This window comes from Salmo trutta, chromosome 36 (genome assembly GCF_901001165.1).
Source record: "Salmo trutta chromosome 36, fSalTru1.1, whole genome shotgun sequence".
NCBI classification, from domain to species: Eukaryota; Metazoa; Chordata; class Actinopteri; order Salmoniformes; family Salmonidae; genus Salmo; species Salmo trutta.
This window is the reverse complement of record NC_042992.1, coordinates 17,968,832-18,090,727: the sequence shown is the minus strand read 5'-3', so window position 1 is coordinate 18,090,727 and position 121,896 is coordinate 17,968,832. Positions and strand designations below refer to the sequence as shown.

General features: G+C 42.3%; 4 protein-coding genes and 1 long non-coding RNA gene across 6 annotated transcripts; 2 read left to right on the top strand and 3 right to left on the bottom strand.

The window, feature by feature from the left end:
* Positions 1 to 787: 787 nt before the first annotated feature.
* trpn1 (transient receptor potential cation channel, subfamily N, member 1) lies at positions 788 to 45,819 on the bottom strand. Its single transcript, XM_029734880.1, has 30 exons — positions 45,375 to 45,819; positions 44,876 to 44,977; positions 40,092 to 40,187; positions 38,446 to 38,559; positions 37,942 to 38,046; positions 32,858 to 32,956; positions 32,541 to 32,642; positions 32,139 to 32,240; positions 30,502 to 30,600; positions 30,051 to 30,251; positions 29,773 to 29,874; positions 29,470 to 29,568; positions 27,628 to 27,756; positions 27,148 to 27,276; positions 26,609 to 26,725; positions 26,301 to 26,399; positions 25,736 to 25,936; positions 25,255 to 25,353; positions 24,565 to 24,771; positions 21,963 to 22,064; positions 21,630 to 21,728; positions 21,366 to 21,515; positions 21,132 to 21,239; positions 15,828 to 16,025; positions 10,003 to 10,212; positions 8,641 to 9,095; positions 6,134 to 6,556; positions 4,535 to 4,992; positions 3,682 to 3,834; positions 788 to 3,393 (listed from the first exon to the last, which is right to left on the bottom strand). Exons 1-30 carry the CDS (start codon positions 45,510 to 45,512, stop codon positions 3,221 to 3,223), a joined length of 4,869 nt encoding a protein of 1,622 aa, XP_029590740.1. The 5' UTR covers positions 45,513 to 45,819; the 3' UTR covers positions 788 to 3,220.
* Positions 45,820 to 46,306: 487 nt separating this feature from the next.
* LOC115175575 (cilia- and flagella-associated protein 20) lies at positions 46,307 to 51,001 on the top strand. 2 transcript variants are annotated; one of them, XM_029734882.1, is made up of 6 exons: positions 46,307 to 46,658; positions 47,152 to 47,231; positions 47,333 to 47,444; positions 49,840 to 50,028; positions 50,492 to 50,602; positions 50,857 to 51,001. In XM_029734882.1, exons 1-6 carry the CDS (start codon positions 46,575 to 46,577, stop codon positions 50,857 to 50,859), a joined length of 579 nt encoding a protein of 192 aa, XP_029590742.1. In that variant the 5' UTR covers positions 46,307 to 46,574; the 3' UTR covers positions 50,860 to 51,001. The 2 variants fall into 2 exon arrangements, with proteins under 2 accessions (XP_029590742.1, XP_029590741.1); XM_029734881.1 differs by having other exon boundaries at positions 46,311 to 46,658; positions 50,854 to 51,001.
* Positions 51,002 to 53,203: 2,202 nt separating this feature from the next.
* Positions 53,204 to 81,263, bottom strand: dgat1a (diacylglycerol O-acyltransferase 1a). The gene is made up of 17 exons (XM_029734877.1): positions 80,882 to 81,263; positions 79,449 to 79,536; positions 67,882 to 67,922; positions 67,635 to 67,720; positions 67,323 to 67,375; positions 64,045 to 64,150; positions 63,715 to 63,843; positions 62,268 to 62,342; positions 61,990 to 62,093; positions 61,803 to 61,841; positions 61,380 to 61,421; positions 61,221 to 61,265; positions 54,686 to 54,798; positions 54,365 to 54,430; positions 54,067 to 54,154; positions 53,535 to 53,597; positions 53,204 to 53,390 (listed from the first exon to the last, which is right to left on the bottom strand). Exons 1-17 carry the CDS (start codon positions 81,106 to 81,108, stop codon positions 53,244 to 53,246), a joined length of 1,512 nt encoding a protein of 503 aa, XP_029590737.1. The 5' UTR covers positions 81,109 to 81,263; the 3' UTR covers positions 53,204 to 53,243.
* Positions 75,888 to 79,400, bottom strand: LOC115175573 (uncharacterized). Its single transcript, XR_003872062.1, has 2 exons — positions 78,993 to 79,400; positions 75,888 to 77,541 (listed from the first exon to the last, which is right to left on the bottom strand). It is a non-coding gene; the product is annotated as an uncharacterized LOC115175573 (long non-coding RNA).
* Positions 81,264 to 81,594: 331 nt separating the features above from the next.
* On the top strand, positions 81,595 to 109,914 carry LOC115175572 (TBC1 domain family member 20-like). Its single transcript, XM_029734878.1, has 6 exons — positions 81,595 to 81,869; positions 86,674 to 86,811; positions 90,468 to 90,654; positions 90,985 to 91,086; positions 103,863 to 104,004; positions 109,485 to 109,914. Exons 1-6 carry the CDS (start codon positions 81,848 to 81,850, stop codon positions 109,620 to 109,622), a joined length of 729 nt encoding a protein of 242 aa, XP_029590738.1. The 5' UTR covers positions 81,595 to 81,847; the 3' UTR covers positions 109,623 to 109,914.
* Positions 109,915 to 121,896: the final 11,982 nt, after the last annotated feature.

Below are 121,896 nucleotides of genomic sequence, written 5' to 3'. Positions count from 1 at the left end.
TCAAAAACATTTTTGGGGGGGAGCTGCCTCTCGGACTTCCGTTGTCGTTCTAACTCCTCGTATCGTCGCCGTTCCTCTCTTGCTGCCTACATCAGCTCCGTTGAACGGCGATACTCTCCACTTCGCGTCCAGGGCCCTGCTCCACTCATGATCTCCTACCATGTCTACTCATCCTGGCCACGCTGCTTGGTCCGTTTTTGGTGGGATCTTCTGTCACGGTTGTTTGTAGACAAGGACCAAGGTGCAGCGTGAGTATCGTTCCACATCTTTATTAATATGTGAAAACTTCGCAAGACATACTATAAACAAAATAACAAACTGTGACGACAGAGGTGCAACATGCACTAACTCAAAATAAGATCCCACAAAGAACAGGTGGGAAAAGGCTGCCTAAATATGATCCCCAATTAGAGACAACGATAGACAGCTGCCTCTGATTGAGAACCATATCAGGCCAACATAGAAATACAGCATCTAGATAACCCAACCTAGTCACACCCCGACCTAACCAAAATAGAGAATAAAAAGGATCTCTAAGGTCAGGGCGTGACACAGGACAAAACACACAAACTATAGACAAGACAAAACAAACATCAAACTATAGATAAGACACAAATCAAACTATAGACAAGACAAGACCCAAATCAAACTATAGACAAGACAAAACACACATCAACCTATAGACAAGACACACCTCAAAATATAGATGAGACAAAACACGCATAAAACTATAGACAAGACAAAACACATCAAACTATAGACAAGACAAAACACACATCAAACTATAGACAATACAAAACACACATTTTAATCTTTCACAAATAACAGATTGTGTTAGTGTGTGTGTGTGTGTGTGTTTGCGTGCGTGCGTGCGCATGTGTGTGTGTGCATGTGTGAATATACCTTACATTACAGACTTAAAACTTTATTGAAGTTTAGGTTGTATAAAACATATCAACAATACAATAGAATGAGGGGTTACAGATTTTTTTTAAAGGTTTCTATGAACCATAGAAGTTGGCTCAACAAGTCTGGACATTTTAGAGTCAGTGAGTACTGCAAGGCACTCAAAGAGGTGAGAAAGATGCGAAACTTGGGCTTGAGTCCCAAATGGCACCCTATTCCCTATATAGCACACTACTTTTGACCAGAGCCCTATGACCTTATGGGCTCTGGCCAAAAGCATTGAATAAATATGGGGAATAGGGTGCCATTTAAGATGCACCCTGAGTTATTTACCTCCTATTTTCATTCTCTGTTTAGAGTTACGTTAAGCTATGTCCTATTCATTGTGAATTCTTATATGCTTCAAACACATCAATCTCACTCCCCGGACACACTGTACTCATCCTGGTCTGACCAGGTAAAAACAACATCCTCGCGGTTAATCTTATAGAAGGAGAAGAGCGAAGGATTTCCCCCACTTATCTCTGGCGTAATTAATGGAAGAAGCACAGTTGGCTGCAGTGTTTAGTTTAGTTCAATGATAAAGAGAGTGGAAGGTATTATGTTTACAGGCCTGTTTCCTAGCTCCTAGCCATAATGTCAAGATAGAAGAGGGAAGGAGGAGAGAGAGAGGGTGGGGAGGTGGAGGTGGAGAGAGAGGGGAGAGGGGGGAGAAGGAGTGACCCATAATAAAGTAAATGATGTGGCAGAGAAAGCAGACCGGTTTGATCTCCTATTGCTCTATTTCACAGGTCTGACCATTTTCATTAAGTAATGGAGTTACTGAGTAACTCATGTTATATCATGATAATACAATTATACTTTTCTCTAAACACATCACTACAATACACACTTTTCATAAAAATGTTATAAAAACATATTTAACTGTAGAACGAAGCATGATATAATGTATATTGTAAAATAGGAGGCTTTTGTGGACATGTAGTCTCCAGGTAAGTGTCCTGATTGGCAGAGCTGAGATAGACACTTATCTACTGCCATTGAGTAAAACAAATAACAGATGTTTCAGTAACACCAGGTTCATTTGTCAAAGAACACATTTTTTCTCAATACTGTCCCTAGAAAAGTGTTATTATAATGAAATGCTACGTCACGCATAATCAAGGCACTGTCGCATGAAAGTAGTGATGATAGTACAATACTCCACTATAATAGTGGTGTGGCAAGTAGCCTAGTGGTTTAGAGTGTTGGGCCGGTAACCGAAAGGTGGCTAGTTCGAATTCCTGAGCGGCAAGGTGGAAAAATCTGCTGTTCTGCCCTTGAGCAAGGCATTAACCCCCAACAACTGCTCCCCGGGCGCTGTGGATTAAGACAGCCCCCTGCACCTCTCTGATTCAGAGGGGTTGGGTTAAATGTGTTAGACACATTTGGGTTGAGTGCATTCAGTTGTGCTACTGACTAGGTATCCTCTTTCCCTAATAAATCAACTCTTCTCTCTCCCATTTTTTTACAGGCTCATACATCTCTCACACAGCTCATCAACCGACCCTGACAGAAAGTTGTTAAATACTGACCTCTACTGGACAATATCAGAAGCTACATGCTATAAACCATAGCCCGGGACAAGTTTTTCAAAAGTTATCTGATCGGATTTCGGCCATCGGATAGGATTAAATGCATAGAAATGGAACGAATAACTAAATTATATGCCCTTTCTTTTTATTCTATTTCTTTGCATTTAAATCATACTGATTTCCGAAATCCGATCAGATAGATTTTGAAAAACTGGGCCCTGGATCACGAATGATTTATGATTGTGGACAATCAGGTCAATTGTGAGTGAGAGTAATGTATACACGGACATCTGATAATAAAGGCAGTGTGTTTGGTCCTAGTAGTTCTGTTTCACAGGTTGTTGCTGTGATGTAGTAGGCCGTGGCAGAATTGGGCCATTGGTAATGCAGGGCTGGAGTCATACTGTCCAGTAAGTATGCAAGGCTCATGTTAATGTCAAGGCTGGGGTCCTGGGAGTCGGGCTAAGCTGTGTGCAGGCTCCTAAAGATGCTGTGTCCCGTCAAGGCTTGGCTAAGGTCCTTACCCAGCCTTACTGCTGGGTAAGGCTATTAGGCAGTATCCCAATTCTCCACCCTTCTCCCACAGTGTGCACTTTGAGCTTCCAATATTGTTAAATCCATGACAGAAAGTGTGCAAGAGCATACTGTGGGAGAAAGATGGAGAATCAGGATACAGCCTAATAAGTCAAGTGTGGGTGAGTTAGTCAGAGATACTGAGTCCTGGTTCTGGATGGACTGGATCAGTCAGGGTGCTGGGCAGGGCCAGTACCAGGGTCCCTCTCCTGCATGGCTCTGTCCCCCTGTCCTCTCAGCGCCAGGTAGCGTTGGACTACCACAGCCCAGTCTGTCACTTGCTCCACGCGAACCTGGCCAGCCAGCCTGGAGCTGGAGGGGAGGGGCTGGGCCTGGCCATCTGGGGGGGGCATAGAGAGAGCTTGAAAGATAGGAACAAGAATGTAGGAACTATATGTTTGTTGGAACTTTTATTCATGAGAATCAAGAATGTAATATGCTGAAACATATTTTTTTTCACGTGCCATGCATGTATGTATCAGATAATATTACAACACCAAATCACATATGCATTACCAAATGATTACTTTGAACAGTTAATTGAAGTGAATTGAAATACATTAAATCTGTGAATCTCAATCAATTGAAATCAGTGAATTGAAATGGATCAGTCCATTCAGAGCCTCACCCTCAGGTAGGATCTGTGTCCTTTTGTTGGTCCTCATCCAGCCCAGGGAGGTGTGAGCTGGTATGTCCAGAGAGCGGGGGTCAGGCCCAGGCAGACCCTCTGCATCCTCCTCTTCAGTCATCAGGTCCCGGCCCTCTGTAGAGCAGATCTTACCTGGGGGGTTATACATAACACATACTGAGTGTACAAAACATTAAGAATACCTTCCTAATATTGAGTTGCACCCCACCTTTTGCACTCAGAACAGACTCAATTTGTCGTGGCATGGACTCTACAAGGTGTGGAAAGCGTTCCATAGGAATGCTGGCCCATTTTGACTCCAATGCTTCCCACAGTTGTGTCAAGTTGGCTGGAAGTCCTTTGGGTGATAGACCATTCTTGATACACACAGGAAACTGTTGAGTGTCAAAAACCCAGCAGCGTTGCAGTTGTTGACACAAACCAGTGTGCCTGGCTCCTACTACCATATCCTGTTCAAATGTACTTAAATCTTTTGTCTTGCCCATTCTTCCTCTGAATGGCACACATACACAATTCATGTCTCAATTGTCTCAAGGCTTAAAAATCCTTCTTTAACCTGTCACCTCCCCTTCATCTGCACTGATTGAAGTGGATTTAACAAGTGACATCAATAAGGGATCATAGCTTTCACCTGGATTCACCTGGTCAGTCAATGTCATGGAAAGAGCAGGTGTCCATAATGTTTTGTATACTCAGTGTATATATAATACATGATGTAGCATGACACTCATGGTTTGCCTCCTTGAGAAACAATAATTTGTAGTGGTTAAAACTGCCGATATTGAATCTATGAATTCCCTGAACAAGGTAGGAAGACAAGTATGAAACTCACCTCCATGTTTGCAAAGCACCTTGGCGAAGAAGAAGAGGTTGGTGAAGAGGTTGAATGGAGACGGCGTGCCCGACTTCCTACTCATGTCCCGTATGAGCACGGCCCGGCCAAACTTCCACTCAGTGTCCGAGCGGGCCTGAATGCGCTGGTAGGTGTCACTCATCATGGCAATGAGCAGGTTGATCAGCACGATCACCGTCACCACCAGGTAGATGCCAAACACCAGTTGGGCCACCACCTCGGCAGCCGGGGGCAAGCCCTCCAACGTAGGCATATCATTAGGCTCCGTCAGGCCGAAAAGGGCAAAGAAGAGCAGGACCGACACGTTCCGAGGGGTGTGGCTTGCTGTCGTTGGCTTCTCAAAGGTGGCATTGTAGACGGCACACAAGCTCATGGTGAAGGCGATGTGGAAGAGCACCAGGATGACGGCAAACCTTCCCAGATCCTTCATCAGGTCACTGATGAGGATAGAAGCCAAAAAAAATCAAAAATAAGGCCTTATTGTTGCAGATAATACTTAAGTGAACAATAACAACATATTTACAGAGGTACAGGGCATTCGGAAAGTATTCAGACCCCTTGACTTTTTAAACATTTTGTTACGTTACAGCTTATTCTAAAATGGATTCAATGTTTTTCCCTCATCAATCTACAGTCAATACCCCGTAATGACAAAGGGAAACAGGTTTCTAGAAAATTTTGCAAATGTATTAAAAAGAAAAAACAGAAATACGTTATTTATGTATGTATTCAGACCCTTTGCTATGAGACTCAAAATTGAGCTCAGGTGCATCCTGTTTCCATTGATCTACAACTTGATTGGAGTCAACCTGTGGTAAATTCAATTGATTGGACATGATTTGGAAAGGCACACACCTGTACCACAGTAAGGTACCACAGTTGACAATGCATGTCAGAGCAAAGCCATGAGGTTGAAGGAATTGTCCGTAGAGCTCCGAGACAGGATTGTGTCGAGGCACAGATCTGGGGAAGGGTACCAAAAAAATTCTGCAGCATTGAAGAAGTTTGGAACCACCAAGACTCTTCCTAGAGCTGGCCGCCCGGCCAAACTGAGCAATCGGGGAGAAGGGCCTTGGTCAGTGAGGTGGAGATGGGAGAACCTTCCAGAAGGACAACCATCTCTGCAGCACTCCACCAATCAGGCCTTTATGGAAGAGTGGCCAGACGGAAGCAAATACAGGTGTGCCAAGCTTGTAGCGTCATACCCAAGGAGACTCCAGGCTGTAATCACTGTCAAAGGTGCTTCAACAAAGTACTGAGCAAAGCGTCTGAATACTTATGTAATATCTCAGATTTTATTTTTTAATAAATGTGCAAACATTTCTAAAAACCTTTATTTGCTTTGTCATTATGGGGTATTGTGTGTCGATTGATGAGGGGAAAAAACTATTTAATCCGTTTTAGAATAAGGCTGTAACGTAACAAAATGTGGAAAAAGTCAAGGGGTCTGAATATTTTCCAAATGCACTGTAGGAGCAGAGGAAGACCTGTTGCAGTATCAGTCCTGCTGACATGTTGATCTGCTCCTACCTAGTAAATAGCCTACTTGTATAGTTTTCTCCACTGATCTTCTCTCACCTGATGATGATGGCCCAGGGGCCGAACAGGTGGTGGAAGGTCAGGAACTCCAGCAGCTGGATGAAGCCTAGAGTCATGGCCACGGCTAGTAGGACGTTTCGGGTGAAAAGGCAGTAGAGATCGGCGGGGGGCCAGAGCTGGAAAACCAGGGCCAGGAGATGGCAGAGCAAGGCAGCGGTGGAGAAGCCCAGGACAAGCACTCGGATCCAGGCTAGGCCATGGCGCTCCCCTGGCTGAGTGAGCTCAGACACCAGCATGCCCCCCAGCCAGGCCAGCAGCAGCCACTCACTCCATCCAGGCAGCAGGTGACCCAGGTGGATGGGATTCAGCGGGGGGTAGGCGATGGTGAGGATGAAGAGGGCCAGGAGAAAGATGTGGGACACCAGGTAGCTCATGAACTTCACGATGGGGATGGTGTTGAACCTGGTGTGGTTTTGAAAGACTTTACATTAAATCCTAAAATAATATTCAATCCCAAGATAATATTGTCTGGCAATCAACTATCATACAAAACTGTCATTGATTCCCCGGAGGAGTTTATATGTTTTAAGTTAATTGCTGAATAATTGATTCACGATTGGTCAAAAATAGCGAGTCTTAGTTCTCTTTTTGTAACTGGTAGAGTTTGAGATACAATGTTTGAATGTAAACACATCCCACTCGGCACAAACTGGTTGACTCAGCGTTGTTTCAATGTAATTTCTCAATGTATTGTGACAAGGAATCTAAGTGAAAAACACATTGGATTTGAAAAAAAAACAGTTGTTTTGAGGGTGGAATCTCAACCACAGGATTATGTCATCATTGTAAAAAATATACATGATCAGAAAAAAAACCCTGCTATTTATTAGGTCTCCCATGCAGGGTTTTAACCAAGCCTGGCCCTGCTTAGTGTTGACGTTGGTCACTGACTACTACCCATGAATGATTATTGAGAGATCTCGTAATAACTAAATATATTCACTGTATCTATCTAAATTATTCCAAATGGTAGGTTTAACAGAGCAAATGAAATGTAACCATACTTTATAGGTCATATATTATCAATGAGACTATTTAGGTCTATGCAGCATTTGGGATGTCATCAACAGCTATTGCTTCAATTCAACCCATGGTTTAACTAAAAATAGACAATACATATAGCCCTAAGGTTTCAAACTTTGGTCGATTTCAAATGTAATCTTCAAGTTAATCATTAATATGTTAGAGTCACGTCTCCATCTCAACCAAAAATCTAAGTTAAAGAATACGACTAAATCAAATCAAACTTTCTTTAAAGTACATTTAAACTTCGATAAGATTAGATTTAGTCCTATTCTTGAACTTCCATTTTTGGTTGAGTTGGAGATGTTAATCTAACATATCAATTATTCATTTGTAGGCAAACTGGATATAGAATTGTGTTTGTTGTCAATGCAACCAAATATGAACATTTAAAGGAGATTCATCTTCTGCTTGGATAGTTCCATCTGTGCCACTGACTTAGTCTGGCTTTAATTACAGTTTGTCTACAAATTAGTAATAGATATGTTCGATTCACGTCTCCATCTCAACCAAAAATCTAAGTTAAAGAATAGGACTAAATCAAATAAAACTTGAAATGCACTTTAAATAAAGTTTGATTTGATTTTAACTTTAACTTTGATTATTGGTTGAGATGGAGACTTGAATCCAACATATAAATTATTGATTTGTAGAAAAACTGGAATTAAAGCCAGACTAAATCAGGATTAAGCCAGCGGCTCAGATGAAACTATTCAACCATTATCCTTTAAATGGTGATATTTGGTTGCGTTGACAACAAAACACAATTCAATATTATTTTGTAATACAGTAAATAGCCTAAAGTTAAGGCAAACTACAAACTAATGTAACAGCATTTATTCAGCCTTAAAATGAGTAACACATCCATGGCCACAGTTTGAGGTTAGCCTACTGTAACTATAAATGTTTTGTTATGTAATCATAGAAAGCGTGCATGTTCAAGATTGCATGCAAAGGTCTCAGGTCTGTGGAGATCTTCACAACATAAACATCTGTGCAGAATCTCGAACAGCATTGATCACTTGCACCATGTACTTTTAATGTAATCTCAACTGCTATCCAGGTCATTTGGTTGTGCTATTAGATGAAGCACAGGGATAACACATCCATTTGTTGTATAAATACAAAATATCTGACATTGTTTTCCCATTTTGCTTTTAAATGGTTGAAAGCACAGTGATAACACATTTAGATGAACCAAAAACCTGACATTGTTTTCCCATTGGAACTTGGTTCTGCTTTTAGTTGGTTGAAAGCATAGTGATAACACATTGGTAATTCTACAAACTTCTGGCTGACTTTCTGAGTTGGTAAATAAAGGTTGAAATCTCATTTATCAATATCTACCAAATATTACCCAAATTTCCACGTTGAAATGACGTTGTGTGTCCAGTGGGTTAGCCTCAAAAGGGCTCCCATTAATAAAGGCTATGAACCTGTATCTATGAAAGTCTACTCTGTACCTGTGTTTGAGAGGCAGTGAGAGGAACAGCCACAGTGGAGGGCAGAGCAGTAGGCCAAAAAACAACAGCAGGATCCTCCAGGAGTCCCACTGCAGACTGCCATACCACACCTCCGTCATGTACTTCTGGACAGCCGGGTGGGCCACCACTCCCTTCTGCCTCCCCTCGATCAGGCAGTCCAGCACGCTGGCCCCTTTATGGTCCACCGCCCTGAGTACGGCGCCGGCCCCCCTCCCCCCGGCCGAGGCCATGCTGAGCAGGTCGGAGGCCAGGCTTTCACAGTGGTGGGCTGCCGCCTGGAGGTCCACGTAGCGCTCCTTCTCCCTGAGGGCGGCTAGGCTCAGGGCTCGGGACAGACGCACGGCCGTGTCCAGGGGAGCAGCAGAGTGAAGAACTAGCTCCTCCAGAGTAGTGTTGGAGTTCAGTTTCCCACACACCATCAGGTCAAACACAAACTACAGAAAACACACCACCATCAGGTCAAACACAAACTACAGACAACACACACCACCATCAGGTCAAACACAAACTACAGACAACACACACCACCATCAGGTCAAACACAAACTACAGACAACACACACCACCATCAGGTCAAACACAAACTACAGACAACACACACCACCATCAGGTCAAACACAAACTACAGACAACACACCACCATCAGGTCAAACACAAACTACAGACAACACACCACCATCAGGTCAAACACAAACTACAGACAACACACACCATCAGGTCAAACACAAACTACAGACAACACACCACCATCAGGTCAAACACAAACTACAGACAACACACACCATCAGGTCAAACACAAACTACAGACAACACACACCATCAGGTCAAACACAAACTACAGACAACACACACCAACACACAGCATCAGGTCAAACACAAACTACAGACAACACACACCAACACACCATCAGGTCAAACACAAACTACAGACAACACACACCAACACACAGCATCAGGTCAAACACAAACTACAGACAACACACACCAACACACCATCAGGTCAAACACAAACTAGGTACTGATCAGCAACATTGATTTAAATATGTTCTGGCAGTGCCAGTTCTATTAAAATTGTGGTTTGCTGACATCTTGTGGTTAGACTAGAAAGAAAGTAGAAATTATAGGGAGAATATTGAAAGGGAAAGGGGATACCTAGTCAGTTGTACAACTGAATGCCTTCAACTGAAATGTGTCTTCCACATTTAACCCAACCCCTCTGAATCAGAGAGGTGCGGGGGGCTGCCTTAATCAACATCCACGTCTTCGGCGCCCGGGGAACAGTGGGTTAACTGCCTTGCTCAGGGGCAGAACGACAGCCAGAAAGAGAGAGAGAACACCAACCTTCCTGTCCTCCAGCAGTCTCAGTATGTTGTTCTCTTCTCGTCGTAGCAGAAAGCTAACCGTCCCCTGGTGGTTATCCCCGGCAGCGTACTGCAGTGGCGTTCGTCGCCCATGGCACTCTATACTGGCCGACGCCCCACTCTCCACCAGGAACCGCACCATGTCCAGACAGCCTGCTTTGGCTGCGTAGTGGAGCGGGGTCCAGCCACTCTAGAATTGGGGGGGGGGGGGGGGGGGGGGGGGGCAGGTGTCAATGGAATTAGTGTGTGATCTGGAATAGTTTTTTAAAATTATTGTCACCATAACATCCTCATACTCTCCCAATAATGTCTCCATAACATCCTCATACTCTCTCCATAATATTTCCATAACATCCTCATACTCTCCCATAATGTTTCCAAAACATCCTCCAACTCTCTCAATAATGTCTCCATAACATCCTCATACTCTCCATATAACGTTTCCATAACATCCCCTTACATCCTCATAACATCCCTATACTCTCCCCATAATGTTTCCATAACATTTCCATACATCCTCATAACATCCTCATACTCTCCCCATAATGTTTCCATAACATTCCCTTACATCCTCATGCTCTCCCCATAATGTTTTCATAACATCCTCATACTCTCCCAATAATGTTTCCATAATATTCCCTTACATCCTCATAACATCCTCATACTCTCCCCATAACGTTTCCATAACATCCCCTTACATCCTCATACTCTCCCCATAATGTTTCCATAACATCCCCCTTACATCCTCATACTCTCCCCATAACGTTTCCATAACATCCTCTTACATCCTCATACTCTCCCCATAATGTTTCCATAACATTCACTTACATCCCCATAACATCCTCATACTATCCCCATAACGTTTCCATAACATCCCCTTACATCCTCATACTCTCCCCATAATGTTTCCATAACATCCTCATAGTCTCCCAATAACGTTTCCATAACATCCTCTTACATCCTCATACTCTCCCCATAATGTTTCCATAACATCCCCTTACATCCTCATACTCTCCCCATAATGTTTCCATAACATTCACTTACATCCTCATAACATCCTCATAACATCCTCATACTCTCCCCATAACATCCCCTTTCATACTCTCCCCATAATGTTTCCATAACATCCACTTACATCCTCATACTCTCCCCATAAAGTTTCCATAACATCCTCATACTCTCCCCATAATGTTTCCATAACATTCACTTACATCCTCATAACATCCTCATAACATCCTCATACTCTCCCCATAACATCCCCTTACATCCTCATACTCTCCCCATAATGTTTCCATAACATCCACTTACATCCTCATACTCTCCCCATAAAGTTTCCATAACATCCTAATACTATCCCATAACGTTTCCATAACATCCCCTTACATCTTCATACTCTTCCCATAATGTTTCCATAACATCCCCTTACATCCTCATACTCTCCCAATAACGTTTCCATAACATCCTCTTACATCCTCACACTCTCCCTGCAATGTTTCTATAACATCCCCTTACTGTCACGTTCGTCGTATGGAGTGGACCAAAACGCAGCGGGATTGTAAAGTGCTCATCTTCTTCTTTATATATAAAGAAACGTGATACAAACCACTTAAACAAAACAATGACGAAAAAACAGTCTCGTAAGGACAAAATGACTATACAGAGAAACAACTACACACAAATCCCACGACAAAAACACCTCTATTAAATAGGACCTTCAATTAGAGGCAATGAGGAACAGCTGCCTCCAATTGAAGGTCAACCCAATAAACTACGCATAGAAATAGAACAAATAGAACGAACATAGAAATACACTAACATAGAACATAAACCAAAACACCCCGAAAAACCCTAAACAAACACCCCCTGCCACGCCCTGACCAAACTATAACAACAAACAACCCCTTTTACTGGTCAGGACGTGACAGTACCCCCCCCCCAAAGGTGCAGACCCCGGATGCACCTGAAACAACAAAACAAAACCTAATACAATAACCCCAAAAACAAACAAAAAATAATCCCAAACTAAAGGGAGGGAAGGGAGGGTGTCTACCGTCACCGACGGCTCCCGTGCTTCCCCCCCTTCCCAATCCTCCAACTACGGAGGTGGCTCAGGCCCCGGCCTTAGTCCCCAACCTAACCTGTCCACCCCCGCTGAAGACTTAGGGCTAAGGCGCATCGCTGGAGACCTTGGGCTGATGCGCGTCGCTGGAGACCTCGGGCTGATGCGCGTTGCTGGAGACCTCGGGCTGATGCGCGTCGCTGGAGACCTTGGGCTGATGCGCGCCGCTGGAGAACTCGGACTGGAGGGTGACTCTGGGAGCTCTGGCCTGGAGGGCGACTCTGGCTGCGCCGGTTCCGGACTGTAGGGCGGCTCTGGCTGTGCCGGTTCGGGACTGTAGGGCGGCTCTGGCTGCGCCGGTTCCGGACTGTAGGGCGACTCTGGCTGCGCCGGTTCTGGACGGTAGGCCATCTCTATTGGCTCCGAACTGTGGGCCGTCTCAGCAGGCTCCGGACTGTGGGCCGTCTCTGCAGGCTCCGGACTGTGGGCCGTCTCTGCAGGCTCCGGACTGTGGGCCGTCTCTGCAGGCTCCGGACTGTGGGCCGTCTCTGCAGGCTCCGGACTGTGGGCCGTCTCTGCAGGCTCCGGACTGTGGGCCGTCTCTGCAGGCTCCGGACTGTGGGCCGTCTCTGCAGGCTCCGGACTGTGGGCCGTCTCTGCTGGCTCCGGACTGTGGGCCGTCTCTGCTGGCTCCGGACTGTGGGCCGTCTCTGCTGGCTCCGGACTGTGGGCCGTTTCTGCAGGCTCCGGACTGTGGGCCGTTTCTGCAGGCTTCGGACTGTGGGCCGTCTCTGCAGGCTCTGGACTGTAGAACATCGCCGGAAGCACTGGATGGGAAACTGTCGCTGGAAGCTCTAGACGGGGCACTGTCGCCGGAAGCTCTGGACGGGGAACTGTCGCCGGAAGCTCCGGACGGGGAACTGTCGCCGGAAGCTCTGGACGGGGAACTGTTGTCGGAAGCTCTGGACGGGGAACTGTTGTCGGAAGCTCTAGACGGGGAACTGTGGTCGGAAGCTCTGGACAGGGTACTGTCGTCGGAAGCTCTGGACGGGGACTGCGCACTGGAAGCCTAGTGCGTGGGGCTGGTACTGGAAGTACCAGACTGGAGACACGCACCACAAGGCTAGTGCGAGGAGCAGGAACAGGACGTACTGGACTGGGCTGACACACTGGAAGCCTAGTGCGTGGGGCTGGTACTGGAGGTACCAGACTGAAGACACGCACCCCAAGGCTAGTGCGAGGAGCAGGAACAGGACATACTGGACTGGGCTGACGCACTGGAAGCCTAGTGCGTGGTGCTGGTACTGGAGGTACCAGACTGGAGACATGCACCTCAAGGCTAGTGCGAGGAGCAGGAACTGGATACACCGGGCCATGAATAACCACTGGAGGTCTGGAGCACACAACCCCTTCTGGCTGAGTGCTCACTCTAGCACAGCACTTGCGAGGGGCTGGGATCGCTCGCACCGGACTGTGCGTGCGCATGGGCGAGATCGTGCGCACATCCACATAGCATGGTGCTCTCTTGATCCGCTGCTTCCCATAATAAGCACGGGGAGTTGGCTTAGGTCTATTACCTGACCTAGCCACCCTTCCTGTGTGCCCCCCCAAAACATTTCTTGGGGCTGCCTCTCACACTTGCCAATCTGTGCGTATAATGCCTCATAATGGCGCCGCTCCGCCTTGGCTGCCTCCAGCTCCTCCTTAGGTCGCCGGTACTCCCCAGCCTGGTGCCAAGGTCCTGCCCCGTCCAAAATTTCCTCCCATGTCCATGATTCCAAATACCTTTGCTGCTCCATCCTCCGCTGCTTGGTCCGTTGGTGGTAGGTAGTTCTGTCACGTTCGTCGTATGGAGTGGACCAAAACGCAGCGGGAATGTAAGTGCTCATCTTCTTCTTTATATATAAAGAAACGTGATACAAAACACTTAAAGAAAACAACGATGAAAAAACAGTCTAGTAAGGACAAAATGACTATACAGAGAAACAACTACGCACAAATCCCATGACAAAAACACCTCTATTAAATAGGACCTTCAATTAGAGGCAACGAGGAACAGCTGCCTCCAATTGAAGGTCAACCCAATAAACTACGCTTAGAAATAGAACAAATAGAGTGAACATAGAATTACACTAACATAGAACATAAACCAAAACACCCCGAAACACCCTAAACAAACACCCCCTGCCACACCCCTGCCACGCCCTGACCAAACTATAATAACAACAACCCCTTTAACTGGTCAGGACGTGACACTTACATCCTCATAACATCCTCATACTCTCCCCATAATGTTTCCATAACATTCCCTTACATCCTCATAACATCCTCATACTCTCCCCATAATGTTTCCATAACATCCCCTTACATCCTCATACTCTTCCCATAACGTTTCCATAACATCCCCTTACATCCTCATACTCTCCCCATAATGTTTCCATAACATCCTCATACTCTCTCCATAATGTTTCCATAACATCCCCTTACATCCCAATACTTTACCCATAATGTTTCCATAACATCCCCTTACACCCTCATACTCGCCCCATAATGTTTCCATAACATCCCCTTACATCCTCATACTCTCCCCATAATGTTTATATAACATTCTCATACTCTCCCCATAATGTTTCCATAACATTCCCTTACATCCTCATAACATCCTTATACTCTCCCCATAACGTTTCCATAACATCCCCTTACATCCTCATACTCTCCCCATAAAGTTTCCATAACATCCTCATACTCTCCCCATAAAGTTTCCATAACATCCCTATACTCTCCCCATAATGTTTCTATAACATTCTCATACTCTCCCCATAACGTTTCCATAACATCCTCTTACATCCTCATACTCTCCCCATAATGTTTCCATAACATCCTCATATTCTCCCAATAATGTTTCCATAACATCCTCATACTCTCCCCATAACATCCCCTTACATCCTCATACTCTCCCCATAACATCCCCTTACATCCTCATAACATCCCCATACTTTCCCCATACTGTTTCCATAACATCCCCTTACATCCTCATACTCTCCCCATAATGCTTCCATAACATCCCCTTACATCCTCATAACACCCTCATACTCTCCCCATAATGCTTCCATAACATTCCCTTACATCCTCATAACATCCTCATACTCTCCCCATAATGTTTCCATAACATTTCCATACATCCTCATAACATCCTCATACTCTCCCCATAATGCTTCCATAACATTCCCTTACATCCTCATAACATCCTCATACTCTCCCCATAATGCTTCCATAACATTCCCTTACATCCTCATAACATCCTCATACTCTCCCCATAATGTTTCCATAACATTTCCATACATCCTCATAACATCCTCATACTCTCCCCATAATGCTTCCATAACATTCCCTTACATCCTCATAACATCCTCATACTCTCCCCATAATGCTTCCATAACATTCCCTTACATCCTCATAACATCCTCATACTCTCTCCATAATGTTTCCAGAACATCCCCTTACATCCTCATAACATCCTCATACTCTCCCCATAATGCTTCCATAACATTCCCTTACATCCTCATAACATCCTCATACTCTCCCCATAATGCTTCCATAACATTCCCTTACATCCTCATAACATCCTCATACTCTCTCCATCATGTTTCCATAACATCCCCTTACATCCTCATACTCTCTCCCTAATGGTTCTATAACATCCACATATTCTCCCCATAACATCTCCATCTCCAGGTCAGTCTTACCTCTTCGGTGTGGTTGATCTCGGCCCCCTGGCCCAGCAGCACTCTGACCATGGCCACGTGGCCGCTGGCGGCGGCCAGGTGCAGACAGGTGCGGCCCTGCTTGTCCCTCAGGTGCAGCAGAGAGCTGGAGCGGCTCAGCAGCAGCCCCACCACAGACATGTGACCACTCTGGGCCGCCAGGTGAAGGGGGGTGGAGCCCTGAGGAGAGGGACAGATCCCCACACATATATACCGTACACATATGCTCACACACAAGCTTGCAAAACGCGCACATGCACACAAACATTTACACATAAACCCTTGCACAAAATGCATACACTCATGTAAAATGCATTCAGAAAGTATTCAGACCCCTTGATTTTTCCCACATTTTGTTACGTTACAGCCTTATTCTAAAATGGATTACATTGTTTTTATTCCTCATCAATCTACACACAATAGCCCATAATGACAAAACAAAAACATATATATATATTTTTTTGCTAATTTATTAAACCTAAAACACTGAAATATCACATTTACATAAGTATTCAGACCCTTTACTCAGTACTTTGCTGAAGCACCTTTGGCAGCAATTACAGCCTTCGAGTCTTCTTCCCTGTAGCTCAGTTGGTAGAGCATGGTGTTTGCAACGCCAGGGTTGTGGGTTCGATTCCCACGGGGGGCCAGCACAGAAAAAAAAAAAAGTATGAAATTGTATGAAATGTATGCATTCACTACTGTAAGTCGCTCTGGATAAGAGCGTCTGCTAAATGACTAAAATGTAAATGTAAATGTATTTACATTTTACATTTTAGTCATTTAGCAGACGCTCTTATCCAGAGCGACTTACAGTAGTGAATGCATACATTTCATACAATTTCAATTTCATACAATTACATACATTTCATACAATTTCATATCACGCTACAAGCTTGGCACACCTGCATTTAGCACACCTGTATTTGGGGAGTTTATTCCATTCTTCTCTGCAGATCCTCTCAAGCTCTATGAGGTTGGATGGGGAGCGTCACTGATCAGATATTTTCAGGTCTCTCCAGAGATGTTCGATCAGGTTCAAGTCCGGGCTCTGGCTTGACCACTCAAGGACATTCAGAGACTTGTCCTGAAACCATTCCTTTGTTGTCTTGGCTGTGTGCTTAGAGTCCTTGTACTGTTGGAAGGTGAACCTTAGTCCCAGTCTGAGGTCCTGAGTGCTCTAGAGCAGGTTTTCATCAAGGATCTCTCTGTACTTTGCTCCGTTCATTTTTCCCCTCGATCCTGACTAGTCTCCCAGTCCCTGCCGCTGAAAAACATCCCCACAGCATGATGCTGCCACAACCATGCTTCACCGTAGGGATAGTGCCAGGTTTCCTCCAGACGTGATGCTTGGCATTCAGGCCAAAGAGTTCAATCTCGGTTTCATCAGACCAGAGAATCTTGTTTCTCATGGTCTGACAGTCCTTTAGGTACCTTTTGGCAAACTCTAAGTGGGCTGTAATGTGCCTTTTACTGAGAAGTGGCTTCCGTCTGGCCACTCCACCATAAAGGCCTGATTGGTGGAGTGCTGCAGAGATGGTTGTCCTTCTGGAAGTTTCTCCCATCTCCACAGAGGAATTCTGGAGCTTTGTCAGAGTGGCCATCAGGTTCTTGGTCACCTCCCTGACCAAGGCCTTTCTCCCCCGGTTGCTCAGTTTGGCCAGGTGGCCAGCTCTGGGAAGAGTCTTGGTGGTTCCAAATTTCTTCCATTTAAGAATGATGGAGGCCACTGTGTTCTTGGGGACATTCAATGCTGCAGACATTTTTTGGTACCCTTCTCCAGATCTGTACCTCGACACAATCCTGCCTCGGTGCTCTACGGACAATTCCTTCGACCTCATGGCTTGGTTTTTGCTTTGACATGCACTGTCAACTGTGAGACCTTATATAGACAGGTGTGTGCCTTTCCAAATCATGTCCAATATATTTTATTTCCCATAGGTGGACTCCAATCAAGTTGTAGAAACATATCAAGGATGATCAATGGAAACAGGATGCACCTAAACGCAATTTTGAGTCTCATAGCAAAGGGTCTGAATACGTATGTAAATAAGATACTTCTGTTTTTATTTTAATACATTTGCTAAAGTAAAAACATTTTTTGCTTTGTCATTCTGGTGTATTGTGTGTAAATTGATGAGTTAAAAAAAAAATGTAATCCATTTTAGAATAAGGCTGTAACGTAACTAAATGTAGAAAAAGTCAAGGGGTCTGAATAATTTCCGAATGCACTAGCAATGGTCATCACAATTGTTTATTTATATTTATTTATTTTTTTGTGTTTACTTTTACCCCTTTTCTCCCCAATTTCATGGTATCCAATTGGTAGTTACAGTCTTGTCACATCGCTGCAACTCCCGTACGGACTCGGGAGAGGCGAAGGTTGAGAGTCGAGAGTCGTGCGACCACTGTGCCACTTGGGAGGCCATCACAATTGTTAAAAGGTTTTTAAAACAATTATAGCACCTAAAACATTTTACTGCCACAGACAAAGAGTTCAGGGATGTTGGTGGTAATTCAGGTATTCAATTAGTTTTCCTATAATATATATTGTAATTCTTATAATTCACTCATATATACATTTTGTAATGGTATCAGGTTTTTTTTATTTATTTTGTGTTAAAATGAAGAAAATTATATATGCCTCATTTGCATAAATACACTGGGGGTATTTGCATATATTAATACATTAACATAAAGCGATTGAACAGGGCCGCAACCACGAAAAATTTTCTCTGTCTAGGTCTACCTGTACTCACCTGCTCTGTCTAGGACTACCTGTACTCACCTGCTCTGTCTAGGTCTACCTGTACTCACCTGCTCTGTCTAGGCCTACCTGTACTCACCTGCTCTGTCTAGTTCTACCTGTAGTCACCTGCTCTGTCTAGGTCTACCTGTACTCACCTGCTCTGTCTAGGCCTACCTGTACTCACCTGCTCTGTCTAGGTCTACCTGTACTCACCTGCTCTGTCTAGGTCTACCTGTACTCACCTGCTCTGTCTAGGTCTACCTGTACTCACCTGCTCTGTCTAGGCCTACCTGTACTCACCTGCTCTGTCTAGGTCTACCTGTACTCACCTGCTCTGTCTAGGCCTACCTGTACTCACCTGCTCTGTCTAGGCCTACCTGTACTCACCTGCTCTGTCTAGGCCTACCTGTACTCACCTGCTCTGTCTAGGCCTACCTGTACTCACCTGCTCTGTCTAGGTCTACCTGTACTCACCTGCTCTGTCTAGGTCTACCTGTACTCACCTGCTCTGTCTAGGTCTACCTGTACTCACCTGCTCTGTCTAGGCCTACCTGTACTCACCTGCTCTGTCTAGGTCTACCTGTACTCACCTGCTCTGTCTAGGTCTACCTGTACTCACCTGCTCTGTCTAGGCCTACCTGTACTCACCTGCTCTGTCTAGGCCTACCTGTACTCACCTGCTCTGTCTAGGTCTACCTGTACTCACCTGCTCTGTCTAGGTCTACCTGTACTCACCTGCTCTGTCTAGGCCTACCTGTACTCACCTGCTCTGTCTAGGCCTACCTGTACTCACCTGCTCTGTCTAGGTCTACCTGTACTCACCTGCTCTGTCTAGGTCTACCTGTACTCACCTGCTCTGTCTAGGCCTACCTGTACTCACCTGCTCTGTCTAGGTCTACCTGTAGTCACCTGCTCTGTCTAGGTCTACCTGTACTCACCTGCTCTGTCTAGGTCTACCTGTACTCACCTGCTCTGTCTAGGTCTACCTGTACTCACCTGCTCTGTCCAGGTCTACCTGTACTCACCTGCTCTGTCTAGGCCTACCTGTAGTCACCTGCTCTGTCTAGGTCTACCTGTTGTCACCTGCTCTGTCTAGGTCTACCTGTACTCACCTGCTCTGTCTAGGTCTACCTGTACTCACCTGCTCTGTCTAGGTCTACCTGTACTCACCTGCTCTGTCTAGGTCTACCTGTACTGTGCTGTCTAGACTACCTCATTAATTAATTACTGTTGTTGTCACGTTCTGTTGCATAATTCAACAAGTGTGTCAATAGCAGGATACCCTCAGATTAAAAATCAACAGGCTTGGCTCTAGATTACACCTATCTATACATCCTTAACATTGTTTGTGAGATCAGACATAATATCCAAGTGTTCATTTTTGGAAGTTACTTTCATTTTAGTGCATCTAATTTGTAAACATTTCAACTGTATGAAATTATTACTTTTTTAAATTCCACAAAAAATGAATTCCACAATTATTTTCTTTCTTGTGATGTAAGTGCCGAGATGATGTGTTAAATCCCAGATGAAGCTTTAGCGTTCTTATAGATGCAACAGAAAGACAATGTATTCCATTGGCCCATTTCAGCCATTACCAGAATGTGTTTGACACATGTGTTTGACACGGCGGTCGTAACGTTAACGGTAAAAAACAACAGGCAAAGGTATGAAGAGTAAAAGGAAAGCAATCAACCCAGCGAGATGCCCAGTCTTGCAGTCAAATGACCAAATTGCCCTCTAGTGGCCTCATGGGAGGAATGTTATTAATATTTTTCATAATTCAATTAAAACACTTTTCTTTTGTTATTTTTTTTCAGAAAATCCTTTATTTTAATTTTCTGTGATTTACATAAAGCCTTGGGATGCAAACTAAAAGTTGTGTATATTTCAGCTCTATATCTATATATAATTTTTAAGCCCATAACCATGTGTGTGAGGTGTAAACTTTTGTTCAATGTAGATTTGTTTAAGACTACCAAGAAACACTCTGTGTGACCCTGATTTAGCACACTGCAGTAAAAGGTTAGTGGATTTTGCACCCCTCAAAAACAGGAAATTGATGCCTGACAAAGACAGATCCTCAGGTGAGCGGGGCTTACGCATTGCTATATTCACACATATTGTCACACCCTGACCATAGAGAGCACTTTTATTTCTCTATTTTGGTTAGGTCAGGGTGTAATTTGGGTGGGCATTCTAGATTTTGTATTTCTATGTTCTATTCTATGTTTTCTATTTCTTTGTGTTTGGCCGAGTATGGTTCCTAATCAGAGGCAGCTGTCTATCGTTGTCTCTGATTGGGAATCATACTTAGGCAGCCCTTTTTCCCACCTTCAGTTGTGGGATCTTGTTTTTGTATAGCTGTAAGAAGCCTGCAAGACTTTTCATTCGTTATGTTGTTTATTGTTTTTTTCTGGTTCACCTTAAATAAAATGATGATGAACCCAACTCACGCTGCGCCTTGGTCTACCCATAACGACGAACGTTACACATATTCACTTACGCGGATGCGCACACACACAAAAAAAGCTTACCTGTATGTCTGTCACTTTGTCTGCCTGTACACCAGGGGAGTTGAGCAGCATCCTCACCACACTCTCATGGCCAGACTGGGCAGCCAGGTGCAGGGGAGTGTATCCTGACTGGAGCACACACACACACACACACAATGAAGGACTTTTTATGAAGGACTCTTTTATTCATGGGGGAAGACTGTTGATTTTCTGGTCATAAGTGAGTTGTGGGGTTGGCACTATAAAGTTACCTACCTCTGAAGGGGGCTGCTGCACTGGTATTCCCTCCCCACTGTTGCTGTTTGGGATGCCACTGCGCATGGTGGCCGGCACCTTGGTAAGGATCTCTCTGACAAAGTCCACCTGACCAAAACGGGCTGCTACATGCAACGCAGTCAACCCTGTCTGGGATCATAGTTACACATTAAATCAACATACCTAAACAAATGTATCTACTACAGTATATAAGGTATCCAACTGTAGTTAACATTTTCTAGTTTTAAGAGTAGGGACAGATACCTTGGAGCTGGTGATCTTAAAGGAGAGGCTTCCCTTCAGCACGTCCATGATGTGTGTGTGACCGTTCTTGGCTGCCAAGTGTATGGCTGTCATCCCTTCCTGGGAAGATGAGAAAGTTAATGAGCTTTTGAATGAATTGATCTGAGCTACTTTTGAATGAATCAATCTCTGCTGAGCTATTCTTTACTGTAGACTGGGTTTTGTATGACACCCTAAAAATGAATTGAATAAATGTAGCTACAGTCAGTAACAGTGCATAATTTCTGGTCAGTCTGCGGTCAGTCTTTGGTTAGTCCCCCCCAGGTGAGGCTGTGTGTTCTCTCCATCACTCACTGCGTCCTCTTCAGCTACAGACGCCCCAGCCTCCAGGAGGACCTTCACCACCTCGGTGTGTCCCCCAGCAGACGCCAGGTGCAGAGGACAGGAGCCATTGGTCTGGGGATGAAGGAAAGTGGACAGAATGGATAAAACAGTCAAGCTGGTGACTAAGCTTATCAATCACCCCTTATCCCTTTGATTATCATATCAAATCAAATTCTATTTGTCACATGTGCCGAATACAACAGGTGTAGACTTTAAGGTGAAATTCTTACTTCCCAACAATGCAGAGTTTAAAAAATACAGAAAATATACATAGTAACACAAGAGGAATAAAATACACAAGAATAGAGCTATAAACAGGGAGTACCAGTACCAGATCAATGTCCTGCTATTACAGGGAGTACCAGTACCAGACCAATGTCCTGCTGTTACAGGGAGTACCAGTACCAGATCAATGTGCTGCTGTTACAGGGAGTACTCAGTTTGTGTGATGGCAATTTGCATATACTCCAGAATGTTATGAAGAGTGATCAGATGAATTGCAATTTATTGCAAAGTCCCTCTTTGCCATGCAAATGAACTGAATCACCCCCAAAAATTCCACTGCATTTCAGCCCTGCCACAAAAGGACCAGCTGACATCATGTCAGTGATTCTCTCATTAACACAGGTGTGAGTGTTGACGAGGACAAGGCTGGAGATTACTCTGTCATGCTGATTGAGTTCGAATAACAGACTGGAAGCTTCAAAAGGAGGGTGGTGCTTGGAATCATTGTTCTTCCTCTGTCAACCATGGTTACCTGCAAGGAAACACGTGCCGTCATCATTGCTTTGCACAAAAAGGGCTTCACAGGCAAGGATATTGCTGCCAGTAAGATTGCACCTAAATCAACCATTTATCGGATCATCAAGAACTTCAAGGAGAGCGGTTCAAATGTTGTGAAGAAGGCTTCAGGGCGCCCAAGAAAGTCCAGCAAGCGCCAGGACCGTCTCCTAAAGTTGATTCAGCTGCAGGATCGGGGCACCACCAGTACAGAGCTTGCTCAGGAATGGCAGAAGGCAGGTGTGAGTGCATCTGCACGCACAGTGAGGCAAAGACTTTTGGAAGATGGCCTGGTGTCAAGAAGGGCAGCAAAGAAGCCACTTCTCTCCAGGAAAAACATCAGGGACAGACTGATATTCTGCAAAAGGTACAGGGATTGGACTGCTGAGGACTGGGGTAAAGTTATTTTCTCTGATGAATCCCCTTTCCGATTGTTTGGGGCATCCGGAAAAAAGCTTGTCCGGAGAAGACAAGGTGAGTGCTACCATCAGTCCTGTGTCATGCCAACAGTAAAGCATCCTGAGACCATTCATGTGTGGGGTTGCTTCTCAGCCAAGGGAGTGGGCTCACTCACAATTTTGCCTAAGAACACAGCCATGAATAAAGAATGGTACCAACACATCCTCCGAGAGCAACTTCTCCCAACCATACAGGAACAGTTTGGTGACGAACAATGCCTTTTCCAGCATGATGGAGCACCTTGCCATAAGGAAAAAGTGATAACTAAGTGGCTCGGGGAACAAAACATCAATATTTTGGGTCCAAGACCATGAAACTCCCCAGACCTTAATCCCATTGAGAACTTGTGGTCAATCCTCAAGAGGCGGGTGGACAAACAAAACCCACAAATTCTGACAAACTCCAAGCATTGATTATGCAAGAATGAGCTGCCATCAGTCAGGATGTGGCCCAGAAGTTAATTGACAGTATGCCAGGGCGGATTGCAGAGGTCTTGAAAAAGAAGGGTCAACACTGCAAATATTGACTCTTTGCATCAACTTCATGTAATTGTCAATAAAAGCCTTTGACACTTATGAAATGCTTGTAATTATACTTCAGTATTCCATAGTAACATCAGACAAAAATATCTAAAGACACTGAAGCAGCAAACTTGTGGAAATTAAAATTTGTGTCATTCTCAAAACTTTTGGCCACGACTGTACACTGATTTATAAGGCCATATTGGGTAAAATGCCATTTTATATCTTTCTCTTTTTTAGTCAGGTCGGTAAATAAATATAAATTACGGTCCCATTCTCATTTGCTTCTAACAGTACCAAAAATTAGGACAGGTCATGGTAGTTTTAGTTACTCAGCTCTGTGGTCCTGGAATTCTCTTCTGAACATTTTAAAATTTGATGATCTAGTTTCGTTGGTGGAGTTTAAATACTTGATCGATGTATATATCATAGAAGAGTGTAATTATTTTTAGGACAGCTGTTTTAGTCAAGACTTTTGTGTTTTTTACGTAAAAGGTTTTTGTTGTACTGTATGTGTTTTGTTTAATGTTGTGTTAGTGTTTGTAAGTTGTTTTGTCTGAAACGTTGTTCCCCCTGCTGCTATTGGACCAGGTCTCTCTTGGAAAAGAGATGTTATCTCAATGAGAAAAACCTGTATAAATAAAGGTAAAAAAACAACAACAACAAAAAACAGAGCAGCACTATGTGTAATTATTGTGTTATTCTATAACATTGTCATTCTCTATTGTTCTGTTTCCATGTTACATTTTCAGCCAAGCACAGAGAAACAGTACTTCCTGACTCCTTGTGACTTCTAACCCCTGACCTCTGACCTTGTTACTCAGCGTGGTCACTCCCCCCTGTTTGAACTTGAGCAGTTCCCTGATGACTGCCAGGCTGCCCTTGGCCGCAGCGATATGGGTGCAGGTGGCCCCCTTCACATTGGCCAGGGTGGCCAGCTCTGGACGGTGCTTCAGGAACAGCTTGACCACCTCAGAATGGTCGTTCTCTGCAGCCAGGTGGAGGGGCGTCTGGCCGTGCTGGGGACAAGAGAGACATAAATGAAAGGAAGGATGGATGACTGACTGAATTAACCAATGAATGGATGTATGGATAGGCGGCCGGTAGCCTAGTGGTTAAGCGTGTTGGGCCAATAACTGAAAAGATGCTGGTTCAAATCCCAGAGCTGACTATGTGGCAAATCTGTCGATGTGCCCTTGAATAAGGAACTTGACCCTAATTGCTCTGGATAAGTGCATCTGCTAGGATAGATGAATGAATGATAGTTAAATGCAACCAGGGGGGAATCTGGCCATGCTGATAGGAAAGGCACAGGTAAAATAACGAAGAAATTAGACCAGGACTTGGTATGTAAAATGAGATTGTTGAAGTTACGACTACAGAGAAATTTCCTTCAGGAAAGATTTACATTTTAATTTGTCTATTTAGCACAGACAAGATTTAAATAGGCACAGACAGCCACACACAGACAAAGGCAGTGTCAGACAGAGAAACAGACTCACTATGTCTGTGGCAGTGATGTCTGCTCTGAGATGCAGCAGGCTGCTGCACACATCCAGCTGTCCACTGATGGCAGCGAGGTGGAGAGGTGTCTGCTTAGTCTGGGGGTCAAACACACAGAGGTTCAGAACACCTTATTTATCTTTATGGATCAGGAGTGGACAAATAAAAGTATTTCTTAAGAAAGAGGAAGATATGGCAAGAGACTTTGCTAGGTGTTTGATAATAACTTTATTTCCCCTGAGCACACAGATTAGCCTTGTGAAACTCGACTGACCACAACACTCATTTCGTTTCACTTCAATATAATAGAACAGAATGTGAGCTTGTGAGATCAGGTTAAACAAGGTTACACACAGATGCCTACGAGAATATATATGACATCTGCCCCAATAATAACCAAATGTACTCTTTTATTTCCTATGACTAGGGACATGTTCTCAAGACCTCCATAGTTGAGGGGTCATTGCTCAGCTCACTGACCAGGGAGAGAGCATCGACGCTGGCTAGGTGTGTCTCCACCAGTTGTCTGACCAGGCTGGCAGAGCCGTTCTGGGCCCCCAGGTGTAGTGGAGTGAGGCCCAGCTTGGTCTTGGCATTCACAAAGGCCTTATGGGACAGCAGAATGTCAGCAATGTCCTCGTGGCCCCGCTCCGCTGCCAAGTGGAGAGCTGCCTTGCCGTCCTGTCGGATACATCAGAGTTGTGTTCATTAGGCTCCAAACGGAAGAAACCGAAACAGGGAGAGACAATGTAAACTTGTCCAATAACAAACCCTAGTTTTGGTTTTGTAAGTAGAGATTTGCCTCGCCGTCCTGTAGGATACATCAGGGTTTTGTTTATTAGGGCACGCAGCACAGACATGACGATGTCATATCTTCTTTGGCTTTTATCCTGCTTGAGTCAAGATGACCACATTGCAGTGACTCAGCAAAATGAACATTTTACAGCTCAGCAGGCAGTGGCAGAGTTGAAGAGACAGAGTTAAGTTGTGGTACAGTATATTGAATTAGCCAATGGAAAAGTCTGAAACATTCCAGGGCCCTCACCTCATCAAAGACGTCCACCCTGGCGTGGTTCTGAAGCAGGATTCTAACAACCTCTGTGTGACCTCTCTCAGAAGCCAATAACAATGGGGACCAGCCGTTCTGTATGGGCCCACAGAGAGTGCCCTCTCAGTAAAACAATAACACTACATAACCAAAAGGCAGAAGGCAGTTCATGCCACTTCGGAATTATACTCACCCGCAAAATACGCATTTAACAGTAGTACAAGTTATTTTACAGCAGTAAACCAATATTTAAATATCATGAGAAACTCTCCAGTAACACCCAAGTAACATAATTCTATCAGTACCTTGGAGTGCTTGTTGACTGCCATCTGCAGGCGACTGGAGGGAACACTGTTGAGCATCTCCTGTAGGACGTCAGTGTTGCCCACTCTGGCACAGTAGTGAAAGGGAGTCTCACAGGTCTACAGGACCAGCCGAGAGCAGGGAGAAACAACAGAGTGAGACACAGATTTACCTGTACACCTCAATAACATACACCAGAACATCTAACTACTATTCAGCTACCAAACAGAACGTATTGTACTGTACCTCCATCTGCTGTAGTGTACAGCATTGCTTAAAGGGATAATTCACTCAAAACACATCAACATCCCAGTTTTTACTCTATACTGAAAGTATTATCTTGAAAACTTGACATTTTTTGGGATTGTATTGTAGAGATCCTCCATAATATGATCCATGTTACAATTCCCACCAAGTTGTTTAACACTATCGGCACAAGGCATAGGGTGTTTGTAGACAAATTAATAAAATGCTATAGCTATTGTTGACACAAAAATACAAAGATTCAAATCATGATATCAGACTGTTCCTTGTGCCATACCTCTCTGGTTGCTGCAGTGATGTCTGCGTCATATTCCATCAGAGTCTTGATAATGTGTACGTCTTCTCCTTCTCTGTGGACGCTCTCCTTCTGCAGCTCAGCAGCCAAGTGCAACGATGTCTCCCCTTTCTGCAGTCACACAACAATAGAAGACTGGTACGTCAAAATCAAGAAATAAAGTGACATACAAAGAGGAGTTGGCAAAATTGCATGTGAAATGGAAATGGAAAATGGAAAAACATTTCTATAATAGAACAACAATCACAGTAATATTTCTATAATAGAACCGCTATCCCATCATCTGGTCCTGTGTGGCTCAGTCGGTAGAGCACGGCGCTTGCAACGCCAGAATGGCGGGTTTTAATCCCACTGGAACCACCCATATGAACATTTATGCACGCATGACTATAAGTCTCTTTGGATAAAAACTGTCTGTGAAATGGCATAAATGTTGATGATTATCATGAGTCTTATTCTCACCCTGTTCCCCTGGCTCACACAGCACTGGGCTTCCTCACGGCTTCTCTCACTGGTCAGATAGGTGAGAATATCCTCCACCACATGGGCATGACAGTGGCGCACAGCGACATGGAGAGGGTTCTCTCCAGCCTATGAATACAGAAACACACACATATATAAACACACACATGCATGCACATACAGTGCTTTCGGAAAGTATTCAGACACCTTGACATTCTCCATTTTGTTAGGTTACAGCCTTATTCTAAAATGGCTTAAATCGTTTTTTCCCCCTCATCAATCTACAAACAATACTCCATAAAAAACTGAAATATGACATTTACATAAGTATTCAGACCCTTTACTCAGTACTTTGTTGAAGCATCTATGGCAGCAATTACAGCATTGAGTCTTCTTGGGTATGACACTACAAGCTTGGCACATCTCTATTTGGGGTGTTTCTCCCATTATTTTCTGTAGATTCTCTCAAGCTCTGTCAGGTTGGATGGGCAGCATTGCTGCACAGCTATTTTCAGGTCTCTCCAGAGATGTTCGATCGGGTTAAGGTCGGGCTCTGGATGGGCCACTCAAGGACATTCAGAGACTTGTCCTGAAGCCACTCCTGCATTGTCTTGGCAGTGTGCTTAGGGTCGTTATCCTGTTGGAAGGTGAACCTTCGCCCCAGTCTGAGGTCCTGAGTGCTCTGGAGCAGGTTTTCATCAAGGATCTTTCTGTACTTTGCTCCGTTCATCTTTGCCTCGATCCTGACTAGTCCTTGCCGCTGAAAATCATCCCCACAGCATGATGCTGCCGCCACCATGCTTCACCGTAGGGATGGCGTCAGGTTTCCTCCAGACGTGGTGCTTGGCATTCAGGCCAAAGAGTTCAATCTTGGTTTCATCAGACGAGAGAATCTTGTTTCTCATGGTCTGAGAGTCCTTTAGGTGCCTTTTGGAAAACTCCAAGCGGGCTGTCATGTGCCTTTTACTGAGTAGCGGCTTCCGTCTGGCCACTCTACTATAAAGGCCCGATTGGTGGAGTGCTGCAGAGATGGTTGTCCTTCTGGAAGTTTCTCCCATCTCCACAGAGGAACTCTGGAGCTCTGTCAGAGTGACCATCGGGTTCTTGGTCACCTCCCTGACCAAGGCCCTTCTCCCCCGAATGCTCAGTTTGGCGGGGTGGTCAGCTCTAGGAAGAGTCTTGGTGGTTCCAAATTTCTTCCATTTATGAATGATGGAGGCCACTGTGTTCTTGGGGACCTTCAACGCTGCAGACATTTTTTTGGTACCCTTCCCCAGATGTGTGCCTTGACACAATCCTGTCTCAGAGCTCTACTGACAATTCCTTCGACCTCATGGCTTGGGTTTTGCTCTGACAACTGTGGGACCTTATATAGACAGGTGTGTGCCTTTCCAAATCCTGTCCAATCAATTTAATTGACCACAGGTGGGCTCCAATCAAGTTGTAGAAACATCTTAAGGATGATAAATGGAAACAGGATGCACCTGAGCTCAATATCGAGTCTCATAGCAAAGGGTCTGTATACTTACGTAAATAAGGTATTTCTGTTTTATATTTGCAAAAATTTCTAAAAAACTATTTTCTCTTTGTCATTATGGGGTATTGTGTGTAGATTGATGAGGATTTTTTGGGGATTGAATCCATTTAAGAATAAGGCTGCAACATAACAAAATATGGAAAAGGTAAAGGGGTCTGAATAAGCCACTGTACATACAGTACAACCACATGAAAAAACACATACATGACCACAAAAAGGAAGTGTTTTAGACTACTGAAAGTGGGAAATAGACTCAATGTGTCTTTGTTACACTGGTTAGACACAGAAAAGTGTTTCTACTTTACCTTAGATCTCCAGGTGAGGTCTCCTCCCTCCTCTTTCAGGGCTCTCATCATCCGCAGTCCACCGTGGCGAGCAGCAACATGCATTGCCGTCTCCCCATTCTGACAGAGCGAGAGAGAGCGAGAGAGAGAGAGAGAGAGAGAGAGAGAGAGAGAGAGAGAGAGAGAGAGAGAGAAAGAGACACAGACAGAGAAGCTGGAAGTTTATGTGGAACACAATCAAACAGCCTTGCTTTCAGATTCAGATAAGCCCTCTGATCTGATAAACCCACTCATCTCTGGCCACAGTGAAGGGAGAGCTCTAACCTCCTGCTCTGCGTTGACATCAGCCCCGCTCTTCAGCAGCATCTCAGCCACCTTTTCCCCCTCCTTCACTCTGGCAGCGATGTGCAGCGGGGTCTCCCGGGCCTTCAGGCAGGGGCAGAGGGAGGACAAAGGCAGGGTAAAGGTTAGCAGCACATGCCAACAATAGCAGTTACTATGGTACAAAAACCGTATTACTTTCCACACCATCGTCAAATATACAGCACAACCGAACAAATGTTGTATTGTGTATGTTTCTAGGACATAAGTGTATGTCTCACCTTGCCTCCATTGAGTTGGACCTGAGCCCCAAAGCCCAGTAGCATCTGCACCACGAGGGGCTTGCAGTTCTGCACAGCGATGTGTAGGCCCGTCAGGCCGTCTTTAGTGGTGGTGTCCACGTGTGCCCCCTTCAGGAGAAGAGACTTCACTACAGCCGTGTGACCTTGCTTGGCTGCAGCATGGAGACACATTGCACCTGACTGTGGAGGTGTGATGCCAGAGTATGATACATCAATTATAGGTAGGGTTCATTTGATAGGATACATTAAATAACATAGTAAGAAAGGATAATATATATATATAATGATGTATTCTAAATATTTGGCTATTCTCATACAGTATCTGTACAATGCAGTGCATTCGAAGACGTGATACTCAAATACAATTTCAGGCCAGTGATTTATGCTACTTTTTTTTAAAGTGCCCATTGGACACCTGGACTTCCTGTACCTTATTGGGCATGTGCAGTGGGACCCCTTTCTTCAGGAAGGTGAGGGCGGTCTCTGGATGTCCACACTGGGAGGCTATATGCATCAGGGTGCTGCCATCCTAAGAGAAGACACTGTAATTTATATACAGTCTCTGGAAAACTGAACACTGGTTTTAGAAGGTCATACAAAGAGACAGAAACAAATGTGATATTTTTATAATTTGAGGGTCAAATGCTTGGGATTTCCAACTCTGACCTTTACATTATTCATGCTAATGACTACTACAGCTTCTATAGCCAGACACCAGCACAGTAACTAATGACTACTACAGCTTCTATAGCCAGACACCATCACAGTAACCAATGACTTCTACAGCTTCTATAGCCAGACACCATCACAGTAACTAATGACTACTACAGCTTCTATAGCCAGACACCATCACAGTAACTAATGACTACTACAGCTTCTATAGCCAGACACCATCACAGTAACTAATGACTACTACAGCTTCTATAGCCAGACACCATCACAGTAACTAATGACTTCTACAGCTTCTATAGCCAGACACCATCACAGTAACTAATGACTACTACAGCTTCTATAGCCAGACACCATCACAGTAACTAATGACTACTACAGCTTCTATAGCCAGACACCATCACAGTAACTAATGACTACTACAGCTTCTATAGCCAGACACCATCACAGTAACTAATGACTACTACAGCTTCTATAGCCAGACACCATCACAGTAACTAATGATTACTACAGCTTCTATAGCCAGACACCATCACAGTAACTAATGACTACTACAGCTTCTATAGCCAGACACCATCACAGTAACTAATGACTACTACAGCTTCTATAGCCAGACACCATCACAGTAACTAATGACTACTACAGCTTCTATAGCCAGACACCATCACAGTAACTAATGATTACTACAGCTTCTATAGCCAGACACCATCACAGTAACTAATGACTACTACAGCTTCTATAGCCAGACACCATCACAGTAACTAATGACTACTACAGCTTCTATAGCCAGACACCATCACAGTAACTAATGACTACTACAGCTTCTATAGCCAGACACCATCACAGTAACTAATGACTACTACAGCTTCTATAGCCAGACACCATCACAGTAACTAATGACTACTACAGCTTCTATAGCCAGACACCATCACAGTAACTAATGACTACTACAACTTCTATAGCCAGACACCAGCACAGTAACTAATGATTACTACAGCTTCTATAGCCAGACACCATCACAGTAACTAATGACTACTACAACTTCTATAGCCAGACACCAGCACAGTAACTAATGACTTCTACAGCTTCTATAGCCAGACACCAGCACAGTAACTAATGACTACTACAACTTCTATAGCCAGACACCATCACAGTAACTAATGACTACTACAACTTCTATAGCCAGACACCATCACAGTAACTAATGACTACTACAGCTTCTATAGCCAGACAGCAGCACAGTAACTACAGTACCAACCAAACACAGATGTAATGTATATCTAACAACTGCCACAAGACTCATATACTTTATTATCTTAATCATGGTTCCATATGAGATCATAGTCCTATACTGTAACTGCACATATGGCTTGTTAAGATGTAGTGGTGGTAACCTACCTTAGTTCTGGCCAGGACATTGGACTTGAACTTCTCTGTGAGGACCTCCACCACGTTGGTGTGGCCACGCTCTGCAGCGATGTGCAGAGGTGACCTGTCCATCTGGAGGTTAGAGGTCAGAGGTCAGATAATGTTATGGTGCACATGGCAAAAAACTATTGAAACTCACTGGTGGACTACAATATAATACATAATTGGGCCAGTTTCCCAGACACAGATGAACCCTGGTCTTGGATTAAGAGGCACTTTCAATGAAAAATCTCCATTGAGCATGCTTTTGATTTGGACTAGGCCTAATCATTGTCCGGAAAAAACCCGGCCTAAAACATGGCTGAAACAATGGGATTCAGAAGATAGGGTTTTTTGTATAATACAGTTGGGCTTCCGTCCTTCCTCCCCCACCTTGTCAGTGATATTAGGGTTGGCCTTGCTCTGGTAGAACAGTTTCAGCAGCAGCACATCTCCCTCCCAGGCAGCTATGTGGAGAGGAGTCTGTCCTTCCTCCTGTCAGACAGGAAACAACAGATATACAACTCTACAATAACCACATCCAATAGCTGTGCTAGATGTTTTTACTGTCTCCATACCAATGTCTTGTCTATGAAAGTTTACCAGAACAGAATGCAATGCAGAGAACAGTATATTAACTTGGATTACTCATGCCTGTGATAGTCTTGTCTCCCTGTTTGCAAGGGGAAACTAATACACTGCCTACTCACATTTTGGATGTCTACATTGGCCCCATTCTCAATGAGGACCTTGGCCATCTCCAGGTCCGTTTTTCGGCAGCAGACATGGAGCGCTGCATCTCCACTCCCCTGAAGTACAGTATCAAACACATCATGTTGCACAGACTCACTTTGTTGCAATGTTTCTACACAGTAGCCTGGTCCCAGATCTTTTTGTGCTGTATTGCCAACTCCTACAGCTGTTGTCATGGCAAAGAATATAGGAGTTGGCAATACAGCACAAAGACATCTGGGACCAGGCTACCTATCAATGTGGACACAATGGCCACTATATCCTCAGTTTCGAAGAAAAATGGTCAGCCAGATCTACTCTTTAACAATGTTCCCTCTCTCCCAGGCCAGCACGTTGCTGCCATATGTAATGTGTAAAAAAAAATTAATAGTGAACATAATTACATTACAATCATTGTGCGTTGTGTCATAAACACCACATGTAAATAGAAAGGCCAGACCAAGCCTGTAAACCCCTGGAGGTGGAGCCCAGAACACAATCCTCAGAAGACACACAGGTCAGTAAATCACCCAAACAAGAAACGATAAAAAACTGAAAAACACTAAAAACATATTAAACACCCCGATAAAGTGGTTTGGGAGATTTGCACAGATTTTCCTTTAAAACTGGGCACTTTTTCTGTAAGTGCTCGGTTAACCTATTATCCCATTTTCACCATGACTTATTACAGGGCTAGCCACAATTGGAAACATGCTCCTACTTTGGGCTGTATTACCAAGTCATGGTTTAATATGTCACAGAGAGTAGTTTAATAGTGCCATTAGAGCATGAAGGGAGGGAGGGAATCAAAAGACTGGTGTCATATGACATAATGTTATAAACACTAGACTGGTGTTATGTGACATAGTGTTATAAACACTAGACTGGTGTTATGTGACATAATGTTATAAACACTAGACTGGTGTTATGTGACATAATGTTATAAACACTAGACTGGTGTTATGTGACATAATGTTATAAACACTAGACTGGTGTTATGTGACATAGTGTTATAAACACTATTCTGGTGTTATGTGACATAATGTTATAAACACTAGACTGGTGTTATGTGACATAATGTTATAAACACTAGACTGGTGTTAGGTGACATAGTGTTATAAACACTAGACTGGTGTTATGTGACATAATGTTATAAACACTAGACTGGTGTTATGTGACTTAGTGTTATAAACACTATTCTGGTGTTATGTGACATAATGTTATAAACACTAGACTGGTGTTATGTGACATAATGTTATAAACACTAGACTGGTGTTATGTGACATAGTGTTATAAACACTAGACTGGTGTTATGTGACATAATGTTATAAACACTAGACTGGTGTTATGTGACATAATGTTATAAACACTAGACTGGTGTTATGTGACATAATGTTATAAACACTAGACTGGTGTTATGTGACATAGTATTATAAACACTAGACTGGTGTTATGTGACATAATGTTATAAACACTAGACTGGTGTTATGTGACATAATGTTATAAACACTAGACTGGTGTTATGTGACATAGTGTTATAAACACTAGACTGGTGTTATGTGACATAATGTTATAAACAATAGACTGGTGTTATGTGACATAGTGTTATAAACACTAGACTGGTGTTATGTGACATAGTGTTATAAACACTAGACTGGTGTTATGTGACATAGTGTTATAAACACTAGACTGGTGTTATGTGACATAATGTTATAAACACTAGACTGGTGTTATGTGACGTAGTGTTATAAACACTAGACTGGTGTTATGTGACATAATGTTATAAACACTAGACTGGTGTTATGTGACATAATGTTATAAACAATAGACTGGTGTTATGTGACATAGTGTTATACATACTAGACTGGTGTTATGTGACATAATGTTATACATACTAGACTGGTGTTATGTGACATAGTGTTATACATACTAGACTGGTGTTATGTGACATAGTGTTATACATGCTAGACTGGTGTTATGTGACATAGTGTTATACATGCTAGACTGGTGTTATGTGACATAATGTTATAAACACTAGACTGGTGTTATGTGACATAATGTTATAAACTATAGACTGGTGTTATGTGACATAGTGTTATACATACTAGACTGGTGTTATGTGACATAATGTTATACATACTAGACTGGTGTTATGTGACATAGTGTTATACATACTAGACTGGTGTTATGTGACATAGTGTTATACATGCTAGACTGGTGTTATGTGACATAGTATTATAAACACTAGACTGGTGTTATGTGACATAATGTTATAAACACTAGACTGGTGTTATGTGACATAGTGTTATAAACACTAGACTGGTGTTATGTGACATAGTATTATAAACACTAGACTGGTGTTATGTGACATAATGTTATAAACACTAGACTGGTGTTATGTGACATAGTGTTATAAACACTAGACTGGTGTTATGTGACATAGTATTATAAACACTAGACTGGTGTTATGTGACATAATGTTATAAACACTAGACTGGTGTTATGTGACATAGTGTTATAAACACTAGACTGGTGTTATGTGACATAATGTTATAAACACTAGACTGGTGTTATGTGACATAGTGTTATAAACACTAGACTGGTGTTATGTGACATAGTGTTATAAACACTAGACTGGTGTTATGTGACATAATGTTATAAACACTAGACTGGTGTTATGGGACATAATGTTATAAACAATAGACTGGTGTTATGTGACATAGTGTTATACATACTAGACTGGTGTTATGTGACATAATGTTATACATACTAGACTGGTGTTATGTGACATAGTGTTATACATACTAGACTGGTGTTATGTGACATAGTGTTATACATGCTAGACTGGTGTTATGTGACATAGTGTTATACATGCTAGACTGGTGTTATGTGACATAGTGTTATAAACACTAGACTGGTGTTATGTGACATAGTGTTATAAACACTAGACTGGTGTTATGTGACATAATGTTATAAACACTAGACTGGTGTTAATTGACATAGTGTTATAAACACTAGACTGGTGTTATGTGACATAGTGTTATAAACACTAGACTGGTGTTATGTGACATAGTGTTATAAACACTAGACTGGTGTTATGTGACATAATGTTATAAACACTAGACTGGTGTTATGTGACGTAGTGTTATAAACACTAGACTGGTGTTATGTGACATAATGTTATAAACACTAGACTGGTGTTATGTGACATAATGTTATAAACAATAGACTGGTGTTATGTGACATAGTGTTATACATACTAGACTGGTGTTATGTGACATAATGTTATACATACTAGACTGGTGTTATGTGACATAGTGTTATACATACTAGACTGGTGTTATGTGACATAGTGTTATACATGCTAGACTGGTGTTATGTGACATAGTGTTATACATGCTAGACTGGTGTTATGTGACATAATGTTATAAACACTAGACTGGTGTTATGTGACATAATGTTATAAACAATAGACTGGTGTTATGTGACATAGTGTTATACATACTAGACTGGTGTTATGTGACATAATGTTATACATACTAGACTGGTGTTATGTGACATAGTGTTATAAACACTAGACTGGTGTTATGTGACATAGTGTTATAAACACTAGACTGGTGTTATGTGACATAGTGTTATAAACACTAGACTGGTGTTATGTGACATAGTGTTATAAACACTAGACTGGTGTTATGTGACATAGTGTTATAAACACTAGACTGGTGTTATGTGACATAGTGTTATAAACACTAGACTGGTGTTATGTGACATAGTGTTATAAACACTAGACTGGTGTTATGTGACATAGTGTTATAAACACTAGACTGGTGTTATGTGACATAATGTTATAAACACTAGACTGGTGTTATGTGACATAATGTTATAAACAATAGACTGGTGTTATGTGACATAGTGTTATACATACTAGACTGGTGTTATGTGACATAATGTTATACATACTAGACTGGTGTTATGTGACATAGTGTTATACATACTAGACTGGTGTTATGTGACATAGTGTTATACATGCTAGACTGGTGTTATGTGACATAGTGTTATACATGCTAGACTGGTGTTATGTGACATAATGTTATAAACACTAGACTGGTGTTATGTGACATAGTGTTATAAACACTAGACTGGTGTTATGTGACATAGTGTTATAAACACTAGACTGGTGTTATGTGACATAGTGTTATAAACACTAGACTGGTGTTATGTGACATAATTTTATAAACACTAGACTGGTGTTATGTGACATAGTGTTATACATGCTAGACTGGTGTTATGTGACATAGTGTTATACATGCTAGACTGGTGTTATGTGACATAGTGTTATACATGCTAGACTGGTGTTATGTGACATAGTGTTATACATGCTAGACTGGTGTTATGTGACATAGTGTTATACATGCTAGACTGGTGTTATGTGACATAGTGTTATACATGCTAGACTGGTGTTATGTGACATAGTGTTATACATGCTAGACTGGTGTTATGTGACATAGTGTTATACATGCTAGACTGGTGTTATGTGACATAGTGTTATACATGCTAGACTGGTGTTATGTGACATAGTGTTATACATGCTAGACTGGTGTTATGTGACATAGTGTTATACATGCTAGACTGGTGTTATGTGACATAGTGTTATACATGCTAGACTGGTGTTATGTGACATAGTGTTATACATGCTAGACTGGTGTTATGTGACATAGTGTTATACATGCTAGACTGGTGTTATGTGACATGCTTGGGTGTACCCAACGCACTTCTGTACTTTGATTGGTTGTAAAGTACATGATAAGTTGTACATTTTGGGCCAATGCATATATTTTGGTCTAACCTAATATCAAATAAATTTTGATTTATGTAACTGTCCATTCATTTTACCTACACAGATTTCCTATCCAGAGCTTCTAACTTATTTTAAAACCTTAACCTTTACTTTAATATTTGTCAATAAACATTAGGTAGCTATTATTATGAATGCTATATATACAGTATAGTTCTTATTCCTAAATGAAACCATGTAACCCCAGACACCTTAGTTGGCTCTTACTGTTTTCTGAGCCCTAAGCTGAGGCTCAGCTAGAGTTCCAAGGAGCTCCCTAACGATTCCAACATTCCCGGCTTCGACGGCTAAGAGCAGTGGAATGCAGCCATCCTGGACACAGACACAAAGAGATGGAAACAATGACTGTCTGTGAGCTGCAACCCAGCACAGTCAAGAGCCAGAAAATCTCCTCAGGGTAAAGATAATATACTGTGAAAGTCAGTGTGTGCATCTGAAATGGCACCCTATTCCCTATATAGTGCACTGCTTTTGACCATGGTCCATAGGCAGGGCCCATAGGGCTCTGGTCAAAAGTAGTGCACTATATAGGGAATAGAGTGCCACTTGGGACACAGCCTGTGCTCAGCTTATATATGCAGCACAGTCGGTTATTCCAGTCATTCGAGACCACACAGTAATACATTTGATTGACGGATGAGGTGAGAAGTGATGGATGAGAGGGAGGAGAAGAGTGCGTCCCGCTGCGGTATCATGTGGCAGATACCCTACCTTGTCTGGTACGAGCCGGGCCTCTTTGCTGGAGAATTTGAGCAGTGTCTGGATGGTACCGAGGGATGGGGTGGCTCGGGAGGCAGCAAAGTGGAGAGGCAGCTGGTCCTTGGGCTGGTATAATGAAGAAAAGAGGACAGAATGAGGGATATGGTTGCAGGTTAGTGTTTTTTTGTCAATAATCTTGTTCTGGAGGGAGCACTACAGAGTGGTCACTAGCTGGCACAGCCATAAAGTCCTAAAATCTGATTTTAAACCTAACACTAACCTTAACCATAACCTTAACCACACTGCTAACCATAATGCCTAACCCTAACCTTAAATGAAGACCAAAAAGTTCATTTGTGTTTTCATGACTTTTTACAATATAGCCAAGTTTGACTTTGCAGCTACCCCATCTAGTGGAATTTGCTCAGGTCTGCCTCCAAGGCAAGACGTATGACAATAAACATCAACCTGCGATATGGCTAGGAATGTCTTTTGGTGATGTAGCCAAAATCCATGTCAAAGATGCGTCTGAGTCCAACACATTTTGTCCACTTGATTAATTATTTATCTAAACATCATCATCTTGGCATTTTTTTTGATCACACTGGGGGATTATTCAGTTCGGTTCACAGTTTCTGTATTTTTGTCTGTATGGGAAACAGCTGATTATTTTGACTGCACTTTTCCCACCACTAGTTTCCTTAGAGAGTCCAGGATTGTCAGCACCCTTGGGAATATGGGTCTGCACGATGGCTGTGAGCCAAGAACCACCATGGCTCTTTTCTTCCTATGGAGATTACCTCAAGCACATTTCTCTCTTTCTTTATTTCTCTCTGTTTCTCTCTCTCACTCTCACTTTCTCCCACTATCTCTCTTTCTCTCTCTTTCTCTCTCTCTCTCTCTCTCACACTCACACTCTCTCACTTTCTCTCTCTCTCTCCCTCTCGCTCCCTCTCTCTCACTCTCTCACACTCTCTCACTTTCTTTCTTTCTTTCTTTCTTTCTTTCTTTCTTTCTTTCTTTCTTTCTTTCTCTCTCTCTCTCTCTCTCTCTCTCTCTCTCTCTCACTCTCGCTCCCTCTCTCTCACTCTCTCACACTCACACTCTCTCACTTTCTCTCTGTCTCTCTTAGCCAAATAATTCACAAGTAGATCACTTTATGTAAAATCATCTTTTCATGCTGTATAGTGTTGGCTGAGTTGGGCCTCTGCTTAACAGAAACTATGAATACCTGCAGATGTTTGTATGGGCAGACATTGCTATAACAAACCACCTTCTAGATTAGTCATCAAAACCCCACTAGACAGTTTGATCCTATTGAAGGTACCAGGCTATCATTTGTGTCCTCTAAGCCCATAGTGGTTCCTGTCCGTCAGACAGACTCAGGATGTCATAACAGGTCAGCTCGGCCAAAACTTACACAAATAATAGCAGTTTTCAGTTACCACTGAGGAGAAAAAGGGGCCAAATAAGCCAAACCACAGGCCTGTTTAGAAATGCTATCCTCTCTGGGCTGTCCTTAGCACAATGTCTGGGGGAATAGGTTTGGAGGTAAAAGTAGAAGGGTGAGATTGAGAATGGAATAGAATAAAATAAAATGTATTCAATATAGAATAAAGAATACAAAGAGGCTTACACTGGGGCTAGAGACAACCTACCCCTCCTAGTGAGTCAGGATCTGCCTTTCTGACCAGGAGCTTCACAATGTCTTCCTTGGAGTGTGCTGCAGCTACATGCAATGCAGTCCTGCCATCCTATAGGACACAAACAGAGAGACTACATAGTCAATTCTGGCCGAACATAATATCATTATTGCAGATTGATGATTAGCTCAGACTGCGCGCACACACACACACACACACGCACGCACACACACACACACACACACACACACACACACACACACACACACACACACACACACACACACACACACACACACACACACACACACACCACCCTAATTTGCATTTAAGATCCTGCCAGGTCTCAGTAAATATTATCCTTCCATTGTGCAGTCTGACTTAATGTATGATTGAAGTATGATGATCAGTCTATAATGTGATTCAGAGTTGCTCAAACGAGTGCAGATGTGGTTGCAGCCACCAATCCATCAGTCTGGGATTACAGTTTTTCTATGAGGGAAGCATTTTTTACCCATGCTGCTTTGTGGAGTAATGTATAACGTCTGTAACCTCACATTGAGGCACACCACAGAGAAAATCCTTAGGACAGTCTGCAACCCGTCCATGAGATTTCTCACAAGCCACCCATCATTTTTATATTTTTATTATCAATTTTTTTTTACTTCTGTCCAAATCTGAAATGTAAGTGCTCTGTTGGGGTGCAACAATAGCCTTGTTTGAGAGTAAATACCAATACTTACCGAGTTGGAAAGGACTCCAATGAGGCCATGCCAACAAAAAGAAGGAGAGGAGGAGCAGTGTGAAAGCTAGCTACGTGTACACTCTTACAAAAAAGGTTCCAAAAGGGTCCTGCAGCTGTCCCCATTGGATAACCCTTTTTGGTTCCAGGTAGAACCCTTTTTGGTTCCATGTAAAACCCTCTGTGGAAAGGGTTCTACATGGAACCCAAAAGGGTTCTACCTGGAGCCAAAAGGGGTTCTTCAAAGGGTTCTCCTATGGGAACAACCAAAGAACCCTTTTTGGTTCTAGATGGCCCTTTTTTTCCGAGGAGTGTATGTATGATGATCTACAAAATACATCCTCTAACTGAAGAGACCCAGTAAAAATACTTCTTGGCTCCACATAAAAAAATGCATATTGTAGCAAGCTTATTAAAGTATTAAAGTATGTTTGGAAACACACAACTTGTCAAACAGTGTGGAGTAAATTGACAGCATGACTGATTTTCTACCAGTGCCATAATTCATATAGAGTAAATTCTTTGTTACACACCAGCGCAATGGTGAGAAGCTAAATATTCTATATAAAGGACAGAACGACTCAATAATGAATAAGAACTATCTTTGAACTAACATAAAGAATGGCCAGAAAATGACAGGATAAAAACAAAGATTTTAGGAAGTGACACAGAGACTGTAAAAAGTGAACTGTGGGACAGCCCTTCTCTCATTAAAGAGTCTGTAACCTCACATTCCTGCTCTCCAGAGTCTACGTATTCCGACTGACACAAGTAGTCCGTCTCTCTCTCTCTGTTAATAACCTCTCTGGCTTCCTCCTCATCCATTGGCTACACAGTATTCCAGAAGCACCGCAGCGCGGGAACACGCTGGCATGTTCAGACACACACACACACACTCACACACACACACACACACACAAACACACACACACACACGTTGGCATGGTCAGACGTTGCATTCTGCCACCCCAACGGGACGAGACTGCCAAACCCCGAGAGAAACCCTCTCAGATCAGACGTTCTCGGCTGGCTCTCTGGCTCTCTGGCCTCAGACAAACGGCTCTAAATCATTCCAGACAGGGCTGTGGGCTGTGCACATCTGCACACACTACTGCAAGGGACAAGGGATTAATGTCTCAGCACACACAGTGTTTACTGGACCGACTAGGACAAACCATTTATTAAGTCTCTGCATACAGATGTACTATCTTAATTTGATCACTCTGTTGTCACAGAGTAATGCAGGTCATGCAAATTGTAGTGTATTCAAGGTTTAAAAAACGCTTCCAAAGTTTGTAATTTCCAGTTTAAAAAGTCAGAATTGATTTATCCTATCTAAAAATGTATCAACCCCTACAAAAATGTAAATTAATTATAATGGATAATTCACATTTCCTGTTGCTGCAGGATAATTGTCCTGCTGTGAGAAACTGTTCAAATTAAGATAGCATGGGGCTCTGGTCAAGATGGGTAAATAAATAATGAGTCAATTGTGCAAATATTAGACTCAGATGCTATTTGGACCATCAACTTTTTGGGCTATATTGCCAAATACATTATGCCAAGATATTAAGCATTTAAAAAAAGTTTAAAATGAACAAAAATAAGTTGAATAAAAGTAATCCTGCAGTCCTACAGGAAATGTGATCTTTGTTTTGGCCTAGCCATGCTGGCTGCAGACTAGGCCTACTGTGCAAAGTGAGAATGATAGTAATGTACTGCATTCCAATTGCAGAATATGCCTACCAATATATCTATCACTATATCTACCAATATATGTACCAATATGTCTACCAATATGTCTATCACTATATCTACCAATATGTCTACCAATATATCTACCAATATATCTATCAATATGTCTACCAATATATCTACCAATATATCTACCAATGATTAATGTTCTTCACTAGATATGTGGCTTCACTAGATACACTAGATTCACTAGATACAATTAAAATAAATTGCTACAGGCTTAAATCCAGACTTCTGGTGGTTTTGTGCATAGAGTGGAGAGATTGCATTTGCACACCATTAAATTCCCCCATAAGTCATAAGTCAGTAAGGGTTTCCATGGATTGTAGGTTTGAGCTGAAGTGGAAACATTAGGGTAGAACAGCAACAATAGACTACAATCATAAACTATAACGCATCAAATGAAAATATGAAATGAACTGAACCCGGGAGCAAATTTATCGGAAAATACAACACTTGAGCTCATACTAAATAGAAACATGCCCGGGACTTTACAATGGAGACTATGATGCATACAGTAAACCTTTATAATGATTCATAATTTCCTATTTTTCCCTATGGTAAGCTACAGCTAATTATGTCTTGCTCGGTCAGCCATCTGGGCAGCAAAGGTCTATAAAAGAGCCTTTGATTATCTCTTATGGCTGGTTAAAGTCATGGCTACTGCCACTGGCAGCCTGGCATAGCACATGAGTAACCCTGAAGTCTGCAATCAGGCTAAACACAATGAATGGCCAACAATGAAACACTTGCAAATCCTGATTGACTAAGTTTATTGAGGGGTGAATTTGTTAGGCATCAGTCAGTCTTAGCCTGATCCCAGATCTGTCTGCGCTATTTACCTAAGGAATCGGCAAGAGGATAAACCAAATGTTCTTTAAAAAAACAAATAACCTAATAAAAGCATCATGTTTACTTTTTCCCACAAGAATGTGTTTTTCTGCTGATTACTCAGCCTGATCCCAGATCTGTCTATGCTGTTTACCATAGGAGTTGACAAGACCGCATGAACAAAATGCTCTTTAAAAAAAAAAAAAACCTGATAAAATCATCATGTTTACTTTTTCCCACAAGAAAGAATGTGTTTTTCTGCTGATTACTCAGCCTGATCCCAGATCTGTCTATGGTGTTTACCATAGGAGTTGACAAGACGGCAGACAAATCTGTAATCAGGCTAAGTAATCAGCAGAAAAACCCATTTTGTCTTTGGGAAAAAGTCAACAGGATGCTTAAAATAAAAGCTTTAAATAAACAACAAAATTGTGTAGCCTACATCATCCTAATTCCAAAGAGTTAATATTGCCATATAAAGCAGTATTGTATGTGGACGCTGTGGGAAGGGCAGTCTACTTTCCTAAACAAGCTTTAAAAAATGTCACCCAATAAAGGAACAATTCCCACTGTCAGTAGGCCTACGGTATTTTTAGATATTCAACTGCTTTTGTGCTCAATCTGCTTCAATGCTCAAGATTTCATAGATTTTTACTGCCTATCACAGCTGCTGTACACGTGACATCATTTATTTTATAGTGAACATGGGGAGAAAAACACCTACTGAAATGATTAGTCTGTCTAGTTATGTCACCACTTTATGGCAGTGTGCGTTATCCATTTAATAAGGGAGGCTTCAGATATTATATCACACATTCTGGAGGTTCCTACTATCCCTGTTCCACCACAAAAATAAAATGTGTGAAAAAATGTAATTTTCCAAAAGTTTGGCTATTCATGAGGAGATATAGCACACCAAATTATTGTTTTGTCATTCTCATCATTGTGTTGTTTTGATTGTGACTCGCTGTGCCCAGCTGGGTCATAAATGCAATAGAATAGGACCCAGAAGAGATGCCTAGTGAGTGTCTCTACTGTAAAGGTCAGTGCCGCCAGTACGCCCACTCCTCTGCCAACAACCTTTAGCTCAGAAGCAACCCTGATCTACCCCACAGAGTTCTAATAGCAATACCACCAATTCTATTCCTATGATCTACCCCATTACCCACTAGTCCTTTGCACTACCCTCGTGTCCAGTTAGAATGAGAATAGTGGTGCATACTTACATAGTTGTTTCTTAATATGTAGCCTGGAAATAGACTTGGGAGTCATCCTGCAATGTAATTTTACAATGAGTTTATCACGGTGTTACGGTATATGCTTACAGCAGTCGAATTGCTGCCCTTGGATCAGTCCATCATCGTTATGGTATATGCTTACAGCAGTCGGAAACAATCCGACTGCTGCCCTTGGATCAGTCCATCATCATCCTCATCATCATTAACACTTTCCAGTTTGAGTAATTTCTTACCTTTGTCCTTTCACTAGGGCTGCCTCCTAACTCCAGTAGTCTGTCTACTGTAGACAGGCGGTTCTCCCTCACTGCAATCATCAGGAGACTCAAGCCAGACTCCTGGAAAAGAGAAGAATCAACCATATCTATCTCATTAGCTGACTCAATAGTATCAAATAGCTATCCACCAACATTTCATAATTCAAATAAATTATTTGATATGCTTGAAATAAAAATGTTGCATGTATTTTTTCCCCCCCAAAATTATGTTGGCAAATTATGCTGGTTTTAAGATACTAATAATCCTATCTTTCTTTATAGCCCACAAATATGTGTAGGCTATAAATATATATATAAATTAATAGCCCAAATATATTTGATTAACCTTAAGCTAATTGTATGTATTTATTGACTTTACCGAAGTCCCACCCTTCATTACATATCATACAGATGCACATCATGATAATAAACCGGTAAAAAACCCAGTTTAGATTAAAAAACAACCACAACCATTTACCTCATCGATTACGGTTAGTTCTGGGTCTTCCTTGTCCAACCCTTTGATTGTCTGCTCGAGCGCAATCCATTCACCCTTCAGAGACAGCTGCAAGAGTCGCTGGCTGGACCCAGAGTTGACTGAACATGTCTCAGACATCTTTTACATAGGCTACCATTCGTTTTTTAAATGCCCAATTTACACTAGTACATCTAATGAGAATATTGTTTTTTCTTATTGCGCGTGGCTAAAAGCTATGTCCTCGTGGCAGGTGTAATTCGAAATTAGCATTCTGATTGTAGAATGTGTGCTTCAAGTTTCCCCGTCTTTGTATGAGGTAGAATAACCAGCATTCCGTTAACTCCAACATGGGAAAATCCACCGCCCCTATCCACCACTAGTTAAACTTTTATAACTCCGCCTTTGTGCTCTTGTTACCTTGGATTCGTCTGTAGACTAGCCAAGACCCCCACTTTTCCCTCTATTTTGTAGGCTAAACATGATGATTATGACCATAGAGCTCTGATAGGCCTACGCGCTTTAGTAAACTCCTTTTGGTAGTTTACTGTTCCTCCTCCATCCTCATCCTCATCCTGTGTCTGTGTTAGTAGAACACATACTTAACCTTCACCTGTGATTAGAAGAATACATCATTTGTTTTATTTCATGGCTAATAAAAAAAACAATAAGCATTATTCAGAGGTTGCAATAATTTTTTGTTGGGGGGGGTGACACGGTGTTACAATGTTGCAATAATCTTTGTAGAAATTGGCATGGTGATACAGTCATTGAGCTATATTATAAGGTTACAATGATGCAAACCATCATCAGTTATCCCCGCCAAAGCTTTGTGTTACCATGGTAACTGATATGCGTCAACAATTAAGTCCTAAGTGAAACGCCTTGCGTTTCATAGCAACTCAAAAATAGCAGAAGGGGAGACAGCGAACAAGGGCATTGTTCATATTGCTGGAGATAGACAGTGGGGCTGGATGGCATACTTTATTACTAGTAACATTTAGGGGTTTCTGAAGTTCCTTTTCATGTAAGACGCTTTTCTTTTTTGTCGTTTGGCTAGGCGGAACGAATGACCATTATTTTGTGCCACACGGAACTTGAAGTTGAGGCAAAAGATCAATCAAGTAAACTAAAGTAACATCAGCAACAAGTAACGTTACTAGTAACAACAGATGTGGATGAGACGGTGTTATAAACGCGCAAATGTTTAAAAACACCTTTCAAAGTGGATTCCTATCTATCTTGTATAGCATTGGGAGCAAACCTCTTCAGATATGGGATAAAAAGGTAAGCAACGACTTTACACAAGCCTACGCATTAATTAGCTTGCTAACTAGCAAATTTGACATCGGCTTGCTAGCTAGGTAGCTAAAGAGCAGGGCTTGGTATGGTGCTAAGCTCCAGGGAGCAAGCAACTAACATTAGCCATCTAACTAACCAGCTTACTCATGACAATGGCAATAGAAACCTATAAGCTAGTTTGCTAACGTTAGCTGGTTTTGTGTTCCTCAAACTGCCGTGTTTAGCTAGCACTAGGACGTCTTGTTTTAGCTCAAATTTGACAGCAATGTTACAGTATTGTCATTGTACTGTCTTAATCAAGGCTTAGCTAGCAAGCTAACGTTTGTTTATTAGCTTGGTTAGATATCCATTAGTTCTCCAGGGCTTCCCTTATTTTCCTGGGTTCACATTCAATAATCACACACATTTCTTAAAAGTAGTAACGTTAGCTAGTACAAGCTAGCTAACCCATTACAAACGGTTGCTTGTGCTGTTACAGGTCAGGAACGGCCATATAAAGCGGATTACAGACAACGACATTCAGTCGCTGGTGCTTGAAGTGGAGGGAACAAATGTCAGGTAAGCTTGTTCCATCTTCATAGCCCGTTTTGGCAGGTCTGCTGTTTGTGCATCTCTTCTAAAGTCAACTACATCCAACCATGTGTCCTTAAATTCAACAGCACAACCTACATCACTTGTCCGGCAGACCCGAAGAAGACACTTGGCATCAAACTCCCGTTCTTGGTTATGATCATAAAGAATTTGAAGAAGTATTTCACCTTTGAAGTCCAGGTAGGTTATCATCCAAGTCAACAATCGGAGCCATTGCATCTGTACAATCATGAAAGCTGTGCTTTATTGTATTATAATTATTTTAATCAAGTCTTCATAGGTTTCCATTAGCCGGTAATAGACTGCTTTTGTCCGATGCAATTTTTTTTTTGAAAAGCATAAATAAAATTTGCTGCTGGTCAATTGTCCAGGAGAATAAGAAAAAATCCCATTGCAAAATAATAATTTTTTAGCTTATTCATTGATGTAAATACCAGTCGATATAAATACATTTGACTGGTCATGCTTATCAGTCTATAGATTAATTTGCATAATTTTGTGGAATTAAATTGGCGGGTGTGTACAGTATATTTGTATGCATCTTATTTATCACATGCTTACAGCATACAGATATACAGTGGGGGGGGAAAAGTATTTGATCCCCTGCTGATTTTGTACGTTTGCCCACTTACAAAGAAATGATCAGTCTATAATTTTAATAGTAGGTTTATTTGAACAGTGAGAGACAGAATAACAACAAAAATATCCAGAAAAACGCATGTCAAAAATGTTATAAATTGATTTGCATTTTAATGAGGGAAATAAGTATTTGACCCCCTCTCAATCAGAAAGATTTCTGGCTCCCAGGCGTCTTTTATACAGGTAACGAGCTGAGATTAGGAGCACACTCTTAAAGGGAGTGCTCCTAACCGCAGCTTGTTACCTGTAAAAAAAAATACACCTGTCCACAGAAGCAATCAATCAATCAGATTCCAAACTCTCCACCATGGCCAAGACCAAAGAGCTCTCCAAGGATGTCAGGGACAAGATCGTAGACCTACACAAGGCTGGAATGGGCTACAAGACCATTGCCAAGCAGCTTGGTGAGAAGGTGACAACATTTGGTGCGATTATTCGCAAAAAGAACTGTCAATATCCCTCGGCCTGGGGCTCCATGCAAGATCTCACCTCGTGGAGTTGCAATGATCATGAGAACGGTGAGGAATCAGCCCAGAACTACACGGGAGGATCTTGTCAATGATCTCAAGGCAGCTGGGACCATAGTCACCAAGAAAACAATTGGTAACACACTACGCCGTGAAGGACTGAAATCCTGCAGCGCCCGCAAGGTCCCCCTGCTCAAGAATACATATACATGCCCGTCTGAAGTTTGCCAATGAACATCTGAATGACTCAGAGGACAACTGGTGAAAGTGTTGTGGTCAGATGAGACCAAAATGGAGCTCTTTGACATCAACTCAACTCGCCGTGTTTGGAGGAGGAGGAATGCTGCCTATGACCCCAAGAACACCATCTCCACCGTCAAACATGGAGGTGGAAACATTATGCTTTGGGGGTGTTTTTCTGCTAAGGGGACAGGACAACTTCACCGCATCAAAGGGACGATGGACGGGGCCATGTACCGTCAAATCTTGGGTGAGAACCTCCTTCCCTCAGCCAGGGCATTGAAAATGGGTCGTAGATGGGTATTCCAGCATGACAATGACCCAAAACACACGGCCAAGGCAACAAAGGAGTGGCTCAAGAAGAAGCACATTAAGGTCCTGGAGTGGCCTAGCCAGTCTCCAGACCTTAATCCCATAGAAAATCTGTGGAGGGAGCTGAAGGTTCGAGTTGCCAAATGTCAGCCTCGAAACCTTAATGACTTGGAGAAGATCTGCAAAGAGGAGTGGGACAAAATCCCTCCTGAGATGTGTGCAAACCTGGTGGCCAACTACAAGAAACGTCTGACCTCTGTGATTGCCAACAAGGGTTTTGCCACCAACTACTAAGTAATGTTTTGCAGAGGGGTCAAATACTTATTTCCCTCATTAAAATGCAAATCATTTTATAACATTTTTGACATGCGTTTTTCTGGATTTTTTTGTTGTTGTTATTCTTCTGTCTCTCACTGTTCAAATAAACCTACTATTAAAATGATAGACTGATCATTTCTTTGTAAGTGGGCAAACGTACAAAATCAGCAGGGGATCAAATACTTTTTTCCCCCACTGTAGCGCCTTTGAGTGGAAAATATGTCAGATATTGCAAGAGCTACTGCTGAAGCATCTTGTGATTCTTTCAAGACAACTGGGAACTCTGAAAAATACGAGTTCAAATCATGTCAGTGATCTTCAGGTCGGAAAGTCGGAGCTCTAGGCCCAAGTTCCTGAGTTGGAATTCCGAGTTAGATGACCGTTCAAAACAATTTTTCCCAGTCGGAGCTTTTTTTAATTTTTTCCCATTCCCAGAACGCACTGAAGTCGGAGGTTGGATATTTCAGAGTTCCCAGTTGTTTTGAATGTGGCATCAAACGCCAATGGAAGGCAGGCTTCATTAGTGCATCACACACCACTTTGCAAGGAGCTGGAGGCAGTATGCAGTTTGAAACCTGAAAGTTTTAATACAATCCCAGGTGTTGGATGACAAGAATGTGAGGAGGCGATTCCGGGCCAGTAACTACCAGAGCACCACTCGGGTGAAACCCTTCATCTGTACCATGCCCATGAGGCTGGACGACGGCTGGAACCAGATCCAGTTTAACCTGTCTGACTTCACACGGCGGGCCTACGGCACCAACTACATCGAGACACTCCGCGTACAGGTCAGTCAGAAAGGCTCATGGACCAGGGTAGGGTCATGGTCCAAGATGCAATATACGGATCTCTTACCTAGTCTGGTCCCAGATCTTTGTGCTGCCTTGCCGACTCTTATGGTCATTGCCATGGCAAGTTTGGTGACCATAGGAGTTGGCGAGACAGCACACACAGATCTGGGACCAGGCTAGCTCTTACATCAAATGTGTGTGGAGGAATAATAAGATACTGAACTCATTGTTACTGTAATACACACTTTAAAAATGGGGTGTCAAACTAATTTTGGTGATTGTTAGTGAGCTTGATAGTCAAATGGTAGAAATGTTGGTCCATTATTTCTACAATGTTTCTATTTGGTGTTAGTCATTTTAATGTATATTGAGTTCTCTCCCCCACGCTTTAAAATATCAGTAAGGGTATGTTCTGGACAAGATACGATATTGCAATACCTTGCCTGTGTTTTTGTTCCAGATCCATGCAAACTGCCGCATACGGAGAGTGTACTTCTCTGACAGACTGTACTCAGAAGATGAGCTCCCTGCGGAGTTCAAACTTTATCTACCCGTACAGAACAAAGCAAAGGTGAGTACAAATAATGTCCATGCCAGTTGTCATATAGGCTTACAGCTCAGACTGTTTCTCCCTAATGGCACCCTATTCCTTTTATAGTGCACTACTTTTGACCAAGGCCCATAGAGCAAAAGTAGTGCACTATATAGGGTGCCAGTTGGGATACAAACACTGTCTTGTATGCATCTCAAAGAATGAGCAAGATCCGTCAAAGTACAATATCCGTTGCAGTTCTTGTAGCTAATCGACACGTTTCTTTGCAGCAGTAAGGCAGCTGAATCGATTCTCCTCCCCCATTCCAGATGTGAATATTATTTGCAGATAGTCTACATTTGTAATGTTTTTGCTTTGAAGTATTTTGGAACCATGCGATTGTTTTCTCTGCACAATAAACATTTTGTATGCACAGTAGTTTTTTGTTTAGCATAAACATTTGCAATTCTGAGAAAACCCTCAATGATTGACAAGCACTGGTCAGTGTAAGCTCATGGTTATTACATACAAGAAAACAAATAGCCAGGTTCCAGTTCCACAGGCAGGATTTTATTTAACTTGTGCAGTGACAGCAGTTGAGTACTGTATCTAATGTTACAAAACTCTTAGCACAGAGAACATGAAAGAAACATAAAACACACGCCATGTTCTGAAACAGTGATAGGAGCCGCATGGAAAACGTGCCCTCACCTACTTACCCAATCTGACTGTGCTGGGAAAATATCACCTGCTAGATGGGACTTAAAATAGATTACAGATCTGAAGTTGAATTACAATATTTATCAAATGTCACATTTTGTTGAGGCTTTAAAAATACCTATTACCTGCCCATCAAACACACTTGGGTTGAAATTGTAAATTAACAAAATCATACATTCTGTTTTAACTTGGTGAGGATAGAAGCATATTTCTTACAACTGTCCTGAATGAAAATAACATGTACAAAAACAAACTGAAGTCACGCAATATTTATTTCCTACAACACATGACAATAGAAGCCGGAGAAAAAAAAAATACTAAGCACTTTGGCGTAAGTAAAACAAGTGAAATGCAGGCTCGATTTGGTTTGTGGCTCATGTAGAGATGTCAGGCACGAGTAAGATATTTGCTTTAGAAAAGCATGTATAGACATATTGAAACCATGAAGGGTTGAGTGGGCTAAACTAGATGAGTTCAATGAACCTTTGTCACGAGTATACTTGAAGTGCAAATATAAATGCATACTGTGTTACTGTTTGGATCACCATTTACTTATAATGGGATGTCTATTGGCAAATAAAACACCCAACTTATTTTACGAGGACCATGTTCCTTTAGCGGATACATTCAAAGAGCACTAATTTCTTGGAAAACACCATGCATTTTAGTGCAAACAGATGAAAGGGATAGTTCACCCAAACATTTAACTGGTTATTACTGCAGCCACATGAAATACACAACTTAATACTCAGATCATGAAATAATCAAAGCCATGACAAACAGCATATCGATAGGTGTACAGTACCAGTCAAAATTTTGGACACCTACTCATTTCAGGGTTTTTATTTTCTACATTGTTGAATAATGAAGACATCTAAACTATGGAATAACGTAGTAACCAAAAAAAGTGTTAATATATTTGAAATATGTTATGAGATTCTTCAAAGTAGCCACACTTGGCATTCTCTCAACCAGCTTCATGAGGTAGTCACCTGGAATGCATGGTTAAAAGTTAAAGAAATTCTGCAAAGAAACCACTAAAGGACACCAATAATAAGAAGAGGCTTGCTTGGGTGAAGCATGGAGGAGGTGGTGTGATGGTGCTTTGCTGGTGACACCGTCTGATTTATTTAGAATTCAAGGCACACTTAACCAGCATTGCTACCACAGAATTCTGCAGCGATATACCATCCCATCTGATTTGCGCTTAGTGGGACTATAATTTGTTTTTCGAGAGGACAATGACCTAACACACCTCCAGGCTGTGTAAGGGCTATTTGACCAAGGAGAATGGAATGCTGCATCAGATGACCTGGCCTCCACAATCACCTGACCTCAACCCAATTGAGAGTTTGGGATGAGTTGGACTGGAGAGAAGGAAAAGCAGCCAACAAGTGCTCAGCATATGTGGGAGCTCCTTCAAGACTGTTGGAAAAGCATTCCAGGTGAAGCTGGTTGAGAGAATGGCAAAAAGTGTCTACTTTGAAGAATCTCAAATATATTTTGATTTGTTTAACACTTTTTTGGTTACTACATGATTCCATGTGTTATTAGTTTTGATGTCTTCACTAATATTATACAATGTAGAAAATAGTAAAAATAAAGGAAAAACCCTTGAATGAGTAGGTGTGTCCAAAACTTTGACAGGTACTGTAGAGTTTTTTTGCATTGATCTTCATAGTTGTAGACTATTAAAGTAAGAAACAGAGAAAAGGCATACAAATGTTCTCTAGCTTTGGCAGGGCAATGGTTCACAACAATTGCACATGACAGGACGAGAGCCAAGTGTCTCTAGTGTATCAGTGCATTCGAGAAATGGCATCTGAAGGCCAATAACTTTTTGTAGTACATTCTTACTAATCAGTCGAGCTTCATATAAAACATTTCCCTTTTCAAAATAAACATTTACATTTTTCCTTATTTAGTATAATATATTGCTCCTCTGCTTGCGGCCAACTGCTCATGATTGTGACACGTAATGTAATACGTAGAAGTCGTGGACGTACATCAGTACGGCGATGGGCTGGCCAATGATGAGCGAGATCCAGACTGCCGCATTGCCATAGTTACCTCTCAGGAAGCGGCCGACGAACCAGGCGAGTGGAATCTGAAAGAAAAGTTGTAGCAATCATTGAAAAATCTAAAAACACCTGCTTTAAAATGTGCGTATAACCATTAACAGAGGACCATGTTGTCAAACCCACTGTTTGATTATAAAAATACATTTTGGTTATAGAAAAGGGTTTCTGACCTGAGACATCATGCCCATGAACGCCCACAGTCGGAACATTTTCAGAGGAACGCTCACCAAGTACTGAAAAGAGAGGAAGATTATCAAATCGATGCAGCCTTTAAAAACACTGACATGTACACCATCAGATTAAGTCAAGTGTGAAACTATGAGTCAGTGGCCATGTTGGAGAGGATCAAAACCATAATATATATCATGGGTAAATTGTGACTGATCTACAAATAATATTGAACCTTTAACTAGGTAAGTCAGTTAAGAACAAATTCTTATTTACAGTGACGTCTACCCCGGCCAAACCCGGACGACACTGGGCCAATTGTGCGCCACCCTATGGGACTCACAATCAAGGCCGGATGTGATACAGCCTGGATTCGAACCAGGGACTGTAGTGACACCTCTTGCACTGAGATGTAGTGCCTTAGACCGCTACACCACTCGGGAGTCCGAGTAGTTATTTATGTAGATCAGTCAGTCGGCTGCAATGTCGAACACGCCTAGAGTGTTAGATGGCATCACAGCCACCCACACAAACCTCGTGAAAGAAGGCGGAGACCAGGAAGATGGCTGTTTGAGCGATCCACTTATTCACACCTCTCCTCATCAGAGGCTTGTAAAAGTGGCTGTGGAGTACAAGAGATGAAAATAAATTATTTATTAGTTGGGAACTGTAGACAATAACCAAGAGCGTTGTTTATAGCCATCTTAAAAACTGCTATAATGTCACAAGGTTACAGGACTTACTGTATACAACTCACAACACACACAAAGTCAGTGCTGTAGGAGGTGGTATTGTTCCAATCACAATGTTTATTTCTTCAACTCCTACTCACCGGAGGCACCACTTGTGCACAGGAATGTTCCAGTTAGACCAGAAATAAGTGACCGTCTCAGAGTTCCTGCAAAACAACAAGTGACTCGGTCAGAGACAAAGTTGCAGTTCAATATCTAGTCACTACTGTACATGATATGGAGGGAAGGAGGCACAGGGCAGCCTCATTCTTGAAGTAAAAAAATCATTTATTTAGAAGAGTTTTGACTAAGCTACTTTACCATTACATCTAGCACTACATGTAATCCAAACAGATGGTACACTTCACATGGTATCACTGCACAAATAACGCAAGGCTAACTGGGAATCGTCATCCACTTACCACCAGTCCTGGTAAAACTCCCTGTCGCCGAACCGCATCAGCTCAGCTACGAAGTTCATGGAAGAGTGGAAAAACCAATAGAAAAAGATGAGCCAGATTAAATGATTGGGAACCTGTTGGGGTAGAGGGGAGAGGAGGGAAAGCCTTGTGCCATTAGACAGTCTGGACATCGGAAAAGTATTTTGACCTTCACTTTTTCACAATACAGCCCTATTCTAAAATGGATTAAACCTTTCTTTAATCCTCAATCTACACACAATACCCCATAATGACAAAGCTAAAACAGGTTTAGACATTTTAGCAAATGTATTACAAATACCTTATTTACATAAGTATTTAGACCCTTTCCTAGGAGACTCGAAATTGAGCTCCGGTGCATCCTGTTTCCATTGATCATCCTTGAGATGTTTCTACAACTTGATTGGAATCTACCTGTGGTAAATTCAATTGATTGGGTATGATTTGGAAGGGCACACACACCTGTCTATATAAAAAGGTTCTACAGTTGACAGTGCATGTCAGATCAAAAACCAAGCCATGAGGTCGAAGGAATTGTCCGTAGAGCTCCGAGACAGGATTGTGTCAAAGCACAGATCAGGGGAAGGGTACCAAAACATTTCTGCAGCATTGAAGGTCCCCAGCCTCCATCATTCATAAATGGAAGAAGTTTGGAACCACCAAGACTCTTCCTAGAGCTGGCCGCCCTGCCAAACTGAGCAATCGGGGGAGAATGCCAAGCGTTACATCTGGAGGACACCTGGCACCATCCCATTGGTGTAAAATACTACTTAAGTACATCACTACATTCCTAAAGAAAATAATGTACTTTTTACTCCATACATTTTCCTTGACACCCAAAAGTACTCATTACATTTTGAATGCTTAGCAGGACAGGAAAATGTTCCAATTCACACACTTATCAAGAGAACATTCCTGCTCATCTCTACTGCCTCTGATCTGGCAGATTCACCAAACACAAATGCATTGTTTGTAAATGTCTGAGTGTGTTTTTTCCCCCCATGGATAGCCAGGGGCATACCCTAGCTAGCCGTAAAAAAGAAAAGAAAATGGTGCCGGCTGGTTTGCTTAATGTAAGAAATGATGTATACTTTTACTTTTGATACTTAAGTATATTTAAAACCAAATACTTTTAGACTTTTACTGAATGACTTTTACTTTAGTCATTTTCTATTAAGCCATCTTTACCTTTACTCAAGTATGACAATTGGGTACTTTTTCCAACCACTGCACCGTCTGTACGGTGAAGCATGGTGGTGACAGCATCATGCTGTGGGGATGTTTTTTTAGCAGCAGGGACTGGGAGACTATTCAGGCTCGAGGGGAAAAATGAACAGAGCAAAGTACAGAGATCCTTGATGAAAACCTGCTCCAGACTGGGGGCGAAGGTTCACCTTCCAACAGGACAACGACCCTAAGCACACATCCAAGACAACGCAGGAGTGCCTTCGGGACAAGTCTCTGAATGTCCTTGAGTTGTCCAGCTAGAGCCCGGACTTGAACCTGATCAACATCTCTGGAGACCTGAAAATGGATGTGCTGCAACACTCCCCATCCAACCTGACAGAGCTTGAGAGGACCTGCAGGGAAGAATGGGAGAAACTCCCCAAATACAGGTGTGCCAAGCTTGTAGCGTCATACCAAAATAATACTTAAAGCTGTAATTGCTAGCAAAGGTGCAACAAAGTACTGAGTAAAGAAAGGGTCTGAATACTTATTTAAATGTGATTTTTTTCATATATATATATATATTAGAAAAATGTCTGAACTTGTTTTTCCTTTATTATGGGGTATTGTGTGTAGATTGAAGGGGAGGACTATTTAATCAATTTTAGAATAAGGCTGTAACAAAATGTGGGAAAAGTGAATGGGTCTGAATACTTTCCAAATGCACTCTCTCTACATCTTTAGTTATAGGGCCAGTTTCCCAAACACAAATTAAGCCTGGTCTTGGACTAAGAAACACTTCTGATGCAGTATATACACATGCTGTACATAGAATGTAAAAAAAACATTAGGAACACCTTCCTAATATTGGGTTGTACATAGGAAGCTGTTCAGCGTAAAATACCCCCAGCAGCGTGGCAGTTCTTGACACACTCAAACCAGTGCACCTGGATACTACTACCCTAACCCATTCAAAGGCACTTATTGTTTGTCTTGCCCATTCACTCTCTGAATGGCACACATACACAATCCATAGCTGTGTTCGAATACCCATACCAACATACTGTATACTACATACTTAATGAGTATATACACAATACTTACCATTCGTTTATTTTAGTATACTGTAAACAAACGATCGTTTCAGTTGCGCTTACTAGAGCTTCGCATGTCTACGGAAAGTTGCTGTTGCTATGCAACCTCTTGCTAGCTTGTTAGCATAACAACTGTCTAGCTAAACAATTGACAATTTCGGGTGTAATTGTAAATTCAATCTGGAGTGCCAGGGTGCGCTCGTAAATCCAGAGCTATCAGCTTGTGCGAGCGTTTCGCTCTTGGAGCGTTGAGAGCACAAGTTCTGGCGGAGGAGTAGGGTTGATCCAAGCATTTAAGCACCCAACCTAACGTTGGCTAGCTACTTCCAGACACAAATGAGAGAACGCCTCACTGACCATTTTCCTCGCCCTAGCAGAGCTGGTTAGGCTGTTTTCATGTTATCCTGAGCGTTGGTGACTAACTATGCTGCTGGCAACAATTTACCTACGCATTGTTTGCAGACCTTTACTGACACCAGCCATATTCAATTGGTGTTGAGCATTGGTAAATTCATCAGTTAGTTATTCTGCGCGAGATTGCTCTGAAATCAGACTCAAATGTATTTATAAAGCCCTTTTTACATCAGTCACAAAGTGCTATACAGAAACCCATCCTAAACGTTAGATTGCCAGAATGAACAATGCCCATTGAAACGCACAACTATACCACTTAGCTAAGAATTATCTGAATAATCAAGTCAAACTTTGGGTGGGTAGATACTATAGTTAATATACTGCCTGGCAAGTTAGATGTATTAGTAGCCAATTAACATTCTGTAACTAGCTAACATACCGGTACATACTGCCTTAGTGTGGCAAAATTATGATGGGGATCCATAATAAATACAAATACTGCTGAACTGCTTTGCGGTTCGTAAGGATAGCCTAGCTAACACATTGTCACCCAACATAACGTGTACCGTAATGTATTCGAAAAGTCATTACTTTATTAAATTGCTCAGCATTTTTTAAACATTTGTCATAGTTGAAGCAATGAATGTGTCCGCTCGTCGGACTTTAGCTGAATATTTTCCGCAATTTTCATCAACTCAGAAAGCGTGAAGCCACGCCCATTTTCTGAAGAACTGCATTAGCGTTTAAAACTCAAGTTCGACACACCCTCGTCTACAACCCTCGCTTTATGCCCTTGTGGGAATCCCCGCGATGACCGTCGGTCCAAAACGATTAGCCAAGCAAGGGAAGTTCGCAACATAAGCCCCTCAGCCGTTGTTTTTGATCGAGTGTGCCCGTGTACAATTATGTTCACTTCGGGGCCTGAAACCCCCCCATAATTAAATTCCGATGATTGTACGTACATCCGCTAAGAAAAGTCCGCCAAAACGTAAAACCTTGGCTGCATTCCAAACACCCTCAGCACTCAAATTATGTGGACACTTCTGATGACGTGTCATAACGAGTTTACACTAGCAGTGTAATTAAGAGGAAGGAATTAATTTTAAATGGACAGCCCTTGACCAGAAATTCGTCAATCCCGTGATAAGCGTTTTCAACAACCAGTAGCTTGTGGTTGCTTTATATGCTCTACAGTCAATTATGATTGCATGTCTACTTACATTTATACTTACACTTTATACTTACCACAGGGTTCAATTCTCGGCCGACTCTTTTCTCTATATATCAACGATGTCGCTGCGGGTGATTCCCTGATCCACCTCTATGCAGACGACACCATTCTGTATACATCTGGCCCTTCTTTGGACACTGTGTTAACTAACCTCCAAACTAGCTTCTATGCCATACAACACTCCTTCCGTGGCCCCCAACTGCTCTTAAACGCTAGTAAAACCAAATGCATGCTTTTCAACCGTTCAGCTGCCTGCACCCATCCGCCCGCCCGACTAGCATCACTACTCTGGTCGGTTCTGACTTAGAATATGTGGACAACTACACATACCTAGGTGTCTGGCTAGACTGTAAACTCTCCTTCCAGACTCATTAAACATCTCCAATCCAAAATGAAATCTAGAATCGGCTTCGTATTTCGCAACAAAGCCTCCTTCACTCACACCACCAAACATACCCTCATAAAACTGACTATCCTACCATCCGATGTCATTTACAAAATAGCTTCCAATACTCTACTCAGCAAACTGGATGCAGTCTATCACAGTGCCATCCATTTTGTCACCAAAGCCCTTTATACCACCCACCACTGCGACCTGTACGCTCTAGTCGACTGGCCCTCCCTACATATTTGTCGCCAGACCCACTGGCTCCAGGTCATCTATAAGTCTATGCTAGGTAAAGCTCCGCCTTATCTCAGCTCACTGGTCACGATAACAACACCCACCCGTAGCATGCGCTCCTGCAGGTATATGTCGCTGGTCATCCCCAAAGCCAACACCTCCTTTGGCCGCCTTTCCTTCCAGTTCTCTGCTGCCAATGACTGGAACGAATTGCAAAAAAAAATAAAAAATTCGCTGAAGCTGGAGACTTATATTTCCCTCACTAACTTTAAACATCAGCTATCTGAGCAGCTAACCAACCGATCGCTGCAGCTGTACATAGCCCATCTGTAAATAGCCCACCCAATCTACATACCTCATCCCCACACTGTTTTTATTTACTTTTCTGCTCTTTTGCACACCAGTATTTCTACTTGCACATCATCATCTGCTCATCTATCACTCCAGTGTTAATTTGCTGAACTGTAATTACTTCGCTACTATTGCCTTACCTCCTCATGCCATTTGCACACACTGTATATAGACTTTTTTTCTCTATAGTGTTATTGACTGTATGCTTGTTTATTCCATGTGTAACTCTGTGTTGTTGTTTGTGTCGCACTGCTTTGCTTTATCTTGGCCAGGTCGCAGTTGTAAATGAGAACTTGTTCTCAACTAGCCTACCTGGTTAAATAAAAAAATATGAACTATTAATATGCCTGCTGTATGATAGCTAGCAAATTAATTAGATAACTAACATTAGTCTGCCTAGCTACTTCTGAAGGAAAATGTTTTATTTCTACAATTTCCAAAAGCTAATCAAACAAAAACATTACTTTTACGAAACGTGTGTGCATTAGTAGCACAATTTCTAACTTAATACATTCATTTTTATCATCACAAATTTAATTATGGGCTGTTTCAGGCCCTGAAGTGAACATAATTGTACACTCACAAACAAGGGCAGAGGGGCTTACGTTGCAAACTTCCCTTGCTTGGCTAATAATTTGGACCTATGACAAATATGGCCGCGGGGATTCCCCCAAGGGCATAAGACAAGGTTAAGTGGACGAGGGTGTGTCTTTTATGACTGAAACGCAGCCCTCAACATCAATATGGAGAAGTTAACATACAAGTATAAGTAAAAATGAATGTAAATAAGTTATAAAAATGGTGGTATTAATGCACATGACGGCACAAACACTTCGTAAAAGTAATGTTTGGTTAGCTTTTGAAAATTGTATAAATAAAACATTTTCCTTCTTCAGATGTTCCAGCTAGGCAGGCTAATGTTAGTTAGCTCATTAAATTTGCAATCATACAGTAGGTGTATATAAATAATTATATAATTAATATAAGTAGACATGCTATCATAACTGACAGTAGTGCATATAAAAGCAACCAAAAAGCTACCGGTGGCTGAAAACAACCATCGCGGGATGACCGAGTGACAAATTTCCGGGCAAGGGCGGTCCAAAAAAAATCCCTCCGTCGCCCTGCAAGTGTATACTCAGACGTCATCAGAAGAAGTGTCCACTTAATTTGAGGGGTGAGGGTGTGTCTCGTGTTTGGAATGCTGCCTTCGTATTTTGGAGAATTTAGTACAACATCCAGAAACTTCTGGCATACTAACTATCTATACTATGCCCAATAAGCATACAATATACTCAGTTCACATCACAAATCGTACGGTTAGTGTGGTTAGTAGGAGTATTCGAACACAGCTCATGTCTCAAGATACTTTTTTAAACTAATCTCCTCCCCTTCTTCTACACTGATTGAAGTAGATTTAACATGTGACATCAATAAGGGATCATAGCCTTCACCTGGACAGTATGATGGAAAAAGCAGGTGTTCATAATGTTTTGTACACTCAATGTATATTGAGAAAGTATTTTCAGTCCTGGACTAGGCTTTGTCTGGGAAAATGGCTCATGACGCATGTATGGTGAACCAACATCTTTTCAATGGGAAAATATGACAAATGTGAAACATGATAGAGATTAAATGGATTAAGTGTTAGGTTTGTATAGTGACATGGATTTAGGTAATGTCTTTATTTGCACTCACAGCCAGTTTCAGCATGCGCTCTATCATTCTGGAAAAGTCCATATCCTGCCATGGGGGGGGGGGGGGGGGGGGTACATGAAACAAAATCACCCTTAAGCACAGAGAAATGGAGAAGTCCAATAGACAAAAGTCTAACAGACGGAGAACGTTAATATTTACCTGGAATGGTTTCATGGAGTTCTGAATAGTCGGCACCATCCACTGAAAGAAACATGGTTAAAGGTTTTTGTGAGACATGGTTAAGGTAGACTCAGCGATATGATGCAGATGTACAAAGTAAAAAGTATAGTTGGTCAATATCCGCAACAGCTAAGAGTTGGAGCGTGAGGCTCAACTTCTCTGATTTGGTCCCGTGGCTACCACGTAAGAGCGTGAAGCAAACCCATGCATATGTGCAGATGCTGTTACTGTGTGAGAGCGAAGTCTTGCGTCGCAATATCGCTGCTGCTGCTCTTGCAACGTCATTTAGCTGACTCTAACTATCTTGTTACTTGATAATAAAGCCACACATTAATCAAAATATACTCATTTGATGAGTGAAAATAAACCAAATACTAACCAAGGTAATAATAATGAACATACCTGTTGTACCAATCCAATCAGTAACTGTATGAAGAAAAGCTGGAAAAGATTTCGGATCACTTTTAGATTTTAAAATGCATTTACATATACAGTATGTTGTCATGACAGTAGTGTATATTATTTAGGGTGCACGCAAATTGCACATTCCCAGGTCTCTCCATTTTCCTTATGTGATCTTTGACCTCACCATCTCAAAGAGTCTCCTGAGCAGGAAGCTCTTGCGTATCCGTGGTGACCGGGGGAAGTTCAGCTCATAGCAGAGAGTTGGGGCAAACACAAAGTAATATATATCTATGGAGGGTGGACAGTAAAAATAAAAAACATTCAAGTAATTAATTCATTGTACATCTTTTGAAATAAGAATTTTGTATGCAGAAATGTATAATCTGTATGGATTTAATTTAACTTAATTGTAAACAGCTACTAGTCATGCTCATTATGTTCAATATCTCTTTCTGTTCTGACCTCTGTGTGTGAGATTCCCAGGGTAGGACACATGAGTATGTACAGCTGACCCATTTGACTGGGCGACTGATGGACCTATGGGTACACAAAACGTATGGATGTACAAAACAGATTATTTCTGACATCAGTACTTCTAAACAACCAGTAGATGGAGATGGCAGCACAGTAACGTTTCAGAAAGTGGGACATTGCCGCACAAGGGTGCATTTAATCATGTGTGTGCGTGTGTTCGTATTTATTCAGGGGGCAAAAGATACATATTTAAACAAACGCTGAAAGCTTTTCGCAGTAAACAGCCCAGCCAAAGACAGGTCACAGAAGTTACTCATACAGCAATGGGTCATACAGCTCATTAAATAACCGTATATTTCTCACGTCACACGCATTTTTGGGGAGGTCAAAGTAATTAGGACAGCCAATCAGATCTCGGGCAGCATCTGTGTTACTGAGAGGGCTAATTTGAAGATGCTAACCAGTTGACATTATTACACCAGCACTGGAGAAAAGATCAAATACAATCAACCAGGATGGACAATGTTGATATTTTTCTCAGGAGGGTGTACAAAGATGGCAGCCTTAGCACTTTATTTTAGTTGCTGCCATTGGTACACTGAACAAAAATATATAAAAAAAATAAATAAATCACAACATGCAACAATTTCAAAGATTTCACTGAATTACAGTTCATAAGGAAAATCTGTCAATTGAAATAAATTCATTAGGCTGCAGTTAAAACCTGGTGAGGACGACGAGCACGCAGATGAATTTTCCTGAGACGGTTTCTGACAGTTTGTGCAGATATTCTTTGGTTGTGCAAACCCACAGTTTCATAAGCTGTCCGGGTGGCTGGTCTCAGACGAGCCGGATGTGGAGGTCCTGGGCTGGTGTGGTTACATACGGTTTATGGTTGTGTGGCCGGTTGGAAGTACTGCCAAATTCGATAAAATTACATTGAGGCGGCTTATGGTAGAGAAATTAATATTACATTCTCTGGCAACAGCTCTGGTGGACATTCCTGCAGTCAGCATGCCAATTGCACGCTCCCTCAAAACTTCAGACATCTGTGGCATTGTGTTGTGTGACACAACTGCACATTTTAGAGTGGCCTTTTATTGTACCCAGCACAAGGTGCACCTGTGTAATGATCATGCTGTTAGATCAGCTTCTTGATATGCCACAACTGTCAGGTGGATGGATTATCTTGGAAATGGAGAAATGCTCACTAACAGGGATGTAAACAAATCTGTGCACAGAATGAGAGAAAAGCTTTTTCTAAATATGGATATTTTAGTTCAGCTCATGAAACCAACTCTTTACATATTGTGTTTATATTTTTGTTCAGTATACTTTGTTCGTACCATTTGCCATTTGTACTTTCCTCATTCGATTATACACGCAGGCACACACAAACAGAAGTGTGAAGAAACACCTGGTCAGGAGTACTCACATGAATGGGAGCGGGTCAGGGTGCGGGCTTTGGTATGCCTAATCTCTCTGCACCACATGTTCACATCCTTATACGAGTACAACTTCATGAAGAGGATGGTATACACACACAGGGCAAAGGCTCCACCCACTGCACAAGACAAAATAGATATTATCAAGCTTTACAATACTACAACACTATTTTAGAAGTGGACAAATCCTCTGAGGGGCATTTAGTATTTTTGATAAGGTCAAGGAGTAGATATACTGTTACTCACAGATAAACATTAGGCCTATTTATATGGCCATGCAGTGTAAGTGTGTGTGTGAGATCATGATCAGGCCATCTCACCTGGGGTAATGGAGGTCAGCATGAGCACAGTGGCTGATGGGAAAAAGAGTAGGGTGGTCAGATTGACCAAGTAAAGGAATGTTCCGGTAGTCTCTGAGATGGTGCCCTGCAGAGCAACAGAAAAAAAACTAAAAAACATTGTTAAACACCGTGCTCTGGGCACAGAATTACTACATACAGTATAATAATTTATGGGTCTTTGTGGGCCTGGGGTGATCTAGTGGTCTAAACTGGTGCCTCCAGAATACATGTACCTGTGCGAGTGTGGTTTCGAATCCAACCCACTGCTATTGTAGCAAACCCTCTCCTTCCTTTCATGTCAGTCACTGTCCTATCGAATACATATGGAGGGGAAAATACAAAATGGAGAGGGACTGACTCACTCCATACATACAGTGCATTCAGACCCCTTGACTTTCACATTTTGTTACATTACAGCCTTATTATACAATTATATATATAAAAAAAAAAAACTAAATCTACATACAACACTCCATAATTAAAGTGAACAGGTTCAGAAATATGCACATTTATTACAAATAAAAAACAGAAATATCTTATTTACATAAGTATTCAGACCCTATGAGACTCGAAACTGAGCTCAGGTGCATCCTGTTTCCATTGATCATCCTTGAGACGTTTCTACAACTTGGAGTCCACCTTTGGTAAATTTAATTGATTGGACATGATTTAGAAAGGTACACATCTGTCTATATAAGGCCCCACAGTTGACAGTGCATGTCATATCAAAAACCAAGCCATGAGGTCAAAGGAATTGTACGTAGAGCTCCGAGACAGCATTGTGTCGAGGCACAGATCAGAGGAAGGGTACCAAAACATTTCTGCAGCATTGAAGGTCCCCAAGAACACAGTGGCCTCCATCATTCTTAAATGGTAGAAGTTTGGAACCCCCCCTAGAGACTCTTCCTAGAGCTGGCCGCTCGGACAAACTGAGCAATCGGGGGAGAAGGGCCTTAGTCAGGGAGGTGACCAAGAACCGGATGGTCACTCTGACAGAGCTCCAGAGTTCCTCTGTGGAGATGGGAGAACCTTCCAGAAGGACAACCATCTCTGCAGCACTCCACCAATCAGGCATTTATTGTAGAGTTGGCCAGATGGAAGCCACTCCTCAGTAAAAAGCCACATAACAGCCTGCTTGGTGTTTGCCAAAAGGCCCCTAAAAAGGACTCAGACCATGAGAAACAAGATTCTCCGGTATGATTAAGTTTAAATTCCAAGCGTCATGTCTGGAGGAAACCTGGCATCATCCCTACGATGAAGCATGGTGGCGGCAGCATCATGTTGTGGGGATGTTTGTCAGTAGCAGGGACTAGGAGACTAGTCAGGATTGAGGGAAAGATGAACGGAACAAAGTACAGAAAGATCCTTAATGAAATCCTGCTCCAGAGCGCTCAGGACCTCAGACTTGGAATGTGAACCTTCGCTCCACAAGACAACAACCCTAAGCACACAGCCAAGACAACGCATGCATGGTTTCGGGACAAGTCTCTGAATGTCCTTGAGTGACCCAGCCAGAGCCCGAACTTGAACCCGATCTAACATCTCTGGAGAGACCTGAAGGGACACTCCCCATCCAACCTGACAGAGCTTGAGGGGATCTGCAGAGAATGGAAGAAACTCCCCAAATACAGGTGTGCCAAGCTTGTAGTGTCATACCCAAGAAGACTCAAGGCTGTAATCGCCATCAAAGGTGCTTCAACAAAGTACTGAGTAAAGGTTCTGAATACTTATGTAAGTGTGATAGTTTATTTTTTATACATTTGCACAAATTTCTAAAAACCTGTTTTTACTTTGTCATTATGGGGTATTGTGTGTAGATTGATGAGGGGGAAAACAAAATGTAATCCATTCTAGAATAAGGCTGTAACGTAACAAAATGTGGAAAAAGGGGTCCGAATACTTTCTGAATGCACTGTACATATACTGAACAAAAATATAAAAACGCAACAACTAACAATTTTACTGAGTTACATTTCATATAAGGAAAACAGTAAATCAAAAAGGCACTCACACATCTGAGCAAACTGTTTGCAGGTGCATGGCAACAGTTGAATGAAAGATGAATGAAATGAAAAAGGAAACCGCACACTGCTCTTGATAGTATCACTGATCTTTAATAAGCTTACGTATCGGCCTCACGGCCTTCATCAGAGCTTTGATGAAGGCCGTGAGGCCGATACGTAAGCTTATTAAAGATCAGTGATACTGTCAAGAGCAGTGTGCGGTTTCCTTTTTCATTCATATAAGGAAAACAGTAAATAGAAATAAATTCATTAGGCCCTAATTTATGGATTTCACTTCACTTGTCAGGGACGCAGCCATGGGTGGGCCTGGGAGGGCATAGGCCTAGCCCTTGGGGAAGCCAAGCCCAGCCAATCAGAGTACATTTTCCCCCACAAACGGGCTTCATTACAGACAGAAATACTCCTCAGTTTCATCAGCTGTCCGGGTGGCTGGTCTCAGTTGATCCCACAGGTGAAGAAGCCGGATATAGAGGTCCTGGTCTGGCTTGGTTACACGTGGTCTGTGGTTCTGAGATGGTTGGATATACTGCCAAATTCTTTAAAAAACGACGGAGGCGGCTTATGGTAGAGAAATTAACATTATTCTGTGGCAGTAGCTCTGTTGGACATTCCTGCAGTCAGCATGCCAAATACATGCTTCCTCAACTTCAGACATCTGTGGCATTGTGTTGTGTGACAAAACTGCACATTTTAGAGTGGCCTTTTTGTCCCCAGCACAAGGTGCACCTGTGTAGTAATCATGCTGTTCAAAATCAGCTTCTGCCACACCGGTCAGGTGGAAGGATTACCTTGGCAAAGGAGAAATGCTCACAAACAGGGATGTAAACTAATTTGTGCACAAAATTAGAGAAATAAGCTTTGTGTACATGGAACATTTCTGGGATCTTTTATTTCAGCTCATGAAACCAACACTTTACATGTTGCATTTACACACACACACACACACACACACACACACACACACACACACACACACACACACACACACACACACACACACACACACACACACACACACACACACACACACACACACACACACACACACAGCAAAAAAAGCCACATTGGTTTTTATTAGGGGGGGAATGCTTGACAAAACCTATTTAACAGATGTCCCCCACCATCTCTACCTAACAGGGGCCTGAAATACTTGTTCACAAGCAACAGAGAGATTTGTGAGATTTCACAGCACATCCTTCACATTAGTCCCAGACATTATGGCATGACACTCACCACTGATAGCCTCCGCTCCGTGTACAAAGCTGCCATTATGAACACGTTCGAAACTGAGGAAAAATAAACACATTAGATTCGGGTACTCCACAAAAGGCAGCCGTGTAATATTCCTACAATATTGTTCCAAATTAGAAAATTAGCCCCACTTGGTGGGAAAACAGTTGATATTTTAGTGGGTATAATGACTTAGGTTGCTAAGCAACCAAAACCAGACAATAAGATATTAAAATAAATAGATTTGGGAAGATGTACAACAATCCCAATACTACAGCTAGCATGCCAAAGAGGAGAGCGGTTTAGTCTACATACCAATGATAAGGCAAGATGCAGGCCAGCTATATGGGTCTTTTAAGAACAGTGAAACCACTTGGATGGGGTCCACCAGTATCCCATATCTATCAGAGGAGGGAAAGAAGAAGATATTGATGGATACTACTTTTACAAAAGAAGCTGTGGTCAAAATGAAAGGATCGGCAGTCGTGACAGAAGTGATTAACAAATGATATTGAAGTTGACAGCCTAATTGTTTTAGTCATTTAAAGCTGCAGATACTTACTTTATTAGATTCTCCAGGAAAAGGCGTGCATTGCACAAGACCTGCAACAGAAGAGATTTTGCAATCAGAAGTAAACAAAATTCATACAAACAAAATTGTATGAAGGAAAAGACTGACCAGTGATCATTCATTACCAACACAGACAGACTGGTCACAGGTCAGTCTTCCACCACACACTACAAGTGCCGAGGCAGTCATTTTGACTTGTCATGACGTTGCCCTCTTTGGGTACCCCTCCCTCCCTCCCTCCCTCCCAGGCTGCTGTTAAGCAGGTCATAAATTCCTGGAGGAGATTCTTCCACATGGCCAGACAGTAGAGAGAGAGAGAGAGTTTTCATAGAGCACAAAGGAACTTCTTCCACCTCACAGAACTGAACAATATTCATGTTCTGGAGAATGTATAAACGGTCGGTGAAGTAGCCTGCTACGAACTGGTCCGTTTGGTACAATTTTGTGAAACTCATGAGAGACAATACAGCCACATTACCATATCCCTGTTTATACAAGAGTCTCAGTTGTGAGGCTTGCATCTAATTGCTGTATAAAATGAATGAGTAAAGATGAAACTATTTGTGAAATTATTTAATGTGATTTTAAACTGTTTAATGAAGGAAACCAATTCCCTTTGGAGTTCAACTAAATTATAGGCCCGCCCCATGAGCACAGACATTGATCTGGCGTCATGGGACAGCCCCTTTCTGCTCTTCCGAATATAACCCCCACCGTGGGAATTTATCTTCAGACCATGCTTCTCTCAATTACGAGAGGGCTAAGGTTTGAGTCCATTGCTGAATTCTTAACCATACCATGTGGTTAAACTCTGAGACTATTGAACCGACAGAATAAGAACAAATCTTTGATACTAATTACTAGTCTGCAGCTAGGAATTCGGGTATCATTGAACGCGAAGACCGACAACCGCCGAAACATCTATTCTATAACGACATGGCTGAATGTTACTCTGAACTACCCATTTCCATTTCCTTGTAACTATATCTACTGTTTGTTTATGCATTTCTGTGATTATTTAGATAATTTATTTACTATTTGAGACAATTGATGTATGGATGACTCATAGTGAAGACTGGGTTTGTGCAGATAACCAACAATTTACGACGTTTGGAATGAGACTAACATGAGGTAAAGAATAATTCATTAATTAAAAGACTAATTGATCAGATATTAAAATATCTGAAAGTTATATTAGGAAAATTATAACTTTGTAACCTGAATATTTTCCTTGGTGCCCCGACTTCCTAGTTAATTACATCTACCTGATTAGTTAATCACTTAATAATAATAATTTTCAGAGAATTGATTTGATAAACTAAAAGTCTTCAGTTTAATGATGCCAAAGACACGACAGACTGCATGTGAATTGTAATTTCAAACATATTTCTGCAATTTTTAAAAGTCACACTCCTCTTTGTCCTTGAATTTTCCTGAATCTATTTAACACCTCCTCCCAGCTGCCCACTGCACTGAGGATAGGAAACTCTGTCACCTCCGATAAATCCACTATAATTGAGAATTTCAATAAGCATTTTTCTACGGCTGGCCATGCTTTCCACCTGGCTACCCCTACCGCGGTCAACAGCACTGCACCCCCCACAGCTACTCGCCCAAGCCTTCCCCATTTCTCCTTCTCCCAAATCCATTCAGCTGATGTTCTGAAAGAGCTGCAAAATCTGGACCCCTACAAATCAGCCGGGCTAGACAATCTGGACCCTTTCTAAAATGATCTTCTGAAATTTTTGCAACCCCTATTACTAGCCTGTTCAACCTCTCTTTCGTGTCGTCTGAGATTCCCAAAGATTGGAAAGCAGCTGCTGTCATCCCCCTCTTCAAAGGAGGGGACACTCTTGACCCAAACTGCTACAGACCTATATCTATCCTACCCTGCCTATCTAAGGTCTTCAAAAGCCAAGTCAACAAACAGATTACCGACCATTTCGAATCCCACCGCACCTTCTCCGCTATGCAATCTGGTTTCAGAGCTGGTCATGGGTGCACCTCAGCCACGCTCAAGGTCCTAAACGATATCGTAACCGCCATCGATAAGAAACAATACTGTGCTGCCGTATTCATTGACCTGGCCAAGGCTTTCGACTCTGTCAATCACCACATCCTCATCGGCAGACTCAATAGCCTTGGTTTCTCAAATGATTGCCTCGCCTGGTTCACCAACTACTTCTATGATTGAGTTCAATGTGTCAAATCGGAGGGCCTGTTGTCCGGGCCTCTGGTAGTCTCTATGGGGGTGCCACAGGGTTCAATTCCTTGGCCAACTCTTTTCTCTGTATACATCAATGATGTCGCTTTTGCTGCTGGTGAGTCTCTGATCCACCTCTACGCAGATGACACCATTCTGTATACTTCTGGCCCTTCTTTGGACACTTAACAACCCTCCAGACAAGCTTCAATGCCATATAACTCTCCTTCCGTGGCCTCCAACTGCTCTTAAATACAAATAAAACTAAATGCATGCTCTTCAACCGATCGCTGCCTGCACCTGCCCGCCCGTCCAGTATCACTACTCTGGATGGTTCTGACTTAGAATATGTGGACAACGACAAATACCTAGGTGTCTGGTTAGACTGTAAGCTCTCCTTCCAGACTCACATCAAACATCTCCAATCCAAAGTTAAATCTAGAACTGGCTTCCTATTTCGCAACAAAGCATCCTTCACTCATGCTGCCAAACATACCCTCGTAAAACTGACCATCCTACCGATCCTCGAGTTTGGCGATGTCATTTACAAAATAACCTCCAATACCCTACTCAATAAACTGGATGCAGTCTATCACAGTGCCATCCGTTTTGTCACCAAAGCCCCATATACTACCCACCACTGCGACCTGTACGCTCTCGTTGGCTGGCCCTCGCTTCATACTCGTCGCTAAACCCACTGGCTCTAGGTCATCTACAAGACTCTGCTAGGTAAAGTCCCCCCTTATCTCCGCTCACTGGTCACCGTAGCAGCACCCACCTGTAGCACGCGCTCCAGCAGGTATATCTCTCTGGTCACCCCCAAAGCCAATTCCTCCTTTGGCCGTCTCTCCTTCCAGTTCTCTGCTGCCAATGACTGGAACGAACTACAGAAATCTCTGAAACTGGAAACACTTATCTCCCTCACTAGCTTTAAGCACCAGCTGTCAGAGCAGCTCACAGATCACTGCACCTGTACATAGCCCATCTATAATTTAGCCCGAACAACTACCTCTTCCCCTACTGTATTTATTTAGCTCCTTTGCACCCCATTATTTCTATTTCTACTTTGCACTTCCTTCCACTACAAATCTACCATTCCAGTGTTTTACTTGCTATATTGTATTTACTTTGCCACCATGGCCTTTTTTGCCTTTACCTCCCTTCTCACCTCATTTGCTCACATTGTATATAGACTTATTTTTCTACTGTATTATTGACTGTATGTTTGTTTTGCTCCATGTTTAACTCTGTGTTGTTGTATGTGTCGAACTGCTTTGCTTTATCTTGGCCAGGTCGCAATTGTAAATGAGAACTTGTTCTCAACTTGCCTACCTGGTTAAATAAAGGTGAAATAAATAAAAAATAAAAACACACGTTGTTTGACTTTCAATATCAAAAATAATGTGTTATAAGCAGTTAAAAAGTGACTTTATAATCCTCCTTGAGTCACATGCAGTTAAGACATTCTGATTTCACATAGCATCAGAAAGAGCAGATTAAGGTTTCCAAAACACTTACCTTTGTCAAAGAGATGAACTCCCTTTCAAAATATCACTTTTTCCAAGAATAACCCCTGATCCTTTGCGCTCCACACTTTGGAATGTTGCAGTGAAAATGCCTGCCCATTGGCTTAGTAAAGGGAGGGTAAAGAGAGGCCCGGCAGTTTAAATGTTAATCTCAATGCTATAAAGGCTGATAAGAACAATCATCCATTCTGGCAACAGAACCTAACCCTGGGGACCAACCCACATCAGGCAGCGGCACATGACACAGTATATGTTCATAGCTTGCTTCTGTATTACAGCAAAAACAAAACGGGTTGAGATGTGGGATCAATCGAGGTGAAATATCTAGGCTAATCGTCCTTGTGTTTCTCACCATGCAATGGTGTAGCTGTTATCTTTCTTCAGATTGGTTAGGCTACACACAGGCTAGCTAGCACTTCCATTAAAGGTTTAATCTGATTTATATATCCCGTTTGGAACTTATACTGTAAAATGTATTTCTATACCCATTGATTCTTGAAGAATATAACTTGAGTCTTGAACTTAGTTCAGCTGTCGTACCTCATCAGAACCAAAAATATACATTTGTTTTACCCTGTTTGTAAAGAATGTAATTGTAAACCAGCACTGTATAGCCTCAAAACATGGTTAAAACTACACATTTGATTTCAGGGATGGTCAGTCCTTGCATCTATTGTCTGGTCTATGAATTTGAGAGTGGTTACATTTCTCTAGCCCCATCCCTGAGCTGTTAACAAAAACAGGTCCATAGACTTGCCTTGTGAAACCAGACTGGTCTTGCAATAGCTCACATTGTTTCACTGAAGCTAAAATGTTAGCAGGCTATACATACACTATATCACAGCGGTCACTCACTGGTGGTGTCACGTTCATCTAAAGCTGATAGTCACACACACACAGAGAGACAACACAAAGAGCAAACCCTGTTCCCGAAACCTTGGCCCTGGATAGTGGAGACGTGCAGACCCCGTTTGATTTCCAAACTGAAAATAGACATGCTGTTGTTGCCATATTAAAAATAGAAAAGCAGGAGTCAACCTACAAGCAGCATACCAGACAGACTGCTTCATTACAAGGTTAGGTTTGTTTCTGCAGCAGCAACTTCTTTACTACATTATTCAGAAGGGCTTGTTCAATTTGAGGAGCAACATATACATTTAAAAAAATAATAAATTCAAATCGCTAAATTACTCCCAAACAATAATTATAGCTGTGGGTTACCTGTATGTTTGAGCCCCTTCAAAATATCAACCTAAAGCACACCAAGATAGCTTAGCATCAATTATGCATGTAGCCAAAGGCTACCTAGCCTAACACGCATGACCTATAGGATACAGAAACTGCAATATTTGTGGTCCATTGAAACAGTCTACATACTGTATATATTGCCTAGGACTAGAGCCCTTTATTGAAATAGGCATCTCTGGTCAGGCCTACATTAAGCAGCACGTGCAGAGGAACCAACCCTTTCGAACTGGCTGGGCATCATAATGTCCGAAGAATATCCTTGGTGAGCCAGCAATGTAAAAGATAGCTACAGAGGGTCCTCCGTGCAACAGTTACATCTCTTCTCTAGCTCACATCCTCTAGCCAGCAACTTTCCACTTGAGTTTCAGACCCATTCATTAGTGGGTACAAAGAATGTAGGAATGATTCCCAGGGAATATGATGGGGGGGGGGGGGGGGGGGGGGGTCTGTTTGAATGTCATAGCGATCATGTTTCAAAGACTGGATTAATGCCGGCTTTGGAAATTAAACTTCTCTCACCCAGATGCTTTGAAGGCAACAGCAAGATTTTTCCTGCAGTCTCTCTTCAAAACAGAAAGAATTGGGTGTTTATTTTTAGTTATAATACATGAGATTCTGTCCATATTAATTTAATAAATTCTCATGTTAGAAATGCGTATCATTGGATATTCTGCAGGAAAAATAAAATATCATTGAACTTCCATTAACACTTTTGAAGTAGAACAGGAAATGTCTATCCTCAGAGGAAGAAGAAATTCTCTCCTCAGAGTCCTCATTTGACCTTACCCAGGGGGACAGAATTAACTGCAACACATCAACTGACAAATCAAATGCTTGACAGGAGTCATGAATGCTCTGGCTACTACCCACTCCATTAAACAATGCCAGCAGCCTAGCATACCTGACAGACCATGTCAATGACTTGAACCTTGCCTATCTGAACAGTGCAAACTTAAATTGATCAAACTTCAGAGACTGCATTAGGCTAAACCTAGGTATTGTGGACCTCCAGTTTGTCTGATGGACATTTGTGCATGCCTGGTTGTGCTGATTAACATACAGTAGGCTACAGCCTCCAGCAGGCTACATGAACCAGATAAGGTGTATTAGTAAAAACAGGCAACGTTTGTAAGGTGACACACTGGAGAGATTCTTAACAGGCTCCTCTCAGTAAAAAGAAACAGGAAGACGACACGTTAGTGTTAAATTGCCCACCACAGAGCCTAACTGCCAGAGTGTCAAGAGGAGTGGTGACCGTCTTTTCTTTGACTGCTATAATATAAAAAGTGAAGTTTGTTTTTATAAAAACGGCAAGAGAGAGATCAAGAAAGAGTGTGAAAGAGCACGAAGGAGAAAGAGTGATTGAATGACTTGGCTAGCCTTTCCAGTTGAATGAGGCAAGCTGTGTGACACATGACCAAGATGCTTCAGCTCTCATTCAAAGTCCAAGTCTCTTCACAGTTCATATAAAACTCCTCTCCCATAAGAAAATATAAGAGGGCCAGGGATAAGTTTCTTCTTCTCTTATCAAACTGATTATTGTTTTGTTTGCCATGCACAGGTGTAGTGTGGATAAGATAAGTCAACAATGTTTACCATTGCTATTGAGAGACAGCTCTGAAGGACAATAACACATCGTTGGGTTACTGATGATTCTCACTGTGTAGACAACAGCCCAAGAGAAACTGATATCTGCCTATCAATAAAACTGTAGCTATTGGCAGGAAAGCAAGGAATGTAGGCCTACTGAGACAGACAGAACCAACTATCCATCCATCCAAAGCTGATCAGAGTTGAGTCTTCAGATTTCCTCAGACAGGAGAGAAGTAATTGACAAGAGTATTCAATGTTCTACAAAATTGCAGTCGAAGTTCGAGAGTCTAAAAGGACAATGTGGGTTCATGCAGATTTATATCAATGGCTCAATATGACTGCTCAGTTGCCAGCACTGTATTCTCTATAATTTGCATAATCAAAACATCCCCATAAAAAAAAAAAATCTGTTAGTTTAAACCAGAGATACAGTATCGGTTTTATTGCATTGGATGCATCTCAATCCACCGCATCCACCCATGTCGCACTTCAGCATCTACCGACACTGACAACAGATCAATAAAAGAACCTCGTGATCTATGCCGAAAAGGGATCCGGCTTTTTTACATTTTAGCTAACCCTAATCCTTTTCCTAAACCTAACCTGCTGCGTAAATTCTCCTAATCTGCTACGAAATATCACATTTTACGTTCACTTGACAAAAGCTGGATCCCTTCTTGCCGTGACCATGAAAAGAGACGCAAATTGTAGATGCAAATTGTCCCTAGAGAACATTGTCCAAAAAAAACTTGTGGTTATCATGTAATAACCCAATGATAATTTGTTGAGAACTTTATTCAGGAGGGAAAATGTATGGACATTACAGCATAGGACAAAGGCCTCAATGGGATAGGACAACCTGCTGTGTTGACTATTGGTTGTTCCAGCCCAGCAATAGATGTAATATTTATATGAAACTTAAACCTGAATTAATTAAAACACCATACACTTAAGTGCCATGAAGGTAAAGGTAACCTGAAGAAATGATATTCTAACATTAGGAGTGCTTTTCATGTGTTTATGTACTACTGTAGGTTCACCAACGGACCTCCATCAATACACCCATGTCAACTGGACTACCACTGTGAAGATGAGCAGTGCTGCAGGGGCATCGGGGTCTACTTATTTTCCAGATATGAAAAGGAGACATCCCTCAGTTGGTTGTCATATGCTGTGCTTTTGACTGAATTATTCTGTTGTGCCATTTGAGTAGAGAGCACCTTCACATCATGACAAAAGTGCCCTATTAAACCATATGTATATCTTAAATGTAATTTGGAATGTTTAAAATACTATTGTAAACATACTGTACTTTAACAATAGGCTATATTGTTGTATGGGTGAAATAAATAGCATTTTGTCATCTGCTTTGCCCCGCCCCATTGAATAAAAAGTATTTCTTATAGCCCTACTATTTTCCTTTACAATTTAAAAACACATTTTGCATAGACAATGTAATTGTGGTAGTCTTAGGCAAACCATCTTCATTATCACAGTAGCACCTCCAAGTGCCCCTCAGACCTTCTGGGAGAAAAGTATCTGGCATTGAATTTGGTAGTAGTTGTGTGTATGATTAAAGCTAAGGATCCCATCAGCTCTTGCTTCCATACATTTCACCACCTAGATCACAAGGGTTGGATTTGCACTAAACAATTTCGTGTCAGCACAAGGCATGTACAACATCCAGCATAATGATTAGCCCCATATACATTGTTCACTGGAATTGTTTTTAAAAACTTGAGAACATATAGCTGAACATTATGTAAACAATGTGTGAGCTAAGCTATTCTCTGGTTCATATGCACTATGTCAAGGGGTGCATTGCAAATGTCCATAAGGCTAATGCCATCATACTTTAGGCCAGTGGTTCCCAAGACCGGTCCTCGAGTACCCCAAGAGTACATTGTAGCCCCGGACAAACACACCTGATTCAACAAAAATGTGTGTTGTTGGGGGTATTCCAGGACTGGAGTTGGGAACCACTGCTGTAGGCCTATGGCTGCATTACATGCCATTATCAGCTGCAAAATGGGTTCACATGTCTGATATCCTGAAAATTGTGACAATCAAATAAAACTGGAGAGTTTATGACTGAACAGAAAGATAATGTTCATTTGAGAATACAACAAAGAAACAGACACGAGAGCTTCCCCTTCCACTGTTTATTGCAGGATTGTTATCTGTGATTAATCAACATACACTAGTTCATCTCAACTAATAGTTCATCTCAAGTAATAGTTAAGTGTTTTAATTGTTAACTTACCTTTAAAAAAAATCCACTTAACTTAAAAAAAAATCCACACCATTTCAAAGTGTACAAGTAAGCTAACTCATATGTAAAGGTTAAACACTTTATTAACAAGTAGGCTATTATTACTAAAGCATCATTATTTTAGGTGAACAACAAAAAGTCAATACCAGAGGTGACCAGCCTCTCTCCACTGATCCACAGGGGAGCAGACTTCTGTTCCAGCCCAGCAAGAGCACACTCGATTATTAACTAATTAGGTTTGATACATTGAATCAGGTGTGTTAGTGCTGAGCTATAACAGTAGCCGGCACACCCAGCACGGTTGGCCAGCTCCAGTTGTAATACATTTATACATTGTGTGACTTTTAAACTGTAAATCTGTCCACAAAATGTGCTAACATAGGTACACATGCAGTATAATTAATGGTATACAAGGATGTACCCTTATTCTCTTGGGACCTCTTCATCTGCAGACAGGGTTTGACGGCTCTCTATCTGAGGACAGAAAACATCAAAAGAAACAGGCTGCATTATACTCAAATTAAACAGCACTGAATATTATGTTACTACATCTCTGTCCTCAGTTTTTCACTAGGGACTGGAACTGGAGAATATTTTCACAATGTCACCTTCCCTATCCAGAGCAGTCTACTCCCCCTTCTCCGACAGCTGGAACTAACTAATCCTTTCACCTTCTTCCATGGCTATTATCTAGGTAGCTAACAACAAATGCATTTGGAGTTACAACTATACATACATCAAGATAGTTAGCTGGTGATATTTAATTCACTTAGCTAACTTTACATGTTGTATAGCCAGCTAATGTTAACCTGTTACATCTAGGGGGCAGTATTTTCACGGCTGGATAAAAAACGTACCCGATTTAATCTGATTATTAGTCCTGCCCAGAAACTGGAATATGCATATAATTATTAGCTTTGGAGAGAAAACACTCCAAAGTTTCTGAAACTGTTTGAATGGTGTCTGTGAGTATAACAGAACTCCTATGGCAGGCAAAAACCTGAGATGCTTCTGTTCAGGAAGTACCCTGTCTGAACATTTCTTGCCCTTCTTGATTCTCTCTATCGTTTACAAAGGATCTCTGCTCTTACGTGACACTTGTCACGTCAACAATGGAGTCTCACAGCCCGGGAAAAACAGGAATGATGTCATTCAAAGCCCTGGCTGAAGCACACGAGAGCAAATGCTGAGTGGTCAGTCAATGGACTAAGCCTTAGGCGCGTGACACGCCCCGCCCCCGGCTTTTGGTTTTTTCCTCAGTTTACAGACAGGCAGATTCCCGGTCGGAATATTATCGCTTCTCTACGAGATAAATTGCATAAATATTGGTTTTAAACAGCGGTTGACATGCTTCGAAGTACGGTAATGGAATATTTCGAAATTTTTTGTCATATTTTGCGTCATGCTCGTGGCCGAGATTTAGCGTTGGGATAGTGTCTAGAACGCACGAACAAAACGTCGCTGTTTGGATATAACGATGGATTATTTGGGACCAAACCTACATTTGTTATTGAAGTAGAAGTCCTGGCAGTGTATTCTGATGAAGAACAAGCAAGGTAAGAACATTTTTCTTATAGGAAATGTGATTTTGGTGAAGGCTACACTGGGTGGGTGTCTAAATAGCTAGCCCTGTAACGCCGGGCTATGTACTTACATTATTGCAAAATGTGCTTCATCCGAAAAGCTATTTTAAAATCGGACATATCGAGTGCATAGAGGAGTTCTGTATCTATAATTCTTAAAATAATTGTTATGCTTTTTGTGAACGTTTATCGTGAGTAATTTAGTAAAATCACCGGAAGTGTTCGGTGGGAATGCTAGTTCTGAACGTCACATGCTAATGTAAAAAGCTGGTTTTTGATATAAATATGAACTTGATTGAACAGACATGCATGTATTGTATAACACAATGTCCTAGGTGTGTCATCTGATGAAGATCATCAAAGGTTAGTGCTGCATTTAGATATGGTTTGGGTTTATGTGACATGATATGCTAGCTTGAAAAATGGCTGTGTGATTATTCCTGGCTGGGTACTCTGCTGACATAATCTAATGTTTTGCTTTCGCTGTAAAGCCTTTTTGAAATCGGACAGTTTGGTTAGATAAAGGAGAGTCTTGTCTTTAAATAGCTGTAACATAGTCATATGTTTGAAAAGTGTAAGTTTTCGGATTTAGAGGAGTTTGAATTTCGCGCCCCGCCCATCATTGGATATTGGAGCAGACGTTCCGCTAGCGGAACGTGTAGATGTAAGAAGTTAACTAGTGAACTTTATGTTAGCAGCTCATTTGAGTTAGCCTGCACACTGAGTTTCTGTAGCAAGCTCTAGCTAGCAATACATAATTTTCAAAATATATTTACTTACTTTAATAGGTTCTCCCACTGCCTCCATTTTCTGGGTCTTATGAAAAACTAAATAATAGGCAATCTTCCCGAAGTTTCCTGTGGTAGCAAAAAATAGCCAGCCATCCAACAGACTGACTTGTCTTCCAACATGATGCCTGGTGCGGTTGCTAGGTGATTTGTGACGCAACTTCAAGCCCGCTATAACAGTAAGGCCAAAACTGATCAATTAATTTTGATATTTTTTTGGTACTTCAATAAAAATGAAATAGCAAACTGATCCTTGGTATGAATTTCTTAAAACAATTCCACATAGCTTAGTATAATTATTAATGATCAAATCTTACAGAAAAATGAAGGCAGGCTAGCACCTACCAGCATGACCACACACCAGTTGAGGATGCCTCTATAGTTACTGTAACCACTGGCTGAGCTGAGCAGGGACTCCTGGAGGACATGGCAGCTGAAGAGACAGGAATAAGGATGTACAGTATTAGATACAACTAATCAACTTCAGTTCAATAAATAAAAAAACTGCTCATTGGCGCTGCACTGCGGCAACCCTCTACTCCCACCTAATATGTGGGCACCCGAGTGGCGCAGCGGTCACTACAGTCCCTGGTTAGAATCCAGGCTGTATCACATCCGGCCGTGATTGAGAGTCCCATAGGGCGACGCACTATGAAGTGTGTGTGTGTCTGAACATGCTAGCGTGTTCCCGCGCTGCTGTGCAGCCAATGGATGAGAGAGCGAGAGAGACTACTTGTGTCAGTCGGAATACGTAGAGCAGGAATGTGAGGTTACAGACTCTTTAATGAGAGAAGGGCTGTCCCACAGTTCACTTTTTAAAGCAGAAGACATCACGAATGGTCTCATAAAATAATCTTTAAAAAAATAAAATAATAATAATAAATAAATAGCGGCTAAAACAGGTCTACAGCGATCATATAGTTGATTGTAGGAATGACATTGTTTTAGGGGGGGAATTATAAATGTTCAGAATTCATTGCATAATTTGTCACAGATATTTCCTGGCAGTAGGCCTATATCTGAGATTTAATTTCCCAAAACACTGGATATTGCACTTTGTGCTTTGGGATTGTAAACTTTGTTAGGACTTTGGAAATTCCCAGAAGGCCAAGCCAGAAGGCCAAGGACACCGGTTGTGAAAACTGGAGTAAAGGGGGTTTGTTTGGTATTGCGAAACCAGAAGACACCTCGCAGTGGAAGTGATAGGCTTACACAAAACAAGCCCAGGCTGGAGGATCACTGAATAATGTACAGCCACAGTCGCACTAGTCTAGCACATTTAACATTTCCTGCAGCATAACTAGTTACCTGATCTGCAAAGGTAGCCTATGGACATTTGGCCTAGATTTCTTGCAAACATGTAAGCAAAGAGATCATACATGATGTGAGATCATACATGATGTAAGTGAACCTATGAAAGATTAGTCCTTTTGACCTATATTATGAAGAACCTGTAGCTTGTACCTGTAGCTTGTACCTGTAACTTGTATTATGAGTAACCTGCACCTAAAGTTTAGAAAACATTTCAGGGCGGCATGTAGCTTTGCTGTTAAGAGCATTGGGTCAGTAACCGAAAGGTTGCTGGTTCGAATTCCTGAGCCAACTAGTTGAAAAATGTGTCGATGTGCCCTTGAACAAAGCACTAAACCCCAACTGCTCCTGTACATTTCTCTGGGTAAGAGCGTCTACTAAATGACACAAATATAATGCTAAACAAAAGATGAGTGACAGCTGTAAATTAAAGACATGTTTGTGAGCTGAGCTCACAAAAAGCTTACCTAAATCCTTCGCTGGTTTTGTTCCTCTCCTTGCGTGGTGTAGTGACCGGCTCGTTCACCCGTTTTTCCTCCTTCACTTTCCGGTTGCTGTGGCTCGGTTGGCTTGAAGTTTTTTCCCCTGCGCTGCCGTTGGCTTGTTTAGAATTGGCACCCGTTGGCGTAGCGCAGATGGTGGTTCTCCTTGTTCTGCGTGTCATTATGGGGACTCTATCGTTTCTGTCACCCATTTTTTAAATTTGATTCATTCAACCGTACCTTGTTAGAATTGAACTAGACGTGTCTCCCTCGAGCCTCTGCTGTACAGTCCAGCCCGACATGCTGTCGAGGAGAAGGCTGCAGTCCCAGTTTTAAACCTCAACATTATTCTGATTGAGGAGGGAGGAGCAATACTTTGTAGGAGGTGATGGGGGGTTGAAGTTCTTTCTGTGCTGTGACGCGGCGCACAGTTGAACGTTTTTGAATTTAGTCTTTTTTTTATTATTATTAAAAAATGGCGTATAAAATATGGGGAATATTGTTTATCAAAGTCTGATTTTCCTCAAAGTGCACACATGGCAACTCATTTGCATGCCAGAAGACAAGAGTAATGAAACATTACAAGCGCTAGTGCACTGAGCCCGCCTTCATGGATATCCAATTGAAAGTGAATGAGATTGCAGAGATTTTTAAATTGGGATCCTTTTGCACCAATCAGATAACATGAAATGATAAATCCCTCCTCAAAAGATGTTAAGTGGATTTCCTGGGACAATAGCAGATGATACATTAACAGCTATGTGGTAGATCACAATTCGAACTGAGGATTCGTTGTAATTGTTATTTTCTGTTGTTAGACAAACGATTATAAACCTGTATTTACTTCAGCAAGTGACGGTATCACAACATATGTATTGTTGATGTGTTATTAATTTTAACAGGCTATGAAAAAGGGGAAGAAACACCAGCAAAGTACTGGAAACCGGGAGAATGGGAATGGAAATACTCAGAGGTAAATTAACTAAATCAGTATTCAATTAACAAATAGCAGATAAAGTACTCATACATTGCACGTTGGGAATCGTTTTATAGATAGTTGACAGTTGAATAGACGAATAGTTTCACTAGTATTTAGCAGATCTCTGTTTGAATCCTGTGTGAATGCATATCGGCTGGTCAGCTGCCATACATGCTACGTGGAACAGCAAAGCAACGTGACCATCGATTAACCCAGAGCAGAGCGTGGATGGGATTTACCTATATTAATAATCCCCATAAGAATAGCCTTCCAATCTTAAATGGCAATATACACATTTACATTTTAGAATCATCATCACGTATTCTTCATCAAAACAGGTAAAAGTTGATACTGTCAGTCAGTCAAGTTGCCAATGCAGTTGAAGCAAAGCAAGACTGCAAAATATAAGTGGGTCATTCCTGTTATGTATTGCCTTTTCTGTCCCCAGGAAATAACACCTTATTTTGTGTAAAATGTGGATTCCAAAGGTATTACAATATAAAGTTAATGTCCTTTACCATAAAAACACAAAGACATGGATCTCAAAAGGAATTTGATGCATTTTTACCATGTCGCCGGGTGCTATTAATCGACTACGAGAAATAAGCCATTAAATAATAAAATATTCTAAATATTTATTAATTATTTTATAGTCCTACTTAAACTATCTGTCATCAATACTTTTTTTCATCATTATTGTATTTATTGTTACTGTATTTAAGATTTTCTGTGTTTCCCTGATTTCATTTTCCACTCTGTTAGTTTGTAGTAATACCCCTTCAAAAAACAGCCCCTGTCAAAATATTTTTGGGAGAGATAACAACCGTTCTTGTATTTAACCTTTATAGTCAAGTTAGTTAAGAACACATTTTTATTTTACAATGACGGTCTACGCCAGCCAAACCTTCCCCAAACCCGGACGATGCTGGGCCAATTGTGCACCGCCTTATTGGACTCCCGATCACGGCCGGTTGTGATACTGGGTTTTTCAATGGTTTTTCTTTCTTTTTTACTATTTTCAAAATTTAGCACTGATGGAGGGATTGTGCGATCCTGGTGTAACTCGGGCAGTTGTTGTTGCCATCCTGTACCTGTCCCGCAGGTGTGATGTTTGGATGTACCGATCCTGTGCAGGTGTTGTTACACGTGGTCTGCCACTGCGAGGACGATCAGCTGTCCGTCCTGTCTCCCTGCAGCGCTGTCTTAGGCGTCTCACAGTACGGACATTGGAATTTATTTACAGTCCTCATGCCTCCTTGCAGCATGCCTAAGGCACGTTCACGCAGATGAGCAGGGACCATGGGCATCTTTATTTTGGTGTTTTTCAGAGTCAGTAGAAACGCCTCTTTAGTGTCCTAAGTTTTCATAACTGTGACCTTAATTGCCTACCGTCTGTAAGCTGTTAGTGTCTTAACGACCGTTCCACAGGTGCATGTTCATTAATTGTTTATGGTTCATTGAACAAGCATGTGAAACAGTGTTTAAATCCTTTACAATTGAAGATCTGTAAAGTTATTTGGATTTTTATTAATTATCTTTGAAGACAGGGTCCTGAAGAAGGGACGTTTCTTTTTTTGCTGAGTTTATGTCTAAGTTATTATAACGGTTACATGCATTTGTTAGGGAATGGCACCATCACTCAGTGCTCCTGAAATGCAGCGGTGTTACCGAGCACGCCATGATGCAGACCCAGAGAGACGACAAAAGTACCTTGAGACAGCAAAAAGAGGATAGCAGATATCAGTGAGAGAGAGACGAAGAAAAGACCAGCGCAACAGCCAGGGCATCTTTTCCCACTCCCCCACACCTCCCCCACTTCCTGAACATGACTCAATGCCAGGGCCCTCAAGGTTAGAGCAAGCTTGAAACTGGGCACTTTAATGCTTTGTGTTCACAACAGTTCAAAATATTTGTGCTCTATTCTATATTACTAAACATACCCATGTATTTATTTATGGGTTTATTGATTCATTCATTGAATAATTTATTAACTGATTGGTCAATTTGATTTATTGATTAGTTTACTGATTACAATACTAGTAGTGCTTACTGTGTTTTAGGCAAAGACATCAAGGTCAAAGAAAGACCAACAATACAAAGAAAAGGCTTATGAAAGAGATCAAGAAACTTCAAGCCACCTTGGAAAAAGATAAAAAGAAAAATATGAGACATTCCAATGCGTTAAGGAAATTCCAAATCTCCTCGCTTAAAAGTGAATGCCACGCTGAGGCATCATCCTGTCCATCCAACCATTAGAAGAACCCTTCTGTTACACTCATTGCTTGAAGACATTAGAACTAAATATCGCAACACCAGAAAAGGAGAGGCAGATGATTGCAAGAGTAACTATTGGGAACATGGTGAATAAGAACCGACTAGGTTTTTCAAAGGAGAGGGCGGGATTGGATGGATATATTTGTACCTTTTGTGTGGACGAAGAGAAACTGGGCAACTGCTGAATCCAAGAAGGGATGATCTGAGTCACATGACTACAGGGAGGAAACAAACTGTCACACGAAACAAACAGAAGATGCAAAAAAGGTCACTGGCAGACAATGAAGAATCTACTCAGGAAGTTCCTGTCAGAAAGTCAAGACTCATTCTTCTGCACCTTTAGGCCATTTTGGGTTGTGGCACCAATGTTAAACCCACGAGAATCTCCAATTCATGGCTAACGGCCTTTACAGCCGTGGGATTTTCTCATCCAAAAACTGCAGTGAAAATCACAATGAAGATGCATCAAGTGAAAAGTGTGTTGCCAGGTCACATCAAGTACAGAGACATAACCTGTCTCAGCCAAAGAGATGAGGGGGTCATGGCCTGTCCCTGCTTTGAGTTTTTATTTTATGTATTTAACTAGGCAAGTCAGTTAAGAACAAATTCTTATTTACAATGACAGCCTATCCCGGCCAAACCCGGACAACGCTGGGCCAGTTGTGCGCCGCCCTATGGGACTCCCAATCACAGCCGGATGTGATACAGCCTGGATACAAACCAGGGACTGTAGTGATGCCTCTTACACTGCAGTGCCTTAGACCGCTGCGCCACTCGGGAGCCCACAGAAGCAACTCTAGAAGCTCCTGATGCTCCAAGATCTGTGTGCACCGTTGAAACCCCGTGGTGAACAGAGGCCATTCACTCACCGTATTGGTCAGTGGTGTGTAGTGTCCTATGACAATGAGCCATACCCTGGAATCATAACAGATGTGGAGGAGGATAACATCCAGGTCAAGTGCATGCACCGTAATGGAATAAACAAATTATTCAGACCAAGCCCACGCAAAGTACGCTGACCACCAGGTAGTATGGCTGATCCCAGAGCTTGGAGGTACATAAAAGGTACATAAAAGACCACTTTGGAAACCATTTATCTACAACTGGAGCAAAGGGACTTGCAGTATGTAGAGGGGGGATGGAGTGGAGAAAAGGCGAGAGTGGTGGAGTGGGAAGGGTTTTGGAAGGGAGTGAAGTGGAGGAGAGGTGAGAGGGAAGAAGGGGAGGGGGGGACTTTTTAAAGGTTCATGTATCTTTATATGTATGAGATATTTTATAAATGCTGTTAAACTTTTTGAATAACTGTTTTATTAAGCTTGAACCGTAAGCCCAGAATTGTTAGGAGCAATATGTGTAGGGTCTGTTTATCATAAAGTGCCTGATTAGTGTTATTAAACTTGAACTAACAGTGATTTTCAAATGCAATCGAATTGTTTTACATGTAGCTATGTTGTTCTAATGGAATACTCGTGTTTTAATGTTTTTGTTGTTTTACCAACTTAGGTTGACAATGTTTTTAAAAAGACAAAAGTAAATTGAAAATTAAATAAAAATAAAGTGGTTCTAATTATAAATGTAATGTTTTTTTTTTAACCATTTCACAGATTTCAAAGTTCAAAATATCTTTAATTGTGTCAATATTTTGTTCATTATTGTTGTTAGTTCCACCCTGTTGTTGCTTTCCACCCTGTTATGCTTCATTCCACCCTGTTAGGTCAGTGTTAAAAAAAAAATCATAATTTGAAAATATCATCAAATGTTATGTGTATCTTTGTGGTAACTTGTAGAAATAGAAGGGGTCAAATACATACGCAAAAATGTTTACCAAATTCTGTTGTTATTCACTCTTATTAGGAAAAATGTGCAAATGAAGTGCTGGTTCTGAAAATAACACACGTTTCGCTCAATAATCATTGATGTCTAATTATTTGAAGAAAATAAATTAACGTAATAGAGTAAGGGACTTTGAATGTCTTAAATCTAAATCTAGATATATACATGCATTGTTAACACTTTCAGATAGTTATGTGTATGTCCCTAATAGGGTGTAAATATCCCATGGTCCATGTGTGAACAATAAATCCTAATATATATGGTGATAAGTGCCTGAGCTTGACCAATATGTTTTTCTGAAAGTCAAACATGTCCTTTTTCTGATACAAAACAAATTAAAAATATATACTTTTTTTCACAAATGTAATGTGGTCCAAAAGGCACCGCATAGTAGGAATGACCCAGGTGGGATACTAATATTTACTAGCTATGTGCCACACTGTAAATTAGTAACAGTAGAATGTGTGAAAGTACACACTTTTAACTTGCACAATTGACATTGAATAGCATTTTGTGGAAGGAATTGACTAACAAAAAGTGATATCAACCTGCAGTACCAGCATAGACAAGCCCTTGCTTGCAGTGGTACTCTGGCGTTATCTTATCATCCAAGCAAACCCTGTCCACGGTCAAGACCGTATTGCTATCTGAACAACATGTATAATCTCAATTCATATTTTCTGTTGTCAAGGAGAGCACGAGTCGTGGAAGAAGCTGAAGCTGGTGGAGATCCTCCAGGCCCTGAACAGTGACCCGGTGGACATTGAGACCCTGCGGAGGGCGGTCGTCAGCGAGGGAGGCCTCCTAACAGAGGAGATCAGGAGGGAAGGTCTGTGCATATTTGTAAACAACAGCTGGTGCACGAAATCGAAGGAAGTCTAGATTTGACTCACAAGAGGTAGAGTATCTTGTGGTAAATTGCAGACCACACTACTTGCCTAAAGAGTTTTCAGCTATACTTTTCGTGGCTGTTTATTTACCACCACAGACGGATGCTGGCACTAAGACCGCACTCAGTCAGCTGTATAATGAAATAAGCAAACAGGAAACCACTCACCCAGAGGCGGCGCTCCTAGTGGCCGGAGACTTTAATGCAGGGAAACTTAACACAGTTCTACCTAATTTCCATCAACATGTTAAATGTTCAACCAGAGGGAAAATAATTCTAGATCACCTCTACTCCACACACAGAGACGCATACAAAGCTCGCCCTCCATTTGGTAATTCCGACCACAACTCTATCCTCCTGATTCCTGCTTACAAGCAAAAATTAAAGCAGGAAACACCAGTGACCCGGGCTATAAAAAAAGTGGTCAGATGAAGCAGAGGCTAAACTACAGGACTGTTTTGCTATCACAGACTGGAACATGTTCTGGGATTCTTCCGATGGCATTGAGGAGTACACCACATCAGTCACTGGCTTTATCAATAAGTGCATCGAGGACGTCCCCCCCCCCCCACAGTGTCTGTACGTACATACCCCAACCAGAAGCCATGGATTACAGGCAACATTCGCACTGAGCTAAAGGATAGAGCTTCCGCTTTCAAGGTGCGGGACTCTAACCCGGAAGCTTATAAGAAATCCTGCTATGCCCTCCGACGAACCGTCAATACAGGGCTAAGATTGAATCGTACTACACTGGCTCCGGCGCTCGTCGGATGTGGCAGGGCTTGCAAACTATTACAGACTACAAAGGGAAGCACAGCCGTGAGCTGCCCTGTGACACAAGCCTACCAGACGAGCTCAATCACTTCTATGCTTGCTTCGAGGCAAGCAACACTGAGGCATGCATGAGAGCATCAGCTGTTCCGGATGACTGTGTGATCACGCTCACCGTAGCCGATGTGAGTAAGACCTTTAAACAGGTCAACATTCACATGGCTGCGGGGCCGGATGGATTACCAGGACATGTGCTCTGGGCATGTGCTGACCAACTGGCAGGTGTCTTCACTGATGTTTTCAACATGTCCCTGATTGAGTCTGTAATACCAACATGTTTCAAGCAGACCACCATAGTCCCTGTGCCCAAGAACACGAAGGCAACCTGCCTAAATGACTACACACCCGTAGCACTCACGTCCGTAGTCATAAAGAGCTTTGAAAGGCCGGTAATGGCTCACATCAACACCATTATCCCAGAAACCCTAGACCCACTCCAATTTGCATACCGTCCAAACAGATCCACAGATGATGCAATCTCTATTGCACTCCACACTGCCCTTTCCCACCTGGACAAAAGGAACACCTATGTGAGAATGCTATTCATTGACTACAGCTCAGCATTCAACACCATAGTACCCTCAAAGCTCATCACTAAGCTAAGGATCCTGGGACTAAACACCTCCCTCTGCACCTGGATCCTGGACTTCCTGACCGGCCGCCCCCAGGTGGTGAGGGTAGGTAGCAACACATCTGCCATGCTGATCCTCAACACTGAAGCCCCCCAGGGGTGTGTGCTCAGTCCCCCCCTGTACTCCCTGTTCACCCACGACTGCATGACCAGGCACGACTCCAACACCATCATTAAGTTTGCAGATGACACAACAGCCTGATCACCGACAATGATGAGCCTATAGGGAGGACGTCAGAGACCTGGCCGGATGGTGTCAGAATAGCAACCGATCTCTCAACGTAACCAAGACTAAGGAGATGATTGTGGACTACAGGAAAAGGAGGACCGAGCACATCCCCATTCTCATCGACGGGGCTGTAGTGGAGCAGGTTGAGGGCTTCAAGTTTCTTGGTGTCCACATCACCAACAAACTAGAATGGTCCAAACACAGCAAGACAGTCGTGAAAAGGGCACGACAAAGCCTGTTCCCCCTCAGGAAACAAAAAAGATTTCGCATGGGTCCTCAGATCCTCAAAAGGTTCTACAGCTGCAACATCGAGAGCATCCTGACTGGTTGCATCACTGCCTCGTACGGCAATTGCTCGGCCTCCGACCGCAAGGCACTACAGAGGGTAGTGCGTACGGCCCAGTACATCACTGGGGCTAAGCTTCCTGCCATCCAGGACCTCTACACCAGGCGGTGTCAGAGGAAGGCCCTAAAAATTGTCAAAGACCCCAGCCACGCCAGTCATAGACTGTTCTTTCTACTACCGCATGGCAAGCGGTACCAGAGTGCCAAGTCTAGGACAGAAAGGCTTCTCAACAGTTTTTACCCCCAAGCCGTAAGACTCCTGAACAGGTAATCAAATGGCTACCCGGACTATTTGCATTGTGTGCCCCTCCCCCCAACCCCTCTTTTACGCTGCTGCTACTCTCTGTTTATCATATGCATAGTCACTTTAACTATACATTCATGTACATACTACCTCAATTGGCCCGACCAACCAGTGCCCCCGCACATTGGCTAACCGGGCTATCTGCATTGTGTCCCACCACCCACCACCCCCCAACCCCCCTTTTACGCTGCTGCTACTCTCTGTTTATCATATATGCATAGTCACTTTAACTATGTCTACATGTACATACTACCTCAATCAGCCCAACTAACCGGTGCCTGTATGTAGCCTCACTAGTGTTATAGCCTCGCTACTGCTATTTTTCACTGTCTTTTTACTGTTGTTTTTATTTCTTTACTTACCTATTGTTCACCTAATACCTTTTTTGCACTATTGGTTAGAGCCTGTAAGTAAGCATTTCACTGTAAGGTCTACACCTGTTGTATTCGGCGCACGTGACAAATCAACTTTGATTTGAACTCACTCAGTGTGTCATTGATAGAGTAGAGTTGTTAACTCACTCAGTGTGTCATTGATAGAGTAGAGTTGTTAACTCACTCAGTGTGTCATTGATAGAGTAGAGTTGTTAACTCACTCAGTGTGTCATTGATAAAGTAGAGTTGTTAACTCACTCAGTGTGTCATTGATAGAGTAGAGTTGTTAACTCACTCAGTGTGTCATTGATAGAGTAGAGTTGTTAACACACTCAGTGTGTCATTGATAGAGTAGAGTTGTTAACACACTCAGTGTGTCATTGATAGAGTAGAGTTGTTAACACACTCAGTGTGTCATTGATAGAATAAAATAGAGGTAACTCCCTCTCTGTGGCATTGATCTGATAGGTCACTGTCTGTCCTCCCTCTGTTAGTTCAGGGCCTTACCCATCATGGGGGGCATCTCAATATTGTGTTCAGTGGCATCCTTAACCATGTCCTTCTCATTAACTTATCTCCGTCCCTTTATGATGACCACTGATAAAAGAATACTAATATGGTGGAAACAGAATCCAATCCTTCTATCGACCAGAGATGGGCAGTGTGTATCAGTGTCTAGACAGCGCTCTTGAAGTAAAGTAGATGATGAAATTAAGCTATTGCCAAGTATTGAGACACTGACATCTAGACACAAGTATCTGAAACCCTTGTGATTGCAGCTTGCTTTCAAAACGTTGGTTGTTCGTAAATGTATTGCATCAGCGCAATAGATTTTGTGGCTATCTCTTCAGATACAGTTTTGCTCTCTCCCCCTCTCCTCAGGCATGCGTGTGGACGAGAGGCACGTATTACAGGAACAGCTGATTGATAGCATCCTGGTTGTCCTACAGAAGAACCCTGCGTTGCACTACTACCAGGGTTACCATGACATCGTGGTCACCTTCCTACTGGTGGTAGGGGAGTGCATGGCCATCGCCATGGTGGAGACCCTCTCTAACCACCACCTCAGGTCGATATGAGAAAATTGGCACACTTACTATGAGACTCTTTATGAATACATAAGGGCACAGGCCTCCAGACCTGGGTTCAAGTAATATTTGAAAGATTCCCAAAATACTTTGAGCATTTGCTTGAGCCTGCCTGTAGTGCTTCATGGCAGGTATGGCAATTTTGAAACTCTTCCATTGTACCAGGCAAGCTCAAGTATTTTAATGATTTCAAATATTATTTGAACCCAGGTCTGTTATTATTCCCTTATTATGCACTTATTACCCTATTCTGACCACCAAAGATGGCTTCCCCTCTCTATCATGGTCACATTATCCTCCTTCCCCTGCAGGGATTTCATGGATCCTACTATGGACAGCACCAAGCACATACTGAACTACCTGATGCCAATACTGGAGCATGTTGATCCAGAACGACATGATTTTATGCTCGGGTAAATCTTAGTTATTAAACATTTTAATAGACACTCTTATCCAGAGTGACTTACAGGAGCAATTAGGGTTAAGTGCCTTGCTCAAGGGCACATTGGCATATTTTCCACCTAGTTGGATCGGGGTTTAGAACCAGCAACCTTTCAGTTACTTGCCCAACGCTCTTAACCGCTAGGCTACCTGCCGTCCTAAGTGGATTTGTTGCAGTGAGAGAGGCACAGATCACAGTTCGTGTGACTTCAACTCCAAATCTGTGTCTACTTGTGTCCTTTAGGGAAATTGGAGAGACAGTTTTCCAGATTATTTGAGAAAAGTTCAAATAGCAGGTTTGAATGGCAGATAAGAAGCGAGGCACGGCTGCAAGGAATACACGTTCACTTTGAAGTAATTCTACCAGTTTTCCCCAACATCAAACTCTGATTCATAGCAAGAGTTTCAAAGTTTTTTCAGTTGATAGCAGTGGAATCTGTTTTGTTTTATTATGTGTTAAAGAAAAAACATTCAGATGTTTTACCTTGTTGCCTTGTGATAATATATTTTCTATCAGCAACATCAGTTTCTACAGTGAGCTCCAAAAGTATTGGGACAGTGACACATTTTTTGTTGTTTTGGCTCTGTAATCCAGCACTTTGGATTTGAAATGATACAAAGTTAAAGTGCAGACTGTCGGCTTTAATTGGAGGGTATTTTCACCTATATCGGGTGAATGGTTTAGAAATTACAGCACTTTTCAAACAAATGTATTGGGACAAATTCACTTACAGTGCCTTCAGAAAGTATTCACACCCATTGACTTTTTCCGCATTTCGTTGTGTTACAGCCTGCATTTAAAATGGATAGAGGTTCTGTGTCACTGATCTACACACAATACCCCACAAGTTACATTTTTATAAATGAATTAAAAATGAAAAGCTGAAATGTTTGTCAATAAGTATTCTAGAAGAATAATTTATTGTTAAAACGAGAGGCTGCCTGGATCTTTAATTTAAAGACCCTTGCTCCCTTCGGTCTTAACGTAGACTTTGATCTGAAGCCATTCTTGTGATTATTGTGACTTTGCCATTGTAATTATTTGTAAGCTTGTGTAGTCTAAAATGAATCTATGATCGTATGCTATCCATTTGTTTTTGTATGCTCTTCTTTGTATGTCATTTTAATATTTGAGAATTAACCAATGATATTAGGCCACACTTGGCCATGATTACAGACACCTGTGTCTTTTGACACTATATAAACGAGTCACCCTGCAGTGTTTGCGATTATACCCAGATGAAGACAGCTTGTCTGTCGAAACGTTAGACATTACATTTTTGCATCTGCGCTCCTAGTGTGCAGCTCTCCTTTATTTTCATGTCAATAAGTATTCAACACCTTTGTTATGTTGTGACGTGAATATCATTAATGTGATGATGATTATTTTATCAAATCAATTAAATATGTTTAATTATTACGATGATTAAATTAATCATGTAACAATGAAGTCATTAGCAATCTTGGGGCACCACGGAAAAAGTTTGTTTAATTAGTTACCCTTTCCCGAATTAACTCAAGAATATCAGAATATATCCTTACATTAGTCATCTATTAATTATTATTACCTCATTCTGAACATCGTTGACTTCAAATCTGCACGAACGGTAGTCTAAATGATGATTCAGTGATACACAAATTGGCCTAATTATTTATTTACTAACTAAATAAACACACACAGGATATATTATACATTGATTACTAAATAATGCAATGAAAGGTCCCTAGTGGACTAACCCGATATGACAGCTGGTTACACAATGAAAGGGGTGGGGAAAGAAAGAGCGGGAGAAGGAGAGACAAAGGAATTCAACTATTGTACATACATTTGAATAATATGCTCATCGTAAATATGGATATTTAGCACCCTATCAACCACTCATTCAGATTTAGAAATGCAATGTGCATATTTATGCTTGAATGTCTTTGTCGTCTCTCTGTTGAAATCGCCCGATCCTTCTGTGACGAATAGTTCGACAGAAAGTCTGGTTGTGTAAGTCTCTAGTTGTCCACCAGAGGTCACCATGTCCTTCGTAGTTGTAGTAGGTTTCCTTTGTTCTGGAAGTGTGTGTTGGAATGGATACATCAGACTTGTTTGATAGGGAAATGTTCTTCTTTTCTCATCTTCGGTCGAGTTTCCTAGACTAGGTTACATTGCAGGCGGTACATGTCTAGTCTTCTTCTCTGTTGAGTTTCAGAGGGTCTTGTAGTTTTAGACCATTTGTCACGTATTCAGCCCGCGCTCCACGTATACTGGTCTAGTAGTTTTAAACCATTTATCAGCTGTGTAGCCACCGCTCCACTCTGTCTGGTCTAGTAGAGTCTAACCATTCATGATGTCCGGCTTACACCGTCCGCCTGCTTGGTCTCATGTACATTTAGTTACGAGTCCTTTTTAAGCACTCTGGTCAAAGGGGGCGTTCCATCCCGCCGGCATAGTGTCTGTGCTCACCTGGGAGTGGTTACTGACTGGATAAAACTTTATATGAAATACAATTTCTCATTTAGAAGGCTAAAATCACATTGCTATCTTTTCACAAATAGTTAATCATATAAGTTTTACAACATTTTTTATTTTGTCCTTTATTTAACTAGGCGAGTCAGTTAAGAAGATTCTTATTTTCAATGATGGCCTAGGAACAGTGGGTTAACTGCCTTATTCAGGGGCAGAACGACAGATTTTTACCTTGTCAGCTCGGGGATTTGATCTTGCAACCTTTCAGTTACTAGTCCAATGCTCTAACCACTAGGCTACCTGCCGCCTCCAGCTGCTGTAACTCTGACATATACATTGTGAAAGCTCTTAAAGTTCCAACGTTTCCGTTATAATGTCTTGGGGCGGCAGGTAGCCTAGTGGTTAGAGCGTTGGGCCAGTAACCGAAAGGTTGCTAGATCGAATCCCCGAGCTGACAAGGTACAAATATGTAATTCTGAACAAGGCAGTTCCTGTTCCTAGGCCATCATTGTTAATAAGAATTTGTTCTTAACTGACTTGCCTATTTATATAATGGTTAAATCAATAAAATAAAAATTATATCACCAAACAATAAATGTTCTGACTTGATTGTTCTTTATGTCCCTCCCGACCATTTCCCACATTCTTTGTGTTAGGAATATTGTTTAATTTTGGATGTTGTAGTTTTGGCAGGAAGAACCTCCTTGTAACAAAAGGGTTCTTTCCCCTCAATACTGCATGGCCAGTGAGAGACAGTTCCTGCAAGGTATTTACTACCGTCATAAAACTGGCCAACTCCCCCCAGGAGAGGGGAGTCTTGAAACTGTTGGTTAGCTGGCACCTTTGACCTCCATCCAGGAGGGCAAGTCAGGACAGTTACGGCAAACCTTAATAAGTTCAGGAGTACAAATGTGCTTAACAAGTCACATAAGTTGCATGGACTCACTCTGTGTGCAATAATAGTGTTTAAAATGATTTTTGAATGACTTGAGTGACTCATCTCTGTACCCCACACATACAATTATCTGTAAGGTCCCTCAGTGGATCAGTGAATTTCAAACACAGATTCAACTACAAAGACCAGGGAGGGCAGCTATTGGTAGATGGATACAAATAAAAAAAGCAGACATTGAATATTCCTTTGAGCATGGTGAAGTTGTACTTTTGATGGTCTATCAATTCAACCAGTCACTACAAAGATACAGATGTCCTTCCTAACTCAGTTGCTGGAGAGGAAGGATAATGCATGGATCAACAACATTGTAGTTTCTCCACAATACTAACCTAAATGGCAGAGTGAAAAGAAGGAAGCCTGTACAGAATAAAAATATTCCAAAATATGTATCCTGTTTGCAACAAGGCACTAAAGTAAAACTGCAAGAAATGTGGCAATGAAATGAACTTTGTCCTAAATACAAAGTGTTATGTTTGGGGCAAATCCAATTCAACACATCACTGAGTACCACTCTTCATATTTTCAAGCATGGCTCTACCATGTTATGGGTATGCTTGTCATTGGTCAGGTTTAGGGAGTTTTTTTAGGATAAAAAGAAACGGAATAGAGCTAAGCACAGGCAAAATCCTAGAGGAAATTCTGGTTGTCTGCTTTCCAACAGACATTGGGAGGCAAATTCACCTTTCAGCAGGACAATAACTTAAAACACAAGGCCAAATATACACTGGAGTTGCTTACCAAGACAACATTGGAATGTTCCTGAGGTACGGCTTGAAAAATCTATGGCAAGACTTGAAAATGGCTGTCTAGCAATGATCAGCAACGAATTTAAAAAGAATGTGCAAATATTGTAAAATTCAGGTATGGAATGCTTTTAGAGACTTACACAGAAACACTCACAGATGTAATCCCTGACTCAGGGGTGTAAATACTTATGTGATTCGGAAAGTATTTAGACCCCTTGACTTTTTCCATATTTTGTTATGCTACCGCCTTATTCTAAAATGTATGAAATGTTTTTTTACCCTCATCAATCTACATACAATACAAAGCAAAAGCAGATAAACATTTTTTGCAAATTTGTTAAAAGTAAAAGACTGAAATATCACATTTACATAAGTATTCAGACCCTTCACTCAGTACATTGTTGAAGCCCTTTGGCAGCAATTACAGCCTCGAGTCTTCTTGGGTAGGACGCTACAAGCTTGGCACACCTGTATTTGGGGAGTTTCTTCCATTCTTCTCTGCAGATCCTCTCAAGCTCTGTCAGGTTGGATGGGGAACGTTGCCGCACAGCTAATTTCAGGTTTCTCCAGAGATGTTCGATCGAGTTCAAGTCCAGGCTCTGGCTGGACCACTCAAGGACATTCAGAGACTTGTTCCGAAGCCACTCCTGAGTTGTCTGTGTGCTTAGGGTCGTTGTCCTGTTGGAAGGTGAACCTTCGCCCCAGTCTGATGTCCTGAGCGCTCTGGAGCAGGTTTACATCAAGGATCTCTCTCTACTTTGCTCCGTTCATCTATCCCTTTTATTTAACCTTTATTTAACTAGGCAAGTCAGTTAAGAAATAATTCTTATTTACAATGACGGCCTACCAAAACGCAAAAGGCCTCCAGTGGGGACGGAGGCCTGGGATAAAAAATAAAATAACAAATACAATATAAATATAGGACAAAACACACATCACAACGAGAGAAAACACAACACTACATAGAGACCTAAGACAACAACATAGCAGCAAGACAGCAACACATGACAACACAGCATGGTAGTAACACAACATAACAACAACATGGTAGCAGCACAACATGGTAGTAGCACAAAACATGATACAAACATTTTTGGGCACAGACAACAGCACAAAGGTCAAGAAGGTAGAGACAACAATACATCACTCAAAGCAGTCACAACTGTCAGTAAGAGTGTCCATGATTGAGTCTTTGAATGACTAGATTGAGATAAAACTGTCCAGTTTGAGTGTTTGTTGCAGCTCGTTCCAGTCGCTAGCTGCAGCGAACTGAAAAGAGGAGTGGCCCAGGGATGTGTGTGCTTTGGGGACCTTTAACGGAATGTAACTGGCAGAACGGGTGTTGTATGTGGAGGATGAGGGCTGCAGTAGATATCTCAGATAGGGGGGAGTGAGGCCTAAGTGGGTTTTATAAATAAGCATCAACCAGTGGGTCTTGCGACGGGTATACAGCGATGACCAGTTTACAAATCAAATTGTATTTGTCACATACACATGGTTAGCAGATGTTAATGCGAGTGTAGCGAAATGCTTGTGCTTCTGGTTCCGACCATGCAGTAATATCTAACAAGTAATCTAACCTAACAATTTCACAACAACAACCTTATACACACACAAGTGTAAAAGAATGAATAAGAATATGTACATAAAAATATATGAATGAGTGATGGCCGAATGGCATAGGCAAGATGCAGGAGATGGTATAGAGTACAGTATATACATATGAGATGAGTAATGTAGGTTATGAAAACATGATATAAAGTGGCATTGTTTAAAGTGGCTAGTGATACATTTATTACATACATTTTTCCATTATTAAAGTGGCTAGAGTTGAGTCAGTATGTTGGCAGCAGCCACTCAATGTTAGTGATGGCTGTTTAACAGTCTGATGGCCTTGAGATAGAAGCTGTTTTTCAGTCTCTCGGTCCCAGCTTTGATGCACCTGTACTGACCTCGCCTTCTGGATGATAGCGGGGTGAACAGGCAGTGGCTCGAGTGGTTGTTGTCCTTGATGATCTTTTTGGCCTTCCTGTGACATCGGGTGGTGTAGGTGTCCTGGAGGGCAGGTAGTTTGCCCCCGGTGATGCGTTGTGCAGACCTCACTACCCTCTGGAGAGCCTTACGGTTGTGGGCGGAGCAGTTGCCGTACCAGGCGGTGATACAGCCCGACAGGATGCTCTCGATTGTGCATCTGTAAAAGTTTGTGAGTGTTTTTGGTGACAAGCCAAATTTCTTCAGCCTCCTGAGGTTGAAGAGGCGCTGCTGCGCCTTCTTCACCATGCTGTCTGTGTCGGTGGACCATTTCAGTTTGTGCTTGATGTGTACGCCGAGGAACTTTAAACTTTCCACCTTCTCCACTACTGTCCCGTCGATGTGGATATAGGGCTGGTCCCTCTGCTGTTTCCTGAAGTCCACGATCATCTCCTTTGTTTTGTTGACATTGAGTGTGAGGTTATTTTCCAAACACCACACTCCGAGGGCCCTCACCTCCTCCCTGTAGGTCGTCTTGTCGTTGTTGGTAATCAAGCCTACCACTGTAGTGTCGTCTGCAAACTTGATGATTGAGTTGGAGGCGTGCATGGCCACGCAGTCATTGGTGAACAGGGAGTACAGGAGAGGGCTGAGAACGCACCGTTGTGGGGTCCCAGTGTTGAGGATCAGCGGGGTGGAGATGTTGTTACCTACCCTCACCACCTGGGGGTGGCCCATCACGACATCCAGGACCCAGTTGCACAGGGTGGGGTCGAGACCCAGGATGAGCTTAATGACGAGTTTGGAGAGTACTATGGTGTTAAATGCTGAGCTGTAGTCGATGAACAGCATTCTTACATAGGTATTCCTCTTGTCCAGATGGGTTAGGGCAGTGTGCAGTGTGATTGCGATTGCGTCGTCTGTGGACCTATTGGGGCGGTAAGCAAATTGGAGTGGGTCTAGGGTGTCAGGTAGGGTTGAGGTGATATGGTCCTTGACTAGTCTCTCAAAGCACTTCATGATGATGGAAGTGAGTGCTACAGGGCGGTAGTCATTTAGCTCAGTTACCTTAGCTTTCTTGGGAACAGGAACAATGGTGGCCCTCTTGAAGCATGTGGGAACAGCAGACTGGGATAAGGATTGATTGAATATGTCCGTAAACACACCAGCCAGCTGGTCTGCGCATGCTCTGAGGACACGGTCGGGCATGCCGTCTGGGCCTGCAGCCTTGTGAGGGTTAACACGTTTAAATGTTTTACTCACGTTGGCTGCAGTGAAGAAGAGCCCGCAGGTTTTGGTAGCGGGCCGTGTCAGTGGCACTGTAATGTCCTCAAAGCGAGCAAAGAAGTTGTTTAGTTTGTCTGGGAGATAGACATCATGATCCGCGACGGGGTTGTTTTTTTTTTGTAGTCCGTGATTGACTGTAGACCCTGCCACATACCTCTTGTGTCTGAGCCATTGAATTGCGACTCTACTTTGTCTCTACTGACGCTTAGCTTGTTTGATTGCCTTGCGGAGGGAATAGCTACACTGTTTGTATTCGGTCATGTTTCCGGTCACCTTGCCCTGATTAAAAGCAGTGGTTCGCGCTTTCAATTTTGCGCGAATGCTGCCATCAATCCACGGTTTCTGGTTGGGGAATGTTTTAATAGATGCTGTGGGTACAACATCACCGATGCACTTGCTAATAAACTCGCTCACCGAATCAGCGTATTCATCAATCTTGTTGTTCGACGCTATGCGGAACATATCCCAGTCCACGTGATCGAAGCAATCTTGAAGCGTGGAATCCGATTGGTCGGACCAGCGTTGAACAGACCTGAGCACGCACGGGTGCTTCCTGTTTTAGTTTCTGTCTATAGGCTGGAGCAACAAAATGGAGACATGGTCAGCTTTTCCAAAAGGAGGGCGGTGGAGGGCTTTATATGCGTCCTGGAAGTTAGAGTAACAATGATCCAGGGTTTTGCCAGCCCGGGTCGCGCAATCGATATGCTGGTAAAATTTAGGGAGCCTTGTTTTCAGATTAGCCTTGTTAAAATCTCCAGCTACAATCAATGCAGCCTCAGGATATGTGGTTTCCAGTTTACATAGAGTCAAATTAAGTTCTTTCAGGGCCGTCGATGTGTCTGCTTGGGGGGGAATATATACGACTGTGATTATGATCGAAGAGAATTCTCTTGGTAGATAATGCGGTTGGCATTAGATTATAAGCAATTCTAAGTCAGGTGAACAAAAGGATTTGAGTTCCTGTATGTTGTTATGATCACACCACGTCTCGTTAATCATAAGGCATACACCCCCGCCCTTCTTCTTACCAGAGAGATGCTTGTTTCTGTTGGCGCGATGCGTGAAGAAACCAGGTGGCTGTACCGACACCGATAGCGAGTCTCGAGTGAGCCATGTTTCCGTGAAAGAAAGAACGTTACAGTCTTTGATGTCTATCTGGAAGGCTACCCTTGCTTGGATTTCGTCTACCTTGTTGTCAACAGACTGGACATTGACGAGTAGTATGCTCAGGAGTGGTGCGCGATGTGCCCGTCTACGGAGCCTGACCAGAAGACCGCTCCGTCTGCCCCTTCTGCGGCGCCGTTGTTTTGGGTCGCCGGCTGGGATCCGATCCATTGTCCTGGGTGATGGACCAAACAGAGGACCCGCTTCGGGAAAGTCATATTCCTGGTCGTAATGTTGGTGACTTGACATTGCTCTTATATCCAATAGTTCCTCCCGACTGTATGTAATAAAACCTAAGATTACCTGGGGTAACAAAGTAAGAAATAACACATAAAAAAACAAAATACTGCATAGTTTCCTAGGAACGCGAAGCGAGGCCGCCATCTCAGAGGAGTATAGAGTGCAGTGATGTGTCCTATAAGGAGTATTGGTGGCAAATCTGATGGCCGAATGGTAAAGAACATCTAGCCGCAACAGAGCACCCTTACCTGCATATCTATAAATGACGTCTCCGTAATCTAGCATGGGTAGGATGGTCATCTGAATCAGGGTTAGTTTGGCAGCTGGGGTGAAAGAGGAGCGATTACGATAGAGCAAATCAAGTCTAGATTAAACTTTAGCCTGCAGCTTTGATATGTGCTGAGAGAAGGACAGTGCACTGTCTAGCCATACTCCCAAGTACTTGTATGAGGTAACTACCTCAAGCTCTAAACCCTCAGAGGTAGTAATAACACCTGTGGGAAGAGGGGCATTCTTCTTGATCCTGACTAGTCTCTCAGTCCCTGGCGCTGAAAAACATCCCCACAGCATGATGCTGCCACCATGCTTCACTGTAGGGATGGTGCCATGTTTCCTCCAGATGTGACACTTGGCATTCAGGCCGAATAGTTCAATCATGGTTTCATCAGACAAGATAATCTTGTTTCTCATGGTCTGAGAGTCTTTAGGTGCCTTTTGGAAAACTCCAAGAGGGCTGTCATGTGGCTTTTACTGAGGAGTGGCTTCCGTCTGGCCACTGTACCATAAAGGCCTGATTGGTGGAGTGCTGCAGAGATGGTTGTCCTTCTGGAAGGTTCTCCCATCTCCACAGATGAACTCTGGAGCTCTGTCAGAGTGACCATCGGGTTGTTGGTCACCTCCCTGACCAAGGCCCTTCTCCCCCGATTGCTCAGTTTGGCCAGGTGGCCAGCTCTGGGAAGAGTCTTGGTGGTTTCAAATTTCTTCCATTTATGAATGATGGAGGCCACTGTGTTCTTGGGGACCTTCAACATTGTAGACATTTTTCAGTACCCTTCCCCAGATTTGTGCCTCGACACAATCCTGTCTCGCAGCTCTACGGACAATTCCTTTCACCTCATGGCTTGGTTTTTGCTCTGACATGCACTGTCAACTGTGGGGCCTTATATAGACAGGTGTGTGCCTTTCCAAATCATGTCCAATCAAATTAATTTACCACAGGTGGACTCCAATCAAGTTGTAGAAACATCTCATGGATGATCAATGGAAACAGGATGCACCTGAGCTAAATTTCGTGTCTCATAGCAAAGGGTCGGAATACTTATGTAAATAAGATATTTCTGTTTTTATTTTTAATAAATTAGCTAACTTTTCTAAAATCCTGTTTTAGCTTTCTCATTGTGGGGTATTGTTTGTAGATTGATGAGGATTTATTTTATTTGATCCATTTTAGAATAAGGCTGTAAGGTAACAAAATGTGGAGAAAGTCAAGGGGTCAAAAGTTTGGTGTTTGGTCCCATATTCCTTGCACACAATGATTGCATCAAGCTTGTGACTCTATAAACTTGTTGGATGCATTTGCTGTTTGTTTTGTCTGCACTTTCACCTCATAGTCATTGTATAATTTCAGATCCGAAGAGTACAGAGCCAAAACAACAAAACGTTTGTCACTCTCCCAATACTTTTGTAGCTCACTGTATATATGCATTTGCGACTAATGATCGGTGTCCATATTCATGAAGAACTCAGAGTAGGAGTGCTGATCTAGGATCAGGTCCCCCCTGTCCATGTAATCTTGTTCATGATGATCCAAAATACAAAACTGATCCTAGAGCAGCACCTATTCTGTAACACTTTATTAATACAGGTCCTGCTTCCCACTCTTTTTTCCTGAAGGGGGCAGTAAGAGTCTGTATGTTCTTCTTGGAAAGGTAGGTTGTCGCAGCCAGGATATACAATTGAGTCAAACTAAGATATATGGAGTAAAAATCCACCCGATCGATTGCTTCTATCTCTCTCCACCTGCCTTGCCATCAGCTAGGCTACTGTACCCCTGAGCCAGCTGGACTAGTGTGTAGTATGAGACTATAGACCTGAGGGAGAAAGGATGGAAGACTGTGGATTTCTTATTTATCACAGAGATTTTTTTGGGCTCCTGATGCATTTGTATAATTGATGGTCTGACAAGAATGTATGCTGTGAGATTTAATTGGGAAGACTTTGAGTTAAGAGCGGGCCCTGGTTTCCTGTCTCCACAGCTAACTGTCAGCCAGTCAAAGGATTCCACCGCCTTCCGATGTGCTGTCACTTTGTTCTCTGTTTTCTCAATGTCACATTGGGTCTTGATTGTCAACCTTCTTAAGATGTCTCCACGTCAATATGATTGCTGCACTGACAAGTCACTATGAGCATGGTTGAGGACTTTCTTTTTGTACGCTAGGCATGTTTTTCATCCATCTCCGAGGAGAAAAGGAATGCAGCAGACAAGGAACGATATTTTGACTCGAACTGAAGCAGTGTTTTATTTGACTGCTCGTCAAAGTTGTGTGACTATATCCCTCTAAAACTCCAGCATTGTGTGAGGTGTACTAAAACACACTACCATGGTATTAGATATGCTCCTAGTCTTATTTACACTGTGTCCTGGGTGTGTGTTGTGTTGAAATGTTATGGGGTAAGCTGTAGCACATAAACCTCTCTCTCTCTCTCTCTCTCTCTCTCTCTCTCTCTCTCTCTCCCTCTCTGTGTTGCGTGCAGTTCCTCCCCAGTTCTTGATAAAAGAAAGTTATTTTTGATAGTGGCGCCATGTAAAATGTAGAGAATAAGAGGGCTAGTGATAAATATTGAATATGGGGCGTCTTGGAAGGCCTCTTGGAAGTAGTGCACTAGGGTGCTATTTGAGACAGAGCCAAGGAAATGGAAGCTCACAGGTATAATGGTGTTGCTCACTGCTTTTAGGCTACCTTAAGACTGCTGAGGAAATGTTCAGGAAAGTATTTGATGCTAGATCGGTTATATAACCTAGTTTTAACAAATAGGCCCTACTTCATTTGAACAAAATAAAAGTCATTTGATAACACAATGACTGTTTCTGTTTTGGTTGCCATGCTAAATGTTCAGTTCGCTATAGAGTTGCCTATGGATGTTACAGATTGGTGATTTTTGTGAGCGGCAGTCGAGTGCTTTTCCAAGGAGTTTTCTCCTGCAAAGCCCACAAATAATAACTAAAATAGATCTGCATTAAGCGTTGCAGTCCAAAGGGTTTCTGTAGTGTACCATGCCTAATGCCTTGCCTTTAGAACTGGTCTCTCTGTATTCTGTAATTACACCGTCCTTACTCACAGGAACTGGCATAAGCATAACTTGGCTTAAATGACACCCTATTCCCTGTATAGTGCAATACTTTTAACGAGAGCCCTATGGGATGTACTTGTAGCCCTTGTTATATTCACACATTTCTCTCAGACTTGCTTCCCCCACTTTGCAGGCTAATGCAGGTTAAGTGCTGGGCTGTCCTGCGGTCATCATGACAGAATAAGGAGATTGGGTTTACTGTACATCAACTAGTGGGATGTCAACGGGTGTATTTTAATTAGCCAGTGTAAAAATGAGCTGTTGCTCTCGGTAATGAGCGGTTGAGCAATGTAGTTGTTGCTGTTTATTCCTCTGTAAAGTGTATGGAGACTCTGCGACGATGCACTTTAAATCAAATGTGACTTGACCTGTTCATAATGGCATAGGGTGGTCAAGTGGTCTAAGTCGCTGCCTCCAGATCTCATATACCGCTGCAGTATGGGTTTGAATACGGCCCACTGCTATATCAGCACACTCTCTCCTCTAGCTCTACCTCTGTCCTATCCTATAAACACTATAACACAGAACTATAACACAGAAAAGAATAATAGCTGACTAACTTGTTCATATGTGTTGCAGGGCCGAGGTGGGAACCATCTTTGCTCTGAGCTGGCTCATCACATGGTACGGCCACGTCCTGTCTGAGTTCCATCATGTTCTCAGGCTCTATGACTTCTTCCTGGCTTCACACCCACTCATGGCCGTCTACTTCGCTGCCGTGGTAAGAACCAATATTTAAACTGTGACCTGTCTGTTTATAGAATAGAATGGATAGGTTATTGTCCATTTTGTAAGGAATATAAATGTGTCTTGTGCCTTACTCTGTACCTAAATCCTTGTTTTCAGAGCATTTCTCTCTCATCTGCTTCCAAGTTGTCTGCTGGACATAATTCCTTTTTGGGGGCAGTGTGTATTTTCTATAAGTGAGCGACAGTCATTTGGGCATTTTACAACAGAGATGCATTCTTATTTGTGGTACAGTAGTTGCTAATGAACAACAAAACACTCATTAGTCTGCACATTCCACTAAGCGCTTATTAGACGGTATTGGGGAAACGATATCTCGCCAAACTTCAAACGTGTGTTTCTCGCTCGGCCCTTTGTAAATGGAGTTGTTTTGTGACTACTTGTCAGCAGCAACGGAAAACAAAACAAAAAGTTAAAAAAAGGCAAGGATTTCTCTTTTCTTACACACACACACAAACACACACACACACACACACACACACACACACACACACACACACACACACACACACACACACACACACACACACACACACACAGGAATCCAGGGCACTTTGTTGTAGCTAGACCAGTTAATTAAACAACTCTAATGAACTCACCAGAGGTTTGGTGTGGAGTACTGGCTGTGTTTGTGCTAGATTGCTTTAAATGGCCCCTTTCTTCTTCTTCCATAAGCCTATCCCCTGCTAGATACTGGAGCTGCACACAAACCAAAGGGGGCCGAGGCCTTTTGAAGTCGGGATAACAAGGCAGTCAGGAAATGTAGTTCATCCTGCCTCTTATGTTACTAGACACAGGGAGGCTTACCCCTTTCAGTCTGCGCCGTGCCAAAACCCTGTACCATTACTCACCGGGCTAAAACCCTATACCGTTACTCACCGGGCCTAAACCCTGTACTGTTACTCACCGGGCCTAAACCCTGTACTGTTACTCACCGGGCTAAAACCCTGTACCATTACTCACCGGGCTAAAACCCTATACCGTTACTCACCGGGCTAAAACCCTGTACTGTTACTCACCGGGCTAAAACCCTGTACTGTTACTCACCGGGCCTAAACCCTGTACCATTACTCACCGGGCCTAAACCCTGTACTGTTACTCACCGGGCTAAAACCCTGTACTGTTACTCACCGGGCTAAAACCCTGTACTGTTACTCACCGGGCTAAAACCCTGTACTGTTACTCACCGGGCTAAAACCCTGTACTGTTACTCACCGGGCTAAAACCCTGTACCATTACTCACCGGGCTAAAACCCTGTACCGTTACTCACCAGGCTAAAACCCTGTACTGTTACTCACCGGGCTAAAACCCTGTACTGTTACTCACCGGGCCTAAACCCTGTACTGTTACTCACCGGGCCTAAACCCTGTACTGTTACTCACCGGGCTAAAACCCTGTACTGTTACTCACCGGGCTAAAACCCTGTACTGTTACTCACCGGGCCTAAACCCTGTACTGTTACTCACCGGGCTAAAACCCTGTACTGTTACTCACCGGGCTAAAACCCTGTCCTGTTACTCACCGGGCTAAAACCCTGTACTGTTACTCACCGGGCTAAAACCCTGTACTGTTACTCACCGGGCTAAAACCCTGTACCGTTACTCACCGGGCTAAAACCCTGTACTGTTACTCACCAGGCTAAAACCCTGTACTGTTACTCACCGGGCTAAAACCCTGTACTGTTACTCACCGGGCCTAAACCCTGTACTGTTACTCACCGGGCCTAAACCCTGTACTGTTACTCACCGGGCTAAAACCCTGTACTGTTACTCACCGGGCTAAAACCCTGTACTGTTACTCACCGGGCTAAAACCCTGTACTGTTACTCACCGGGCCTAAACCCTGTACTGTTACTCACCGGGCTAAAACCCTGTACTGTTACTCACCAGGCTAAAACCCTGTACTGTTACTCACCGGGCTAAAACCCTGTACCATTACTCACCGGGCTAAAACCCTGTACTGTTACTCACCGGGCTAAAACCCTGTACTGTTACTCACCGGGCTAAAACCCTGTACCGTTACTCACCGCACAGCTCCTGGAACAGAAAAGAGTCTGGGGTATGAGTCTGCTGAGGTAGATGGTAGATTTACATTTTAGTCATTTAGCAGACTCTCTTATCCAGAGTGACTTACAATTAGTGCATTCATCTTAAGATAGTTAGTTCAGACAACCAGTACTTATCAGCAAAGTCAGTGCTAGTAGGAAAAGTGCATTAAAAATATATATATATATAATTGGTATGTTGGTCAACTATGTATGTCGATTTAAAACATCTTAAATAAGGATGTTGAGGCAGATTTTAAACTGTTTTTTATCTATCTTCAATATTAAAGCTGAAAACATTTTTAGGGCTACATCAGCTTTAATATTGCAGATAGATTGTACCTTCCATCAATGTAATTGACTGCATCACTTCCAATCTCCGTTACTTTAAGACATGAAGGTCAGTCAATCCGGAAGATTTCTTCAAGTGCAGTTGCAGAAACGATCAAGCACTGTGATGAAACTGGCTCTCGACGACTGCCACAGGAAAGAAAGACCCAGCTTCACGGAGTTCAACTAACAGACACATCTCAAAATCAACTGTTCAGAGGAGACTGCGTGAATCACGCCTTCATAGTCGAAACCACTACTAAAGGACATCTAATAATAAGAAGAGACTTGCTTGGGCCAAGAAACACGAGCAATGGTGGAAATCTGTCCTTTGGTCTGATGAGTCAAAATTTGAGATTTTTGGTTCCAACCGCCTTGTTTTTGTGAGACGCAGAATAGGTGAACAGATTATCTTTGCAAGTGTGGTTTCCACTGTGAAGCATGGAGGAGGAAGTATGATGGTGTGGGGGTGCTTTGCTGGTGACACAGTCTGTGATTTATTTAGAATTCAAAAGGCACGCTTAACCAGCATGGCTACCACAGCATTCTGCAGCGATACGCCGTCCCATCTGGTTTGCGCTTATTGGGACAGGACAATGACCCAATATACCTCCAGACTGTGTAAGGGCAATTTGACCAAGAAGGAGAGTGATGTAGTGCTGTGTCAGATGACCTGGCCTCCACAATCACCCGACCTCAACCCAATTGAGATGGTTTGGCGTGAGTTGGACCGCAGAGTGAAGGAAAAGCAGCCAACAAGTGCTTAGTATATGTGGGAACTTCTTCAAGACTTGTTGAAGCTGGTTGAGAGAATGCCATGAGTGTTTAAAGCTGTGATCAATTCAAAGGATGGCTTACTTTGAAGAATCTCAAATATATTTTGATTTGTTTAACACTTTTTTTGATTACTACATAATTCCATATGTGTTATTTCATAGTTTTGATGGCTTCACTATTATTCTACAATGTAGAAAATAATAAAAATAAAGAAAAACCCTTGAATGAGTCGGTGTGTCCAAACATTTGACTGGTACTGTACATACATGCATACAGTTGAAGTCGGAAATTTACATACACTTAGGTTGGAGTCATCAACCACTCCACAAATTTCTTGTTAACAAACTATAGTTTTGGCAAGTCGGTTAGGACATCTACTTTGTGCATGACACAAGTCATTTTTCCAACAATTGTTTACAGACAGATTATTTCACTGTATCACAATTCCAGTGGGTCAGAAGTTTACATACACTAAGTTGACTGTGCCTTTAAACAGCTTGGAAAATTCCAGAAAATGTGATGGCAATAGAAGCTTCTGATAGGCTAATGGACATCATTTGAGTCAATTGGACGTGTACCTGTGGATGTATTTCAAAGCCTACCTTCAAACTCAGTGCCTCTGCTTGACATCATGGGAAAATCAAAAGATATCATCCAAGACCTCAGAAAAATAATTGTAGGCCTCCACAAGTCTGGTTCATCCTTGGGAGCAATTTCCAAATGCCTGAAGGTACCACGTTCATCTGTACAAACAATAGTACACAAGTATAAACACCATGGGACCACGCAGCCGTCATACCGTTCAGGAAGGAGACGCGTTCTGTCTCCTAGAGATGAACATACTTTGGTGCGAAAAGTACAAATCGATCCCAGAACAACAGCAAAGGACCTTGTGAAGATGCTGGAGGAAACAGGTACAAAAGTATCTATATCCACAGTAAAACGAGTCCTATATCGACATAACCTCAAAGGCCGCTCAGCAAGGAAGAAGCCGCTGTTCCAAAACCGCCATAAAAAAGCCAGACTACGGTTTGTAACTGCACATGGGGACAAAGTTTGTACTTTTTGGAGAAATGTCCTCTGGTCTGATGAAACAAAAATAGAACTGTTTGGCCATAATGACCATTGTTATGTTGGAGAAAAAAGGGGGAGGCTTGCATCATCATGTTGTGGGGGTGCTTTTCTGCAGGAGGGACTGGTGCACTTCACAAAATAGATGGCATCATGAGGAGGAAAAGGATGTGGATATATTGAAGCAACATCTCATGACATTAGTCAAGAAGTTAAAGTTTGGTCCCAAATGGGTCTTCCAAATGGACAATGACCCCAAACATACTTCCAAAGTTGTGGCAAAATGGCATAAGGACAACATAGTCAAGGTATTGGAGTGGCCATCACAAAGCCTTAACCTCAACCCTATAGAAAAGTTAAACAGTTTAAATGCAATGCTACCAAATACTAATTGAGTTCATGTAAACTTCTGACCCACTGGGAATGTGATGAAAGAAATAAAAGCTGAAATAAATAATTGTCTGTACTATTATTCTGACATTTCACATTCTTAAAATAAAGTGGTGATCCTAACTGACCAAATACAGGGAATTTTTACTTGGATTAAATGTCAGGAATTGTGAAAATACATACATACATACATACATGCATACATATGTACACATCTATTTTTTTTTATACAGTGAGGGAAAAAGTATTTGATCCCCTGCTGATTTTGTACATTTGCCCACTGACAAAGAAATGATCAGTCTATAATTTTAATAGTAGATTTATTTGAACAGTGAGAGACAGAATAACAACAACAAAACATCCAGAAAAACGCATAAAATGATTTGATGTTTCACAAAAGTTATGAACCCGTGTGGCTCAGTTGGTAGAGCGTGGTGTTTGCAACGCCAGGGTTGTGGGTTCGATTCCCACGGGGGACCAGTATGGAGAAAATGAAAAAAAATGTATATAATTATTGCTAAAAGTATTATTAGATTATTGATCAATTGACTATGACTTTTCAGATCATCCAGCAGTGCTATTTGCAGAGATCCAGGTAAATGCTCCAGGTAAATGTTGCAATTCTTCAGCCATTCCTGGACCTGTGACCAAAAATAAACCACATATGGACAGTACCAAAACAAATTATCTAATCATTCTGTCTCTTCGCAGCAAAATCCGCAGAGCTGAGAAGGTCATCAACAGTTAGAAAAAGAGTATAGCTAGACAAACTGTAACTACTGAAGGGTTGAATGGGACAAAGCTAATATAATAACCTGCTAATATTCTGTCTCGTTTATAGATCGTCCTGCACAGGGAGAAAGAGGTGAAGCAAACCGAGTGTGACATGGCCATGGTGTACCACATCCTGTCCCAGATCCCCCAGGACCTGCCCTACGAGGAGCTCATCACTGTGCTTCAACTCAATCCAGTGTTGTGACTACTGTTGCCAGGAGGACTTGTGAGCTAAAGAATAGAGGCTGCTATTACATCAGAACATGAGGAGATGTGGACCATGCCAGTCACATAATACAGGAGGAGGAGATATTACATGGTAGAGAATGTAACACAGTTAGATTGGGCTTGCAGACAGTGTTAACATTATCTGCAGTGTAGCCACAGCAGGGGGTTCCAGCCTGCCTGCAGACTCTTGGATGTCTGTCTTTGCAAAGGACGGGTGTTTTACTATGCAGGCCATGGGTCCTCTAGACCCCTCAAACTCAACTCTGGACCTCGAAGCCAGTTCCACTGCTTTTTAATTGTTCCCCTCTTATCAGGGACTGATTTAGACCTGAGGCACCAGGGCAGGTGGGTGCAATTAATGATCAGGTAGAACAGAAAACCAGCAGTACTCCGGACCTTGTAGGGTAAGATTTGAATACCCCTCCCGTAAACTACAATGCTCAATATGTGAATAAAATGTATAATCAGCTTCAAGTCTGAACTGGTCTGAAACAGGGAATGTGAGGAGAGAGAATCCTCTCTGTAGTATTAGCAGTAGATCCAACTTTGTTCAGACAGAGCAGAGGTAGCGCAGAGGTAGAGGACTCTTGTGGTCCTTTGGGATTTGTTCTTCCACATGTCCAGCAGGTGGGGCTGTTGAGCAGCAAGTCCCCCAGCCCACACAACAGAGTGGCTCCCTATGCTGCTGGAGCTGATCCTCTTCCTCCTTAGTGTCTATTGTGATGTGGCTGACGTTCAGTCCTGCCTGTCTGCATCCCAGCCCTTTGTATGTAAACGGTATCTGTCAGTCTACGAGATCTGCTAGGCTCACCTTAATGATGCTATCAACACCAGTGGGAGGTTATGAATACCTTTCCCACAAGAGCAATGTTGTTCTCCCTCTATTCATGTCTCCCTCCTGAGCAGAAATGCCATCTAAATCGGACAGAAATCTGGTTCATTTTAGATCTTACAGCATTTCTGATTCTCTCGCTGTCTCTTGTCAGAAAAGGTTGTCTAGAGAGATGGGGTGGTTAGTACGGTGGCTCTGGGTTAGGGGTGTCTTCTCTTTTTAACGTCACACTCGTCACACCACGGCAAGAGAGATTTTATTTAAAAAAATTGGAGGCCCCTTGTGCTATCTAATAAATAAACCTCATCCCTAGGTAATTATGGACTGTTTGATTTTGCATGCGGATTCCCCCCCTCTCCATCCCCCTGCTTTTAAGCATCTGTGGCCCCCGAGGAAGGATGGGGGAGGGGGGGCTCCGTGTCACGTGGTACATACCCTACTGTATTGTTCTCAAGACAGAGATGAGATGAGCAGCCCTCACTGCACTCCAACCCCTGGCTTATATTTGTCTGACTGACCTTAGACTGGGCTGCAACAGGGAAAATGTATCAATGTAGTGGTTTCCCTCAAGAGGCAGGGGGATGGAGGTGAGGGTGACCCCCAAATGTTCTTCACAAAGGATACCCCCCCGTACTGTAGGCTCTTTTCCCCCAATCTGCTCATAGTTGCAGGCCTATGTGCTTTGGAGGAGATTTCAAATACATGCCAGATCTTTTACAGGTTTTATTTTTAATATCAGCTTCTTTTCAGGCCTTTTCAGTGATTTTCTTAGGATTAAGAAACATTGTGATATATCACAATCAAATCAAATCAACAGAGTGAAATCCTCTAAAAACAGAATATACCACTTCCTTACTGCAGAAGCCGCCACCTGTAACCCAACCAGTGCATCAGCTCCTCCAGCAGCGGCTGGTTGGCTGGTTGGGGGGCCTACTGAGTTTGGTGTGTGAGGTGGCTGGCCCAGCAGGACTGTGTTGTAGCCGGCTGGGCCTCCACTGAGGCTGAGGTCGGGGACTGTGATATCACCTCAGGCACATCTTTGAGCTCTGAGCCAGGCGGTGGGGGGTTTGAGGGGGTTGGAGTGGGGGCCGGCTCGGTGGCGGTTTCTGCGCAGCGACAGCGAGCATGCTGGGAAGCACAGAGGCGTTGGAAACGGATTAGCCAGTTAGACCTTGTGCACAATCACCTCTGAAAGTGCTCCCTCAGACGAGAAATGAACAAATGCCTCTGCACTCATTTTTCCTTCCTTTCTCATACTCAGATTAAAAACAGGAGCTTCATACGCAAAGGCAACGAATGATGGTGAACAAGTCAGTGTGTAAACTTCTGGAAGGTTTAATTGTTCTCATCCATTTTTACCTCTCTGGCTGATAAACATGCCCCTTTCAAGCGATTCAGAGTCAAAAACCGAACTAATCCATGGTACTCTCCTGTACTCAGACCTCTTGATAAGAAATCAAGCCTGGGCCAAGACAAACTGTCTCATTAGCTGATTGGCAGCTATTTAGGCAATTGAGAAATCGGTGCATTGCCTCGGTTAAACAGGCCAAATCAAACTACTTCCTTAGCGCTATGACAGACTGTTAGTGATCATTCTAAATTCTGTAAAATCGTTAATTCACTGAAGTGGGGGTAATTCCTCTACATTGTTTTGGACTCCTGCATCATTGCTGAAAAAGTTCAGATTTGTGATTATTTTAATCAGCGTTTTAGCTGATTTCCTATTTGAAAGAAATGGTGGTCATACTGGTCTTGGCCAGTCAGGTTGGCTGGTTTGATTTGATTTTGAGTTGACTGTTCTTCCCACATACAGCCTCCAGTTGCCTCAATGGATGACAAGTCAACCTCACGTGACTTGGGAAATGGTAGTCAGGTTTTTTTTATTTTTGGCAAACTTAACTTCTTGCTGCCTTGTTAGCTATTGACACCAAGAAGTCATTAGGGGCTGAAAATGTGGACCCATCTTTGCTTAAGTATGCTGCACCCCTCATAGCTGGCTCAGTAACACAAATGTTTTATTTAACTTTAGTATCAGGAAATATTCCAAAAGTGTGGAAAGCAGCTTGTGTGCTACCACTCCATAAGGGAGGGGATAGTAGTGATCTTGATAATAATCGATCCATTTCCAGGGTCCCTTGCTAAAATACTAGAATCATTGGTCAACAAACGGCTACGTTATTATCTATCTGTAAATGGTATTCTTAATGTCAATCAATCCAGATTAGAGGTCGACCGATTAATCGTCATGGCCTATTAATTAGGGCCGATTTCAAATTTTCATAACAATCGGTAATCGGCATTTTTGGGCTCCGATTATGGCCGATTACATTGCATTCCACGAGGAGACTGCGTGGCAGGCTGACCACCTGTTACGCGAGTGCAGCAAGGAGCCAAGGTAAGTTGCTAGCTAGCATTAAACTTATCTTATAAAAAACAATCAGTCTTCACATAATCACTAGTTAACTACACATGGTTGATGATATTACTAGGTTAACTAGCTTGTCCTGCGTTGCATATAATCAAGGTGGTGCCTGTTAATTTATCATCGAATCACAGCCTACTTTGCCAAAAAGGGGATGATTTAACAAAAGGACATTTGTGAAAAAAGCACAATCGTTGCACGAATGTACCTAACCATAAACATCCATGTCTTTCTTAAAATCAATACACAGAAGTATATATTTTTTTAAACCTGCATATTTAGATAAAATAAATTCATGTTAGCAGGCAGTATTAACTAGGGAAATTGTGTCACTTCTCTTGTGTTCATTGCACGCAGAGTCAGGGTATATGCAACAGTTTGGCCGCCTGGCTCGTTGCGAACTAATTTGTCAGAATTTGACATAATTATGACATAACATTGAAGGTTGTGCAATGTAACAGCAATATTTAGACTTAGGGATGCCACCCGTTCGATAAAATACGGAACGGTTCCGTATTTCACTGAAAAAATAAACGTTTTGTTTTCTAAATGATAGTTTTCCGGATTTGACCATATTAATGACCAAAGGCTCGTATTTCTGTGTTTATTATATTATAATTAAGTCTATGATTTCATATTCCTACCACCGCTCAGTCTGACTCACTGTTTATGACTTCAAGCCTTTCAACTCCTGAGATTAGGCTGGCAATACTAAAGTGCCTATTAGAACATCCAATAGTCAAAGGTATATGAAATACAAATGGTATAGAGAGAAATAGTTGACGCGTCATAATTCCTATAATAACTACAATCTAAAACTTCTTACCTAGGAATATTGAAGAACTGGCTTTTTTTGGTCCTTAATCGGTATCGGCGTTGAAAAATCATAATCGGTCGACCTCTAATCCAGATTAAGACCTAAACATAGCACCATGCTTGTTTTTAAATTATATTGCAAATGCCTTAGATTATAGAAATAATTGTGATGCCATGTTTGTAGACTTGTCAAAAGCTTTTGATACTGTAGATCATGTTATTCTTTTGAATAAGCTGTCCTCGATATGATTGGTACAAATCAAATCAAAGTTTATTTGTCACACTGAATACAACAGGTAGACCTTACAGTGAAATGCTTACTTACAGGCTCTAACCAACAGTGCAAAAAAAGGTATTAGGTGAACAATAGATAAGTAAAGAAATAAAAACAACAGTAAAAAGACAGTGAAAAACGTACAGATGCTTGCCGATGGTTTCATAATTATCTCAAAGACAGAACTCAGGTCATCAAGGTAGATGGGATCAAGTCTGAGTTCCTTGAGTTACGTAAAGGGGTGCCCCAAGGTTTGTTCTCGGCCCACTACTTTTTACAATCTATATAGATAGCATTGTTAATGCTGTAAAACAATTCTAATATTCATTTGTATGCAGATGATACTATGTTGTATTCTATTGCTCCATTGGTTGGCCAAGCCTTTTCACATTTGAAGTCTGATTATCAAACACTGCAGAGGTCACTATTGGATCTAAAGTTACTGCTAAATTCAAACAAAACTAAATGCATGCTTTTTTCTAGGTCTCATAACCCAGATTTAAATGAATTTGTAATGACTAGTTTGAACGGTACACAGATTGAGTGAGTTCCATCCTACAAACATCTTGGTATCTGGCTTGATGACAAACAGTAATTGAAAAACATGTCACTGAGCTGGTGAAGAAGTTGAACATCAAGGTTGGTTTATTTTACAAAAACAAAGCATGTCTGACTTTTGTTAATAGGTAGGTAATTGTCCAGGCCACTTTTATGTCTATTTTAGATTCTGGGGACATTACCTATTTGCATGCAGCAGCATGTACACTTAAACCACTAGATGCTATTTTCCATTGTGCCCTTAGGTTTATTACTGGTGATGGTTCTAGAACTCACCATTGTGTTTTTTATCAAAAAGTGGTTTGGGCCTCTACAAAACACTTATGCAAAAACGTCCTATGTGTCTATCATCATTAATAAAATGTAGACGTACAAATGACCAAACCCGGTCTCAGGCTTGGATACCACTGGAGGCCCCTTCGGTCTCCACAGAGTAGGGTAAAGCTGATTTTAGTTGGGGTTTTTTGCACCCTTTATGTGGAACAACTTCCAGAGCGCTCTGAAATTGTACTGAGCAAAAAAAAGGCAACATGCAACAATTTCAAAGATTTTATTGAGTTACAGTTCATATAAGAAAGTCAGTCAATTAAAATAAATAAATAAGGACCTAATCTATGGATTTCACATGACTGGGAATACAGGTATGCATCTGTTGGTCACAGATATCTTTAAAAAAGTAGGAGCGTGGATCATAAAACCAGTCAGTATCGGGTGTGACCACCATTTGCCTCATGCAGCGTGACACATCTCCTTCACATAGAGTTGATCAGGCTGTTGATTGTGGCCTGTGGAATGTTGTCCCACTCCTTCAATGGCTGTGTGAAGTTGCTGGATATTGGGGGGAACTAAAACATAATGTCGTACACGTCAACCCAGAGCATCCCAAACATGCTCAATGGGTGTCATGTCTGGTGAGTATACAGGCCATGGAAGAACTGGGACATTTTCAGCTTGAAGGAATTGTGTACAGATCCTGGTGACATTGGGATGTGCATTATCATGCTGAAACAGGAGGTGATGAATGGCACGATATTGGGCCTCAGGATCTCGTCGCGGAATCTGTGCATTCAAATTGCCATCAATAAAATGCAATTGTGTTCGTTGTCTGTAGCTTATGCCTGTCCATACCATAACCCCACCGCCACCACGGTGCACTCTGTTCACACCGTTGACATCAGCAAACTGCTCACGCACAGTACGCCATACATGTGGTCTGCGGTTGTGAGTCTGGTTGGATGTACTGCTAAATTCTCTGCACATTTTAGAGTGGCCTTTCATTGTCCCCAGCACAAGGTGCACCTGTGTAATGTGCTTCTTGATATGCCACACCTGTCAGGTGAATGGATTATCTTGGCAAAGGAGAAATGCTCACTAACGGGGATATCTTTCAGATCATGAAACATGGGAACAACACTTCTACATTTTGCGTTTCTATTTTTCTTCAGTGTAGATGTTCTGGTCCCTCTTGGTCAGACCTCAATGTTGATAAATGTCTTTTTTTTTCATGTTTTTTTTATTTTGTATATTGCATGTGTTGATGTATTTATGCAGGGCTCATCTGTAAAATAGACCCTAGTCTTAGTATGACTTCGCTGTCGAAATAAAAGTACAAAAATGAATATAAAAGAAAAAGGTTGTGACCTTGTGTGATATGACGCTTGCTGTGTGTCAATGCATGTAGGTGTACCATACCTAATCACATTCCCCCCATCACTTCCCCTCTCCGTAGCCCATATCCTTCCACTGATGCTGCAGTCATCCCTCTGTCTGTATCCTTCAACCCGGGCTGCTGTCATTCCTCTCCAGGAGTAAATGACATTGCTGACAAGGGGCCTTGAGTGACAGCTGGATACAAATGTCTGCCTGGAGGGCAGTGTAGCGACACAAGCTCTCTGGCTAGTTGCTCCTTCCTTCTTATTGTAGGAAGTGCTGAGTCAGTCAGAAAGTCAGTGAGGATTGGCCTGGGTTGATCTCACAACAGGTGACGTTGGGTAGAAAGAGTTGGTGACACCCAGGACAGGTTCGTATTCATTAGTGCACACACAACGTTTTGCCACAGAAAAGGAAAATTAGCATTTGTTATTAGACACTCCAGGTAGAATCCTCCCTGTTTCAGTCCGTTTTCTTCCATTTGGTGCCTAATGAATACAACCCAGGAGAGCTAGGCTGAATGAGCGGTGGCTGTGGGGCTCTTGTATACGAGACATGACATTAACTCCTTACAGGAAGGTCATGTATGCGTTGGTTTGACTTTGACCCAGTATAGAGTAACAGGTGACCTCGTCTCCCTCCTCTTGCCCAGTAGTAGGGCGATGCATGACATGAAATGCAAGTGAAAGTGTGACGGCGAGTGACTAACTGATACAGTGTATTTTAGATCTAGCTGCAGCATATTGACTCTGAGTTGTGGTGTGTCTCTAATGTAAGAGAGGGAGAGAGCGAGCAGGAGTGTAGTGTTGCGTCATGCTGCACGGCTGAGAGAGCAGCTCCCGGTGGTGACATGACAAACAGGCCGGGTCGGTGATGATGACTCAACCACACTGAACATCCTCTGCTTCTTCTGGGTCACGAGGATAGCTGCATGCTGAATCACCCGTCTGACCGCTGTTGTGTCCTTACTTTACTTCGGACAAGGGAATAGGGTTCCATTTGCGACACATCCATGGTGTACTAATGACTACACAACTACTGTGGAACAGAACCACTGACAGTACAGGTTAGGCCAAGGTCACATACGGTGAATGACCAGCAGGCAGGCAGGCACGGGATGGAAGGGTTACAATGCTCATAGGATTTTTTACATTTGTTTTGAAATCCCTGTAATGACCACATATTTCATTTCAAAGGTAAGACGCCAGCAAAGCCACCTGTACCTCGCAAAATATTTCTCAAATTCTCTCAAGGTTTAGAATGAGCTGCTTTGATCATGGTCATAATGTCACTATCCTGTCAGCTGTATTCAAAGACTGAGTGTCACTGTCATTGACGAGGTCCTAGACCCTTTCAACAGGAGGAGAAACGAGAGGAGAGGACAGGCTAAGCCAGCCACCTACTGTACTGTACTATAACTGTCACATGGAGGCTGTGTTCCAAATCACACCCTATTCCCTATTTATTGCATCAATTGTTATTTTTTTATGATCAACATTTTAAAAAAAATTCACATTATACAATACACATAACGCAGGATCACGTTACAAATATTAACTTGGTGCACTACTTTTGACAAGGTAGCTCTGGTCAAAAGTCGCTCACCTCATAGGGAATAGGGTGCCATTTGGGATGCTGTCAGGGGGGAGGAATGAAGGAGGAGTGAGTGATAGAAGTCAGCCACTACTGTATGTACTGTAAACTACAGAAGGAGGTTCATCTGAGGAGCTGGGCCCTCTGGGGTGTTACGCTGTTTAAAGTGAAAGTTTAAAAGTTAATTGTCTGCCGTTACCTGTCAGCTATTTTCAGCCTGGGCTCATTAGCAGACGATTCTAATGAGAGAGAGAGAGAGAGATGGGAGAGAGGGAGAATCAAAAAGTCGAACGAAAGACTTAAAGACATTGAGCCCCTCAGCGCACAAACACACGCTCACTCGGAGTACCATTTTCCGAGAGGCGTTTTTCTGTCATTAAACGTCTCGTTTTTCTTTTTACAACGTTCATAATCAGAGAGAAAAGGCATTTGCATTTCGTGTTGCAGCGCAATGTTTACTATTACTTCCAGAGGGACGATAATGAAATGGAAGTGAATATTTTACGTTTTTTTTAATGATGTTTTTCTCCAAACTGTTGAGTAGAAGAAGATGGAAAAAAAATGTGCCCTGTTGCCGTTGTCTTGCCCATAAGTGCTGGCTGTTGCTTCTGGTGTTGTGTTGCTATTGTAATTGAGAAAAAGCCGTAGCCAAATTAAAATTGTTTGAGGCCATAGGGCACTGCTCCCTCCCTCCCTCCCATATGGAGCATTTCTTCTTCTTTTGTCACCCGTCTCTCTTCCTTCTGTCTTTCTTATTGACATTATTGACATTTCTTCACTCTGTTGTTTACTATCTTTCACTGCAAGGCCACGAGACCTCCTCCCCCTTTCTCCTTCCACTTTGACAGTGGTAAACAATGGGCAATTTCCTGTAGTAGGACAACTCATATTGTGAAGTGCCGACCCTATTTATTTTTCGACTGTCTGTTTCAGTATTCTTGTGAGCCGTAACCAACTCGGCCGATGAGTAACTGCTAACACCCTATCAGACAAAAACAGTATCTCCTTCAACTGTTTCAAGGCCTTCCAGATGACCACTCAGCAGCAGCGGCCCGACTCGGTCCTCCGTCGGCAGCTCCTTCGGGGCCCAGCCCAAGGCCGAGGGGGCCCAGACTTCCAAATGGCCCTGCCCATGGACACGCAGCCCAACCAAGCTGCCAACCAGCTCGTCAAGATGGCCGTGTGGGGCATCTCAGCCACCCTGGGGGCGGCCGCGCTGGCTGTGGCCCAGACCGCCCTGGACTGGGCTCCTGACTTCTTTATGCAGCTCTACTGATGGACTTACTGCAGCCCGCTATTAGGTAGCAGGGGGAGGGAGGGAGACGGGTCTACCTCTGTTAAGGAGCAGGGGGGAGGGAGGGGAGTGAGAGTGGAGGGAGACCGATCTACCTCTGTTAAGGAACAAGGGGGAGGGAGATGAAAGGGAGGTGGGTGTGGGGAGGGGGGAGAGAAGAACTCCCCCAGTTGAGGAGTAGGAGGATTGAGATGCTAGGGACGTACGGAGGGAGAGCGTAGCTAGTGCCAAATAGGTTGATTCACTCACACATGCAAACCCTCAGCCTGGGGAGGTGGAGCACCCCAGAGGACCTTGTGTGCCAAAATCAGTTCCATGAAAAAAGCATTTATTTATTCAGTAGTGTTTTTATTTATGGTTTTACTTGTGCTAATATTGGGTAATGAAAGGTAGTAGATTCATTTTTGTAATGATAAGCATTTTTGAGTGCTGGCCTGTGTGCTGTCAGCAAGCATGTCTGGGGAGAAAAATGCACCGGTAGCTAATTCACAGCACCAGGCACACACATTCTGAAAAATACCTATCCCCCCCCTCCTACTTTCTTTCTGCTGAATGCCTTGGGTTGAGAGTGAAGGGAATGGTTCATTAAGGGGTGGAAACACTCACTCAATCAGGTGGTTTTTATTCAAAGAGGTCGACTATGGGGAGAGAGAGAGAAAGAGAACCCAATTTCTGCTTTAAACTGGCACTTTAAACTAACCGGCATCCCTTCAGTTGATGTCGATGGAGGATTTATAGAGTACATATAAATATTCACCTGCACGCTACTAGGAGACAGTCACCTGCTGTGTATTTACATCAATGTGGAAGGAAGGCTGCTGTCCCAAATGGCTTCCTATTCCCTTTTATAGCGCACTATTTTTAATCCAGGGCCCATAGGGTGTACTGCGATATATAGGGAATAGGGTGTCATTTGGGATGCAGTCGAAATGTCCAGACTCATGCCTCCAACAACCCTCAAGACTACCGCTGTCACTAGCCAAAGACTTATTCAGTTAGCTGTACTAACTGGATAGCCCTGCGGCTTTTTAAAGTATGTTTTATTAAATGTTTTTACAAGAACCAGACTCTGAGAGAGTGTATATCCGTCCAAAGACAAACTATTTTTGACGTCTTGCGTTCTACTGGTCCTGTGTTATCACACTGTGGTGTTTTCATTATGGAAGGAGACCCTGTAAAACAGTAAGGATACTTGATGATCATAATGTTACAATGTATGCTGTATGTGTGCACCCTCTGAATTGTAGGGGTGTTGTTTTAATTTGCATTGGACGTGATGCATATGACAACCAATAACCAAGGGGCAGCTGTTGCTATACTCTAAGTTAATTTGATCAATACTACATGAGTCAATGCCAGGAAGGACAACATGGTTGGTTTGGTTCTGTAAAACGTATGTCTATGTTCCATGCAGCCCAGTTAGAAGCTACTAGCCAAGCCAGAAAGTCAGAAAGGCACAGGCCATATTTTAATTTAATGTAAGTTTAATTTCAGCCTCTGGATATTGGCAAGGGTTTAGCCAAATCACTCACACTGGTGTGCCACTGTAATACATTTAACTAATGAAGCTGACAAAGCAAGGTCTTAAAGGCCCAATGCAGCTGTTTTTACCTCAATATAACCATTTCTGGGTAACAATTTAACTACCTTATTGTGATTTTTTATTTTTTATTAAAATTATAAACAAAACAAAAATAGTTCATTAGCAAAGGGACATTTCTTAAGCAATAATTTTTCTAGGACTTTGGGAGTGGTCTGAGCCCCGGATGGGAAAACTGAAAAGTTGCTGTTATTGGCCGAGAGGTTTGGAACTCTTTCTTGGTCTATTAACGAAACTGAACAAAAATATAAATACAACATGTAAAGTGTTGGTCCCATGCCTCATGAGCTTAAATAAAAGATCCCAGAAATGTTCTATGTGCACAAAAAGCTTATTTCTCTCAAATGTTGTGTACAATTTGTTTTTACATCCCTGTTATTGAGTATTTCTCCATTGCCAAGATAATCTGTCCACCTGACAGGTGTGGCATATCAAGAATCTGATTAGACAGCATGATCATTACACAGGTGCATCTTGTGCTGGGGACAATAAAAGGTCACTCTAAAATGTGCAGTTTCGTTACACAACCCAATACCACAGATGTCTCAAGTTTTGAGGAAGCGTGTAATTGGCAGGCTGACTGCAGGAATGTCCACCAGAGATATTGCCAGAGCATTGAATGTTCATTTCTCCACCATAAGCCGCCTCCAACGTCATTTTAAAGAATTTGTCAGTACGTCCAACCGGCCTCACAAATGCAGACCACGTGTATGGCGTTGTGTGGGTGAGCGGTTTGCTGATGTCAACATTGTAAACAGTGCCCCATGGTGGCGGTGAGGTTATGGTATGGGCAGGCATAAGCTACAGACAACGATGGCAATTTGAATGCAGAGGGATACAGTGCCGAGATCCTGAGGCCTATTACGCCATTCATCCGCCGCCATCACCTCATGTTTCAGCATGATAATGCATGGCCCAATGTCACCAGGATCGAAACACAATTCCTGGAAGCTGAAAATGTCCAAGTTCTTCCATGGCCTGCATACTCACCAGACATGTCACCTGCGGAGCATGTTTGGGATGCTCTGGGTTGACGTATACGACAGCGTGTTCCAGTTCCCGCCAATATCCAGCAACTTTGCACAACCATTGAAAGGGACTGGGACAACATTCCACAGGCCACAATCAACAGCCTGATTAACTCTATGTGAAGGAGATGTTTTGCGCTGCATGAGGCAACTGGTGGTCACTCCAGATGCTGACTGGTTTTCT

Excerpts from the sequence above, each read along its gene's own strand:
- trpn1 (XM_029734880.1), bottom strand. The coding sequence starts at position 45,512 with ATGTCTGAGACATGTTCAGTCAACTCTGGGTCCAGCCAGCGACTCTTG. Across the intron at positions 32,957-37,941 it reads AGCTTAGGGCTCAGAAAACA|GGGAGTGGAGATGCAGCGCT; the intron begins GTAAGAGCCAAC and ends ACTGTACTTCAG. Across the intron at positions 21,729-21,962 it reads CTGTAGCTGAAGAGGACGCA|GAAGGGATGACAGCCATACA; the intron begins GTGAGTGATGGA and ends TCATCTTCCCAG.
- LOC115175575 (XM_029734881.1), top strand. The coding sequence starts at position 46,575 with ATGTTTAAAAACACCTTTCAAAGTGGATTCCTATCTATCTTGTATAGC. Across the intron at positions 47,445-49,839 it reads ATTTCACCTTTGAAGTCCAG|GTGTTGGATGACAAGAATGT; the intron begins GTAGGTTATCAT and ends ATACAATCCCAG. Across the intron at positions 50,029-50,491 it reads TCGAGACACTCCGCGTACAG|ATCCATGCAAACTGCCGCAT; the intron begins GTCAGTCAGAAA and ends TTTTTGTTCCAG.
- dgat1a (XM_029734877.1), bottom strand. The coding sequence starts at position 81,108 with ATGGGTGACAGAAACGATAGAGTCCCCATAATGACACGCAGAACAAGG. Across the intron at positions 62,343-63,714 it reads CCTGACCCGCTCCCATTCAT|GTCCATCAGTCGCCCAGTCA; the intron begins GTGAGTACTCCT and ends GTGTACCCATAG. Across the intron at positions 62,094-62,267 it reads TGGGAATCTCACACACAGAG|ATATATATTACTTTGTGTTT; the intron begins GTCAGAACAGAA and ends CACCCTCCATAG.
- LOC115175572 (XM_029734878.1), top strand. The coding sequence starts at position 81,848 with ATGGGAATGGAAATACTCAGAG. Across the intron at positions 86,812-90,467 it reads AGAGGAGATCAGGAGGGAAG|GCATGCGTGTGGACGAGAGG; the intron begins GTCTGTGCATAT and ends CCCTCTCCTCAG. Across the intron at positions 90,655-90,984 it reads CTCTCTAACCACCACCTCAG|GGATTTCATGGATCCTACTA; the intron begins GTCGATATGAGA and ends CTTCCCCTGCAG.